Genomic DNA, 144179 nt, shown 5'->3' with positions numbered 1-144179 from the left:
ATGTGAAATGAGCCTTTCGTCTTCTGCCATGACTATGAGGCCTTCCCAGCACATGGAACTGTGAGTTCATTAAACCTCTTTTTCTGTATAAATTATCCAGTCTCTGGTATGTCTTCATGAGCAGCAGGAGAACAGACTAAAACACCAAGAAACACCCAAAGCTGCATGACATAAGGAGAGAGACTTCTCTGGAATAGCTTTTTCCTTGTGGCTCTCAGAAGGAGCCACCTTTTCAACACCATGATTTTAGACTTCTGCCTTCCAGAACTCTGAGACAGTACACTTATGGTTAAGCCACCCACTGTGCGCTGTTTTGTTAGGGCAGTCCCAGGAAACTACTACAGATACAAATCGTAAACAGAAACAAGAGCCAGGAGAAACCAGAACCTTCAACCCTCTATGCAGTACTCTGTCCTTTCTTTCTGGAGGTTTTCAGAAGGAATTTCAAGGATTCGGCAGGGGGTTGGTAGACCATGCTGGGCCCACTGTGTCCCATTCCTGCCAGATTCCTGCGGGAACTGCACGGTTTACTAGGTTACACTTTCTTTTCTGTTTATGGCTTCTCAGGATGCACACTTGACCCTATGCCCTCTCTTAATCCTGGCAACCCCCCATACTCTGCCTAAATAAATACCAGTGGACATAACTACCGACATGCCAAAGTCCTCAACATCTCATATTCCATGGAAGAGTACATAGACGGGCTCTTTATACTGTCATAGATTATACCAGCCGGGTATCCAAGTGATGTCAACAGGGCCCCAGTGTTTTTTAGACATTTTAATAAAAATTTCTTTTTAAAAAATCAGATTTTGCTATAGAGTCAGGCTTATAATCCCTATGTTCTTTTCTTGACAGTATGTTTTTCCAAAAGAATCCTCAGCCATCCACATAAAAACAGTTTCCATATATGCGAACTGGAAATTTTTATAACTGGTAGAAACAGACTAAAAACTGGACTTTCAAAAAATATAGTTGGCCTTTCCTGTGTACGAGCTCTGCATTCACAGATTCAACCAACTATGGATAGAAAATATAGTATTCCCAGATTGGGCAGCCCAAGGATGCAGAGGGCTCAGTTTTAATTTTCCCAGGTTATACAGGACCAATGTTGGAATTTTAGCATTTCTGGATTTTGGCATCCATCAGGGTTCTAGAACTAATCTCTCACGGAGAACGTGGAACCACTGTATATACCAATGGCAAATAAGCAGTGAAAATTTGCTTAACGCCACTAGTCATTAGGAAAATGCAATTAAAACTGCAATGAGATGCTCTATACAGCTACTAGGACGGCTATAATCAAATCACAGAAGACGGAGTACTGATGAGGATATGTAGAAACATCAGTGGTATAGTTGCTTTGGATAACAATAGGGAAGTTTCTTTTAAATTTAAATATACATTTATCATATGACTCAACTGTCAATTCCTGGATGTTTACCCAAGAGAAATAAAAGCATGTTCATACAGAGACCCATTTGCTAATGTTTATAGCAACTTTATTTGCATGGCCTTAAACTAGAAATAATCCAGAGGCCCATGTATTAGTAAAGGTATAATCAAATGGAACACTAGTTTGCGATAAAAAAATACAATATAGACATATGTAACAGCATGAATAAATCTCCAACGCATTAAGTAAACTCAATAAAAAACAATCAAAGCTACATAGTATATGATTCAATTTTTGTGACATTATTTAATAGCCAAAACTGTAGCCACCCAAATCTGAGTGGGGTAGACAGGGGCTAGGTGTCAGGTTGGGGGCGAGGACTGATTACAAAGGGGCACCAGGTAACATAGTACTTTAGGTTGCTGTAACAGAATATCATAGACTGGGTAGTTTATAAACAACCAAAATTTATTTTTCACAGTTTTCGTGACCAGAAGTTCAAATTCACGTTACTGACAGATTCAGTGCCTGGTAATGACTCACTTCCTGATTCAGAGGTGGCTGTCATTCTTTGGTCTCCTCACATTGTAGAAGGACGGGATATCTCCAGGGTCTCTTATAAAAAGCACTAACTCCTTTGATTAAGTCTCTGTTCTTATGATCTAATCACCTTCCAAAGCCTCCAACTCGCAATACCATTATATTGGGTATTAGATTTCAGCATAAAATTTCAGAAGAATATAAAAATTGAATCTATAGAACAAGGGAATTTTTAGGATGAAACGTCTCCATTGAAGTGGTTGTTACACTACTGTAAACATTTGTCAAAATTCATCAAAATGAACACTTAGAAAATGCTGTTATATATCATTATCGTTTGGCTGTGTCCCTCCAAAAGGCATGTGTTGGAACATAATCCAATGAACCACTGTTGGGAGGTGGGGCCCAATGGGAGGTGTTTAGGTCATGAAGGCTGAAGCCTTGTGAACAGATTCATGCTGATTTAAAATAACTTAAAGCTGGGAGTTCAATCTCTTGCTGTCTCACCTTCCACCATGAGATGACACAGAAAGAAGGTCCTCACCAGACACTTGCCTTTGCATCTTGGATTTTCCAGTTTCCAGAACCATGAAGAATCTCTACAAATTGCCCAGTCTCTTATATTCCATTATAGCAGCACAGACTGAATGTAACTATACATGTATTGCATTTGAATGAATATTAGTAAGAAATTAAACATTCACCACAATAAAGGGATCTTTGAATGAGCACTGGGTCCCTCTGAGCAAGGCCATGGACAGATGTTATGTAAGAGAAAGGACTGGATCAGAACTTTGAGAGCAGAAAGCATCAAATATTCTACAGCTTGAGCCTTCTGTAATGGTAGCAGTAGGAACTGAAGATTCCTATGTTTTTGTTATCTTAGATGGTGAATTGGACTCCACTAATGGAGGGGCTTAAGATATCAGCAGCCATTTATTTTGTATAAACAGTTGTGCAAAATGAATGTGCCAATAAACCATAACAAAATAAATTGGGAGAGCTTCAAATCTAATCCACCTTTTAGGAAGTCTATGATGGATAGACTTGACCTACAGAATCTATGCACACTTTTGATAAGCCAATAATTTCCTCTCTATATAGATACCCCTAATTCAGGCTTCAGGGGCTAAAAAGTGTTCCCAGAGTTGCAACAAAATCATCAATACTTGAACAATATAACACACACTACAAGATTCCTTACTTTGAATGTTGAATATGTGTAGATATAGATACTAACAGAAGAAATTAAAGTTTGGCAGCTTTTGAAAGTGTAGTCATTCAAATATGTAAGGCACTGTTTGATGACACAACTAAAAATAAAGTTTTCATATTTCTTTTTTCAGTATTTTACATAATCTAGGGAGATATAAACTTCTGGCTAACAAAAAAATAAATGTTTGCTTAGGAAACAAGACTCCCAGACTTAAAAATCGTTACAAAAATACATATGTGACCAGCTATGTTTGGTTTCTCCGTTGTCTTTTGTTTGCATTCTAATTTTTCCAGCTTGAAGTATCTTGTCCTTACTCATTTTTAGACATCCAATACAGAGGTAATATTTATTTATTCAGTATTTGTCACTTTGAGAGTACTATGTTTTCTCAGATGTGAATCATCAAGTTGTTCTTGAATATTATACATTTCATTTTCAGGGTAGGATAAACTTTGTACCGATTATATTTGAATTTGTTACTTGAAGTGGAAATTGTATGTGATAGCAGAAAGGCTGAGTGCTTTGAAATGAGTAATACTGGATAGTGAAATATTGGTTAAAATTCTGGATCTTCCAGTGATAGCTGCCATCAAGGACACATTTCTTATCATTTTTAGCCTTAAGTCACTCACTTTGAACATGGAAATAATAAACACATTTTACAAAGTTATACTGGTGTGATGAGATCAGCATTCAGTAAAGGGAAGCTGATACGACTGTCAGTCAACGGATTCATCTAGCTATTTACCTACCGTTCTTTTGTTTTCCTCTCTGCAGCCAAAAGATTTAAGTTCAAATTCTGGATTGACAGTTTATTACATCTGTGACTTTTAGCAAATTATGTACTTTGCAGTCTAAAATTTCACATTTATAATGTATGATATTATTATTAAAGAGTCTATAAGAATCCAGTTTAGTGCCTGAAATATAGTAGGTGCTCATTTAATGACAGCTACTATTTCAACTTTTAGACATCACTATTACTACAAAACTGGCTTTGATATTTTACCTTTCTAAAATTTATTTTTTTGCTTCCTAAAATGCAGACTGTCCTACATCCAAACTATATTGGAAATTAAATATTTTAACGGAAAATAAAAATCACACACAGGTCAAGTAAGTTATAGTGGTTTTGAACAAAAGGCATACAATTTCTTTTTAAAAAAATATAAAAAGTACTAAAGCTATGTTCAACACGAATATACTTATATGTGTATTATATACATGCTGGAAATATCAGTTTTTAAGGGACTACATAGCAGCTACATGTTTTGATAATTGACATTATTCAGCAAATTATTCTAATACAGGAAGTATGTCAAATGATGAGTTCAGTATAACATTTTTATCTGCATTGCTTTGTTACTTTTGTGCATTACTATTAAATGCATTGTTATATGTTGCTGTAAGTTGTATTATTGCATATTAAAATCATTCTTAGATAAAATAAAAATCAACAAGGTCATTTGCACAGCTCGAGAAAATGTTTTTATCATACAGAGATTACGCATTTTTCTTTTAGCACTTTTTTTGCATGAAATCAATTGTTTCAGGGTTTTTTTTTTTTAAAAAAACACATCTTCCAGGTAAAGTAAATATTTTCACTTTTAGCTACACATGGATATCCTCCATTATTTATGTTGTCATATACTTATCTTAGTAAAAGTTTGCCTAAAAATAACTGCTTATCCAAAGTGTACTTATGTTAAGTGTAGATATATTTTGAGTAAATAAAAAGCAGGTATTGTTTTCAGAGATAATCTTAAAAATGCTTTATCATGAATCTGGAGGTTAAATAGCTGGAAATGAAATCCAGAAGTAAATGATACCACTTGTAAACATACCTCTGATATTAGGAGTATACAGGAAATTATGACAAGTATCTGTTATCATAGATAAGTAAGGGTATCCCATGGGTAACTAAAAATGAGCATATTTAATGGGAGCCAAGTTTCGTATTTTTAAAAGACATGGAGAAATTTATTTTATAAGAAAAATCTGTTTAAAATGGAAAATCTTTGTAAAAAAACTACTCTTTTTAAAATCCTTTGCTAATGGCCTTCTTGAACTTTATCTTAATGTATATAAGAATTCTTCAAAAGTCACATTATATAATTAATTAAGGATACTAGAGAAAATTAGATACTGCAATGTGTCAACAATGTTTAGAACTGATGTTAAATAAGTCTGGGTGCAGTGCCTCACTCCTGTAATCCCAGCACTTTCGTAGGCGGGTCACCTGAGGTCAGGAGTTCAAGACCAGCTTGGCCAACATGGTGATACCCCAACTCTACTAAAAATATGCAAATTACCTGGGTGTGGTGGTGGATACCTCTAGTTACAACTACTCTGGGAGGCTGAGGCAGGAGAATTGCTTGAACCTGGGAGGTGGAGGTTACAGTGAGCCGAGATCACGCCACTGCACTCCAGCCTGAGAGACAGAGCAAGACTGTTAAAAAAGAAAAAGAAAAAATATCGCTGCTAAATACGTTTCTGGCTATTACTAATTTCTATTTGTGATGGTCTAGTTTGTGCTTTTCTTTTTAATAAAGACTTGTTTTTTAAAAGAAAGCACAGTGATCTGGATGATGTCTTATGGTAAAGCCTTGGGGTAAACTCCAAAGGGTAAGTATTAGCAGTGTCGATGCCACCTCATTACGGTAACCACAATACCACATTTAAAGTGAAAAAAAAAATCAGACTTTTCTGAAGTGTCTTGCAAATTCAAATCCTTTCTATGATGGCAAATAAAACAGGAATTTGGAGCACCAAACTTGCCCCTTCCTCTGCAATAAAGTAAACAAAAGTTTCAAACATGTTTTAGAATGAATTCCTAATTTTATACATCAAATGACCACCCTCTCATCACATTGAATACCTATGGTAAGAAATTAGAATTCTCTCTCTCGTCCTTCCTTGTTAGTGTAGGGTAGAAGGGATTTTTTTTTCTCATCCATCACTAGGTTCATGGCTGAAGCACCTATAACAAAAGGCAGTTTAACAACAGAAAAGCATACATATTTATTTAATGTAAATTTTATGTGACATGTGGACCTTCAGAAATGAAGACCCAAAGAAATGGCGAAATCTATGTATATTTATGCTTAGGTTGGATGGGGAGTAGACAGTCATGAGGAAGCATGATTGAACAGAAGGAGTATGATCTAATGGTAATAAGCTGGGGGAACTTAGCAAGGCCTGTTTGTTCATATTATTTTCTGTGTCCCAGTGTGACATTCCTTGTCTCCAGATATGAGGCACATGAGGCTCTTATCACATACTTCAGAGGAAGATCAGATTCTTTTTTTATTTTTTTTTTGAGACAGAGTCTCGCTCTGTCGCCCAGGCTGGAGGGCAGTGGCGTGATCTCCGCTCACTGCAAGCTCCACCTCCCGGGTTCACACCGTTTTCCTACCTCAGCCTCCCGAGTAGCTGGGACTACAGGTGCCACCACCACACCCGGATAATTTTTTGTATTTTTAGTAGAGACGAGGTTTCACCGTGTTAGCCAGGATGGTCTCAATCTCCTGACCTCGTGATCCACCCACCTCGGCGTCCCAAAGTGCTGAGATTACAGGAGTGAGCCACCGCACCCAGCTGAAGATCAGATTCTTTTACAGCTTGCTTCAGAGAAGAAGGATTGGAGAAGGTCAGAGACCTTTCTCCTTTGTGATTTTCTCAAATGTGAAGGTGCCATCTTCTGGGGTAGCACGTTCTGAACCCAATGCTCTGGGGTAGCGTGTTTCTATTTGTAGAATATCAAGAGAATGGTGTTGCATCTTTCAGAAAACCCAGTCTAGAAAATCTTAGGAATGAAATATACAACCTAATTTTATACATTTTTCTAATTTCTATTTATGGTTAATATTTGAAGAAACATTCCCTCATGCATATAGAGTTTTAATTTAATGTAAGTGGATAATATACATAATAATGCTGGTTGCAAAGATTTTGTGTTCCAGAAGAGTTCAATAATATTTTCCTTAAAGGTTGGCGTGGAAGAAGAAAATTTATTTCCAACATTTTAATCTTTGACTCTGCATTAGCCATTTTCAAGTAGATAAATTAATTTTTTTCACTTGAGTTATTTACTGAAATTGGTGAACTTAATTGCTGAAAAGCTTTAGCTTTTGCTGTTTTTTTTTCGCTAATCATTGATTCAGTGATTACTATTTCTTTTCTATTTTCTTTATATGTACTGTAATTTCTCAATGGCATTCAAGAAACCCAGGAAAGCACATTGAAAGTGGAATTATTTGAGCTGGACATATACTTGTGCATTAAAAAATTCTCCAAATATGTCTTTAAAACTTAATTAAAAATGTCAACTTAGAAACTTAATGTGCCTGGGGCTTAGTCCAGAGGACAGTGGTATCAGCTGAAACAGGAAGATAATGGAAGGGGATTTGAACTTTATGATAAGGACTCCTGGTCAGTTTAAGAAAGACAATGGCAGGATCAGAATATACGTTACTGCCTGCTGTGTATATGCAGCAATAGTGGTTATACCTGGTTCTTTGTCTCCAAATAAGAGCACAGGCCCAACAAGAACAATCCTCGGTCCACTTATGAAGGAGGCTTATCCACTCAGTTGGAGGCTTATCCACTCAGTTGGAGGTATGGTTTCCCTGCATATTGCTGCCAACTTAGCGCTCCGAATGTCCACTTGCATTTTCTACAGAAAGAGTGTTCAGAACTGCGCAATCAAAAGTATGGTTTAACTCTGTTAGCTGAATGCACATATCAGAAATAAGTTTCACACAATTCTGCTGTGTAGTTTTTATTTGAAGATATTATTATTCCCAATATAGGCCTCTTAGAGCTGAGAATGTCCAATTGCAGTTTCTACAGAAAGAGTGTTTCAGAACGGCTCAATCAAAAGTAAGGTTCAACTCTGTTAGTTGAATGCACAGAACAGAAAGAAGTTTCATACAATGCTTCTGTGTTGTTTATATTTGAACATATTCCTTTTTCCATTATTACCCACATAGCGCTCCGAATGTCCAGTTGCATTTTCTACAGTCAGAGTGTTTCAAATCTCCTCAATCAAAAGTATGGTTTAACTCTGTTAGCGGAATGCTCAGATCAGAAAGAAGTTTCACAGAATGCTTCTGTGTAGCTTATATTTGAATATATTCCTTTTTCCAATACTACCCTCTTAGCGCTCCAAATGTCCAGTTGCATTTTCTACAGAAAGAGTGTTCAGAACTGCACTATCAGAAGTATGGTTTAACTCTGTTAGCTGAATGCACATATCAGAAAGAAGTTTCACAGAATGATTCTGTGTAGTTTATATTTGAAGATAATCTTTTTTCTACTATTACCCTCTTAGCGCTCCGAATCTCCACTTTCATTTTCTACAGAAAGAGTGTTTCAGAACGGCTCAATCAAAACTAAGGTTCAACTCTTTTAGTTGAATGCACAGAACAGAAAGAAGTTTCACAGAATGCTTCTGTGTAGTATTTAGTTGAAGATATTCCTTTTTCGACTATTACCCTCTTAGCGCTCTGAATTTCCACTGGCAGTTTCTACACAAAGAGTGTTTCAGAACTGCTCCTCCAAAAGTAAGGCTCAGCTCTGTTAGTTGAATGCAGAGAACAGAAAGGAGTTTCAGAGAATGCTTCTGTGTAGTTTTTATTTGGAGATATTCCTTTTTCCACTATTACTAACTTAGCGCTCCGAATGTCCACTTGCATTTTCTACAGAAAGAGTGTTTCAGAACGGCTCAATCAAAACTAAGGTTCAACTCTGTTAGTTGAATGTACAGAACAGAAAGGTGTTTCATACAATGCTTCTGTGTAGTTTATATTTGAACATATTCCTTTTTCCACTATTACCCACTTAGCGCTACGAATGTCCAGTTGCATTTTCTACAGACAGAGTGTTTCAAAACTGCTCAGTCAAAAGTATGGTTTAACTCTGTTAGCTGAATTCTCAGATCAGAAAGAAGTTTCACAGAATGCTTCCGTGTAGTTTATATTTGAATATATTCCTTTTTCCACTACTACCCTCTTATCGCTCCAAATGTCTAGTTGCATTTTCTACAGAAAGAGTGTTCAGAACTGCTCAATGAAAAGTATGGTTTAATTCTGTTAGCTGAATGCACAGATCAGAAAGAAGTTTCACAGAATGATTCTGTGTAGTTTGTATTTGAAGATATTACTTTTTCTAGTATTACCCTCTTAGCGCTCAGAATGTCCACTTGCATTTTCTACAGAAAGAGTGTTCAGAACGGCTCAATCAAAAGTATGGTTTTACTCTATTAGTTGAATGCCCATATCCGAAATAAGTTTCACAGAATGCTTCTATGTAGTTTTTATTTGAAGATATTCTTTTTCAAAATATAGGCCTCTTAGCGCTCAGAATGTCCAATTGCAGTTTCTACAGAAAGAGCTTTTCAGAACGGCTCCATCAAAAGTAAGGTTCAACTCAGTTAGCTGAATGCACAGAACAGAACTAAGTTTCACAGAATGCTTCTGTGTAGTTTATATTTGAATATATTCCTTTTCCAGTATTACCGTCTTAGCGCTGCGAATATCCACTTGCATTTTCTAAAGAAAGAGTGTTTCAGAACGGCTCAATCAAAAATAAGGTTCAACTCTGTTAGTTAAATGCACAGAAGAGAAAGGAGTTTCATACAATTCTTCTGTGTAGTTTATATTTGAATATATTACTTTTTCCACTACTACCCTCTTAGCGCTCCAAATGTCCAGTTGCATTTTCTACACAAAGAGTGTTCAGAACTGCTCAATCAAAAGTATGCTTTAACTCTGTTAGCTGAATGCACAGATCAGAAAGAAGTTTAACAGAATGATTCTGTGTAGTTTAAATTTGAAGATATTCCTTTTTCCACTATTACCCACATAGCGCTCCAAATGTCCAGTAGCATTTTCTACAGAAAGAGTGTTTCAGAACTGCTCAATCCAAAGTGTGGTTTAACTCTGTTAGCTGAATGCACAGATCAGAAAGAAGTTTCACAGAATGCTTCTGTGTAGTGTTTATATGAAAATATTCTTTTTACCAATATAGGCCTCTTAGCGCTCAGAATGTCCAATTGCAGTTTGTACAGAAAGAGTGTTTCAGAACGGCTCAATGAAAAGTAAGGTTCACCTCTTTTAGTTGAATGCACAGAACAGAAAGTAGTTTCACAGAATGCTTCTGTGTAGTATTTAGTTGAAGATATTCCTTTATTGACTATTACCCACTTAGCCCTCCGAATGTCCACTGGCAGTTTCTACACAAAGAGTGTTTCAGAACTGTTCCTTCAAAAGTAAGGCTCAACTCTGTTAGTTGAATTCAGAAAACAGAAAGGAGTTTCAGAGAATGCTTCTGTGTGGTTTTTATTTGGAGATAATCCTTTTTCCCCTATTACAATCTTAGCGCTCCGAAGGTCCACTTATATTTTCTACACAAAGAGTTTTTCATAACTGCTCAATCAAAAGTATGGTTTAGCTCTGTTAACTGAATGCACGTATCAGAAATATGTTTCACAGAATGCTTCTGTGTAGTTTTTATTTGAAGATATTCTTTTTAACAATGTAGGCCTCTTAGCGCTTAGAAAGTCCAATTGCAGTTTCTACAGAAAGAGTGTTTCAGAACGGCTCAATCAAAAGTAAGGTTCAACTCTGTTAGTTGAATGCACAGAACAGAAAGAAGTTTCACAGAATGCTTCTGTGTAGTTTATATTTGAATATATTCCTTTTTCAACTATTACCCTCTTAGCGCTCCGAATGTCCACTTGCATTTTCTACAGAAAGAGTGTTCAGAACGGCTCAATCAAAAGTATGGTTTTACTCTGTTAGTTGAATGCACAGATCCGAAAGAAGTTTCACAGAATGCTTCTGTGTAGTTTTTATTTTTAGATATTCTTTTTCCCAATATAGGCCTTTTAGCGGTCAGAATGTCCAATTGCAGTTTCTACAGAAAGAGGGTTTCACAACGGCTCCATCAAAAGTAAGGTTCAACTCAGTTAGTTGAATGCACAGAACAGAAAGAAGTTTCACAGAATGCTTCTGTGTAGTTTATAATTGAATATATTCCTTTTTCCACTATTACCGTATTAGCGCTCCGAATGTCCACTTACATTTTCTACAGAAAGAGTGTTCAGAACTGTGCAATCAAAAGTATGGTTTAACTCTGTTAGCTGAATGCACATATCAGAAATAAGTTTCACACAATGCTGCTGTGTAGTTTTTATTTGAAGATATTATTATTCCCAATATAGGCCTCTTAGAGCTGAGAATGTCCAATAGCAGTTTCTACAGAAAGAGTGTTTCAGAACGGCTCAATCAAAAGTAAGGTTCAACTCTGTTAGTTGAATGCACAGAACAGAAAGAAGTTTCATACAATGCTTCTGTGTTGTTTATATTTGAACATATTCCTTTTTCCATTATTACTCACTTAGCGCTCCGAATGTCCAGTTGCATTTTCTACAGTCAGAGTGTTTCAAATCTCCTCAATCAAAAGTATGGTTTAACTCTGTTAGCGGAATGCTCAGATCAGAAAGAAGTTTCACAGAATGCTTCTGTGTAGTTTATATTTGAATATATTCCTTTTTCCACTACTACCCTCTTAGCGTTCCAAATGTCCAGTTGCATTTTCTACAGAAAGAGTGTTCAGAACTGCTCAATCAAAAGTATGGTTTAACTCTGTTAGCTGAATGCACATATCAGAAAGAAGTTTCACAGAATGATTATGTGTAGTTTATATTTGAAGATAATCCTTTTTCCACTATTACCCCCTTAGCGCTCCGAATCTCCAATTTCATTTTCCACAGAAAGAGTGTTTCAGAACGGCTCAATCAAAACTAAGTTTCAACTCTTTTATTTGAATGCACAGAACAGAAAGAAGTTTCACAGAATGCTTCTGTGTACTATTTAGTTGAAGATATTCCTTTTTCGACTATTACCCTCTTAGCGCTCTGAATTTCCACTGGCAGTTTCTACACAAAGAGTGTTTCAGAACTGCTCCTCCAAAAGTAAGGCTCAGCTCTGTTAGTTGAATGCAGAGAACAGAAAGGAGTTTCAGAGAATGCTTCTGTGTAGTTTTTATATGGAGATATTCCTTTTTCCACTATTACTAACTTAGCGCTCCGAATGTCCACTTGCATTTTCTACAGAAAGAGTGTTTCAGAACGGCTCAATCAAAACTAAGATTCAACACTTTTAGTTGAATGCACAGAACAGAAAGAAGTTTCACAGAATGCTTCTGTGTAGTTTTTATTTGTAGATATTATTTTTCCCAATATAGGCCTCTTAGCGCTCAGAATGTCCAATTGCATTTTCTACAGAAAGAGTGTTCCAGAACGGCTCAATCAAAAGCAAGGTTCAACTCAGTTAGTTGAATGCAGAGAACAGAAAGAAGTTTCACAGAATGCTTCTTTGTAGTTTATATATGAGTATATTGCTTTTTCCACTATTACCCTCTTAGCGCTCCGAATTTCAACTTGCATTATCTACAGAAAGTGTGTTCAGAACTGCGCAATCAAAAGTATGTTTTAACTCTGTTAGCTGAATGCACATATCAGAAATAAGTTTCACACAATGCCTCTGTGTAGTTTTTATTTGAATATATTATTATTCCCAATATAGGCCTCTTAGGGCTCAGAATGTCCAATTGCAGTTTCTACAGAAAGAGTGTTTCAGAACGGCTCAATCAAAAGTAAGTTTCAACTCTGTTAGTTGAATGTACAGAACAGAAAGTTGTTTCATACAATGCTTCTGTGTAGTTTATATTTGAACATATTCCTTTTTCCACTATTACCCACTTAGCGCTCCGAATGTCCAGTTGCATTTTCTACAGACAGAGTGTTTCAAAACTGCTCAGTCAAAAGTATGGTTTAACTCTGTTAGCTGAATGCTCAGATCAGAAAGAAGTTTCACAGAATGCTTCCGTGTAGTTTATATTTGAATATATTCCTTTTTCCACTACTACCCTCTTATCGCTCCAAATGTCTAGTTGCATTTTCTACAGAAAGAGTGTTCAGAAATGCTCAATGAAAAGTATGGTTTAATTCTGTTAGCTGAATGCACAGATCAGAAAGAAGTTTCACAGAATGATTCTGTGTAGTTTATATTTGAAGATATTACTTTTTCTAGCATTACCCTCTTAGCGCTCAGAATGTCCACTTGCATTTTCTACAGAAAGAGTGTTCAGAACGGCTCAATCAAAAGTATGGTTTTACTCTATTAGTTGAATGCCCATATCCGAAATAAGTTTCACAGAATGCTTCTGTGTAGTTTTTATTTGAAGATATTCTTTTTCAAAATATAGGCCTCCTAGCGCTCAGAATGTCCAACTGCAGTTTCTACAGAAAGAGATTTTCAGAACGGCTCCATCAAAATTAAGGTTCAACTCAGTTAGTTGAATGCACAGAACAGAAATAAGTTTCACAGAATGCTTCTGTGTAGTTTATATTTGAATATATTCCTTTTCCAGTATTACCGTCTTAGCGCTGCGAATATCCACTTGCATTTTCTAAAGAAAGAGTGTTTCAGAACGGCTCAATCAAAAATAAGGTTCAACTCTGTTAGTTAAATGCACAGAAGAGAAAGGGGTTTAATACAATGCTTCTGTGTAGTTTATATTTGAATATATTACTTTTTCCACTACTACCCTCTTAGCGCTCCAAATGTCCAGTTGCGTTTTCTACAGAAAGAGTGTTCAGAACTGCTCAATCTGAAGTATGCTTTAACTCTGTTAGCTGAATGCACAGATCAGAGAGAAGTTTCACAGAATTATTCTGTGTAGTTTATATTTGAAGATATTCCTTTTTCCACTATTACCCACTTAGCGCTCCAAATGTCCAGTAGCATTTTCTACAGAAAGAGTGTTTCAGAACTGCTCAATCCAAAGTATGGTTTAACTCTGTTAGCTGAATGTACAGATCAGAAAGTAGTTTCACAGAATGCTTCTGTGTGGTGTTTATATGAAAATATTCTTTTTACCAATATAGGCTTCTTAGCGCTCAGAATGTCCAATTGCAGTTTCTATAGAAAGAGTGTTTCAGAACGGCTCAATGAAAAGTAAGGTTCACCTCTTTTAGTTCAATGCACAGAACAGAAAGTAGTTTCACAGAATGCTTCTGTGTAGTATTTAGTTGAAGATATTACTTTATTGACTATTACCCACTTAGCGCTCTGAATGTCCACTGGCAGATTCTACACAAAGAGTGTTTCAGAACTGTTCCTTCAAATGTAAGGCTCAACTCTATTAGTTGAATTCAGAGAACAGAAAGGAGTTTCAGAGAATGCTTCTGTGTGGTTTTTATTTGGAGATAATCCTTTTTCCCCTATTACAATCTTAGCGCTCCGAAGGTCCACTTATATTTTCTACACAAAGAGTGTTTCATAACTGCTCAATTAAAAGTATGGTTTAGCTCTGTTAACTGAATGCACATATCAGAAATATGTTTCACAGAATGCTTCTGTGTAGTTTTTATTTGAAGATATTCTTTTTAACAATGTAGGCCTCTTAGCGCTTAGAAAGTCCAATTGCAGTTTCTACAGAAAGAGTGTTTCAGAACGGCTCAATCAAAAGTAAGGTTCAACTCTGTTAGTTGAATGCACAGAACAGAAAGAAGTTTCACAGAATGCTTCGGTGTAGTTTATATTTGAATATATTCCTTTTTCAACTATTACGCTCTTAGCGCTCCGAAAGTCCACTTGCATTTTCTACAGAAAGAGTGTTCAGAACGGCTCAATCAAAAGTATGGTTTTACTCTGTTAGTTGAATGCACAGATCCGAAAGAAGTTTCACAGAATGCTTCAGTGTAGTTTTTATTTGTAGATATTCTTTTTCCCAATATAGGCCGTTTAGCGGTCAGAATGTCCAATTGCAGTTTCTACAGAAAGACTGTTTCACAACGGCTCCATCAAAAGTAAGGTTCAACTCAGTTAGTTGAATGCACAGAACAGAAAGAAGTTTCACAGAATGCTTCTGTGTAGTTTATAATTGAATATATTCCTTTTTCCACTATTACCGTATTAGCGCTCCGAATGTCCACTTGCATTTTCTACAGAAAGAGTGCTCAGAACTGCGCAATCAAAAGTATGGTTTAACTCTGTTAGCTGAATGCACATATCAGAAATAAGTTTCACACAATTCTGCTGTGTAGTTTTTATTTGAAGATATTATTATTCCCAATATAGGCCTCTTAGAGCTGAGAATGTCCAATTGCAGTTTCTTCAGAAAGAGTGTTTCAGAATGGCTCAATCAAAAGTAAGGTTCAACTCTGTTAGTTGAATGCACAGAACAGAAAGAAGTTTCATACAATGCTTCTGTGTAGTTTATATTTGAATATATTCCTTTTTCCACTACTACCCTCTTAGCGCTCCAAATGTCCAGTTGCATTTTCTACAGAAAGAGTGTTCAGAACTGCTCAATCAAAAGTATGGTTTAACTATGTTAGCTGAATGCACAGATCAGAAAGAAGTTTCACAGAATGATTCTGTGTAGTTTATATTTGAAGATATTCCTTTTTCCACTATTACCCCCTTAGTGCTCCAAATGTCCAGTAGCATTTTCTACAGAAAGAGTGTTTCAGAACTGCTCAATCAAAAGTATGGTTTAACTCTGTTAGCTGAATGCACAGATCAGAAAGAAGTCTCACAGAATGCTTCTGGGTAGTGTTTATATGAAAATATTCTTTTTACCAATATAGGCCTCTTAGCGCTCAGAATGTCCAATTGCAGTTTCTATAGAAAGAGTGTTTCAGAACGGCTCAATGAAAAGTAAGGTTCACCTCTTTTAGTTGAATGCACAGAACAGAAAGAAGTTTCAAAGAATGCTTCTGTGTAGTATTTAGTTGAAGATATAACTTTATTGACTATTACCCACTTAGCGCTCCGAATGTCCACTGGCAGTTTCTACACAAAGAGAGTTTCAGAACTGCTCCTTCAAAAGTAAGGCTAAACTCTGTTGGTTGAATTCAGAGAACAGAAAGGAGTTTCAGAGAATGCTTCTGTGTGGTTTTTATTTGGAGATATTCCTTTTTCCTCTATTACAATCTTAGCGCTCCGAAGGTCCACTTGCATTTTCTACACAAAGAGTGTTTCATAACTGCTCAATCAAAAGTATGGTTTAGCTCTCTTAACTGAATGCTCAGATCAGAAAGAAGTTTCACAGAATGCTTCTGTGTAGCTTATATTTGAATATATTCCTTTTTCCATTACTACCCTCTTAGCGCTCCAAATGTCCAGTTGCATTTTCTACAGAAAGAGTGTTCAGAACAGCTCTATCAAAATTATGGTTTAACTCTGTTAGCTGAATGCACATATCAGAAAGAAGTTTCACAGAATGATTCTGTGTAGTTTATATTTGAATATAATCCTTTTTCCACTATTATCCTCTTAGCGCTACGAATCTCCACTTTCCTTTTCTACAGAAAGAGTGTTTCAGAACGGCTCAATCAAAACTAAGTTTCAACTCTTTTAATTGAATGCACAGAACAGAAAGCAGTTTCACAGAATGCTTCTGTGTAGTATTTAGTTGAAGATATTCCTTTTTCGACTATTACCCTCTTAGCGCTCTGAATTTCCACCGGCAGTTTCTACAGAAAGAGTGTTTCAGAACTGCTCCTTCAAAAGTAAGGCTCAGCTCTGTTAGTTGAATGCAGAGAACAGAAAGGAGTTTCAGAGAATGCTTCTGTGTAGTTTTTATTTGGTGATATTCCTTTTTTCACTATTACTATCTTAGCGCTCGGAATGTCCATTTGCATTTCCTACAGAAAGAGTGTTTCAGAACGGCTCAATCAAAACTAAGGTTCAACACTTTTAGTTGAATGCACAGAATAGAAAGAAGTTTCACAGAATGCTTCTGTGTAGTTTTTATTTGTAGATATTCTTTTTCCCAATATAGGCCTCTTAGCGCTCAGAATGTCCAGTTGCATTTTCTACAGAAAGAGTGTTCCAGAACGGCTCAATCAAAAGCAAGGTTCAACTCAGTTAGTTGAATGCAGAGAACAGAAAGAAGTTTCACAGAATGCTTCTGTGTAGTTTATATTTGAGTATATTGCTTTTTCCACTATTACCCTCTTAGCGCTCCGAATGTCCACTTGTATTTTCTACAGAAAGAGTGTTCAGAACTGCGCAATCAAAAGTATGGTTAAACTCTGTTAGCTGAATGCACATATCAGAAATAAATTTCACAGAATGTTTCTGTGTAGTTTTAATTTGTAGATATTCTTTTTCCCTGTATAGGCCTTTTAGCGGTCAGAATGTCCAATTGCAGTTTCTACAGAAACAGTGTTTCACAGCGGCTAAATCAAAAGTAAGGTTCAACTCTGTTAGTTGAATGCACAGAACAGAAAGAAGTTTCATACAATGCTTCTGTGTAGTTTATATTTGAACATATTCCTTTTTCCACTATTACCCACTTAGCGCTCCGAATGTCCAGTTGCATTTTCTACAGACAGAGTGTTTCAAAACTGCTCAGTCAAAAGTATGGTTTAACTCTGTTAGCTGAATGCTCAGATCAGAAAGAAGTTTCACAGAATGCTTCTGTGTAGTTTATAATTGAATATATTCCTTTTTCCACTACTACCCTCTTATCGCTCCAAATGTCCAGTTGCATTTTCTACAGAAAGAGTGTTCAGAACTGCTCAATGAAAAGTATGGTTTAATTCTGTTAGCTGAATGCACAGAACAGAAAGTAGTTTCACAGAATGATTCTGTGTAGTTTATATTTGAAGATATTACTATTTCCAGTATTACCCTCTTAGAGCTCCCAATGTCCACTTGCATTTTCTACAGAAAGAGTGTTCAGAACTGCTCAATCAAAAGTGTGGTTTTACTCTATTAGTTGAATGCACATATCAGAAATAAGTTTCACAGAATGCTTCTGTGTAGTTTTTATTTGAAGATATTCTTTTTCCCAATATAGGCCTCTTAGCGCTCAGAATGTCCAATTGCAGTTTCTACAGAAAGAGTGTTTCAGAACGGCTCCATCAAATGTAAGGTTCAATTCAGTTAGTTGAATGCACAGAACAGAAAGAAGTTTCACAGAATGCTTCTGTGTAGTTTATATTTGAATATATTCCTTTTCCAGTATTACCGTCTTAGCGCTCAGAATATCCACTTGCATTTTCTACAGAAAGAGTTTTTCAGAACGGCTGAATCAAAAATAAGGTTCAACTCTGTTAGTCGAATGCGCAGAAGAGAATGAAGTTTCATACAATGCTTCTGTGTAGTTTATAATTGAATATATTAATTTTTCCACTATTACCGTATTAGCGCTCCGAATGTCCACTTGCATTTTCTACAGAAAGAGTGTTCAGAACTGCGCAATAAAAAGTATGGTTTAACTCTGTTAGCTGAATGCTCAGATCAGAAAGAAGTTTCACAGAATGCTTCTGTGTAGCTTATATTTGAATATATTCCTTTTTCCACTACTACCCTCTTAGCGCTCCAAATGTCCAGTTGCATTTTCTACAGAAAGAGTGTTCAGAACTGCACTATCAAAAGTATGGTTTAACTCTGTTAGCTGAATGCACATATCAGAAAGAAGTTTCACAGAATGATTCTGTGTAGTTTATATTTGAAGATAATCTTTTTTCCACTATTACCCTCTTAGCGCTCCGAATCTCCACTTTCCTTTTCTACAGAAAGAGTGTTTCAGAACGGCTCAATCAAAACTAAGGTTCAGCTCTTTTAGTTGAATGCACAGAACAGAAAGAAGTTTCACAGAATGCTTCTGTGTAGTATTTAGTTGAAGATATTCCTTTTTCGACTATTACCCTCTTAGCGCTCTGAATTTCCAGTGGCAGTTTCTACACAAAGAGTGTTTCAGAACTGCTCCTTCAAAAGTAAGGCTCAGCTCTGTTAGTTGAATGCAGAGAACAGAAAGGAGTTTCAGAGAATGCTTCTGTGTAGTTTTTATTTGGATATATTCCTTTTTCGACTATTACTATCTTAGCTCTCCGAATGTCCTCTTGCATTTTCTACAGAAAGAGTGTTTCAGAACGGCTCAATCAAAACTAAGGTTGAACACTTTTAGTTGAATGCACAGAACAGAAAGAAGTTTCACGGAATGATTCTGTGTAGTTTTTATTTGTAGATATTCTTTTTCCCAATATAGGCCTCTTAGCGCTCAGAATGTCCAATTGCATTTGCTACAGAAAGAGTGTTCCAGAACGGCTCAATCAAAAGCAAGGTTCAACTCAGTTAGTTGAATGCAGAGAACAGAAAGAAGTTTCACAGAATGCTTCTGTGTAGTTTATATTTGAGTATATTGCTTTTTCCACTATTACCCTCTTAGCGCTCCGAAAGTCCACTTGCATTTTCTACAGAAAGAGTGTTCAGAACTGCGCAATCAAAGTATGGATTAACTCTGTTAGCTGAATGCACATATCAGAAGTAAGTTTCACACAATGCTTCTGTGTAGTTTTTATTTGAATATATTATTTTTCCCAATATAGGCCTCTTTGGGCTCATAATGTCCAAATGCAGTTTCTACAGAAAGAGTGTCAGAACGGCTCAATCAAAAGCAAGGTTCAAATCAGTTAGTTGAATGTACAGAACAGAAAGATGTTTCATACAATGCTTCTGTGTAGTTTATATTTGAACATATTCCTTTTTCCACTATTACCCACTTAGCGCTCCGAATGTCCAGTTGCATTTTCTACAGACAGAGTGTTTCAAAACTGCTCAGTCAAAATTATGGTTTAACTCTGTTAGCTGAATGCTCAGATCAGAAAGAACTTTCACAGAATGCTTCTGTGTAGTTTATATTTGAATATATTTCTTTTTCCACTACTACCCTCTTAGCGCTCCAAATGTCCAGTTGCATTTTCTACAGAAAGAGTGTTCAGAACTGCTCAATCAAAATTATGGTTTAATTCTGTTAGCTGAATGCACAGATCAGAAAGAAGTTTCACAGAATGATTCTGTGTAGTTTATATTTGAAGATATTACTATTTCCAGTATTACCCTCTTAGAGCTCCGAATGTACACTTGCATTTTCTACAGAAAGAGTGTTCAGAACTGCTCAATCAAAAGTACGGTTTTACTCTGTTAGTTGAATGCCCATATCAGAAATAAGTTTCACAGAATGCTTCTGTGTAATTTTTATTTGAAGATATTCTTTTTCCCAATATAGGCCTCTTAGCTCTCAGAATGTCCAATTGCAGTTTCTACAGAAAGAGTGTTTCAGAACCCCTCCATCAAAAGTAAGGTTCAACTCAGTTATTTGAATGCACAGAACAGAAAGAAGTTTCACAGAATGCTTCTGTGTAGTTTATATTTGAATATATTCCTTTCCCAGTATTACCGTCTTAGCGCTCCGAATATCCACTTGCATTTTCTACAGAAAGAGTGTTTCAGAACGGCTCAATCAAAAATAAGGTTCAAATCTGTTAGTTGAATGCACAGAACAGAAAGAAGTTTCATACAATGCTTCTTTGTAGTTTATATTTGAAGACATTCCTTTTTCCACTACTACCCTTTTAGCGCTCCAAATGTCCAGTTGCATTTTCCACAGAAAGAGTGTTCAGAACTGCTCAATCAAAAGTATGGTTTAACTCTGTTAGCTGAATGCACAGATCAGAAATAAGTTTCACAGAATGATTCTGTGTAGTTGATATTTGAAGATATTCCTTTTTCCACTATTACCCACTTAGCGCTCCAAATGTCCTGTAGCATTTTCTACAGAAAGAGTGTTTCAGAACTGCTCAATCAAAAGTATGGTTTAACTCTGTTAGCTGAATGCCCAGATCAGAAAGAAGTTTCACAGAATGCTTCTGTGTAGTGTTTATATGAAAATATTCTTTTTACCAATATAGGCCTCTTAGCGCTCAGAATGTCCAATTGCAGTTTCTATAGAAAGAGTGTTTCAGAACGGCTCAATGAAAAGTAAGGTTCACCTCTTTTAGTTGAATGCACAAAACAGGAAGAAGTTTCACAGAATGCTTCTGTGTAGTATTCAGTTGAAGATATCCCTTTATTGACTATTACACACTTAGCGCTCCGAATGTCCACTGGCAGTTTCTACACAAAGAGTGTTTCAGAACTGTTCCTTCAAAAGTAAGGCTAAACTCTGTTAGTTGAATTCAGAGAACAGAAAGAGTTTCAGAGAATGCTTCTGTGTGGTTTTTATTTGGAGATAATCGTTTTTCCTCTATAAAAATCTTAGCTCTCCGAAGGTCCACTTGCATTTTCTACACAAAGAATATTTCATAACTGCTCAATCAAAAGTATGGTTTAGCTCTCTTAACTGAATGCACATATCAGAAATAAGTTTCACAGAATGCTTCTGTGTAGTTTTTATTTGAAGATATTCTTTTTAACAATGTAGGCCTCTTACCGCTTAGAAAGTCCAATTGCAGTTTCTACAGAAAGAGTGTTTCAGAACGGCTCAATCAAAAGTAAGATTCAACTCTGTTAGTTGAATGCACAGAACAGAAAGAAGTTTCACAGAATGCTTCTGTGTAGTTTATATTTGAATATATTCCTTTTTCAACTACTACCCTCTTAGCGCTCCGAATGTCCACTTGCATTTTCTACAGAAAGAGTGTTCAGAACGGCTCAATCAAAAGTATGGTTTTACTCTGTTAGTTGAATGCACAGATCCGAAAGAAGTTTCACAGAATGCTTCTGTGTAGTTTTGATTTGTAGATATTCTTTTTCCCAATATAGGCCTTTTAGCGGTCAGAATGTCCAATTGCAATTTCTACAGAAAGAGTGTTTCACAACGGCTCCATCAAAAGTAAGGTTCAACTCAGTTAGTTGAATGCACAGAACAGAAAGAAGTTTCACAGAATGCTTCTGTGTAGTTTATAATTGAATATATACCTTTTTCCACTATTACCGTATTAGCGCTGCGAATGTCCACTTGCATTTTCTACAGAAAGAGTGTTCAGAACTGCGCAATCAAAAGTATGGTTTAACTCTGTTAGCTGAATGCACAGATCAGAAATAAGTTTCACACAATGCTGCTGTGTAGTTTTTATTTGAAGATATTATTTTTCCCAATATAGGCCTCTTAGATCTCAGAATGTCCAATTGCAGTTTCTACAGATAGAGTGTTTCAGAAAGGCTCAATCAAACGTAAGCTTCAACTCTGTTAGTTGAATGCACAGAAGAGAAAGAAGTTTCATACAATGCTTCTGTGTAGTTTATATTGAACATATTCCTTTTTCCATTATTACCCACTTAGCGCTCCGAATGTCCAGTTGCATTTTCTACAGACAGAGTGTTTCAAATCTCCTCAATCAAAAGTATGGTTTAACTCTGTTAGCTGAATGCTCAGATCAGAAAGAAGTTTCACAGAATGCTTCTGTGTAGCTTATATTTGAATATATTCCTTTTTCCACTACTACCCTCTTAGCGCTCCAAATGTCCAGTTGCATTTTCTACAGAAAGAGTGTTCAGAACTGCTCTATCAAAAGTATGCTTTAACTCTGTTAGCTGAATGCACATATCAGAAAGAAGTTTCACAGAATGATTCTGTGTAGTTTATATTTGAAGATAATCCTTTTTCCACTATTACCCTCTTAGCGCTCCGAATCTCCACTTTCATTTTCTACAGAAAGAGTGTTTCAGAACGGCTCAATCAAAACTAAGTTTCAACTCTTTTAGTTGAATGCAGAGAACAGAAAGTAGTTTCACAGAATGCTTCTGTGTAGTATTTAATTGAAGATATTCCTTTTTCGACTATTACCGTCTTAGCGCTCCGAATGTCCACTGGCAGTTCCTACGCAAAGTGTGTTTCAGAACTGCTCCTTCAAAACTGAGACTCAGCTCTGTTAGTTGAATGCAGAGAACAGAAAGGAGTTTCAGAGAATGCTTCTGTGTAGTTTTTATTTGGAGATATTCCTTTTTCCACTATTACAATCTTAGCGTTCGGAATGTCCACTTGCATTTTCTACAGAAAGAGTGTTTCAGAACGGCTCAATCAAAACTAAGGTTCAACACTTTTAGTTGAATGCACAGAACAGAAAGAAGTTTCACAGAATGCTTCTGTGTAGTTTTTATTTGTAGATATTCTTTTTCCCAATATAGGCCTCTTAGCGCTCAGAATGTCCAATTGCATTTTCTACAGAAAGAGAGTTTCAGAACGGCTCAATCAAAAGCAAGGTTCAACTCAGTTAGTTGAATGCAGAGAACAGAAAGAAGTTTCACAGAATGCTTCTGTGTAGTTTACATTTGGATATATTGCTTTTTCCACTATTACCATCTTAGCGCTCGGAATGTCCACTTGCATTTTCTACAGAAAGAGTATTCAGAACTGTGCAATCAAAAGTATGGTTTAACTCTGTTAGCTGAATGCACATATCACAAATAAGTTTCACACAATGCTTCTGTGTAATTTTTATTTGAATATATTATTTTTCACAATATAGGCCTCTTAGCGCTCAGAATGTCCAATTACAGTTTCTACAGAAAGAGTGTTTAAGAACGGCTCAATCAAAAGTAAGGTTCAACTCTGTTAGTTGAATGTACAGAAGAGAAAGTTGTTTCATACAATGCTTCTGTGTAGTTTATATTTGAACATATTCCTTTTTCCACTATTACCCACTTAGCACTCCGAATGTCCAGTTGCATTTTCTACAGACAGTGTGTTTCAAAACTGCTCAATCAAAAGAATGGTTTAACTCTGTTAGCTGAATGCTCAGATCAGAAAGAAGTTTCACAGAATGCTTCTGTGTAGTTTATATTTGAATATATTCTTTTTCCACTACTACATTCTTAGTGCTCCAAATGTCCAGTTGCATTTTCTACAGAAAGAGTGTTCAGAACTTCTCAATCAAAAGTATGGTTTAACTCTGTTAGCTGAATGCACAGATCAGAAAGAAGTTTCACAGAATGATTCTGTGTAGTTTATATTTGAAGATATTACTTTTTCCAGTATTACCCTCTTAGCGCTCCGAATCTCCACTTGCATTTTCTACAGAAAGAGTGTTCAGAACGGCTCAATCAAAAGTATGGTTTTACTCTATTAGTTGAATGCCCATATCAGAAATAAGTTTCACAGAATGCTTCTGTGTAGTTTTTATTTGAAGATATTCTTTTTCCCAATATAGGCCTCTTAGCGCTCAGAATATCCAAATGCAGTTTCTACAGAAAGAGTGTTTCAGAACGGCTCCATCAAAAGTAAGGTTCAACTCAGTTATTTGAATGCACAGAACAGAAGGAAGTTTCACAGAATGCTTCTGTGTAGTTTATATTTGAACATATTCCTTTTTCCACTATTACCCACTTAGCGCTCCAAATGTCCAGTAGCATTTTCTACAGAAAGAGTGTTTCAGAACTGCTCAATCAAAAGTATGGTTTAACTCTATTAGCTGAATGCACAGATCAGAAAGAAGTTTAACAGAATGCTTCTGTGTAGTGTTTATATGAAAATATTCTTTTTACCAATATATGCCTCTTAGCGCTCAGAATGTCCAATTGCAGTTTCTATAGAAAGAGTGTTTCAGAACGGCTCAATGAAAATTAAGGTTCACTTCTTTTAGTTGAATGCACAGAACAGAAAGAAGTTTCACAGAATGCTTCTGTGTAGTATTTAGTTGAAGATATTCCTTTATTGACTATTACCCACTTAGCGCTCCGAATGTCCACTGGCAGTTTCTACACAAAGAGTGTTTCACAAGTGTTCCTTCAAAAGTAAGGCTAAACTCTGTTAGTTGAATTCAGAGAACAGAAAGGAGTTTCTGAGAATGCTTCTGTGTAGTTTTTATTTGGAGATATTACTTTTTCCTCTATTACAATCTTAGCGCTCCGAAGGTCCCCTTGCATTTTCTACACAAAGAGTGTTTCATAACTGCTCAATCAAAAGTATGGTTTAGATCTGTTAACTGAATGCACAGATCAGAAATAAGTTTCAGAGAATGCTTCTGTGTAGTTTTTATTTGGAGATATTCCTTTTTCCACTAATACAATCTTAGCGCTCCGAATGTCCACTTTCATTTTCTACAGAAAGAGTGTTTCCGAACGGCTCAATCAAAACAAAGGTTCAACACTTTTAGTTGAAAGCACAGAACAGAAAAAGTTTCACAGAAGGCTTCTGTGTAGTTTTTATGTGTAGATATTCTTTTTCCCAATATAGGCCTCTTAGCGCTCAGAATGTCCAATTGCATTTTCTACAGAAAGAGAGTTTCAGAACGGCTCAATCAAAAGCAAGGTTTAACTCAGTTAGTTGAATGCAGAGATCAGAAAGAAGTTTCACAGAATGCTTCTGTGTAGTTTATATATGAATATATTGCTTTTTCCACTATTACCCTCTTAGCGCTCCGAATGTCCACTTTCATTTTCTACAGAAAGAGTGTTCAGAACTGTGCAATCAAATGTATGCTTTAACTCTGTTAGCTGAATGCACATATCACAAATAAGTTTCACACAATGCTTCTGTGTAGTTTTTATTTGAATATATTATTTTTCGCAATATAGGCCTCCTAGCGCAAGAATGTCCAATTACAGTTTCTACAGAAACAGTGTTTAAGAACGGCTCAATCAAAAGTAAGGTTCAACTCTGTTAGTTGAATGTACAGAACACAAAGTTGTTTCATACAATGCTTCTGTGTAGTTTATATTTGAACATATTCCTTTTTCCACTATTACCCACTTAGCGCTCCGAATGTCCAGTTGCATTTTCTACAGACAGAGTGTTTCAAAACTGCTCAATCAAAAGTATGGTTTAACTCTGTTAGCTGAATGCTCAGATCAGAAAAAGTTTCACAGAATGTTTCTCTGTAGTTTATATTTGAATATATTCTTTTTCTACTACTACCCTCTTAGCGCTCCAAATGTCCAGTTGCATTTTCTACAGAAAGAGTGTTCAGAACTGCTCAATCAAAAGTATGGTTTAACTCTGTTAGCTGAATGCACATATCAGAAATAAGTTTCACACAATGCTGCTGTGTAATTTTTATTCGAAGATATTATTTTTCCCAATATAGGCCTCTTAGCGCTCAGAATGTCCAATTGCAGTTTCTACAGAAAGTGTTTCAGAACGGCTCAATCAAAAGTAAGTTTCAAATCTGTTAGTTGAATGCACAGAACAGAAAGAAGTTTCATACAATGCTTCTGTGTAGTTTATATTTGAACATATTCCTTTTTCCATTATTACCCACTTAGCGCTCCGAATGTCCAATTGCATTTTCTACAGACAGAGTTTTTCAAAACTGCTCAATCAAATGTATGGTTTAACTCTGTTAGCTGAATGCTCAGATCAGAAAGAAGTTTCACAGAATGCTTCTGTGTAGTTTATATTTGAATATACACCTTTTTCCACTACTACCCTCTTAGCGCTCCAAATGTCCAGTTGCATTTTCTACAGAAATAGTGTTCAGAACTGCTCAATCAAAAGTATGTTTTAACTCTGTTACCTGAATGCTCAGATCAGAAAGAAGTTTCACAGAATGATTCTGTGTAGTTTATATTTGAAGATATTCCTTTTTCCACTATTGCACTGTTAGCGCTCCAAATCTCCACTTTCATTTTCTACAGAAAGAGTGTTTCAGAACGGCTCAATCAAAACTAATGTTCAACTCTTTTAGTTGAATGCACAGAACAGAAAGAAGTTTCACAGAATGCTTCTGTGTAGTATTTAGTAGAAGATATTCCTTTTTCGACTATTACCGTCTTAGCGCTCCGAATGTCCACTGGCAGTTCCTACGCAAAGAGTTTTTCAGAACTGCTCCTTCAAAAGTAAGGCTCAGCTCTGTTAGTTGAATGCAGAGAACAGAAAGTATTTTCAGAGAATGCTTCTGTGTAGTTTTTATTTGGAGATATTCCTTTTTTCACTATTACAATCTTAGCGCTCCGAATGTCCACTTGCATTTTCTACAGAAAGAGTGTTTCAGAACGGCTCAATCAAAACTAAGGTTCAACACTTTTAGTTGAATTCACAGAACAGAAAGAAGTTTCACAGAATGCTTCTGTGTAGTTTTCATGTGTAGATATTCTTTTTCCCAATATAGGCCTCTTAGCGCTCAGAATGTCCAATTGCAATTTCTACAGAAAGAGTGTTTCAGAACGGCTCAATCAAACGCAAGTTTTAACTCAGTTAGTTGAATGCAGAGATCAGAAAGAAGTTTCACAGAATGCTTCTGTGTAATTTATATTTGAATATATTCCTTTTTCCACTATTACCCTCTTAACGCTCCGAAAGTCCACTTGCATTTTCTACAGGAAGAGTGTTCAGAACTGTGCAATCAAATGTATGGTTTAAATCTGTTAGCTGAATGCACATATCAGAAATAGGTTTCACACAATGCTTCTGTGTAGTTTTTATTTGAATATATTATTTTTCGCAATATAGGCCTCCTAGCGCTCAGAATGTCCAATTACAGTTTCTACAGAAACAGTGATTAAGAACGGCTCAATCAAAAGTAAGGTTCAACTCTGCTAGTTGAATGTACAGAACACAAAGTTGTTTCATACAATGCTTCTGTGTAGTTTATAATTGAATATATTCCTTTTTCCACTATTACCGTATTAGCGCTCCGAATGTCCACTTGCATTTTCTACAGAAAGAGTGTTCAGAACTGCGCAAACAAAAGTATGGTTTAACTCTGTTAGCTGAATGGACATATCAGAAATAAGTTTCACACAATGCTGCTGTGTAGTTTTTATTTGAAGATATTATTTTTCCCAATATATGCCTCTTAGCGCTCAGAATATCCAATTGCAGTTTCCACACAAAGAGTGTTTCAGAACGGCTCAATCAAAAGTAAGGTTCAACTCTGTTAGTTGAATGCAGAGAACATAAAGGAGTTTCATACAATGCTTCTGTGTAGTTTATATTTGAACATATTCTTTTTTCCACTATTACCCACTTAGCGCTCCGAATGTCCAGTTGCATTTTCTACAGACAGAGTGTTTCAAAACAGCTCAATCAAAAGTATGGTTTAACTCTGTTAGCTGAATGCTCAGATCAGAAAGAAATTTCACAGAATGCTTCTGTGTAGCTTATATTTGAATATATTCCTTTTTCCACTACTACTCTCTTAGCGCTCCAAATGTCCAGTTGCATTTTCTACAGAAAGAGTGTTCAGAACTGCTCTATCAAAAGTATGGTTTAATTCTGTTAGTTGAATGCACAGATCAGAAAGAAGTTTAACAGAATGATTCTGTGTAGTTTATATTTGAAGATATTACTTTTTCCAGTTTTACCTTCTTAGCGCTCCGAAGGTCCACTTTCATTATCTACAGAAGGAGTGTTCACAACGGCTCAATCAAAAGTATGCTTTTACTCTATTAATTGAATGCCCATATCAGAAATAAGTTTCACAGAATGCTTCTGTGTAGTTTTTAATTGAAGATATTCCTTTTCCCAATATAGGCCTCTTAGCGCTCAGAATGTCCAATTGCAGTTTCTACAGAAAGAGTGTTTGAGAACGGCTCAATCAAAAGTAAGGTTCAACTCAGTTATTTGAATGCACAGAACAGAAAGAAGTTTCACAGAATGCTTCTGTGTAGTTTATATTTGAACATATTCCTTTTTCCACTATTACCCACTTAGCGCTCCAAATGTCCAGTAGCATTTTCTACAGAAAGAGTGTTTCAGAACTGCTCAATCAAAAGTATGGTTTAACTCTGTTAGCTGAATGCACAGATCAGAAAGTAGTTTAACAGAATGCTTCTGTGTAGTGTTTATATGAAAATATTCTTTTTACCAATATATGCCTCTTAGCGCTCAGAATGTCCAATTGCAGTTTCTATAGAAAGAGTGTTTCAGAACGGCTCAATGAAAAGTAAGGTTCACTTCTTTTAGTTGAATGCACAGAACAGAAAGAAGTTTCACAGAATGCTTCTGTGTAGTATTTAGTTGAAGATATTCCTTTTTCGACTATTACCGTCTTAGCGCTCCGAATGTCCACTGGCAGATCCTACACAAAGAGTGTCTCAGAACTGCTCCTTCCAAAGTAAGTCTCAGCTCTGTTAGTTGAATGCAGAGAACAGAAAGGAGTTTCAGAGAATGCTTTTGTGTAGTTTTTATTTGGAGATATTCCTTTTTTCACTATTACAATCTTAGCGTTCCGAATGTCCACTTGCATTTTCTACAGAAAGAGTGTTTCAGAACGGCTCAATCAAAACTAAGGTTCAACACTTTTAGTTGAATTCACAGAACAGAAAGAAGTTTCACAGAATGCTTCTGTGTAGTTTTCATGTGTAGATATTCTTTTTCCCAATATAGGCCTCTTAGCGCTCAGAATGTCCAATTGCAATTTCTACAGAAATAGTGTTTCAGAACGGCTCAAACAAAAGCAAGTTTTAACTCAGTTAGTTGAATGCAGAGATCAGAAAGAAGTTTCACAGAATGCTTCTGTGTAATTTATATTTGAATATATTCCTTTTTCCACTATTACCCTCTTAGCGCTCCGAAAGTCCACTTGCATTTTCTACAGAAAGAGTGTTCAGAACTGTGCAATCAAATGTATGGTTTAAATCTGTTAGCTGAATGCACATATCAGAAATAGGTTTCACACAATGCTTCTGTGTAGTTTTTATTTGAATATATTATTTTTCACAATATAGGCCTCCTAGCGCACAGAATGTCCAATTACAATTTCTACAGAAACAGTGTTTAAGAACGGCTCAATCAAAAGTAAGGTTCAACTCTGTTAGTTGAATGTACAGAACACAAAGTTGTTTCATACAATGCTTCTGTGTAGTTTATAATTGAATATATTCCTTTTTCCACTTTTACCGTATTAGCGCTCCGAATGTCCAGTTGCATTTTCTACAGACAGAGTGTTTCAAAACTGCTCAATCAAAAGTATGGTTTAACTCTGTTAGCTGAATGCTCATATCAGAAAGAAGTTTCACAGAATGTTTCTGTGTAGTTTATATTTGAATATATTCTTTTTCCACTACTACCTTCCTAGCGCTCCAAATGTCCAGTTGCATTTTCTACAGAAAGAGTGTTCAGAACTGCTCAATCCAAAGTACGGTTTAACTCTGTTAGCTGAATGCACAGATCAGAAAGAAATTTCACAGAATGATTCTGTGTAGTTCATATTTGAAGATATTACTTTTTCCAGTATTACCCTCTTAGCGCTCCGAATATCCACTTGCATTTTCTACAGAAAGAGTGTTCAGAAAGGCTCAATCAAAAGTATGGTTTTACTCTATTAGTTGAATGCCCATATCAGAAATAAGTTTCACAGAATGCTTCTGTGTAGTTTTTATTTGAAGATATTCTTTTTCCGAATATAGTCCTCTTAGCGCTCAGAATGTCCAATTGCAGTTTCTACAGAAGGAGTGTTTCAGAACGGCTCCATCAAAAGTAAGGTTCAACTCAGTTAGTTGAATGCACAGAACAGGAAGAAGTTTCACAGAACGCTACTGTGTAGTTTATATTTGAATATATTCCTTTTTGCACTATTACTCTCTTAGCGCTCCGAATGTCCACTTGCATTTACTACAGAAAGAGTGTTCGGAACTGCGCAATCAAAATTATGGTTTAACTCTGTTAGCTGAATGCACAGATCAGAAAGAAGTTTAACAGAATGCTTCTGTGTAGTGTTTATATGAAAATATTCTTTTTACCAATATATGCCTCTTAGCGCTCAGAATGTCCAATTGCAGTTTCTATAGAAAGAGTGTTTCAGAACGGCTCAATGAAAATTAAGGTTCACTTCTTTTAGTTGAATGCACAGAACAGAAAGAAGTTTCACAGAATGCTTCTGTGTAGTATTTAGTTGAAGATATTCCTTTATTGACTATTACCCACTTAGCGCTCCGAATGTCCACTGGCAGTTTCTACACAAAGAGTGTTTCAAAACTGTTCCTTCAAAAGTAAGGCTAAACTCTGTTAGTTGAATTCAGAGAACAGAAAGGAGTTTCTGAGAATGCTTCTGTGTAGTTTTTATTTAAAGATATTCCTTTTTCCTCTATTAAAATCTTAGCGCTCCGAAGGTCCCCTTGCATTTTCTACACAAAGAGTGTTTCATAACTGCTCAATCAAAAGTATGGTTTAGATCTGTTAACTGAATGCACAGATCAGAAATAAGTTTCAGAGAATGCTTCTGTGTAGTTTTTATTTGGAGATATTCCTTTTTCCACTAATACAATCTTAAGGCTCCGAATGTCCACTTTCATTTTCTACAGAAAGAATGTTTCAGAACGGCTCAATCAAAACAAAGGTTCAACACTTTTAGTTGAAAGCACAGAACAGAAAAAGTTTCACAGAAGGCTTCTGTGTAGTTTTAATGTGTAGATATTTTTTTCTCAATATAGGCCTCTTAGCGCTCAGAATGTCCAATTGCATTTTCTACAGAAAGAGAGTTTCAGAACGGCTCAATCAAAAGCAAGGTTTAACTCAGTTAGTTGAATGCAGAGATCAGAAAGAAGTTTCACAGAATGCTTCTGTGTAGTTTATATATGAATATATTGCTTTTTCCACTATTACCCTCTTAGCGCTCCGAATGTCCACTTGCATTTTCTACAGAAAGAGTGTTCAGAACTGTGCAATCAAATGTATGGTTTAACTCTGTTAGCTGAATGCACATATCACAAATAAGTTTCACACAATGCTTCTGTGTAGTTTTTATTTGAATATATTATTTTTCGCAATATAGGCCTCCTAGCGCTCAGAATGTCCAATTACAGTTTCTACAGAAACAGTGTTTAAGAACGGCTCAATCAAAAGTAAGGTTCAACTCTGTTAGTTGAATGTACAGAACACAAAGTTGTTTCATACAATGCTTCTGTGTAGTTTATATTTGAACATATTCCTTTTTCCACTATTACCCACTTAGCGCTCCGAATGTCCAGTTGCATTTTCTACAGACAGAGTGTTTCAAAACTGCTCAATCAAAAGTATGGTTTAACTCTGTTAGCTGAATGCTCAGATCAGAAAAAGTTTCACAGAATGTTTCTCTGTAGTTTATATTTGAATATATTCTTTTTCAACTTCTACCCTCTTAGCGCTCCAAATGTCCAGTTGCATTTTCTACAGAAAGAGTGTTCAGAACTGTTCAATCAAAAGTATGGTTTAACTCTGTTAGCTGAATGCACATATCAGAAATAAGTTTCACACAATGCTGCTGTGTAATTTTTATTTGAAGATATTATTTTTCCCAATATAGGCCTCTTAGCGCTCAGAATGTCCAATTGCAGTTTCTACAGAAAGTGTTTCAGAACGGCTCAATCAAAAGTAAGTTTCAAATCTGTTAGTTGAATGCACAGAACAGAAAGAAGTTTCATACAATGCTTCTGTGTAGTTTATATTTGAACATATTCCTTTTTCCATTATTACCCACTTAGCGCTCCGAATGTCCAATTGCATTTTCTACAGACAGAGTTTTTCAAAACTGCCCAATCAAAAGTATGGTTTAACTCTGTTAGCTGAATGCTCAGATCAGATAGAAGTTTCACAGAATGCTTCTGTGTAGTTTATATGTGAATATACACCTTTTTCCACTACTACGCTCTTAGCACTCCAAATGTGCAGTTGCATTTTCTACAGAAAGAGTGTTCAGAACTGCTCAATCAAAAGTATGTTTTAACTCTGTTACCTGAATGCTCAGATCAGAAAGAAGTTTCACAGAATGATTCTGTGTAGTTTATATTTGAACATATTCCTTTTTCCACTATTACACTGTTAGCGCTCCAAATCTCCACTTTCATTTTCTACAGAAAGAGTGTTTCAGAACGGCTCAATCAAAACTAATGTTCAACTCTTTTAGTTGAATGCACAGAACAGAAAGAAGTTTCACAGAATGCTTCTGTGTAGTATTTAGTTGAAGATATTCCTTTTTCGACTATTACCGTCTTAGCGCTCCGAATGTCCACTGGCAGTTCCTACACAAAGAGTGTTTCAGAACTGCTCCTTCCAAAGTAAGGCTCAGCTCTGTTAGTTGAATGCAGAGAACAGAAAGGAGTTTCAGAGAATGCTTCTGTGTAGTTTTTATTTGGAGATATTCCTTTTTTCACTATTACAATCTTAGCGCTCCGAATGTCCACTTGCATTTTCTACAGAAAGAGTGTTTCAGAACGGCTCAATCAAAACTAAGGTTCAACACTTTTAGTTGAATTCACAGAACAGAAAGAAGTTTCACAGAATGCTTCTGTGTAGTTTTCATGTGTAGATATTCTTTTCCCCAATATAGGCCTCTTAGCGCTCAGAATGTCCAATTGCATTTTCTACAGAAATAGTGTTTCAGAACGGCTCAATCAAAAGCAAGTTTTAACTCAGTTAGTTGAATGCAGAAATCAGAAAGAAGTTTCACAGAATGCTTCTGTGTAATTTATATTTGAATATATTCCTTTTTCCACTATTACCCTCTTAGCGCTCCGAAAGTCCACTTGCATTTTCTACAGAAAGAGTGTTCAGAACTGTGCAATCAAATGTATGGTTTAACTCTGTTAGCTGAATGCACATATCACAAATAAGTTTCACACAATGCTTCTGTGTAGTTTTTATTTGAATATATTATTTTTCGCAACATAGGCCTCCTAGCGCTCAGAATGTCCAATTACAATTTCTACAGACACAGTGTTTAAGAACGGCTCAATCAAAAGTAAGGTTCAACTCTGTTAGTTGAATGTACAGAACACAAAGTTGTTTCATACAGTGCTTCTGTGTAGTTTATATTTGAACATATTCCTTTTTCCACTATTACCCAATTAGCGCTCCGAATGTCCAGTTGCATTTTCTACAGACAGAGTGTTTCAAAACTGCTCAATCAAAAGTATGGTTTAACTCTGTTAGCTGAATGCTCAGATCAGAAAAAGTTTCACAGAATGTTTCTCTGTAGTTTATATTTGAATATATTCTTTTTCAACTACTACCCTCTTAGCGCTCCAAATGTCCAGTTGCATTTTCTACAGAAAGAGTGTTCAGAACTGCTCAATCAAAAGTATGGTTTAACACTGTTAGCTGAATGCACATATCAGAAATAAGTTTCACACAATGCTGCTGTGTAATTTTTATTTGAAGATATTATTTTTCCCAATATAGGCCTCTTAGCGCTCAGAATGTCCAATTGCAGTTTCTACAGAAAGTGTTTCAGAACGGCTCAATCAAAAGTAAGTTTCAAATCTGTTAGTTGAATGCACAGAACAGAAAGAAGTTTCATACAATGCTTCTGTGTAGTTTATATTTGAACATATTCCTTTTTCCATTATTACCCACTTAGCGCTCCGAATGTCCAATTGCATTTTCTACAGACAGAATTTTTCAAAACTGTTCAATCAAAAGTATGGTTTAACTCTGTTAGCTGAATGCTCAGATCAGATAGAAGTTTCACAGAATGCTTCTGTGTAGTTTATATTTGAATATACAACTTTTTCCACTACTACCCTCTTAGCGCTCCAAATGTCCAGTTGCATTTTCTACAGAAAGAGTGTTCAGAACTGCTCAATCAAAAGTATGTTTTAACTCTGTTACCTGAATGCTCAGATCAGAAAGAAGTTTCACAGAATGATTCTGTGTAGTTTATATTTGAAGATATTCCTTTTTCCACTATTACACTGTTAGCGCTCCAAATCTCCACTTTCATTTTCTACAGAAAGAGTGTTTCAGAACGGCTCAATCAAAACTAATGTTCAACTCTTTTAGTTGAATGCACAGAACAGAAAGAAGTTTCACAGAATGCTTCTGTGTAGTATTTAGTTGAAGATATTCCTTTTTCGACTATTACCGTCTTAGCGCTCCGAATGTCCACTGGCAGTTCCTACACAAAGAGTGTTTCAGAACTGCTCCTTCCAAAGTAAGGCTCAGCTCTGTTAGTTGAATGCAGAGAACAGAAAGGAGTTTCAGAGAATGCTTCTGTGTAGTTTTTATTTGGAGATATTCCTTTTTTCACTATTACAATCTTAGCGCTCCGAATGTCCACTTGCATTTTCTACAGAAAGAGTGTTTCAGAACGGCTCAATCAAAACTAAGGTTCAACACTTTTAGTTGAATTCACAGAACAGAAAGAAGTTTCACAGAATGCTTCTGTGTAGTTTTCATGTGTAGATATTCTTTTTCCCAATATAGGCCTCTTAGCGCTCAGAATGTCCAATTGCAATTTCTACAGAAATAGTGTTTCAGAACGGCTCAATCAAAAGCAAGTTTTAACTCAGTTAGTTTAATGCAGAGATCAGAAAGAAGTTTCACAGAATGCTTCTGTGTAATTTATATTTGAATATATTCCTTTTTCCACTATTACCCTCTTAGCGCTCCGAAAGTCCACTTGCATTTTCTACAGAAAGAGTGTTCAGAACTGTGCAATCAAATGTATGGTTGAAATCTGTTAGCTGAATGCACGTATCAGAAATAGGTTTCACACAATGCTTCTGTGTAGTTTTTATTTGAATATATTATTTTTCGCAATATAGGCCTCCTAGCGCTCAGAATGTCCAATTACAGTTTCTACAGAAACAGTGTTTAAGAACGGCTCAATCTAAAGTAAGGTTCAACTCTGTTAGTTGAATGTACAGAACACAAAGTTGTTTCATACAATGCTTCTGTGTAGTTTATAATTGAATATATTCCTTTTTCCACTATTACCGTATTAGCGCTCCGAATGTCCACTTGCATTTTCTACAGAAAGAGTGTTCAGAACTGCGCAATCAAAAGTATGGTTTAACTCTGTTAGCTGAATGGACATATCAGAAATAAGTTTCACACAATGCTGCTGTGTAGTTTTTATTTGAAGATGTTATTTTTCCCAATATATGCCTCTTAGCGCTCAGAATATCCAATTGCAGTTTCTACACAAAGAGTGTTTCAGAACGGCTCAATCAAAAGTAAGGTTCAACTCTGTTAGTTGAATGCACAGAACATAAAGAAGTTTCATACAATGCTTCTGTGTAGTTTATATTTGAACATATTCCTTTTTCCATTATTACCCACTTAGCGCTCCGAATGTAAAGTTGCATTTTCTACAGACAGAGTGTTTCAAATCTCCTCAATCAAAAGTATGGTTTAACTCTGTTAGCTGAATGCTCAGATCAGAAATAAGTTTCACAGAATGCTTCTGTGTAGCTTATATTTGAATATATTTCTTTTTCAACTACTACCCTCTTAGCGCTCCAATTGTCCAGTTGCATTTTCTACAGAAAGAGTGTTCAGAACTGCTCTATCAAAAGTATGGTTTAATTCTGTTAGTTGAATGCACAGATCAGAAAGAAGTTTAACAGAATGATTCTGTGTAGTTTATATTTGAAGATATTACTTTTTCCAGTATTACCCTCTTAGCGCTCCGAAGGTCCACTTGCATTATCTACAGAAGGAGTGTTCACAACGGCTAAATCAAAATTATGGTTTTACTCTATTAGTTGAATGCCCATATCAGAAATAAGTTTCACAGAATGCTTCTGTGTAGTTTTTATTTGAAGATATTCCTTTTCCCAATATAGGCCTCTTAGCGCTCAGAATGTCCAATTGCAGTTTCTACAGAAGAGTGTTTGAGAACGGCTCCATCAAAAGTAAGGTTCAACTCAGTTATTTGAATGCACAGAACAGAAAGAAGTTTCACAGAATGCTTCTGTGTAGTTTATATTTGAACATATTCCTTTTTCCACTATTACCCACTTAGCGCTCCAAATGTCCAGTAGCATTTTCTACAGAAAGAGTGTTTCAGAACTGCTCAATCAAAAGTATGGTTTAACTCTGTTAGCTGAATGCACAGATCAGAAAGTAGTTTAACAGAATGCTTCTGTGTAGTGTTTATATGAAAATATTCTTTTTACCAATATATGCCTCTTAGCGCTCAGAATGTCCAATTGCAGTTTCTATAGAAAGAGTGTTTCAGAACGGCTCAATGAAAAGTAAGGTTCACTTCTTTTAGTTGAATGCACAGAACAGAAAGAAGTTTCACAGAATGCTTCTGTGTAGTATTTAGTTGAAGATATTCCTTTATTGACTATTACCCACTTAGCGCTCCGAATGTCCACTGGCAGTTTCTACACAAAGAGTGTTTCAGAACTGTTCCTTCAAAAGTAAGGCTAAACTCTGTTAGTTGAATTCAGAGAACAGAAAGGAGTTTCTGAGAATGCTTCTGTGTAGTTTTTATTTGGAGATATTCCTTTTTCCTCTATTACAATCTTAGCGCTCCGAAGGTCCCCATGCCTTTTCTACACAAAGAGTTTTTCATAACTGCTCAATCAAAAGTATGGTTTAGATCTGTTAACTGAATGCACAAATCAGAAATAAGTTTCAGAGAATGCTTCTGTGTAGTTTTTATTTGGAGATATTCCTTTTTCCACTAATACAATCTTAGCGCACCGAATGTCCACTTTCATTTTCTACAGAAAGAGTGTTTCCGAACGGCTCAATCAAAACAAAGGTTCAACACTTTTAGTTGAATGCACTGAACATAAAAAGTTTCACAGAATGCTTCTGTGTAGTTTTTATGTGTAGATATTCTTTTTCCCAATATAGGCCTCTTAGCGCTCAGAATGTCCAATTGCATTTTCTACAGAAAGAGAGTTTCAGAACGGCTCAATCAAAAGCAAGGTTTAATTCAGTTAGTTGAATGCAGAGATCAGAAAGAAGTTTCACAGAATGCTTCTGTGTAATTTATATTTGAATATATTCCTTTTTCCACTATTACCCTCTTAGCGCTCCGAAAGTCCACTTGCATTTTCTACAGAAAGAGTGTTCAGAACTGTGCAATCAAATGTATGGTTGAAATCTGTTAGCTGAATGCACGTATCAGAAATAGGTTTCACACAATGCTTCTGTGTAGTTTTTATTTGAATATATTATTTTTCGCAATATAGGCCTCCTAGCGCTCAGAATGTCCAATTACAGTTTCTACAGAAACAGTGTTTAAGAACGGCTCAATCTAAAGTAAGGTTCAACTCTGTTAGTTGAATGTACAGAACACAAAGTTGTTTCATACAATGCTTCTGTGTAGTTTATAATTGAATATATTCCTTTTTCCACTATTACCGTATTAGCGCTCCGAATGTCCACTTGCGTTTTCTACAGAAAGAGTGTTCAGAACTGCGCAATCAAAAGTATGGTTTAACTCTGTTAGCTGAATGGACATATCAGAAATAAGTTTCACACAATGCTGCTGTGTAGTTTTTATTTGAAGATATTATTTTTCCCAATATATGCCTCTTAGCGCTCAGAATATCCAATTGCAGTTTCTACACAAAGAGTGTTTCAGAACGGCTCAATCAAAAGTAAGGTTCAACTCTGTTAGTTGAATGCACAGAACAGAAAGAAGTTTCATACAATGCTTCTGTGTAGTTTATATTTGAACATATTCCTTTTTCCATTATTACCCACTTAGCGCTCCGAATGTAAAGTTGCATTTTCTACAGACAGAGTGTTTCAAATCTCCTCAATCAAAAGTATGGTTTAACTCTGTTAGCTGAATGCTCAGATCAGAAATAAGTTTCACAGAATGCTTCTGTGTAGCTTATATTTGAATATATTTCTTTTTCAACTACTACCCTCTTAGCGCTCCAAATGTCCAGTTGCATTTTCTACAGAAAGAGTGTTCAGATCTGCTCAATCAAAAGTATGGTTTAACTCTGTTAGCTGAATGCTCAGATCAGATAGAAGTTTCACAGAATGCTTCTGTGTAGTTTATATTTGAATATACACCTTTTTCCACTACTACCCTCTTAGCGCTCCAAATGTCCAGTTGCATTTTCTACAGAAAGAGTGTTCAGAACTGCTCAATCAAAAGTATGTTTTAACTCTGTTACCTGAATGCTCAGATCAGAAAGAAGTTTCACAGAATGATTCTGTGTAGTTTATATTTGAAGATATTCCTTTTTCCACTATTACACTGTTAGCGCTCCAAATCTCCACTTTCATCTTCTACAGAAAGAGTGTTTCAGAATGGCTCAATCAAAACTAATGTTCAACTCTTTTAGTTGAATGCACAGAACAGAAAGAAGTTTCACAGAATGCTTCTGTGTAGTATTTAGTTGAAGATATTCCTTTTTCGACTATTACCGTCTTAGCGCTCCGAATGTCCCCTGGCAGTTCCTACACAAAGAGAGTTTCAGAACTGCTCCTTCCAAAGTAAGGCTCAGCTCTGTTAGTTGAATGCAGAGAACAGAAAGGAGTTTCAGAGAATGGTTCTGTGTAGTTTTTATTTGGAGATATTCCTTTTTTCACTATTACAATCTTAGCGCTCCGAATGTCCACTTGCATTTTCTACAGAAAGAGTGTTTCAGAACGGCTCAATCAAAACTAAGGTTCAACACTTTTAGTTGAATTCACAGAACAGAAAGAAGTTTCACAGAATGCTTCTGTGTAGTTTTCATGTGTAGATATTCTTTTCCCCAATATAGGCCTCTTAGCGCTCAGAATGTCCAATTGCATTTTCTACAGAAAGAGTGTTTCAGAACGGCTCAATCAAAAGCAAGTTTTAACTCAGTTAGTTGAATGCAGAGATCAGAAAGAAGTTTCACAGAATGCTTCTCTGTAATTTATATTTGAATATATTCCTTTTTCCACTATTACCCTCTTAGCTCTCCGAAAGTCCACTTGCATTTTCTACAGAAAGAGTGTTCAGAACTGTGCAATCAAATGTATGGTTTAAATCTGTTAGCTGAATGCACATATCAGAAATAAGTTTCACACAATGCTTCTGTGTAGTTTTTATTTGAATATATTATTTTTCGCAACATAGGCCTCCTAGCGCTCAGAATGTCCAATTACAATTTCTACAGACACAGTGTTTAAGAACGGCTCAATCAAAAGTAAGGTTCAACTCTGTTAGTTGAATGTACAGAACAAAAAGTTGTTTCATACAGTGCTTCTGTGTAGTTTATATTTGAACATATTCCATTTTCCACTATTACCCAATTAGCGCTCCGAATGTCCAGTTGCATTTTCTACAGACAGAGTGTTTCAAAACTGCTCAATCAAAAGTATGGTTTAGCTCTGTTAGCTGAATGCTCAGATCAGAAAGAAGTTTCACAGAATGATTCTGTGTAGTTTATATTTGAAGATATTCCTTTTTCCACTATTACCCTCTTAGCGCTCCGAATCTCCACTTTCATTTTCTACAGAAAGAGTGTTTCAGAACGGCTCAATCAAAACTAACGTTCAACTCTTTTAGTTGAATGCGCAGAACAGAAAGAAGTTTCACAGAATGCTTCTGTGTAGTTTTTATTTGTAGATATTCTTTTTCCCAATATAGGCCTCTTAGCGCTCAGAATGTCCAATTGCATTTTCTACAGAAAGAGTGTTTCAGAACGGCTCAATCAAAAGCAAGGTTCAACTCAGTTAATTGAATGCAGAGAACACAAAGAAGTTTCACAGAATGCTTCTGTGTAGTTTACATTTGGATATATTGCTTTTTCCATTATTACCCTCTTAGCGCTCGGAATGTCCACTTGCATTTTCTACAGAAAGAGTATTCAGAACTGTGCAATCAAAAGTATGGTTTAACTCTGTTAGCTGAATGCACATATCACAAATAAGTTTCACACAATGCTTCTGTGTAATTTTTATTTGAATATATTATTTTTCACAATATAGGCCTCTTAGCGCTCAGAATGTCCAATTACAGTTTCTACAGAAAGAGTGTTTAAGAACGGCTCAATCAAAAGTAAGGTTCAACTCTGTTAGTTGAATGTACAGAAGAGAAAGATGTTTCATACAATGCTTCTGTGTAGTTTATATTTGAACATATTCCTTTTTCCACTATTACCCACTTAGCACTCCGAATGTCCAGTTGCATTTTCTACAGGCAGAGTGTTTCAAAACTGCTCAATCAAAAGAATGGTTTAACTCTGTTAGCTGAATGCTCAGATCAGAAAGAAGTTTCACAGAATTCTTCTGTGTAGTTTATATTTGAATATATTCTTTTTCCACTACTACCTTCTTAGCGCTCCAAATGTCCAGTTGCATTTTCTACAGAAAGAGTGTTCAGAACTTCTCAATCAAAATTATGGTTTAACTCTGTTAGCTGAATGCACAGATCAGAAAGAAGTTTCACAGAATGATTCTGTGTAGTTTATATTTGAAGATATTACTTTTTCCAGTATTACCCTCTTAGTGCTCCGAATGTCCACTTGCATTTTCTACAGAAAGAGTGTTCAGAACGGCTCAATCAAAAGTATGGTTTTACTCTATTAGTTGAATGCCCATATCAGAAATAAGTTTCACAGAATGCTTCTGTGTAGTTTTTATTTGAAGATATTCTTTTTCCCAATATAGGCCTCTTAGTGCTCAGAATATCCAATTGCAGTTTCTACAGAAAGAGTGTTTCAGAACGGCTCCATCAAAAGTAAGGTTCAACTCAGTTATTTGAATGCACAGAACAGAAAGAAGTTTCACAGAATGCTTCTGTGTAGTTTATATTTGAACATATTCCTTTTTCCACTATTACCCACTTAGTGCTCCAAATGTCCAGTAGCATTTTCTACAGAAAGAGTGTTTCAGAACTGCTCAATCAAAAGTATGGTTTAACTCTGTTAGCTGAATGCACAGATCAGAAAGAAGTTTAACAGAATGCTTCTGTGTAGTGTTTATATGAAAATATTCTTTTTACCAATATATGCCTCTTAGCGCTCAGAATGTCCAATTGCAGTTTCTATAGAAAGAATGTTTCAGAACGGCTCAATGAAAAGTAAGGTTCACTTCTTTTAGTTGAATGCACAGAACAGAAAGAAGTTTCACAGAATGCTTCTGTGTAGTATTTAGTTGAAGATATTCCTTTATTGACTATTACCCACTTAGCGCTCCGAATGTCCACTGGCAGTTTCTACACAAAGAGTGTTTCAGAACTGTTCCTTCAAAAGTAAGGCTAAACTCTGTTAGTTGAATTCAGAGAACAGAAAGGAGTTTCTGAGAATGCTTCTGTGTAGTTTTTATTTGGAGATATTCCTTTTTCCTCTATTACAATCTTAGCGCTCCGAAGGTCCCCATGCATTTTCTACACAAAGAGTCTTTCATAACTGCTCAATCAAAAGTATGGTTTAGATCTGTTAACTGAATGCACAAATCAGAAATAAGTTTCAGAGAATGCTTCTGTGTAGTTTTTATTTGGAGATATTCCTTTTTCCACTAATAAAATCTTAGCGCACCGAATGTCCACTTTCATTTTCTACAGAAAGAGTGTTTCAGAACGGCTCAATCAAAACAAAGGTTCAACACTTTTAGTTGAATGCACTGAACAGAAAAAGCTTCACAGAATGCTTCTGTGTAGTTTTTATGTGTAGATATTCTTTTTCCCAATATAGGCCTCTTAGGTCTCAGAATGTCCAATTGCATTTTCTACAGAAAGAGAGTTTCAGAACGGCTCAATCAAAAGCAAGGTTTAACTCAGTTAGTTGAATGCAGAGATCAGAAAGAAGTTTCACAGAATGCTTCTGTGTAGTTTATATATGAATATATTGCTTTTTCCACTATTACCCTCTTAGCGCTCCGAATGTCCACTTGCATTTTCTACAGAAAGAGTGTTCAGAACGGTGCAATCAAATGTATGGTTTAACTCTGTTAGCTGAATGCACATATCACAAATAAGTTTCACACAATGCTTCTGTGTAGTTTTTATTTGAATATATTATTTTTCGCAATATAGGCCTCCTAGCGCTCAGAATGTCCAATTACAGTTTCTACAGAAACAGTGTTTAAGAACGGCTCAATCAAAAGTAAGGTTCAACTCTGTTAGTTGAATGTACAGAACACAAAGTTGTTTCATACAATGCTTCTGTGTAGTTTATATTTGAACATATTCCTTTTTCCACTATTACCCACTTAGCGCTCCGAATGTCCAGTTGCATTTTCTACAGACAGAGTGTTTCAAAACTGCTCAATCAAAAGTATGGTTTAACTCTGTTAGCTGAATGCTCAGATCAGAAAAAGTTTCACAGAATGTTTCTCTGTAGTTTATATTTGAATATATTCTTTTTCAACTACTACCCTCTTAGCGCTCCAAATGTCCAGTTGCATTTTCTACAGAAAGAGTGTTCAGAACTGCTCAATCAAAATTATGGTTTAACTCTGTTAGCTGAATGCACATATCAGAAATAAGTTTCACACAATGCTGCTGTGTAATTTTTATTTGAAGATATTATTTTTCCCAATATAGGCCTCTTAGCGCTCAGAATGTCCAATTGCAGTTTCTACAGAAAGTGTTTCAGAACGGCTCAATCAAAAGTAAGTTTCAAATCTGTTAGTTGAATGCACAGAACAGAAAGAAGTTTCATACAATGCTTCTGTGTAGTTTATATTTGAACATATTCCTTTTTCCATTATTACCCACTTAGCACTCCGAATGTCCAATTGCATTTTCTACAGACAGAGTTTTTCAAAACTGCTCAATCAAAAGTATGGTTTAACTCTGTTAGCCGAATGCTCAGATCAGATAGAAGTTTCACAGAATGCTTCTGTGTAGTTTATATTTGAATATACACCTTTTTCCACTACTACCCTCTTAGCGCTCCAAATGTCCAGTTGCATTTTCTACAGAAAGAGTGTTCAGAACTGCTCAATCAAAAGTATGTTTTAACTCTGTTACCTGAATGCTCAGATCAGAAAGAAGTTTCACAGAATGATTCTGTGTAGTTTATATTTGAAGATATTCCTTTTTCCACTATTACACTGTTAGCGCTCCAAATCTCCACTTTCATTTTCTACAGAAAGAGTGTTTCAGAACGGCTCAATCAAAACTAATGTTCAACTCTTTTAGTTGAATGCACAGAACAGAAAGAAGTTTCACAGAATGCTTCTGTGTAGTATTTAGTTGAAGATATTCCTTTTTCGACTATTACCGTCTTAGCGCTCCGAATGTCCACTGGCAGTTCCTACACAAAGAGTGTCTCAGAACTGCTCCTTCCAAAGTAAGTCTCAGCTCTGTTAGTTGAATGCAGAGAACAGAAAGGAGTTTCAGAAAATGGTTCTGTGTAGTTTTTATTTGGAGATATTCCTTTTTTCACTATTACAATCTTAGCGCTCCGAATGTCCACTTGCATTTTCTACAGAAAGAGTGTTTCAGAACGGCTCAATCAAAACTAAGGTTCAACACTTTTAGTTGAATTCACAGAACAGAAAGAAGTTTCACAGAATGCTTCTGTGTAGTTTTCATGTGTAGATATTCTTTTTCCCAATATAGGCCTCTTAGCGCTCAGAATGTCCAATTGCATTTTCTACAGAAAGAGTGTTTCAGAACGGCTCAATCAAAAGCAAGTTTTAACTCAGTTAGTTGAATGCAGAGATCAGAAAGAAGTTTCACAGAATGCTTCTGTGTAATTTATATTTGAATATATTCCTTTTTCCACTATTACCCTCTTTGCGCTCCGAAAGTCCACTTGCATTTTCTACAGAAAGAGTGTTCAGAACTGTGCAATCAAATGTATGGTTTAAATCTGTTAGCGGAATGCACATATCAGAAATAAGTTTCACACAATGCTTCTGTGTAGTTTTTATTTGAATATATTATTTTTCGCAATATAGGCCTCCTAGCGCTCAGAATGTCCAATTACAGTTTCTACAGAAACAGTGTTTAAGAACGGCTCAATCAAAAGTAAGGTTCAACTCTGTTAGTTGAATGTACAGAACACAAAGTTGTTTCATACAATGCTTCTGTGTAGTTTATATTTGAACATATTCCTTTTTCCACTATTACCCAATTAGCGCTCCGAATGTCCAGTTGCATTTTCTACAGACAGAGTGTTTCAAAACTGCTCAATCAAAAGTATGGTTTAACTCTGTTAGCTGAATGCTCATATCAGAAAGAAGTTTCACAGAATGTTTCTGTGTAGTTTATATTTGAATATATTCTTTTTCCACTACTACCCTCCTAGCGCTCCAAATGTCCAGTTGCATTTTCTACAGAAAGAGTGTTCAGAACTGCTCAATCCAAAGTACGGTTTAACTCTGTTAGCTAAATGCAGAGATCAGAAAGAAATTTCAGAGAATGATTCTGTGTAGTTCATATTTGAAGATATTACTTTTTCCAGTATTACCCTCTTAGCGCTCCGAATATCCACTTGCATTTTCTACAGAAAGAGTGTTCAGAAAGGCTCAATCAAATGTATGGATTTACTCTATTAGTTGAATGCCCATATCAGAAATAAGTTTCACAGAATGCTTCTGTGTAGTTTTTATTTGAAGATATTCTTTTTCCGAATATAGGCCTCTTAGCGCTCAGAATGTCCAATTGCAGTTTCTACAGAAGGAGTGTTTCAGAACGGCTCCATCAAAAGTAAGGTTCAACTCAGTTAGTTGAATGCACAGAACAGAAAGAAGTTTCACAGAACGCTACTGTGTAGTTTATATTTGAATATATTCCTTTTTGCACTATTACTCTCTTAGCGCTCCGAATGTCCACTTGCATTTTCTACAGAAAGAGTGTTCGGAACTGCGCAATCAAAATTATGGTTTAACTCTGTTAGCTGAATGCACAGATCAGAAAGAAGTTTAACAGAATGCTTCTGTGTAGTGTTTATATGAAAATATTCTTTTTACCAATATATGCCTCTTAGCGCTCAGAATGTCGAATTGCAGTTTCTATAGAAAGAGTGTTTCAGAACGGCTCAATGAAAATTAAGGTTCACTTCTTTTAGTTGAATGCACAGAACAGAAAGAAGTTTCACAGAATGCTTCTGTGTAGTATTTAGTTGAAGATATTCCTTTATTGACTATTACCCACTTAGCGCTCCGAATGTCCACTGGCAGTTTCTACACAAAGAGTGTTTCAGAACTGTTCCTTCAAAAGTAAGGCTAAACTCTGTTAGTTGAATTCAGAGAACAGAAAGGAGTTTCTGAGAATGCTTCTGTGTAGTTTTTATTTAAAGATATTCCTTTTTCCTCTATTAAAATCTTAGCGCTCCGAAGGTCCCCTTGCATTTTCTACACAAAGAGTGTTTCATAACTGCTCAATCAAAAGTATGGTTTAGATCTGTTAACTGAATGCACAGATCAGAAATAAGTTTCAGAGAATGCTTCTGTGTAGTTTTTATTTGGAGATATTCCTTTTTCCACTAATACAATCTTAGCGCTCCGAATGTCCACTTTCATTTTCTACAGAAAGAATGTTTCAGAACGGCTCAATCAAAACAAAGGTTCAACACTTTTAGTTGAAAGCACAGAACAGAAAAAGTTGCACAGAAGGCTTCTGTGTAGTTTTTATGTGTAGATATTTTTTTCTCAATATAGGCCTCTTAGCGCTCAGAATGTCCAATTGCATTTTCTACAGAAAGAGAGTTTCAGAACGGCTCAATCAAAAGCAAGGTTTAACTCAGTTAGTTGAATGCAGAGATCAGAAAGAAGTTTCACAGAATGCTTCTGTGTAGTTTATATATGAATATATTGCTTTTTCCACTATTACCCTCTTAGCGCTCCGAATGTCCACTTGCATTTTCTACAGAAAGAGTGTTCAGAACTGTGCAATCAAATGTATGCTTTAACTCTGTTAGCTGAATGCACATATCACAAATAAGTTTCACACAATGCTTCTGTGTAGTTTTTATTTGAATATATTATTTTTCGCAATATAGGCCTCCTAGCGCTCAGAATGTCCAATTACAGTTTCTACAGAAACAGTGTTTAAGAACGGCTCAATCTAAAGTAAGGTTCAACTCTGTTAGTTGAATGTACAGAACACAAAGTTGTTTCATACAATGCTTCTGTGTAGTTTATATTTGAACATATTCCTTTTTCCACTATTACCCACTTAGCGCTCCGAATGTCCAGTTGCATTTTCTACAGACAGAGTGTTTCAAAACTGCTCAATCAAAAGTATGGTTTAACTCTGTTAGCTGAATGCTCAGATCAGAAAAAGTTTCACAGAATGTTTCTCTGTAGTTTATATTTGAATATATTCTTTTTCAACTACTACCCTCTTAGCGCTCCAAATGTCCAGTTGCATTTTCTACAGAAAGAGTGTTCAGAACTGCTCAATCAAAAGTATGGTTTAACTCTGTTAGCTGAATGCACATATCAGAAATAAGTTTCACACAATGCTGCTGTGTAATTTTTATTTGAAGATATTATTTTTCCCAATATAGGCCTCTTAGAGCTCAGAATGTCCAATTGCAGTTTCTACAGAAAGTGATTCAGAACGGCTCAATCAAAAGTAAGTTTCAAATCTGTTAGTTGAATGCACAGAACAGAAAGAAGTTTCATACAATGCTTCTGTGTAGTTTATATTTGAACATATTCCTTTTTCCATTATTACCCACTTAGCGCTCCGAATGTCCAATTGCATTTTCTACAGACAGAGTTTTTCAAAACTGCTCAATCAAAAGTATGGTTTAAATCTGTTAGCTGAATGCTCAGATCAGATAGAAGTTTCACAGAATCCTTCTGTGTAGTTTATATTTGAATATACACCTTTTTCCACTACTACCCTCTTAGCGCTCCAAATGTCCAGTTGCATTTTCTACAGAAAGAGTGTTCAGAACTGCTCAATCAAAAGTATGTTTTAACTCTGTTACCTGAATGCTCAGATCAGAAAGAAGTTTCACAGAATGATTCTGTGTAGTTTATATTTGAAGATATTCCTTTTTCCACTATTACACTGTTAGCGCTCCAAATCTCCACTTTCATTTTCTACAGAAAGAGTGTTTCAGAACGGCTCAATCAAAACTAATGTTCAACTCTTTTAGTTGAATGCACAGAACAGAAAGAAGTTTCACAGAATGCTTCTGTGTAGTATTTAGTTGAAGATATTCCTTTTTCGACTATTACCGTCTTAGCGCTCCGAATGTCCACTGGCAGTTCCTACACAAAGAGTGTCTCAGAACTGCTCCTGCCAAAGTAAGGCTCAGCTCTGTTAGTTGAATGCAGAGAACAGAAAGGAGTTTCAGAGAATGCTTCTGTGTAGTTTTTATTTGGAGATATTCCTTTTTTCACTATTACAATCTTAGCGCTCCGAATGTCCACTTGCATTTTCTACAGAAAGAGTGTTTCAGAACGGCTCAATCAAAACTAAGGTTCAACACTTTTAGTTGAATTCACAGAACAGAAAGAAGTTTCACAGAATGCTTCTGTGTAGTTTTCATGTGGAGATATTCTTTTTCCCAATATAGGCCTCTTAACGCTCAGAATGTCCAATTGCAATTTCTACAGAAATAGTGTTTCAGAACGGCTCAATCAAAAGCAAGTTTTAACTCAGTTAGTTGAATGCAGAGATCAGAAAGAAGTTTCACAGAATGCTTCTGTGTAATTTATATTTGAATATATTCCTTTTTCCACTATTACCCTCTTAGCGCTCCGAAAGTCCACTTGCATTTTCTACAGAAAGAGTGTTCAGAACTGTGCAATCAAATGTATGGTTGAAATCTGTTAGCTGAATGCACATATCAGAAATAGGTTTCACACAATGCTTCTGTGTAGTTTTTATTTGAATATATTATTTTTCGCAATATAGGCCTCCTAGCGCTCAGAATGTCCAATTACAGTTTCTACAGAAACAGTGTTTAAGAACGGCTCAATCTAAAGTAAGGTTCAACTCTGTTAGTTGAATGTACAGAACACAAAGTTGTTTCATACAATGCTTCTGTGTAGTTTATAATTGAATATATTCCTTTTTCCACTATTACCGTATTAGCGCTCCGAATGTCCACTTGCATTTTCTACAGAAAGAGTGTTCAGAACTGCGCAATCAAAAGTATGGTTTAACTCTGTTAGCTGAATGGACATATCAGAAATAAGTTTCACACAATGCTGCTGTGTAGTTTTTATTTGAAGATATTATTTTTCCCAATATATGCCTCTTAGCGCTCAGAATATCCAATTGCAGTTTCTACACAAAGAGTGTTTCAGAACGGCTCAATCAAAAGTAAGGTTCAACTCTGTTAGTTGAATGCACAGAACAGAAAGAAGTTTCATACAATGCTTCTGTGTAGTTTATATTTGAACATATTCCTTTTTCCATTATTACCCACTTAGCGCTCCGAATGTAAAGTTGCATTTTCTACAGACAGAGTGTTTCAAATCTCCTCAATCAAAAGTATGGTTTAACTCTGTTAGCTGAATGCTCAGATCAGAAATAAGTTTCACAGAATGCTTCTGTGTAGCTTATATTTGAATATATTTCTTTTTCAACTACTACCCTCTTAGCGCTCCAAATGTCCAGTTGCATTTTCTACAGAAAGAGTGTTCATAACTGCTCTATCAAAAGTATGGTTTAATTCTGTTAGTTGAATGCACAGATCAGAAAGAAGTTTAACAGAATGATTCTGTGTAGTTTATATTTGAAGATATTACTTTTTCCAGTATTACCCTCTTAGCGCTCAGAAGGTCCACTTGCATTATCTACAGAAGGAGTGTTCACAACGGCTCAATCAAAATTATGGTTTTACTCTATTAGTTGAATGCCCATATGAGAAATAAGTTTCACAGAATGCTTCTGTGTAGTTTTTATTTGAAGATATTCCTTTTCCCAATATAGGCCTCTTAGCGCTCAGAATGTCCAATTGCAGTTTCTACAGAAGAGTGTTTGAGAACGGCTCCATCAAAAGTAAGGTTCAACTCAGTTATTTGAATGCACAGAACAGAAAGAAGTTTCACAGAATGCTTCTGTGTAGTTTATATTTGAACATATTCCTTTTTCCACTATTACCCACTTAGCGCTCCAAATGTCCAGTAGCATTTTCTACAGAAAGAGTGTTTCAGAACTGCTCAATCAAAAGTATGGTTTAACTCTGTTAGCTGAATGCACAGATCAGAAAGTAGTTTAACAGAATGCTTCTGTGTAGTGTTTATATGAAAATATTCTTTTTACCAATATATGCCTCTTAGCGCTCAGAATGTCCAATTGCAGTTTCTATAGAAAGAGTGTTTCAGAACGGCTCAATGAAAAGTAAGGTTCACTTCTTTTAGTTGAATGCACAGAACAGAAAGAAGTTTCACAGAATGCTTCTGTGTAGTATTTAGTTGAAGATATTCCTTTATTGACTATTACCCACTTAGCGCTCCGAATGTCCACTGGCAGTTTCTACACAAAGAGTGTTTCAGAACTGTTCCTTCAAAAGTAAGGCTAAACTCTGTTAGTTGAATTCAGAGAACAGAAAGGAGTTTCTGAGAATGCTTCTGTGTAGTTTTTATTTGGAGATATTCCTTTTTCCTCTATTACAATCTTAGCGCTCCGAAGGTCCCCATGCATTTTCTACACAAAGAGTGTTTCATAACTGCTCAATCAAAAGTATGGTTTAGATCTGTTAACTGAATGCACAAATCAGAAATAAGTTTCAGAGAATGCTTCTGTGTAGTTTTTATTTGGAGATATTCCTTTTTCCACTAATACAATCTTAGCGCACCGAATGTCCACTTTCATTTTCTACAGAAAGAGTGTTTCCGAACGGCTCAATCAAAACAAAGGTTCAACACTTTTAGTTGAATGCACTGAACAGAAAAAGTTTCACAGAATGCTTCTGTGTAGTTTTTATGTGTAGATATTCTTTTTCCCAATATAGGCCTCTTAGCGCTCAGAATGTCCAATTGCATTTTCTACAGAAAGAGAGTTTCAGAACGGCTCAATCAAAAGCAAGGTTTAACTCAGTTAGTTGAATGCAGAGATCAGAAAGAAGTTTCACAGAATGCTTCTGTGTAGTTTATATATGAATATATTGCTTTTTCCACTATTACCCTCTTAGCGCTCCGAATGTCCACTTGCATTTTCTACAGAAAGAGTGTTCAGAACTGTGCAATCAAATGTATGGTTTAACTCTGTTAGCTGAATGCACATATCACAAATATGTTTCACACAATGCTTCTGTGTAGTTTTTATTTGAATATATTATTTTTCGCAATATAGGCCTCCTAGCGCTCAGAATGTCCAATTACAGTTTCTACAGAAACAGTGTTTAAGAACGGCTCAATCAAAAGTAAGGTTCAACTCTGTTAGTTGAATGTACAGAACACAAAGTTGTTTCATACAATGCTTCTGTGTAGTTTATATTTGAACATATTCCTTTTTCCACTATTACCCACTTAGCGCTCCGAATGTCCAGTTGCATTTTCTACAGACAGAGTGTTTCAAAACTGCTCAATCAAAAGTATGGTTTAACTCTGTTAGCTGAATGCTCAGATCAGAAAAAGTTTCACAGAATGTTTCTCTGTAGTTTATATTTGAATATATTCTTTTTCAACTACTACCCTCTTAGCGCTCCAAATGTCCAGTTGCATTTTCTACAGAAAGAGTGTTCAGAACTGCTCAATCAAAAGTATGGTTTAACACTGTTAGCTGAATGCACATATCAGAAATAAGTTTCACGCAATGCTGCTGTGTAATTTTTATTTGAAGATATTATTTTTCCCAATATAGGCCTCTTAGCGCTCAGAATGTCCAATTGCAGTTTCTACAGAAAGTGTTTCAGAACGGCTCATTCAAAAGTAAGTTTCAAATCTGTTAGTTGAATGCACAGAACAGAAAGAAGTTTCATACAATGCTTCTGTGTAGTTTATATTTGAACATATTCCTTTTTCCATTATTACCCACTTAGCGCTCCGAATGTCCAATTGCATTTTCTACAGACAGAGTTTTTCAAAACTGCTCAATCAAAAGTATGGTTTAACTCTGTTAGCTGAATGCTCAGATCAGATAGAAGTTTCACAGAATGCTTCTGTGTAGTTTATATTTGAATATACACCTTTTTCCACTACTACCCTCTTAGCGCTCCAAATGTCCAGTTGCATTTTCTACAGAAAGAGTGTTCAGAACTGCTCAATCAAAAGTATGTTTTAACTCTGTTACCTGAATGCTCAGATCAGAAAGAAGTTTCACAGAATGATTCTGTGTAGTTTATATTTGAAGATATTCCTTTTTCCACTATTACACTGTTAGCGCTCCAAATCTCCACTTTCATTTTCTACAGAAAGAGTGTTTCAGAACGGCTCAATCAAAACTAATGTTCAACTCTTTTAGTTGGATACACAGAACAGAAAGAAGTTTCACAGAATGCTTCTGTGTAGTATTTAGTTGAAGATATTCCTTTTTCGACTAATACCGTCTTAGCGCTCCGAATGTCCCCTGGCAGTTCCTACACAAAGAGTGTTTCAGAACTGCTCCTTCAAAAGTAAGGCTCAGCTCTGTTAGTTGAATGCAGAGAACAGAAAGGAGTTTCAGACAATGGTTCTGTGTAGTTTTTATTTGGAGATATTCCTTTTTTCACTATTACAATCTTAGCGCTCCGAATGTCCACTTGCATTTTCTACAGAAAGAGTGTTTCAGAACGGCTCAATCAAAACTAAGGTTCAACACTTTTAGTTGAATTCACAGAACAGAAAGAAGTTTCACAGAATGCTTCTGTGTAGTTTTCATGTGTAGATATTCTTTTCCCCAATATAGGCCTCTTAGCGCTCAGAATGTCCAATTGCATTTTCTACAGAAAGAGTGTTTCAGAACGACTCAATCAAAAGCAAGTTTTAACTCAGTTAGTTGAATGCAGAGATCAGAAAGAAGTTTCACAGAATGCTTCTGTGTAATTTATATTTGAATATATTCCTTTTTCCACTATTACCCTCTTTGCGCTCTGAAAGTCCACTTGCATTTTCTACAGAAAGAGTGTTCAGAACTGTACAATCAAATGTATGGTTTAAATCTGTTAGCGGAATGCACATATCAGAAATAAGTTTCACACAATGCTTCTGTGTAGTTTTTATTTGAATATATTATTTTTCGCAATATAGGCCTCCTAGCGCTCAGAATGTCCAATTACAGTTTCTACAGAAACAGTGTTTAAGAACCGCTCAATCAAAAGTAAGGTTCAACTCTGTTAGTTGAATGTACAGAACACAAAGTTGTTTCATACAATGCTTCTGTGTAGTTTATATTTGAACATATTCCTTTTTCCACTATTACCCAATTAGCGCTCCGAATGTCCAGTTGCATTTTCTACAGACAGAGTGTTTCAAAACTGCTCAATCAAAAGTATGGTTTAACTCTGTTAGCTGAATGCTCATATCAGAAAGAAGTTTCACAGAATGATTCTGTGTAGTTTATATTTGAATATATTCTTTTTCCACTACTACCCTCCTAGCGCTCCAAATGTCCAGTTGCATTTTCTACAGAAAGAGTGTTCAGAACTGCTCAATCCAAAGTACGGTTTAACTCTGTTAGCTGAATGCACAGATCAGAAAGAAATTTCACAGAATGTTTCTGTGTAGTTCATATTTGAAGATATTACTTTTTCCAGTATTACCCTCTTAGCGCTCCGAATGTCCACTTGCATTTTCTACAGAAAGAGTGTTCAGAAAGGCTCAATCAAAAGTATGGTTTTACTCTATTAGTTGAATGCCCATATCAGAAATAAGTTTCACAGAATGCTTCTGTGTAGTTTTTATTTGAAGATATTCTTTTTCCGAATATAGGCCTCTTAGCGCTCAGAATGTCGAATTGCAGTTTCTACAGAAGGAGTGTTTCAGAACGGCTCCATCAAAAGTAAGGTTCAACTCAGTTAGTTGAATGCACAGAACAGAAAGAAGTTTCACAGAATGCTTCTGTGTAGTTTATATTTGAATATATTCCTCTTCCAGTATTACCGTCTTAGCGCTCCGAATATCCACTTGCATTTTCTACAGAAAGAGTGTTTCAGAACGGCTCAATCAAAAATAAGGTTCAAATCTGTTAGTTGAATGCACAGAACAGAAAGAAGTTTCATACAGTGCTTCTGTGTAGTTTATATTTGAATATATTCCTTTTTCCACTACTACCCTCTTAGCGCTCCATATATAAAGTTGCATTTTCTACAGAAAGAGTGTTCAGAACTGCTCAATCAAAAGTATGGTTTAACTCTGTTAGCTGAATGCACAGATCAGAAATAAGTTTCACAGAATTATTCTGTGTAGTTTATATTTGAAGATATTCCTTTTTCCACTATTACCCACTTAGCACTCCAAATGTCCAGTTGCATTTTCTACAGAAAGAGTGTTTCAGAACTGCTCAATCAAAAGTATGGTTTAACTCTGTTAGCTGAATGCACATATCAGAAAGAAGTTTCACAGAATGCTTCTGTGTAGTTTATATTTGAATATATTCTTTTTCCACTACTACCCTCTTAGCGCTCCAAATGTCCAGTTGCATTATCCACAGAAAGAGTGTTCAGAACTGCTCAATCAAAAGTATGGTTTAACTCTGTTAGCTGAATGCACAGATCAGAAAGAAGTTTCACAGAATGATTCTGTGTAGTTTATATTTGAAGAAATTACTTTTTCCAGTATTACCCTCTTAGCGCTCCGAATGTCCACTTGCATTTTCTACAGAAAGAGTGTTGAGAACGGCTCAATCAAAAGTATGGTTTTACTCTATTAGTTGAATGCCCATATCAGAAATTAGTTTCACAGAATGCTTCTGTGTAATTTTTATTTGAAGATATTCTTTTTCCCAATATAGGCCTCTTAGCGCTCAGAATGTCCAATTGCAGTTTCTACAGAAAGAGTGTTTCAGAACGGCTCCATCAAAAGTAAGGTTCAACTCAGTTAGTTGAATGCACAGAATAGAAAGAAGTTTCACAGAATGCTTCTGTGTAGTTTATAGTTGCATATATTCTTTTTCCAGTATTACCGTCTTAGCGCCCCGAATATCCACTTGCATTTTCTGCAGAAAGAGTGTTTCAGAACGGCTCAATCAAAAATAAGGTTCAACTCTGTTAGTTGAATGCACAGAACAGAAAGAAGTTTCATACAATGCTTCTGTGTAGTTTATATTTTAATATATTCCTTTTTCCACTACTACCCACTTAGCGCTCCTAATATACATTTGCATTTTCTACAGAAAGAGTGTTCAGAACTGCTCAATCAAAAGTATGGTTTAATTCTGTTAGCTGAATGCACAGATCAGAAATAAGTTTCACAGAATGATTCTGTGTAGTTTATATTTGAAGATATTCCTTTTTCCACTATTACCCACTTAGCGCTCCAAATGTCCAGTTGCATTTTCTACAGAAAGAGTGTTTCAGAACTGCTCAATCAAAAGTATGGTTTAACTCTGTTAGCTGAATGCACAGATCAGAAAGAAGTTTCACAGAATGCTTCTGTGTAGTGTTTATATGAAGATATTCTTTTTACCAATATAGGCCTCTTAGCGCTCAGAATGTCCAATTGCAGTTCCTATAGAAAGAGTGTTTCAGAACGGCTCAATCAAAAGTAAGGTTCAACACTGTTAGTTTAATGCACAGAACAGAAAGAAGTTTCACAGAATGCTACTGTGTAGTTTATATTTGAATATATTCCTTTTTCCACTATTACCCTCTTTGCGCTCTGAAAGTCCACTTGCAGTTTCTACAGAAAGAGTGTTCAGAACTGTGCAATCAAATGTATGGTTTAAATCTGTTAGCGGAATGCACATATCAGAAATAAGTTTCACACAATGCTTCTGTGTAGTTTTTATTTGAATATATTATTTTTCGCAATATAGGCCTCCTAGCGCTCAGAATGTCCAACTGCAGTTTCTGTAGAAAGAGTGTTTCAGAACGGCTCATTGAAAAGTAAGGTTCACCTCTTTTAGTTGAATGCACAGTACAGAAAGATGTTTCACAGAATGCTTCTCTGTAGAATTTAGTTGAAGATATTACTTTTTTGACTATTACTCACTTAGCACTCCGAATATCCACTTCCAGTTTCTACACAAAGAGTGTTTCAGAACTGCTCCTTCAAAAGTAAGGCTAAACTCTGTTAGTTGAATGCAGAGAACAGAAAGGGGTTTCAGAGAATGCTTCTGTGTAGTTTTTATTTGGAGATATTCCTTTTTCCTCTATTACAATCTTAGCGCTCCGAAGGTCCACTTGCATTTTCTACACAAAGAGTCTTTCATAACTGCTCAATCAAAAGTATGGTTTAGCTCTGTTAACTGAATGCACAGATCAGAAATAAGTTTCACAGAATGCTTCTGTGTAGTTTTTATTTGAAGATATTCTTTTTCCCAGTGTAGGCCTCTTAGCTCTCAAAATGTCCAATTGCAGTTAATACAGAAAGAGTGTTTCAGAACGGCTCAATCAAAAGTAAGTTTCAACTCTGTTAGTTGAATGCACAGAACAGAAAGAAGTTTCATACAATGCTTCTGTGTAGTTAATATTTGAACATATTCTTTTTTCCATTATTACCCACTTAGCGCTCCGAATGTCCAATTGCATTTTCTATAGACAGAGTGTTTCAAAACTGCGCAATCAAAAGTATGGTTTAACTCTGTTAGCTGAATGCTCAGATCAGAAAGAAGTTTCACAGAATGCTTCTGTGTAGTTTATATTGAATATATACCTTTTTCTACTACTACCCTCTTAGCGCTCCAAATGTCCAATTGTATTTTCTACAGAAAGAGTGTTCAGAACTGCTCAATCAAAAGTATGTTTTAACTCTGTTAGCTGAATGCACAGATCAGAAAGTAGTTTCACAGAATGATTCTGTGTAGTTTATATTTGAAGATATTCCTTTTTCCACTATTACCTACTTAGCGCTCCGAATCTCCACTTTCATTTTCTACAGAAAGAGTGTTTCAGAACGGCTCAATCAAAACTAAGGTTCAACTCTTTTAGTTGAATGCACAGAACAGAAAGTAGTTTCACAGAATGCTTCTGTGTAGTTTTCATGTGTAGATATTCTTTTTCCCAATATAGGCCTCTTAGCGCTCAGAATATCCAATTGCATTTTCTACAGAAAGAGTGTTTCAGAACTGCTCAATCAAAAGCAAGGTTTATCTCAGTTAGTTGAATGCAGAGATCAGAAAGAAGTTTCACAGAATGCTTCTGTGTAGTTTATGTTTGAATATATTGCTTTTTCCACTATTACCCTCTTAGCGCTCCGAATCTCCACTTTCATTTTCTACAGAAAGAGTGTTTCAGAACGGCTCAATCAAAACTAAGGTTCAACTCATTTAGTTGAATGCACAGAACAGAAAGAAGTTTCACAGAATGCTTCTGTGTAGTATTTAGTTGAAGATATTCCTTTTTCGACTATTACCGTCTTAGCGCTCCGAATGTCCACTGGCAGTTCCTACACAAAGAGTGTTTCAGAACTGCTCCTTCAAAAGTAAGGTTCAGCTCTGTTAGTTGAATGCAGAGAACAGAAAGGAGTTTCAGAGAATGCTTCTGTGTAGTTTTTATTTGGAGATATTCCTTTTTCCACTATTACAATCTTAGCGCTCCGAATGTCCACTTGCATTTTCTACAGAAAGAGTGTTCAGAACTGCGCAATCAAATGTATGGTTTAACTCTGTTAGCTGAATGCACATATCACAAATAAGTTTCACACAATGCTTCTGTGTAGTTTTTATTTGAATATATTATTTTTCGCAATATAGGCCTCCTAGCGCTCACAATGTCCAATTACAGTTTGTACAGAAAGAGTGTTTAAGAACGGCTCAATCAAAAGTAAGGTTCAACACTCTTAGTTGAATGTACAGAACAGAAATATGTTTCATACAATGCTTCTGTGTAGTTTATATTTGAACATATTCCTTTTTCCACTATTACCCCCTTAGCGCTCCGAATGTCCAGTTGCATTTTCTACAGACAGAGTGTTTCAAAACTGCTCAATCAAAAGTATGGTTTCACTCTGTTAGCTGAATGCTCATATCAGAAAGAAGTTTAACAGAATGCTTCTGTGTAGTTTATATTTGAATATATTCTTTTTCCACTACTACCCTCTTAGCGCTCCAAATGTCCAGTTGCATTTTCTACAGAAAGAGTGTTCAGAACTGCTCAATCAAAAGTATGGTTTAACTCTGTTAGCTGAATGCACAGATCAGAAAGAAATTTCCCAGAATGATTCAGTGTAGTTCATATTTGAAGGTATTACTTTTTCCAGTATTACCCTCTTAGCGCTCCGAATGTCCACTTGCATTTTCTACAGAAAGAGTGTTCAGAACGGCTCAATCAAAAGTATGGTTTTACTGTATTATTTGAATGCCCATATCAGAAATAAGTTTCACAGAATTCTTCCGTGTAGTTTTTATTTGAAGATATTCTTTTTCCCAATATAGGCCTCTTAGCTCTCAGAATGTCCAATTGCAGTTTCTACAGAAAGAGTGTTTCAAAACGGCTCCATCAAAAGTAAGGTTCAACTCAGTTAGTTGAATGCACAGAACAGAAAGAAGTTTCACAGAATGCTTCTGTGTAGTTTATAGTTGATTGTATTCTTTTTCCAGTATTACCGTCTTAGCGCTCCGAATATCCACTTGCATTTTCTACAGAAAGCGTGTTTCAGAACGGCTCAATCAAAAATAAGGTTCAACTCTGTTAGCTGAATGCACAGAACAGAAAGAAGTTTCATACAATGCTTCTGTGTAGTTTATATTTGAATATATTACTTTTTCCACTACTACCCACTTAGCGATCCTAATATCCAGTTGCATTTTCTACAGAAAGAGTGTTCAGAACTGCTCAATCAAAAGTATGGTTTAATTCTGTAAGCTGAATGCACAGATCAGAAACAAGTTTCACAGAATGATTCTGTGTAGCTTATATTTGAAGATATTAATTTTTCCACTATTACCCACTTAGCGCTCCAAATGTCCAGTTGCATTTTCTACAGAAAGAGTGTTTCAGAACTGCTCAATCAAAAGTATGGTTTAACTCTGTTAGCTGAATGCACAGATCAGAAAGAAGTTTCACAGAATGCTTCTGTGTAGTGTTTATATGAAGATATTCTTTTTACCAATATAGGCCTCTTAGCGCTCAGAATGTCCAACTGCAGTTTCTATAGAAAGAGTGTTTCAGAACGGCTCAATGAAAAGTAAGGTTCACCTTTTTTAGTTGAATGCACAGTACAGAAAGAAGTTTCACAGAATGCTTCTCTGTAGAATTTAGTTGAAGATATTACTTTTTTGACTATTACCCACTTAGCACTCCGAATATCCACTTCCAGTTTCTACACAAAGAGTGTTTCAGAACTGCTCCTTCAAAAGTAAGGCTAAACTCTGTTAGTTGAATGCAGAGAACAGAAAGGGGTTTCAGAGAATGCTTCTGTGTAGTTTTTATTTGGAGATATTCCTTTTTCCTCTATTACAATCTTAGCGCTCCGAAGGTCCACTTGCATTTTCTACACAAAGAGTCTTTCATAACTGCTCAATCAAAAGTATGGTTTAGCTCTGTTAACTGAATGCACAGATCAGAAATAAGTTTCACAGAATGCTTCTGTGTAGTTTTTATTTGAAGATATTCTTTTTCCCAATGTAGGCCTCTTAGCTCTCAGAATGTCCAATTGCAGTTTATACAGAAAGAGTGTTTCAGAACGGCTCAATCAAAAGTAAGTTTCAACTCTGTTAGTTGAATGCACAGAACAGAAAGAAGTTTCATACAATGCTTCTGTGTAGTTTATATTTGAACATATTCTTCTTTCCATTATTACCCACTTAGCGCTCCGAATGTCCAATTGCATTTTCTATAGACAGAGTGTTTCAAAACTGCTCAATCAAAAGTATGGTTTAACTCTGTTAGCTGAATGCTCAGATCAGAAAGAAGTTTCACAGAATGCTTCTGTGTAGTTTATATTGAATATATACCTTTTTCTACTACTACCCTCTTAGCGCTCCAAATGTCCAATTGCATTTTCTACAGAAAGAGTGTTCAGAACTGCTCAATCAAAAGTATGTTTTAACTCTGTTAGCTGAATGCACAGATCAGAAAGTAGTTTCACAGAATGATTCTGTGTAGTTTATATTTGAAGATATTCCTTTTTCCACTATTACCTACTTAGCGCTCCGAATCTCCACTTTCATTTTCTACAGAAAGAGTGTTTCAGAACGGCTCAATCAAAACTAAGATTCAACTCTTTTAATTGAATGCACAGAACAGAATGTAGTTTCACAGAATGCTTCTGTGTAGTTTTAATGTGTAGATATTGTTTTTCCCAATATAGGCCTCTTAGCGCTCAGAATATCCAATTGCATGTTCTACAGAAAGAGTGTTTCATAACGGCTCAATCAAAAGCAAGGTTTATCTCAGTTAGTTGAATGCAGAGATGAGAAAGAAGTTTCACAGAATGCTTCTGTGTAGTTTATGTTTGAATATATTCCTTTTTCCACTATTACCCTCTTAGCGCTCCAAAACTCCACTTGCATTTTCTACAAAAAGAGTGTTTCATAACTGCTCAATCAAAAATATGTTTTATCTCTGTTAACTGAATTTACAGATCAGAAATAACTTTCACAGAATGCATCTGTGTAGTTTTTATTTGAAGATATTCTTTTTCCCAATGTAGGCCTCTTAGCGCTTAGCATGTCCAATTGCAGTTTCTACAGAAAGAGTGTTTCAGAACGGCTCAATCAAAAGTAAGGTTCAACTCTGTTAGTTGAATGCACAGAACAGAAAGAATTTTCACAGAATGCTACTGTGTAGTTTATATTTGAATATATTCCTTTTTTCACTATTACCCTCTTAGCGCTCCGAATGTCCACTTGCATTTTCTACAGAAAGTGTGTTCAGAACTGCGCAATCAAAGTATGGTTTAACTCTGTTAGCTTAATGAACATATCAGAAATAAGTTTCACACAATGCTTCTGTGTAGTTTTTATTTGAAGATATTATTTTTCCCAATAGAGGCCTCTTAGCGCTCAGAATGTCCAATTGCAGTTTCTACAGAAAGAGTGTTTCAGAAAGGCTCAATCAAAAGTCAGGTTCAACTCTGTTAGTTGAATGCACAGAACAGAAAGAAGTTTCATACAATGATTCTGTGTAGTTTATATTTGAACATATTCTTTATTCCAGTATTACCCACTTAGCGCTACGAATGTCCAGTTGCATTTTCTACAGACAGAGTGTTTCAAAACTGCTCAATCAAAAGTATGGTTTAACTCTGTTAGCTGAATGCTCAGATCAGAAAGAAGTTTCACAGAATGCTTCTGTGTAGTTTATATTTGAATATATTCCTTTTTCCACTACTACGCTCTTAGCGCTCCAAATGTACAGTTGCATTTTCTACAGAAAGAGTGTTCAGATCTGCTCAATCAAAAGTATGGTTTAACTCTGTTAGCTGCATGCACAGATCAGAAAGATGTTTCACCGAATGTTTCTGTGTAGTTTATATTTGAAGACATTCCTTTTTCCACTATTAACCTCTTAGCGCTCCGAATCTCCACTTGCATTTTCTACAAAAAGGGTGTTTCATAACTGCTCAATCAAAAATATGTTTTATCTCTGTTAACTGAATTTACAGATCAGAAATAAGTTTCACAGAATGCATCTGTGTAGTTTTTATTTGAAGATATTCTATTTCCCAATGTAGGCCTCTTAGCGCTTAGCATGTCCAAATGCAGTTTCTACAGAAAGAGTGTTTCAGAACGGCTCAATCAAAAGTAAGGTTCAACTCTGTTAGTTGAATGCACAGAACAGAAAGAATTTTCACAGAATGCTACTGTGTAGTTTATATTTGAATATATTCCTTTTTCCACTATTACCCTCTTAGCGCTCCGAATGTCCACTTGCATTTTCTACAGAAAGAGTGTTCAGAACTGCGCAATCAAAAGTATGCTTTAACTCTGTTAGCTTAATGAACATATCAGAAATAAGTTTCACACAATGCTTCTGTGTAGTTTTTGTTTGAAGATATTATTTTTCCCAATAGAGGCCTCTTAGCGCTCAGAATGTCCAATTGCAGTTTCTACAGAAAGAGTGTTTCAGAAAGCCTCAATCAAAAGTAAGGTTCAACTCTGTTAGTTGAATGCACAGAACAGAAAAAAGTTTCATACAATGCTTCTGTGTAGTTTATATTTGAACATATTATTTTTTCCACTATTACCCACTTAGCGCTACGAATATCCAGTTGCATTTTCTACAGACAGAGTGTTTCAAAACTGCTCAATCAAAATTATGGTTTAACTCTGTTAGCTGAATGCTCAGATCAGAAAGAAGTTTCACAGAATGCTTCTGTGTAGTTTATATTTGAATATATTCCTTTTTCCACTACTACTCTCTTAGCGCTCCAAATGTCCAGTTGCATTTTCTACAGAAAGAGTGTTCAGATCTGCTCAATCAAAAGAATGGTTTAACTCTGTTAGCTGAATGCACAGATCAGAAAGAAGTTTCACAGAATGGTTCTGTGTAGTTTATATTTGGAGACATTCCTTTTTCCACTATTACCCTCTTAGCGCTCCGAATCTCCACTTGCATTTTCTACAGAAAGAGTGTTTCAGAACGGCTCAATCAAAACTAAGCTTCAACTCTTTTAGTTGAACAAACAGAACAGAAAGAAGTTTCACACAATTCTTCTGTGTAGTTTTTATTGGAGACATTCTTTTTCCCAATATAGGCCTCCTAGCGCTCAGAATATCCAATTGCAGTTTCTACAGAAAGAGTGTTTCAGAGCGGCTCAATCAAAAGTAAGGTTCCACTCTGTTAGTTGAATGCACAGAACAGAAAGAAGTTTCATACCATGCTTCTGTGTATTTTATATTTGAACATATTCTTTTTTCCACTATTACCCACTTAGCGCTACGAATGTCCAGTTGCATTTTCAACAGACAGAGTGTTTCAAAACTGCTCAATCAAAAGTATGGTTTAACTCTGTTAGCTGAATGCTCAGATCAGAAAGAAGTTTCACAGAATGCTTCTGTGTTGTTTATATTTGAATATAATCCTTTTTCCACTACTACGCTCTGAGCGCTCCAAATGTCCAGTTGCATTTTCTACAGAAAGAGTGTTCAGATCTGCTCAATCAAAAGTATGGTTTAACTCTGTTAGCTGAATGAACAGATCAGAAAGAATTTTCACCGAATGATTCTGTGTAGTTTATATTTGAAGACATTCCTTTTTCCACTATTACCCTCTTAGCGCTCCGAAACTCCACTTGCATTTTCTACAAAAAGAGTGTTTCATAACTGCTCAATCAAAAATATGTTTTATCTCTGTTAACTGAATTTACAGATCAGAAATAACTTTCACAGAATGCATCTGTGTAGTTTTTATTTGAAGATATTCTTTTTCCCAATGTAGGCCTCTTAGCGCTTAGCATGTCCAATTGCAGTTTCTACAGAAAGAGTGTTTCAGAACGGCTCAATCAAAAGTAAGGTTCAACTCTGTTAGTTGAATGCACTTAACAGAAAGAATTTTCACAGAATGCTACTGTGTAGTTTATATTTGAATATATTCCTTTTTTCACTATTACCCTCTTAGCGCTCCGAATGTCCACTTGCATTTTCTACAGAAAGTGTGTTCAGAACTGCGCAATCAAAGTATGGTTTAACTCTGTTAGCTTAATGAACATATCAGAAATAAGTTTCACACAATGCTTCTGTGTAGTTTTTATTTGAATATATTATTTTTCCCAATAGAGGCCTCTTAGCGCTCAGAATGTCCAATTGCAGTTTCTACAGAAAGAGTGTTTCAGAAAGGCTCAATCAAAAGTCAGGTTCAACTCTGTTAGTTGAATGCACAGAACAGAAAGAAGTTTCATACAATGATTCTTTGTAGTTTATATTTGAACATATTCTTTATTCCAGTATTAGCCGCTTAGCGCTACGAATGTCCAGTTGCATTTTCTACAGACAGAGTGTTTCAAAACTGCTCAATCAAAAGTATGGTTTAACTCTGTTAGCTGAATGCTCAGATCAGAAAGAAGTTTCACAGAATGCTTCTGTGTAGTTTATATTTGAATATATTCCTTTTTCCACTACTACGCTCTTAGCGCTCCAAATGTCCAGTTGCATTTTCTACAGAAAGATTGTTCAGATCTGCTCAATCAAAAGTATGGTTTAACTCTGTTAGCTGAATGCACAGATCAGAAAGAAGTTTCACCGAATGATTCTGTGTAGTTTATATTTGGAGACATTCCTTTTTCCACTATTACCCTCTTAGCACTCCGAATCTCCACTTGCATTTTCTACAGAAAGAGTGTTTCAGAACGGCTCAATCAAAACTAAGGTTCAACTCTTTTAGTTGAACAAACAGAACAGAAAAAAGTTTCACACAATTCTTCTGTGTAGTTTTTATTTGTAGACATTCTTTTTCCCAATATAGTCCTCCTAGCGCTCAGAATGTCCAATTGCAGTTTCTACAGAAAGAGTGATTCATAACGGCTCAATCAAAAGTAAGGTTCAACTCTGTTAGTTGAATGCACAGAACAGAAAGAATTTTCACAGAATGCTACTGTGTAGTTTATATTTGAATATATTCCTTTTTCCACTATTACCCTCTTAGCGCTCCGAATGTACACTTGCATTTTCTACAGAAAGAGTGTTCAGAACTGCGCAATCAAAAGTATGGTTTAACTCTGTTAGCTTAATGAACATATCAGAAATAAGTTTCACACAATGCTTCTGTGTAGTTTTTGTTTGAAGATATTATTTTTCCCAATAGAGGCCTCTTAGCGCTCAGAATGTCCAATTGCACTTTCTACAGAAAGAGTGTTTCAGAACGGCTCAATCAAAAGTAAGGTTCAACTCTGTTAGTTGAATGCACAGAACAGAAAGAAGTTTCATACAATGCTTCTGTGTAGTTTATATTTGAACATATTCTTTTTTCCACTATTACCCTCTTAGCGCTACGAATGTCCAGTTGCATTTTCTACAGACAGAGTGTTTCAGAACTGCTCAATCAAAAGTATGGTTTAACTCTGTTAGCTGAATGCTCAGATCAGAAAGAAGTTTCACAGAATGCTTCTGTGTAGTTTATATTTGAATATATTCCTTTTTCCACAACTACTCTCTTAGCGCTCCAAATGTCCAGTTGCATTTTCTACACAAAGAGTGTTCAGATCTGCTCAATCAAAAGTATGGTTTAACTCTGTTAGCTGAATGCACAGATCAGAAAGAAGTTTCACAGAATGATTCTGTGTATTTTATATTTGGAGACATTCCTTTTTCCGCTATTACCCTCTTAGCGCTCTGAATCTCCACTTGCATTTTCTACAGAAAGAGTGTTTCAGAACGGCTCAATCAAAACTAAGGTTCAACTCTTTTAGTTGAACAAACAGAACAGAAAGAAGTTTCACAAAATTCTTCTGTGTAGTTTTTATTTGTAGACATACTTTTTCCCAATATAGGCCTCTTAGCGCTCAGAATGTCCAATTGCAGTTTCTACAGAAAGAGTGTTTCAGAACGGCTCAATCAAAAGTAAGGTTCAACTCTGTTAGTTGAATGCACAGAACAGAAAGAAGTTTCATACAATGCTTCTGTGTAGTTTATATTTGAACATATTCTTTTTTCCACTATTACCCACTTAGCGCTACGAATGTCCAGTTGCGTTTTCTACAGACAGAGTGTTTCAAAACTGCTCAATCAAAAGTATGGTTTAACTCTGTTAGCTGAATGCTCAGATCAGAAAGAAGTTTCACAGAATGCTTCTGTGTAGTTTATATTTGAATATATTCCTTTTTCCACTACTACGCTCTTAGCGCTCCAAATGTCCAGTTGCATTTCCTACAGAAAGAGTGTTCAGATCTGCTCAATCAAAAGTATGGTTTAACTCTGTTAGCTGAATGCACAGATCAGAAAGAAGTTTCACCAAATGATTCTGTGTAGTTTATATTTGAAGACATTCCTTTTTCCACTATTACCCACTTAGCGCTCCGAATCTACACTTGCATTTTCTACAAAAAAAGTGTTTCATAACTGCTCAATCAAAAATATGTTTTATCTCTGTTAACTGAATTTACAGATCAGAAATAAGTTTCACAGAATGCATCTGTGTAGTTTTTATTTGAAGATATTCTTTTTCCCAATGTAGGCCTCTTAGCGCTTAGCATGTCCAAATGCAGTTTCTACAGAAAGAGTGTTTCAGAACGGCTCAATCAAAAGTAAGGTTCAACTCTGTTAGTTGAATGCACAGAACAGAAAGAATTTTCACAGAATGCTACTGTGTAGTTTATATTTGAATATATTCCTTTTTCCACTATTACCCTCTTAGCGCTCCGAATGTCCACTTGCATTTTCTACAGAAAGAGTGTTCAGAACTGCGCAATCAAAAATATGGTTTAACTCTGTTAGCTTAATGAACATATCAGAAATAAGTTTCACACAATGCTTCTGTGTAGTTTTTATTTGAAGATATTATTTTTCCCAATAGAGGCCTCTTAGCGCTCAGAATGTCCAATTGCAGTTTCTACAGAAACAGTGTTTCAGAAAGGCTCAATCAAAAGTAAGGTTCAACTCTGTTAGTTGAATGCATAGAACAGAAAGTAATTTCATACAATGCTTCTGTGTTGTTTATATTTGAACATATTTTTTTCCACTATTACCCACTTAGCGCTACGAATGTCCAGTTGCATTTTCTACAGACAGAGTGTTTCAAAACTGCTCAATCAAAAGTATGGTTTAACTCTGTTAGCTGAATGCTCAGATCAGAAAGAAGTTTCACAGAATGCTTCTGTGTAGTTTATATTTGAATATATTCCTTTTTCCACTACTACTCTCTTAGCGCTCCAAATGTCCAGTTGCATTTTCTACAGAAAGAGTGTTCAGATCTGCTCAATCAAAAGTATGGTTTAACTCTGTTAGCTGAATGCACAGATCAGAAAGAAGTTTCACAGAATGATTCTGTGTACTTTATATTTGGAGACATTCCTTTTTCCACTATTACCCTCTTAGCGCTCCGAATCTCCACTTGCATTTTCTACAGAAAGTGTGTTTCAGAACGGCTCAATCAAAACTAAGGTTCAACTCTTTTAGTTGAACAAACAGAACAGAAAGAAGTTTCACACAATTCTTCTGTGTAGTTTTTATTTGTAGACATTCTTTTTCCCAATATAGGCCTCCTAGCGCTCAGAATGTCCAATTGCATTTTCTACAGAAAGAGTGTTTCAGAACGGCTCAATCAAAAGTAAGGTTCAACTCTTTTAGTTGAATGCACAGAACAGAAAGAAGTTTCATACAATGCTTCTGTGTAGTTTATATTTGAACATATTATTTTTCCACTATTACCCACTTAGCGCTACGAATGTCCAGTTGCATTTTCTACAGACAGAGTGTTTCAAAACTGCTCAATCAAAAGTATGGTTTAACTCTGTTAGCTGAATGCTCAGATCAGAAAGAAGTTTCACAGAATGCTTCTGTGTAGTTTATATTTGAATATATTCCTTTTTCCACTACTACGCTCTTAGCGCTCCAAATGTCCAGTTGCATTTTCTACAGAAAGAGTGTTCAGATCTGCTCAATCAAAAGTATGGTTTAACTCTGTTAGCTGAATGCACAGATCAGAAAGAAGTTTCACCGAATGATTCTGTGTAGTTTATATTTGAAGACATTCCTTTTTCCACTATTACCCTCTTAGCGCTCCGAATCTCCCCTTGCATTTTCTACAAAAAGAGTGTTTCATAACTGCTCAATCAAAAATATGTTTTATCTCTGTTAACTGAATTTACAGATCAGAAATAAGTTTCACAGAATGCATCTGTGTAGTTTTTATTTGAAGATATTCTTTTTCCCAATGTAGGCCTCTTAGCGCTTAGCATGTCCAATTGCAGTTTCTACAGAAAGAGTGTTTCAGAACGGCTCAATCAAAAGTAAGGTTCAACTCTGTTAGTTGAATGCACAGAACAGAAAGAATTTTCACAGAATGCTACTGTGTAGTTTATATTTGAATATATTCCTTTTTCCACTATTACCCTCTTAGCGCTCCGAATGTCCACTTGAATTTTCTACAGAAAGAGTGTTCAGAACTGCGCAATCAAAAGTATGGTTTAACTCTGTTAGCTTAATGAACATATCAGAAATAAGTTTCACACAATGCTTCTGTGTAGTTTTTATTTGAAGATAGTATTTTTCCCAATATAGGCCTCTTAGCGCTCAGAATGTCCAATAGCAGTTTCTACAGAAAGAGTGTTTCAGAAAGGCTCAATCAAAAGTAAGGTTCAACTCTGTTAGTTCAATGCACAGAACAGAAAGAAGTTTCATACAATGCTTCTGTGTAGTTTATATTTGAACATATTCTTTTTTCCACTATTACCCAGTTAGCGCTACGAATGTCCAGTTGCATTTTCTACAGACAGAGTGTTTCAAAACTGCTCAATCAAAAGTATGGTTTAACTCTGTTAGCTGAATGCTCAGATCAGAAAGAAGTTTCACAGAATGCTTCTGTGTAGTTTATATTTGAATATATTCCTTTTTCCACTACTACGCTCTTAGCGCTCCAAATGTCCAGTTGCATTTTCTACAGAAAGATTGTTCAGAACTGCTCAATCAAAAGTATGGTTTAACTCTGTTAGCTGAATGCACAGATCAGAAAGAAGTTTCACCGAATGATTCTGTGTAGTTTATATTTGAAGACATTCCTTTTTCCACTATTACCCTCTTAGCGCTCCGAATCTCCACTTGCATTTTCTACAAAAAGAGTGTTTCAGAACGGCTCAATCAAAAATATGTTTTATCTCTGTTAACTGAATTTACAGATCAGAAATAAGTTTCACAGAATGCATCTGTGTAGTTTTTATTTGAAGTTATTCTTTTTCCCAATGTAGGCCTCTTAGCGCTTAGCATGTCCAATTGCAGTTTCTACAGAAAGAGTGTTTCAGAACGGCTCAATCAAAAGTAAGGTTCAACTCTGTTAGTTGAATGCACAGAACAGAAAGAATTTTCACAGAATGATACTGTGTAGTTTATATTTGAATATATTCCTTTTTCCACTATTACCCTCTTAGCGCTCCGAATGTCGACTTGCATTTTCTACAGAAAGAGTGTTCAGAACTGTGCCATCAAAAGTATGGTTTAACTCTGTTAGCTTAATGAACATATCAGAAATAAGTTTCACACAATGCTTCTGTGTAGTTTTTATTTGAAGATATTATTTTTCCCAATAGAGGCCTCTTAGCGCTCAGAATGTCCAATTGCAGTTTCTACAGAAAGAGTGTTTCAGAAAGGCTCAATCAAAAGTAAGATTCAACTCTGTTAGTTGAATGCACAGAACAGAAAGAAATTTCATACAATGCTTCTGTGTAGTTTATATTTGAACATATTCTTTTTTCCACTATTACCCACTTAGCGTTACGAATGTCCAGTTGCATTTTCTACAGACAGAGTGTTTCAAAACTGCTCAATCAAAAGTATGGTTTAACTCCGTTAGCTGAATGCTCAGATCAGAAAGAAGTTTCACAGAATGATTCTGTGTAGTTTATATTTGGAGACATTCCTTTTTCCACTATTACCATCTTAGCGCTCCGAATCTCCACTTGCATTTTCTACAGAAAGAGTGTTTCAGAACGGCTCAATCAAAACTAAGGTTCAACTCTATTAGTTGAACAAACAGAACAGAAAGAAGTTTCACACAATTCTTCTGTGTAGTTTTTATTTGTAGACATTCTTTTTCCCAATATAAGCCTCCTAGCGCTCAGAATGTCCAATTGCAGTTTCTACAGAAAGAGTGTTTCAGAAAGGCTCAATCAAAAGTAAGGTTCAACTCTGTTAGTTGAATGCACAGAACAGAAAGAAGTTTCATACAATGCTTCTGTGTAGTTTATATTTGAACATATTCTTTTTTCCACTATTACCCACTTAGCACTACGAATGTCCAGTTGCATTTTCTACAGACAGAGTGTTTCAAAACTGCTCAATCAAAAGTATGGTTTAACTCTGTTAGCTGAATGCTCAGATCAGAAAGAAGTTTCACAGAATGGTTCTGTGTAGTTTATATTTGAATATATTCCTTTTTCCACTACTACTCTCTTAGCGCTCCAAATGTCCAGTTGCATTTTCTACAGAAAGAGTGTTCAGATCTGCTCAATCAAAAGTGTGGTTTAACTCTGTTAGCTGAATGCACAGATCAGAAAGAAGTTTCACAGAATGATTCTGTGTAGTTTATATTTGGAGACATTCCTTTTCCACTATTACCCTCTTAGCGCTCCGAATCTCCACTTGCATTTTCTACAGAAAGAGTGTTTCAGAACGGCTCAATCAAAACTAAGGTTCAACTCTTTTAGTTGAACAAACAGAACAGAAAGAAGTTTCACACAATTCTTCTGTGTAGTTTTTATTTGTAGACATTCTTTTTCCCAATATAGGCCTCTTAGCGCTCAGAATGTCCAATTGCAGTTTCTACAGAAAGAGTGTTTCAGAACGGCTCAATCAAAAGTAAGGTTCAACTCTGTTAGTTGAATGCACAGAACAGAAAGAAGTTTCATACAATGCTTCTGTGTAGTTTATATTTGAACATATTCTTTTTTCCACTATTACCCACTTAGCGCTACGAATGTCCAGTTGCATTTTCTACAGGCAGAGTGTTTCAAAACTGCTCAATCAAAAGTATGTTTTAACTCTGTTAGCTGAATGCTCAGATCAGAAAGAAGTTTCACAGAATGCTTCTGTGTAGTTTATATTTGATTATATTCCTTTTTCCACTACTACGCTCTTAGCGCTCCACATGTCCAGTTGCATTATCTACAGAAAGAGTGTTCAGATCTGCTCAATCAAAAGTATGGTTTAACTCTGTTAGCTGAATGCACAGATCAGAAAGAAGTTTCACCGAATGATTCTGTGTAGTTTATATTTGAAGACATTCCTTTTTCCACTATTACCCTCTTAGCGCTCCGAATCTCTACTTGCATTTTCTACAAAAAGAGTGTTTCATAACTGCTCAATCAAAAATATGTTTTATCTCTGTTAACTGAATTTACAGATCAGAAATAAGTTTCACAGAATGTATCTGTGTAGTTTTTATTTGAAGATATTCTTTTTCCCAATGTAGGCCTCTTAGAGCTTAGCATGTCCAATTGCAGTTTCTACAGAAAGAGTGTTTCAGAACGGCTCAATCAAAAGTAAGGTTCAACTCTGTTAGTTGAATGCACAGAACAGAAAGAATTTTCACAGAATGCTACTGTGTAGTTTATATATGAATATATTCCTTTTTCCACTATTACCCTCTTAGCGCTCCGAATTTCCACTTGCATTTTCTACAGAAAGAGTGTTCAGAACTGCGCAATCAAAAGTATGGTTTAACTCTGTTAGCTTAATGAACATATCAGAAATAAGTTTCACACAATGCTTCTGTGTAGTTTTTATTTGAAGATAGTATTTTTCCCAATATAGGCCTCTTAGCGCTCAGAATGTCCAATTGCAGTTTCTACAGAAAGAGTGTTTCAGAAAGGCTCAATCAAAAGTAAGGTTCAACTCTGTTAGTTGAATGCACAGAACAGAAAGAAGTTTCATACAATGCTTCTGTGTAGTTTATATTTGAACATATTCTTTTTTCCACTATTACCCACTTAGCGCTACGAATGTCCAGTTGCATTTTCTACAGACAGAGTGTTTCAAAACTGCTCAATCAAAAGTATGGTTTAACTCTGTTAGCTGAATGCTCAGATCAGAAAGAAGTTTCACAGAATGCTTCTGTGTAGTTTATATTTGAATATATTCCTTTTTCCACTACTACGCTCTTAGCGCTCCAAATGTCCAGTTGCATTTTCTACAGAAAGAGTGTTCAGATCTGCTCAATCAAAAGTATGGTTTAACTCTGTTTGCTGAATGCACAGATCAGAAAGAAGTTTCACCGAATGATTCTGTGTAGTTTATAATTGAAGACATTCCTTTTTCCACTATTACCCTCTTAGCGCTCCGAATCTCCACTTGCATTTTCTACAAAAAGAGTGTTTCAGAACGGCTCAATCAAAAATATGTTTTATCTCTGTTAACTGAATTTAGAGATCAGAAATAACTTTCACAGAATGCATCTGTGTAGTTTTTATTTGAAGATATTCTTTTTCCCAATGTAGGCCTCTTAGCGCTTAGCATGTCCAATTGCAGTTTCTACAGAAAGAGTGTTTCAGAACGGCTCAATCAAAAGTAAGGTTCAACTCTGTTAGTTGAATGCACAGAACAGAAAGAATTTTCACCGAATGCTACTGTGTAGTTTATATTTGAATATATTCCTTTTTCCACTATTACCCTCTTAGCGCTCCGAATGTCCACTTGCATTTTCTGCAGAAAGAGTGTTCAGAACTGCGCAATCAAAAGTATGGTTTGACTCTGTTAGCTTAATGAACATATCAGAAATAAGTTTCACACAATGCTTCTGTGTAGTTTTTATTTGAAGATATTATTTTTCCCAATATAGGCCTCTTAGCGCTCAGAATGTCCAATTGCAGTTTCTACAGAAAGAGTGTTTCAGAAAGGCTCAATCAAAAGTAAGGTTCAACTCTGTTAGTTGAATGCACAGAACAGAAAGGAGTTTCATACAATGCTTCTGTGTAGTTTATATTTGAACATATTCTTTTTTCCACTATTACCCACTTAGCGCTACGAATGTCCAGTTGCATTTTCTACAGACAGAGTGTTTCAAAACCGCTCAATCAAAAGTATGGTTTAACTCTGTTAGCTGAAGGCTCAGATCAGAAAGAATTTTCACAGAATGCTTCTGTGTAGTTTATATTTGAATATATTCCTTTTTCCACTACTACTCTCTTAGCGCTCCAAATGTCCAGTTGCATTTTCTACAGAAAGAGTGTTCAGATCTGCTCAATCAAAAGTATGGTTTAACTCTGTTAGCTGAATGCACAGATCAGAAAGAAGTTTCACAGAATGATTCTGTGTAGTTTATATTTGGAGACATTGCTTTTTCCACTATTACCCTCTTAGCGCTCCGAATCTCCACTTGCATTTTCTACAGAAAGAGTGTTTCAGAACGGCTCAATCAAAACTAAGGTTCAACTCTTTTAGTTGAACAAACCGAACAGAAAGAAGTTTCACACAATTCTTCTGTGTAGTTTTTATTTGTAGACATTCTTTTTCCCAATATAGGCCTCTTAGCGCTCAGAATGTCCATTTGCAGTTTCTACAGAAAGAGTGTTTCAGAACGGCTCAATCAAAAGTAAGGTTCAACTCTGTTAGTTGAATGCACAGAACAGAAAGAAGTTTCATACAATGCTTCTGTGTAGTTTATATTTGAACATATTCTTTTTTCCACTATTACCCACTTAGCGCTACGAATGTCCAGTTGCATTTTCTACAGACAGAGTGTTTCAAAACTGCTCAATCAAAAGTATGTTTTAACTCTGTTAGCTGAATGCTCAGATCAGAAAGAAGTTTCACAGAATGCTTCTGTGTAGTTTATATTTGAATATATTCCTTTTTCCACAACTACGCTCTTAGCGCTCCAAATGTCCAGTTGCATTTTCTACAGAAAGAGTGTTCAGATCTGCTCAATCAAAAGTATGGTTTAACTCTGTTAGCTGAATGCACAGATCAGAAAGAAGTTTCACCGAATGATTCTGTGTAGTTTATATTTGAAGACATTCCTTTTTCCACTATTACCCTCTTAGCGCTCCGAATCTCCACTTGCATTTTCTACAAAAAGAGTGTTTCATAACTGCTCAATCAAAAATATGTTTTATCTCTGTTAACTGAATTTAGAGATCAGAATTAAGTTTCACAGAATGCATCTGTGTAGTTTTTATTTGAAGATATTCTTTTTCCCAATGTAGGCCTCTTAGCGCTTAGCATGTCCAATTGCAGTTTATACAGAAAGAGTGTTTCAGAAAGGCTAAATCAAAAGTAAGGTTCAACTCTGTTAGTTGAATGCACAGAACAGAAAGAATTTTCACAGAATGCTACTGTGTAGTTTATATTTGAATATATTCCTTTTTCCACTATTACCCTCTTAGCGCTCCGAATGTCCACTTGCATTTTCTACAGAAAGAGTGTTCAGAACTGCGCAATCAAAAGTATGGTTTAACTCTGTTAGCTTAATGAACATATCAGAAATAAGTTTCACACAATGCTTCTCTGTAGTTTTTATTTGAAGATATTATTTTTCCCAATATAGGCCTCTTAGCGCTCAGAATGTCCAATTGCAGTTTCTACAGAAAGAGTGTTTCAGAAAGGCTCAATCAAAAGTAAGGTTCAACTCTGTTAGTTGAATGCACAGAACAGAAAGAAGTTTCACAGATTGATTCTGTGTAGTTTATATTTGGAGACATTCCTTTTTCCACTATTACCCTCTTACCGCTCCGAATCTCCACTTGCATTTTCTACAGAAAGAGTGTTTCAGAACGGCTCAATCAAAACTAAGGTTCAACTCTTTTAGTTGAACAAACAGAACAGAAAGAAGTTTCACACAATTCTTCTGTGTAGTTTTTATTTGTAGACATTCTTTTTCCCAATATAGGCCTCCTAGCGCTCAGAATGTCCAATTGCATTTTCTACAGAAAGAGTGTTTCAGAACGGCTCAATCAAAAGTAAGGTTCAACTCTTTTAGTTGAATGCACAGAACAGAAAGAAGTTTCATACAATGCTTCTGTGTAGTTTATATTTGAACATATTATTTTTCCACTATTACCCACTTAGCGCTACGAATGTCCAGTTGCATTTTCTACAGACAGAGTGTTTCAAAACTGCTCAATCAAAAGTATGGTTTAACTCTGTTAGCTGAATGCTCAGATCAGAAAGAAGTTTCACAGAATGCTTCTGTGTAGTTTATATTTGAATATATTCCTTTTTCCACTACTACGCTCTTAGCGCTCCAAATGTCCAGTTGCATTTTCTACAGAAAGAGTGTTCAGATCTGCTCAATCAAAAGTATGGTTTAAATCTGTTAGCTGAATGCACAGATCAGAAAGAAGTTTCACCGAATGATTCTGTGTAGTTTATATTTGAAGACATTCCTTTTTCCACTATTACCCTCTTAGCGCTCCGAATCTCCACTTGCATTTTCTACAAAAAGAGTGTTTCATAACTGCTCAATCAAAAATATGTTTTATCTCTGTTAACTGAATTTACAGATCAGAAATAAGTTTCACAGAATGCATCTGTGTAGTTTTTATTTGAAGATATTCTTTTTCCCAATGTAGGCCTCTTAGCGCTTAGCATGTCCAATTGCAGTTTCTACAGAAAGAGTGTTTCAGAACGGCTCAATCAAAAGTAAGGTTCAACTCTGTTAGTTGAATGCACAGAACAGAAAGAATTTTCACAGAATGCTACTGTGTAGTTTATATTTGAATATATTCCTTTTTCCACTATTACCCTCTTAGCGCTCCGAATGTCCACTTGAATTTTCTACAGAAAGAGTGTTCAGAACTGCGCAATCAAAAGTATGGTTTAACTCTGTTAGCTTAATGAACATATCAGAAATAAGTTTCACACAATGCTTCTGTGTAGTTTTTATTTGAAGATAGTATTTTTCCCAATATAGGCCTCTTAGCGCTCAGAATGTCCAATAGCAGTTTCTACAGAAAGATTGTTTCAGAAAGGCTCAATCAAAAGTAAGGTTCAACTCTGTTAGTTGAATGCACAGAACAGAAAGAAGTTTCATACAATGCTTCTGTGTAGTTTATATTTGAACATATTCTTTTTTCCACTATTACCCAGTTAGCGCTACGAATGTCCAGTTGCATTTTCTACAGACAGAGTGTTTCAAAACTGCTCAATCAAAAGTATGGTTTAACTCTGTTAGCTGAATGCTCAGATCAGAAAGAAGTTTCACAGAATGCTTCTGTGTAGTTTATATTTGAATATATTCCTTTTTCCACTACTACGCTCCTAGCGCTCCAAATGTCCAGTTGCATTTTCTACAGAAAGAGTGTTCAGATCTGCTCAATCAAAAGTATGGTTTAACACTGTTAGCTGAATGCACAGATCAGAAAGAAGTTTCACCGAATGATTCTGTGTAGTTTATATTTGAAGACATTCCTTTTTCCACTATTACCCTCTTAGCGCTCCGAATCTCCACTTGCATTTTCTACAAAAAGAGTGTTTCAGAACGGCTCAATCAAAAATATGTTTTATCTCTGTTAACTGAATTTACAGATCAGAAATAAGTTTCACAGAATGCATCTGTGTAGTTTTTATTTGAAGTTATTCTTTTTCCCAATGTAGGCCTCTTAGCGCTTAGCATGTCCAATTGCAGTTTCTACAGAAAGAGTGTTTCAGAACGGCTCAATCAAAAGTAAGGTTCAACTCTGTTAGTTGAATGCACAGAACAGAAAGAATTTTCACAGAATGCTACTGTGTAGTTTATATTTGAATATATTCCTTTTTCCACTATTACCCTCTTAGCGCTCCGAATGTCGACTTGAATTTTCTACAGAAAGAGTGTTCAGAACTGCGCAATCAAAAGTATGGTTTAACTCTGTTAGCTTAATGAACATATCAGAAATAAGTTTCACACAATGCTTCTGTGTAGTTTTTATTTGAAGATAGTATTTTTCCCAATATAGGCCTCTTAGCGCTCAGAATGTCCAATAGCAGTTTCTACAGAAAGAGTGTTTCAGAAAGGCTCAATCAAAAGTAAGGTTCAACTCTGTTAGTTGAATGCACAGAACAGAAAGAAGTTTCATACAATGCTTCTGTGTAGTTTATATTTGAACATATTCTTTTTTCCACTATTACCCACTTAGCGCTACGAATGTCCAGTTGCATTTTCTACAGACAGAGTGTTTCAAAACTGCTCAATCAAAAGTATGGTTTAACTCTGTTAGCTGAATGCTCAGATCAGAAAGAAGTTTCACAGAATGCTTCTGTGTAGTTTATATTTGAATATATTCCTTTTTCCACTACTACGCTCTTAGCGCTCCAAATGTCCAGTTGCATTTTCTACAGAAAGAGTGTTCAGATCTGCTCAATCAAAATTATGATTTAACTCTGTTAGCTGAATGCACAGATCAGAAAGAAGTTTCACCGAATGATTCTGTGTAGTTTATATTTGAAGACATTCCTTTTTCCACTATTACCCTCTTAGCGCTCCGAATCTCCACTTGCATTTTCTACAAAAAGAGTGTTTCAGAACGGCTCAATCAAAAATATGTTTTATCTCTGTTAACTGAATTTACAGATCAGAAATAAGTTTCACAGAATGCATCTGTGTAGTTTTTATTTGAAGATATTCTTTTTCCCAATGTAGGCCTCTTAGCGCTTAGCATGTCCAATTGCAGTTTCTACAGAAAGAGTGTTTCAGAACGGCTCAATCAAAAGTAAGGTTCAACTCTGTTAGTTGAATGCACAGAACAGAAAGAATTTTCACAGAATGCTACTGTGTAGTTTATATTTGAATATATTCCTTTTTCCACTATTACCCTCTTAGCGCTCCGAATGTCGACTTGCATTTTCTACAGAAAGAGTGTTGAGAACTGTGCCATCAAAAGTATGGTTTAACTCTGTTAGCTTAATGAACATATCAGAAATAAGTTTCACACAATGCTTCTGTGTAGTTTTTATTTGAAGATATTATTTTTCCCAATAGAGGCCTCTTAGCGCTCAGAATGTCCAATTGCAGTTTCTACAGAAAGAGTGTTTCAGAAAGGCTCAATCAAAAGTAAGATTCAACTCTGTTAGTTGAATGCACAGAACAGAAAGAAATTTCATACAATGCTTCTGTGTAGTTTATATTTGAACATATTCTTTTTTCCACTATTACCCACTTAGCGTTACGAATGTCCAGTTGCATTTTCTACAGACAGAGTGTTTCAAAACTGCTCAATCAAAAGTATGGTTTAACTCTGTTAGCTGAATGCTCAGATCAGAAAGAAGTTTCACAGAATGATTCTGTGTAGTTTATATTTGGAGACATTCCTTTTTCCACTATTACCATCTTAGCGCTCCGAATCTCCACTTGCATTTTCTACAGAAAGAGTGTTTCAGAACGGCTCAATCAAAACTAAGGTTCAACTCTATTAGTTGAACAAACAGAACAGAAAGAAGTTTCACACAATTCTTCTGTGTAGTTTTTATTTGTAGACATTCTTTTTCCCAATATAAGCCTCCTAGTGCTCAGAATGTCCAATTGCAGTTTCTACAGAAAGAGTGTTTCAGAAAGGCTCAATCAAAAGTAAGGTTCAACTCTGTTAGTTGAATGCACAGAACAGAAAGAAGTTTCATACAATGCTTCTGTGTAGTTTATATTTGAACATATTCTTTTTTCCACTATTACCCACTTAGCACTACGAATGTCCAGTTGCATTTTCTACAGACAGAGTGTTTCAAAACTGCTCAATCAAAAGTATGGTTTAACTCTGTTAGCTGAATGCTCAGATCAGAAAGAAGTTTCACAGAATGGTTCTGTGTAGTTTATATTTGAATATATTCCTTTTTCCACTACTACTCTCTTAGCGCTCCAAATGTCCAGTTGCATTTTCTACAGAAAGAGTGTTCAGATCTGCTCAATCAAAAGTGTGGTTTAACTCTGTTAGCTGAATGCACAGATCAGAAAAAGTTTCACAGAATGATTCTGTGTAGTTTATATTTGGAGACATTCCTTTTCCACTATTACCCTCTTAGCGCTCCGAATCTCCACTTGCATTTTCTACAGAAAGAGTGTTTCAGAACGGCTCAATCAAAACTAAGGTTCAACTCTTTTAGTTGAACAAACAGAACAGAAAGAAGTTTCACACAATTCTTCTGTGTAGTTTTTATTTGTAGACATTCTTTTTCCCAATATAGGCCTCTTAGCGCTCAGAATGTCCAATTGCAGTTTCTACAGAAAGAGTGTTTCAGAACGGCTCAATCAAAAGTAAGGTTCAACTCTGTTAGTTGAATGCACAGAACAGAAAGAAGTTTCATACAATGCTTCTGTGTAGTTTATATTTGAACATATTCTTTTTTCCACTATTACCCACTTAGCGCTACGAATGTCCAGTTGCATTTTCTACAGGCAGAGTGTTTCAAAACTGCTCAATCAAAAGTATGTTTTAACTCTGTTAGCTGAATGCTCAGATCAGAAAGAAGTTTCACAGAATGCTTCTGTGTAGTTTATATTTGATTATATTCCTTTTTCCACTACTACGCTCTTAGCGCTCCACATGTCCAGTTGCATTATCTACAGAAAGAGTGTTCAGATCTGCTCAATCAAAAGTATGGTTTAACTCTGTTAGCTGAATGCACAGATCAGAAAGAAGTTTCACCGAATGATTCTGTGTAGTTTATATTTGAAGACATTCCTTTTTCCACTATTACCCTCTTAGCGCTCCGAATCTCTACTTGCATTTTCTACAAAAAGAGTGTTTCATAACTGCTCAATCAAAAATATGTTTTATCTCTGTTAACTGAATTTACAGATCAGAAATAAGTTTCACAGAATGTATCTGTGTAGTTTTTATTTGAAGATATTCTTTTTCCCAATGTAGGCCTCTTAGAGCTTAGCATGTCCAATTGCAGTTTCTACAGAAAGAGTGTTTCAGAACGGCTCAATCAAAAGTAAGGTTCAACTCTGTTAGTTGAATGCACAGAACAGAAAGAATTTTCACAGAATGCTACTGTGTAGTTTATATATGAATATATTCCTTTTTTCCACTATTACCCTCTTAGCGCTCCAAATTTCCACTTGCATTTTCTACAGAAAGAGTGTTCAGAACTGCGCAATCAAAAGTATGGTTTAACTCTGTTAGCTTAATGAACATATCAGAAATAAGTTTCACACAATGCTTCTGTGTAGTTTTTATTTGAAGATAGTATTTTTCCCAATATAGGCCTCTTAGCGCTCAGAATGTCCAATTGCAGTTTCTACAGAAAGAGTGTTTCAGAAAGGCTCAATCAAAAGTAAGGTTCAACTCTGTTAGTTGAATGCACAGAACAGAAAGAAGTTTCATACAATGCTTCTGTGTAGTTTATATTTGAACATATTCTTTTTTCCACTATTACCCACTTAGCGCTACGAATGTCCAGTTGCATTTTCTACAGACAGAGTGTTTCAAAACTGCTCAATCAAAAGTATGGTTTAACTCTGTTAGCTGAATGCTCAGATCAGAAAGAAGTTTCACAGAATGCTTCTGTGTAGTTTATATTTGAATATATTCCTTTTTCCACTACTACGCTCTTAGCGCTCCAAATGTCCAGTTGCATTTTCTACAGAAAGAGTGTTCAGATCTGCTCAATCAAAAGTATGGTTTAACTCTGTTAGCTGAATGCACAGATCAGAAAGAAGTTTCACCGAATGATTCTGTGTAGTTTATAATTGAAGACATTCCTTTTTCCACTATTACCCTCTTAGCGCTCCGAATCTCCACTTGCATTTTCTACAAAAAGAGTGTTTCAGAACGGCTCAATCAAAAATATGTTTTATCTCTGTTAACTGAATTTAGAGATCAGAAATAACTTTCACAGAATGCATCTGTGTAGTTTTTATTTGAAGATATTCTTTTTCCCAATGTAGGCCTCTTAGCGCTTAGCATGTCCAATTGCAGTTTCTACAGAAAGAGTGTTTCAGAACGGCTCAATCAAAAGTAAGGTTCAACTCTGTTAGTTGAATGCACAGAACAGAAAGAATTTTCACAGAATGCTACTGTGTTGTTTATATTTGAATATATTAATTTTTCCAGTATTACCCTCTTAGCGCTCCGAATGTCCATTTGCATTTTCTACAGAAAGAGTGTTCAGAACTGCGCAATCAAAAGTATGGTTTGACTCTGTTAGCTTAATGAACACATCAGTAATAAGTTTCACACAATGATTCTGTGTAGTTTTTATTTGAAGATATTATTTTTCCCAATAGAGGCCTCTTAGCGCTCAGAATATCCAATTGCAGTTTCTAGAGTAAGAGTGTTTCAGAAAGGCTCAATCAAAAGTAAGGTTCAACTCTGTTAGTTGAATGCACAGAACAGAAAGTAGTTTCATACAATGCTTCTGGGTAGTTTATATTTGAACATATTCTTTTTTCCACTATTACCCACTTAGCGCTACGAATGTCCAGTTGCATTTTCTACAGACAGAGTGTTTCAAAACTGCTCAATCAAAAGTATGGTTTAACTCTGTTAGCTGAATGCACAGATCAGAAAGAAGTTTCACAGAATGCTTCTGTGTAGTTTATATTTGAATATATTCCTTTTTCCACTACTACTCTCTTAGCGCTCCAAATGTCCAGTTGCATTTTCTACAGAAAGAGTGTTCAGATCTGCTCAATCAAAAGTATGGTTTAACCCTGTTAGCTGAATGCACAGATCAGAAAGTAGTTTCACAGAATGATTCTGTGTAGTTTATATTTGGAGACATTCCTTTTTCCACTATTACCCTCTTAGCGCTCCGAATCTCCACTTGCATTTTCTACAGAAAGAGTGTTTCAGAATGGCTCAATCAAAACTAAGGTTCAACTCTTTTAGTTGAACAAACAGAACAGAAAGATGTTTCACACAATTCTTCTGTGTAGTTTTTATTTGAAGATATTATTTTTCCCAATAGAGGCCTCTTAGCGCTCAGAATGTCCAATTGCAGTTTCTACAGAAAGAGTGTTTCAGAAAGGCTCAATCAAAAGTAAGGTTCAACTCTGTTAGTTGAATGCACAGAACAGAAAGAAGTTTCATACATTGCTTCTGTGTAGTTTATATTTGAACATATTCTTTTTTCCACTATTACCCGCTTAGCGCTACGAATGTCCAGTTGCATTTTCTACAGACAGAGTGTTTCAAAACTGCTCAATCAAAAGTATGGTTTAACTCTGTTAGCTGAATGCTCAGATCAGAAAGAATTTTCACAGAATGCTTCTGTGTAGTTTATATTTGAATATATTCCTTTTTCCACTACTACTCTCTTAGCGGTCCAAATGTCCAGTTACATTTTCTACAGAAAGAGTGTTCAGATCTGCTCAATCAAAAGTATGGTTTAACTCTGTTAGCTGAATGCACAGATCAGAAAGAAGTTTCACAGAATGATTCTGTGTAGTTTATATTTGGAGACATTCCTTTTTCCACTATTACCCTCTTAGCGCTCCGAATCTCCACTTGCATTTTCTACAGAAAGAGTGTTTCAGAACGGCTCAATCAAAACTAAGGTTCAACTCTTTTAGTTGAACAAACAGAACAGAAAGAAGTTTCACACAATTCTTCTGTGTAGTTTTTATTTGTAGACATTCTTTTTCCCAATATAGGCCTCTTAGCGCTCAGAATGTCCAATTGCAGTTTCTACAGAAAGAGTGTTTCAGAACGGCTCAATCAAAAGTAAGGTTCAACTCTGTTAGTTGAATGCACAGAACAGAAAGAAGTTTCATACAATGCTTCTGTGTAGTTTATATTTGAACATATTCTTTTTTCCACTATTACCCACTTAGTGCTACGAATGTCCAGTTGCATTTTCTACAGACAGAGTGTTTCAAAACTGCTCAATCAAAAGTATGGTTTAACTCTGTTAGCTGAATGCTCAGATCAGAAAGAAGTTTCACAGAATGCTTCTGTGTAGTTTATATTTGAATATATTCCTTTTTCCACTACTACTCTCTTAGCGCTCCAAATGTCCAGTTGCATTTTCTACAGAAAGAGTGTTCAGATCTGCTCAATCAAAAGTATGGTTTAACTCTGTTAGCTGAATGCACAGATCAGAAAGAAGTTTCACAGAATGATTCTGTGTAGTTTATATTTGGAGACATTCCTTTTTCCACTATTACCCTCTTAGCGCTCCGAAACTCCACTTGCATTTTCTACAGAAAGAGTGTTTCAGAACGGCTCAATCCAAACTAAGGTTCAACTCTTTTAGTTGAACAAACAGAACAGAAAGAAGTTTCACACAATTCTTCGGTGTAGTTTTTATTTGTAGACATTCTTTTTCCCAATATAGGCCTCTTAGCGCTCAGAATGTCCAATTGCAGTTTCTACAGAAAGAGTGTTTCAGAACGGCTCAATCAAAAGTAAGGTTCAACTCTGTTAGTTGAATGCACAGAACAGAAAGTAGTTTCATACCATGTTTCTGTGTAGTTTATATTTGAACATATTCTTTTTTCCACTATTACCCACTTAGTGCTACGAATGTCCAGTTGCATTTTCTACAGACAGAGTGTTTCAAAACTGCTCAATCAAAAGTATGGTTTAACTCTGTTAGCTGAATGCTCAGATCAGAAAGAAGTTTCACAGAATGCTTCTGTGTAGTTTATATTTGAATATATTCCTTTTTCCACTACTACGCTCTTAGCGCACCAAATGTCCAGTTGCATTTTCTACAGAAAGAGTGTTCAGATCTGCTCAATCAAAAGTATGGTTTAACTCTGTTAGCTGCATGCACAGATCAGAAAGAAGTTTCACCGAATGATTCTGTGTAGTTTATATTTGAAGACATTCCTTTTTCCACTATTACACTCTTAGCACTCCGAATCTCCACTTGCATTTTCTACAAAAAGAGTGTTTCATAACTGCTCAATCAAAAATATGTTTTATCTCTGTTAACTGAATTTACAGATCAGAAATAAGTTTCACAGAATGCATCTGTGTAGTTTTTATTTGAAGATATTCTTTTTCCCAATATAGGCCTCTTAGCGCTTAGCCTGTCCAATAGCAGTTTCTACAGAAAGAGTGTTTCAGAACGGCTCAATCAAAAGTAAGGTTCAACTCTGTTAGTTGAATGCACAGAACAGAAAGAATTTTCACAGAATGCTACTGTGTAGTTTATATTTGAATATATTCCTTTTTCCACTATTACCCTCTTAGCGCTCCGAATGTCCATTTGCATTTTCTACAGAAAGAGTGTTCAGAACTGCGCAATCAAAAGTATGGTTTAACTCTGTTAGCTTAATGAACACATCAGTAATAAGTTTCACACAATGATTCTGTGTAGTTTTTATTTGAAGATATTATTTTTCCCAATAGAGGCCTCTTAGCGCTCAGAATGTCCAATTGCAGTTTCTACAGAAAGAGGGTTTCAGAAAAGCTCAATCAAAAGTAAGGTTCAACTCTGTTAGTTGAATGCACAGAACAGAAAGTAGTTTCATACAATGCTTCTGGGTAGTTTATATTTGAACATATTCTTTTTTCCACTATTACCCACTTAGCGCTACGAATGTCCAGTTGCATTTTCTACAGACAGAGTGTTTCAAAACTGCTCAATCAAAAGTATGGTTTAACTCTGTTAGCTGAATGCTCAGATCAGAAAGAAGTTTCACAGAATGCTTCTGTGTAGTTTATATTTGAATATAGTCCTTTTTCCACTACTACTATCTTAGCGCTCCAAATGTCCAGTTGCATTTTCTACAGAAAGAGTGTTCAGATCTGCTCAATCAAAAGTATGGTTTAACCCTGTTAGCTGAATGCACAGATCAGAAAGAAGTTTCACAGAATGATTCTGTGTAGTTTATATTTGGAGACATTCCTTTTTCCACTATTACCCTCTTAGCGCTCCGAATCTCCACTTGCATTTTCTACAGAAAGAGTGTTTCAGAATGGCTCAATCAAAACTAAGGTTCAACTCTTTTAGTTGAACAAACAGAACAGAAAGAAGTTTCACACAATTCTTCTGTGTAGTTTTTATTTGAAGATATTATTTTTCCCAATAGAGGCCTCTTAGCGCTCAGAATGTCCAATTGCAGTTTCTACAGAAAGAGTGTTTCAGAAAGGCTCAATCAAAAGTAAGGTTCAACTCTGTTAGTTGAATGCACAGAACAGAAAGAAGTTTCATACATTGCTTCTGTGTAGTTTATATTTGAACATATTCTTTTTTCCACTATTACCCACTTAGCGCTACGAATGTCCAGTTGCATTTTCTACAGACAGAGTGTTTCAAAACTGCTCAATCAAAAGTATGGTTTAACTCTGTTAGCTGAATGCTCAGATCAGAAAGAAGTTTCACAGAATGCTTCTGTGTAGTTTATATTTGAATATATTCCTTTTTCCACTACTACTCTCTTAGCGCTCCAAATGTCCAGTTGCATTTTCTACAGAAAGAGTGTTCAGATCTGCTCAATCAAAAGTATGGTTTAACTCTGTTAGCTGAATGCACAGATCAGAAAGAAGTTTCACAGAATGATTCTGTGTAGTTTATATTTGGAGACATTCCTTTTTCCACTATTACCCTCTTAGCGCTCAGAAACTCCACTTGCATTTTCTACAGAAAGAGTGTTTCAGAACGGCTCAATCCAAACTAAGGTTCAACTCTTTTAGTTGAACAAACAGAACAGAAAGAAGTTTCACACAATTCTTCGGTGTAGTTTTTATTTGTAGACATTCTTTTTCCCAATATAGGCCTCTTAGCGCTCAGAATGTCCAATTGCAGTTTCTACAGAAAGAGTGTTTCAGAACGGCTCAATCAAAAGTAAGGTTCAACTCTGTTAGTTGAATGCACAGAACAGAAAGAAGTTTCATACCATGTTTCTGTGTAGTTTATATTTGAACATATTCTTTTTTCCACTATTACCCACTTAGTGCTACGAATGTCCAGTTGCATTTTCTACAGACAGAGTGTTTCAAAACTGCTCAATCAAAAGTATGGTTTAACTCTGTTAGCTGAATGCTCAGATCAGAAAGAAGTTTCACAGAATGCTTCTGTGTAGTTTATATTTGAATATATTCCTTTTTCCACTACTACGCTCTTAGCGCACCAAATGTCCAGTTGCATTTTCTACAGAAAGAGTGTTCAGATCTGCTCAATCAAAAGTATGGTTTAACTGTGTTAGCTGCATGCACAGATCAGAAAGAAGTTTCACCGAATGATTCTGTGTAGTTTATATTTGAAGACATTCCTTTTTCCACTATTACACTCTTAGCACTCCGAATCTCCACATGCATTTTCTACAAAAAGAGTGTTTCATAACTGCTCAATCAAAAATATGTTTTATCTCTGTTAACTGAATTTACAGATCAGAAATAAGTTTCACAGAATGCATCTGTGTAGTTTTTATTTGAAGATATTCTTTTTCCCAATATAGGCCTCTTAGCGCTTAGCCTGTCCAATAGCAGTTTCTACAGAAAGAGTGTTTCAGAACGGCTCAATCAAAAGTAAGGTTCAACTCTGTTAGTTGAATGCACAGAACAGAAAGAATTTTCACAGAATGCTACTGTGTAGTTTATATTTGAATATATTCCTTTTTCCACTATTACCCTCTTAGCGCTCCGAATGTCCATTTGCATTTTCTACAGAAAGAGTGTTCAGAACTGCGCAATCAAAAGTATGGTTTAACTCTGTTAGCTTAATGAACACATCAGTAATAAGTTTCACACAATGATTCTGTGTAGTTTTTATTTGAAGATATTATTTTTCCCAATAGAGGCCTCTTAGCGCTCAGAATGTCCAATTGCAGTTTCTACAGAAAGAGTGTTTCAGAAAGGCTCAATCAAAAGTAAGGTTCAACTCTGTTAGTTGAATGCACAGAACAGAAAGTAGTTTCATACAATGCTTCTGGGTAGTTTATATTTGAACATATTCTTTTTTCCACTATTACCCACTTAGCGCTACGAATGTCCAGTTGCATTTTCTACAGACAGAGTGTTTCAAAACTGCTCAATCAAAAGTATGGTTTAACTCTGTTAGCTGAATGCTCAAATCAGAAAGAAGTTTCACAGAATGCTTCTGTGTAGTTTATATTTGAATATATTCCTTTTTCCACTACTACTCTCTTAGCGCTCCAAATGTCCAGTTGCATTTTCTACAGAAAGAGTGTTCAGATCTGCTCAATCAAAAGTATGGTTTAACCCTGTTAGCTGAATGCACAGATCAGAAAGAAGTTTCACAGAATGATTCTGTGTAGTTTATATTTGGAGACATTCCTTTTTCCACTATTACCCTCTTAGCGCTCCGAATCTCCACTTGCATTTTCTACAGAAAGAGTGTTTCAGAATGGCTCAATCAAAACTAAGGTTCAACTCTTTTAGTTGAACAAACAGAACAGAAAGAAGTTTCACACAATTCTTCTGTGTAGTTTTTATTTGAAGATATTATTTTTCCCAATAGAGGCCTCTTAGCGCTCAGAATGTCCAATTGCAGTTTCTACAGAAAGAGTGTTTCAGAAAGGCTCAATCAAAAGTAAGGTTCAACTCTGTTAGTTGAATGCACAGAACAGAAAGAAGTTTCATACATTGCTTCTGTGTAGTTTATATTTGAACATATTCTTTTTTCCACTATTACCCACTTAGCGCTACGAATGTCCAGTTGCATTTTCTACAGACAGAGTGTTTCAAAACTGCTCAATCAAAAGTATGGTTTAACTCTGTTAGCTGAATGCTCAGATCAGAAAGAAGTTTCACAGAATGCTTCTGTGTAGTTTATATTTGAATATATTCCTTTTTCCACTACTACTCTCTTAGCGCTCCAAATGTCCAGTTGCATTTTCTACAGAAAGAGTGTTCAGATCTGCTCAATCAAAAGTATGGTTTAACTCTGTTAGCTGAATGCACAGATCAGAAAGAAGTTTCACAGAATGATTCTGTGTAGTTTATATTTGGAGACATTCCTTTTTCCACTATTACCCTCTTAGCGCTCAGAAACTCCACTTGCATTTTCTACAGAAAGAGTGTTTCAGAACGGCTCAATCCAAACTAAGGTTCAACTCTTTTAGTTGAACAAACAGAACAGAAAGAAGTTTCACACAATTCTTCGGTGTAGTTTTTATTTGTAGACATTCTTTTTCCCAATATAGGCCTCTTAGCGCTCAGAATGTCCAATTGCAGTTTCTACAGAAAGAGTGTTTCAGAACGGCTCAATCAAAAGTAAGGTTCAACTCTGTTAGTTGAATGCACAGAACAGAAAGAAGTTTCATACCATGTTTCTGTGTAGTTTATATTTGAACATATTCTTTTTTCCACTATTACCCACTTAGTGCTACGAATGTCCAGTTGCATTTTCTACAGACAGAGTGTTTCAAAACTGCTCAATCAAAAGTATGGTTTAACTCTGTTAGCTGAATGCTCAGATCAGAAAGAAGTTTCACAGAATGCTTCTGTGTAGTTTATATTTGAATATATTCCTTTTTCCACTACTACGCTCTTAGCGCACCAAATGTCCAGTTGCATTTTCTACAGAAAGAGTGTTCAGATCTGCTCAATCAAAAGTATGGTTTAACTGTGTTAGCTGCATGCACAGATCAGAAAGAAGTTTCACCGAATGATTCTGTGTAGTTTATATTTGAAGACATTCCTTTTTCCACTATTACACTCTTAGCACTCCGAATCTCCACATGCATTTTCTACAAAAAGAGTGTTTCATAACTGCTCAATCAAAAATATGTTTTATCTCTGTTAACTGAATTTACAGATCAGAAATAAGTTTCACAGAATGCATCTGTGTAGTTTTTATTTGAAGATATTCTTTTTCCCAATATAGGCCTCTTAGCGCTTAGCCTGTCCAATAGCAGTTTCTACAGAAAGAGTGTTTCAGAACGGCTCAATCAAAAGTAAGGTTCAACTCTGTTAGTTGAATGCACAGAACAGAAAGAATTTTCACAGAATGCTACTGTGTAGTTTATATTTGAATATATTCCTTTTTCCACTATTACCCAATTAGCGCTCCGAATGTCCATTTGCATTTTCTACAGAAAGAGTGTTCAGAACTGCGCAATCAAAAGTATGGTTTAACTCTGTTAGCTTAATGAACACATCAGTAATAAGTTTCACACAATGATTCTGTGTAGTTTTTATTTGAAGATATTATTTTTCCCAATAGAGGCCTCTTAGCGCTCAGAATGTCCAATTGCAGTTTCTACAGAAAGAGTGTTTCAGAAAGGCTCAATCAAAAGTAAGGTTCAACTCTGTTAGTTGAATGCACAGAACAGAAAGTAGTTTCATACAATGCTTCTGGGTAGTTTATATTTGAACATATTCTTTTTTCCACTATTACCCACTTAGCGCTACGAATGTCCAGTTGCATTTTCTACAGACAGAGTGTTTCAAAACTGCTCAATCAAAAGTATGGTTTAACTCTGTTAGCTGAATGCTCAAATCAGAAAGAAGTTTCACAGAATGCTTCTGTGTAGTTTATATTTGAATATATTCCTTTTTCCACTACTACTCTCTTAGCGCTCCAAATGTCCAGTTGCATTTTCTACAGAAAGAGTGTTCAGATCTGCTCAATCAAAAGTATGGTTTAACCCTGTTAGCTGAATGCACAGATCAGAAAGAAGTTTCACAGAATGATTCTGTGTAGTTTATATTTGGAGACATTCCTTTTTCCACTATTACCCTCTTAGCGCTCCGAATCTCCACTTGCATTTTCTACAGAAAGAGTGTTTCAGAATGGCTCAATCAAAACTAAGGTTCAACTCTTTTAGTTGAACAAACAGAACAGAAAGAAGTTTCACACAATTCTTCTGTGTAGTTTTTATTTGAAGATATTATTTTTCCCAATAGAGGCCTCTTAGCGCTCAGAATGTCCAATTGCAGTTTCTACAGAAAGAGTGTTTCAGAACGGCTCAATCAAAAGTAAGGTTCAACTCTGTTAGTTGAATGCACAGAACAGAAAGAAGTTTCATACATTGCTTCTGTGTAGTTTATATTTGAACATATACTTTTTTCCTCTATTACCCACTTAGCGCTACGAATGTCCAGTTGCATTTTCTACAGACAGAGTGTTTCAAAACTGCTCAATCAAAAGTATGGTTTAACTCTGTTAGCTGAATGCTCAGATCAGAAAGAAGTTTCACAGAATGCTTCTGTGTAGTTTATATTTGAATATATTCCTTTTTCCACTACTACTCTCTTAGCGCTCCAAATGTCCAGTTGCATTTTCTACAGAAAGAGTGTTCAGATCTGCTCAATCAAAAGTATGGTTTAACTCTGTTAGCTGAATGCACAGATCAGAAAGAAGTTTCACAGAATGATTCTGTGTAGTTTATATTTGGAGACATTCCTTTTTCCACTATTACCCTCTTAGCGCTCAGAAACTCCACTTGCATTTTCTACAGAAAGAGTGTTTCAGAACGGCTCAATCCAAACTAAGGTTCAACTCTTTTAGTTGAACAAACAGAACAGAAAGAAGTTTCACACAATTCTTCTGTGTAGTTTTTATTTGTAGACATTCTTTTTCCCAATATAGGCCTCTTAGCGCTCAGAATGTCCAATTGCAGTTTCTACAGAAAGAGTGTTTCAGAACGGCTCAATCAAAAGTAAGGTTCAACTCTGTTAGTTGAATGCACAGAACAGAAAGAAGTTTCATACCATGTTTCTGTGTAGTTTATATTTGAACATATTCTTTTTTCCACTATTACCCACTTAGTGCTACGAATGTCCAGTTGCATTTTCTACAGACAGAGTGTTTCAAAACTGCTCAATCAAAAGTATGGTTTAACTCTGTTAGCTGAATGCTCAGATCAGAAAGAAGTTTCACAGAATGCTTCTGTGTAGTTTATATTTGAATATATTCCTTTTTCCACTACTACGCTCTTAGCGCACCAAATGTCCAGTTGCATTTTCTACAGAAAGAGTGTTCAGATCTGCTCAATCAAAAGTATGGTTTAACTCTGTTAGCTGCATGCACAGATCAGAAAGAAGTTTCACCGAATGATTCTGTGTAGTTTATATTTGAAGACATTCCTTTTTCCACTATTACACTCTTAGCACTCCGAATCTCCACTTGCATTTTCTACAAAAAGAGTGTTTCATAACTGCTCAATCAAAAATATGTTTTATCTCTGTTAACTGAATTTACAGATCAGAAATAAGTTTCACAGAATGCATCTGTGTAGTTTTTATTTGAAGATATTCTTTTTCCCAATATAGGCCTCTTAGCGCTTAGCCTGTCCAATAGCAGTTTCTACAGAAAGAGTGTTTCAGAACGGCTCAATCAAAAGTAAGGTTCAACTCTGTTAGTTGAATGCACAGAACAGAAAGGATTTTTACAGAATGCTACTGTGTAGTTTATATTTGAATATATTCCTTTTTCCACTATTACCCTCTTAGCGCTCCGAATGTCCATTTGCATTTTCTACAGAAAGAGTGTTCAGAACTGCGCAATCAAAAGTATGGTTTAACTCTGTTAGCTTAATGAACATATCAGTAATAAGTTTCACACAATGCTTCTGTGTAGTTTTTATTTGAAGATATTATTTTTCCCAATAGAGGCCTCTTAGCGCTCAGAATGTCCAATTGCAGTTTCTACAGAAAGAGTGTTTCAGAAAGGCTCAATCAAAAGTAAGGTTCAACTCTGTTAGTTGAAAGCACAGAACAGAAAGATGTTTCATACAATGCTTCTGTGTAGTTTACATTTGAACATATTCTTTTTTCCACTATTACCCACTTAGCGTTACGAATGTCCAGTTGCATTTTCTACAGACAGAGTGTTTCAAAACTGCTCAATCAAAAGTATGGTTTAACTCTGTTAGCTGAATGCTCAGATCAGAAAGAAGTTTCACAGAATGCTTCTGTGTAGTTTATATTTGAATATATTCCTTTTTCCACTACTACTCTCTTAGCGCTCAAATGTCCAGTTGCATTTTCTACAGAAAGAGTGTTCAGATCTGCTCAATCAAAAGTATGGTTTAACTCTGTTAGCTGAATGCACAGATCAGAAAGTAGTTTCACAGAATGATTCTGTGTAGTTTATATTTGGAGACATACCTTTTCCACTATTACCCTCTTAGCGCTCCGAATCTCCACTTGCATTTTCTACAGAAAGAGTGTTTCAGTACGGCTCAATCAAAACTAAGGTTCAACTCTTTTAGTTGAACAAACAGAACAGAAAGAAGTTTCACACAATTCTTCTGTGTAGTTTTTATTTGCAGACATTCATTTTCCCAATATAGGCCTCTTAGCGCTCAGAATGTCCAATTGCAGTTTCTACAGAAAGAGTGTTTCAGAAAGGCTCAATCAAAAGTAAGGTTCAACTCTGTTAGTTGAAAGCACAGAACAGAAAGAAGTTTCATACAATGCTTCTGTGTAGTTTATATTTGAACATATTCTTTTTTCCACTATTACCCACTTAGCGCTACGAATGTCCAGTTGCATTTTCTACAGACAGAGTGTTTCAAAACTGCTCAATCAAAAGTATGGTTTAACTCTGTTAGCTGAATGCTCAGATCAGAAAGAAGTTTCACAGAATGCTTCTGTGTAGTTTATATTTGAATATATTCCTTTTTCCACTACTACGCTCTTAGCGCTCCAAATGTCCAGTTGCATTTTCTACAGAAAGAGTGTTCAGATCTGCTCAATCAAAAGTATGGTTTAACTCTGTTAGCTGAATGCACAGATCAGAAAGAAGTTTCACCGAATGATTCTGTGTGGTTTATATTTGAAGACATTCCTTTTTCCACTATTACCCTCTTAGCGCTCCGAATCTCCACTTGCATTTTCTACAAAAAGAGTGTTTCATAACTGCTCAATCAAAAATATGTTTTATCTCTGTTAACTGAATTTACAGATCAGAAATAAGTTTCACAGAATGCATCTGTGTAGTTTTCATTTGAAGATATTCTTTTTCCCAATGTAGGCCTCTTAGCGCTTAGCATGTCCAATTGCAGTTTCTACAGAAAGAGTGTTTCAGAACGGCTCAATCAAAAGTAAGGTTCAACTCTGTTAGTTGAATGCACAGAACAGAAAGTATTTTCACAGAATGCTACTGTGTAGTTAATATTTGAATATATTCCTTTTTCCACTATTACCCTCTTAGCGCTCCGAATGTCCACTTGCATTTTCTACAGAAAGAGTGTTCAGAACTGCGCAATCAAAAGTATGGTTTAACTCTGTTAGCTTAATTAACATATCAGAAATAAGTTTCACACAATGCTTCTGTGTAGTTTTTATTTGAAAATATTATTATTCCCAATAGAGGCCTCGTAGCGCTCAGAATGTCCAATTGCAGTTTCTACAGAAAGAGTGTTTCAGAAAGGCTCAATCAAAAGTAAGGTTCAACTCTGTTAGTTGAATGCACAGAACAGAAAGTAGTTTCATACAATGCTTCTGTGTAGTTTATATTTGAACATATTCTTTTTTCCACTATTACCCACTTAGCGCTACGAATGTCCAGTTGCATTTTCTACAGACAGAGTGTTTCAAAACTGCTCAATCAAAAGTATGGTTTAACTCTGTTAGCTGAATGCTCAGATCAGAAAGAAGTTTCACAGAATGCTTCTGTGTAGTTTATATTTGAATATATTCCTTTTTCCACTACTACGCTCTTAGCGCTCCAAATGTCCAGTTGCATTTTCTACAGAAAGAGTGTTCAGATCTGCTCAATCAAAAGTATGGTTTAACTCTGTTAGCTGAATGCACAGATCAGAAAGAAGTTTCACCGAATGATTCTGTGTAGTTTATATTTGAAGACATTACTTTTTCCACTATTACCCTCTTAGCGCTCCGAATCTCCACTTGCATTTTCTACAAAAAGAGTGTTTCATAACTGCTCAATCAAAAATATGTTTTATCTCTGTTAACTGAATTTACAGATCAGAAATAAGTTTCACAGAATGCATCTGTGTAGTTTTTATTTGAAGATATTCTTTTTCCCAATGTAGGCCTCTTAGCGCTTAGCATGTCCAATTGCAGTTTCTACAGAAAGAGTGTTTCAGAACGGCTCAATCAAAAGTAAGGTTCAACTCTGTTAGTTGAATGCACAGAACAGAAAGAATTTTCACAGAATGCTACTGTGTAGTTAATATTTGAATATATTAATTTTTAAACTATTACCCTCTTAGCGCTCCGAATGTCCACTTGCATTTTCTACAGAAAGAGTGTTCAGAACTGCGCAATCAAAAGTATGGTTGAACTCTGTTAGCTTAATGAACATATCAGAAATAAGTTTCACACAATGCTTCTGTGTAGTTTTTATTTGAAGATATTATTTTTCCCAATAGAGGCCTCTTACCGCTCAGAATGTCCAATTGCAGTTTCTACAGAAAGAGTGTTTCAGAAAGGCTCAATCAAAAGTAAGGTTCAACTCTGTTAGTTGAATGCACAGAACAGAAAGAAGTTTCATACAATGCTTCTGTGTAGTTTATATTTGAACATATTCTTTTTTCCACTATTACCCACTTAGCGATACGAATGTCCAGTTGCATTTTCTACAGACAGAGTGTTTCAAAACTGCTCAATCAAAAGTATGGTTTAACTCTGTTAGCTGAATGCTCAGATCAGAAAGAAGTTTCACAGAATGCTTCTGTGTAGTTTATATTTGAATATATTCCTATTTCCACTACTACTCTCTTAGCGCTCCAAATGTCCAGTTGCATTTTCTACAGAAAGAGTGTTCAGATCTGCTCAATCAAAAGTATGGTTTAACTCTGTTAGCTGAATGCACAGATCAGAAAGAAGTTTCACAGAATGATTCTGTGTAGTTTATATTTGGAGACATTCCTTTTTCCACTATAACCCTCTTAGCGCTCCGAATCTCCACTTGCATTTTCTACAGAAAGAGTGTTTCAGAACGGCTCAATCAAAACTAAGGTTCAACTCTTTTAGTTGAACAAACAGAACAGAAAGAAGTTTCACACAATTCTTCTGTGTAGATTTTATTTGTAGACATTCTTTTTCCCAATATAGGCCTCTTAGCGCTCAGAATGTCCAATTGCAGTTTCTACAGAAAGAGTGTTTCAGAACGGCTCAATCAAAAGTAAGGTTCAACTCTGTTAGTTGAATGCACAGAACAGAAAGAAGTTTCATACAATGCTTCTGTGTAGTTTATATTTGAACATATTCTTTTTTCCACTATTACCCACTTAGCGCTACGAATGTCCAGTTGCATTTTCTACAGACAGAGGGTTTCAAAACTGCTCAATCAAAAGTATGGTTTAGCTCTGTTAGCTGAATGCTCAGATCAGAAAGAAGTTTCACAGAATGATTCTGTGTAGTTTATATTTGAATATATTCCTTTTTCCACTACTACGCTCTTAGCGCTCCAAATGTCCAGTTGCATTTTCTACAGAAAGAGTGTTCAGATCTGCTCATTCAAAAGTATGGTTTAACTCTGTTAGCTGAATGCACAGATCAGAAAGAAGTTTCACCGAATGATTCTGTGTAGTTTATATTTGAAGACATTCCTTTTTCCACTATTACCCTCTTAGCGCTCCGAATCTCCACTTGCATTTTCTACAAAAAGAGTGTTTCATAACTGCTCAATCAAAAATATGTTTTATCTCTGTTAACTGAATTTACAGATCAGAAATAAGTTTCACAGAATGCATCTGTGTAGTTTTTATTTGAAGATATTCTTTTCCCAATATAGGCCTCTTAGCGCTTAGCATGTCCAATTGCAGTTTCTACAGAAAGAGTGTTTCAGAACGGCTCAATCAAAAGTAAGGTTCAACTCTGTTAGTTGAATGCACAGAACAGAAAGAATTTTCACAGAATGCTACTGTGTAGTTTATATTTGAATATATTCCTTTTTCCACTATTACCCTCTTAGCGCTCCGAATGTCCACTTGCATTTTCTACAGAAAGAGTGTTCAGAACTGCGCAATCAAAAGTATGGTTTAACTCTGTTAGCTTAATGAACATATCAGAAATAAGTTTCACACAATGCTTCTGTGTAGTTTTTATTTGAAGATATTATTTTTCCCAATAGAGGCCTCTTAGCGCTCAGAATGTCCAATTGCAGTTTCTACAGAAAGAGTGTTTCAGAAAGGCTCAATCAAAAGTAAGGTTCAACTCTGTTAGTTGAATGCACAGAACAGAAAGAAGTTTCATACAATGCTTCTGTGTAGTTTATATTTGAACATATTCTTTTTTCCACTATTACCCAGTTAGCGCTACGAATGTCCAGTTGCATTTTCTACAGACAGAGTGTTTCAAAACTGCTCAATCAAAAGTATGGTTTAACTCTGTTAGCTGAATGCTCAGATCAGAAAGAAGTTTCACAGAATGCTTCTGTGTAGTTTATATTTGAATATATTCCTTTTTCCACTACTACTCTCTTAGCGCTCAAAATGTCCAGTTGCATTTTCTACAGAATGAGTGTTCAGATCTGCTCAATCAAAAGTATGGTTTAACTCTGTTAGCTGAATGCACAGATCAGAAAGAAGTTTCACAGAATGATTCTGTGTAGTTTATATTTGGAGACATTCCTTTTTCCACTATTACCCTCTTAGCGCTCCGAATCTCCACTTGCATTTTCTACAGAAAGAGTGTTTCAGAACGGCTCAATCAAAACTAAGGTTCAACTCTTTTAGTTGAACAAACAGAACAGAAAGAAGTTTCACACAATGCTTCTGTGTAGTTTTTATTTGTAGACATTCTTTTTCCCAATATAGGCCTCTTAGCACTCAGAATGTCCAATTGCAGTTTCTACAGAAAGAGTGTTTCAGAACGGCTCAATCAAAGTAAGGTTCAACTCTGTTAGTTGAATGCACAGAACAGAAAGAAGTTTCATACAATGCTTCTGTGTAGTTTATATTTGAACATATTCTTTTTTCCACTATTACCCACTTAGCGCTACGAATGTCCAGTTGCATTTTCTACAGACAGAGTGTTTCAAAACTGCTCAATCAAAAGTATGGTTTTACTCTGTTAGCTGAATGCTCAGATCAGAAAGAAGTTTCACAGAATGCTTCTGTGTAGTTTATATTTGAATATATTCCTTTTTCCACTACTACTCCCTTAGCGCTCCAAATGTCCAGTTGCATTTTCTACAGAAAGAGTGTTCAGATCTGCTCAATCAAAAGTATGGTTTAACTCTGTTAGCTGAATGCACAGATCAGAAAGAAGTTTCACAGAATGATTCTGTGTAGTTTATATTTGGAGACATTCCTTTTTCCACTATTACTCTCTTAGTGCTCCGAATCTCCACTTGCATTTTCTACAGAAAGAGTGTTTCAGAACGGCTCAATCAAAACTAAGGTTCAACTCTTTAGTTGAACAAACAGAACAGAAAGAAGTTTCACACAATTCTTCTGTGTAGATTTTATTTGTAGACATTCTTTTTCCCAATATAGGCCTCTTAGCGCTCAGAATGTCCAATTGCAGTTTCTACAGAAAGAGTGTTTCAGAACGGCTCAATCAAAAGTAAGGTTCAACTCTGTTAGTTGAATGCACAGAACAGAAAGAAGTTTCATACAATGCTTCTGTGTAGTTTATATTTGAACATATTCTTTTTTCCACTATTACCCACTTAGTGCTACGAATGTCCAGTTGCATTTTCTACAGACAGAGTGTTTCAAAACTGCTCAATCAAAAGTATGGTTTAACTCTGTTAGCTGAATGCTCAGATCAGAAAGAAGTTTCACAGAATGCTTCTGTGTAGTTTATATTTGAATATATTCCTTTTTCCACTACTACGCTCTTAGCGCTCCAAATGTCCAGTTGCATTTTCTATAGAAAGAGTGTTCACATCTGCTCAATCAAAAGTATGGTTTAACTCTGTTAGCTGCATGCACAGATCAGAAAGAAGTTTCACCGAATGATTCTGTGTAGTTTATATTTGAAGACATTCCTTTTTCCACTATTACCCACTTAGCGCTCCGAATCTCCACTTGCATTTTCTACAAAAAGAGTGTTTCATAACTGCTCAATCAAAAATATGTTTTATCTCTGTTAACTGAATTAACAGATCAGAAATAAGTTTCACAGAATGCATCTGTGTAGTTTTTATTTGAAGATATTCTTTTTCCCAATATAGACCTCTTAGCGCTTAGCATGTCTAATTGCAGTTTCTACAGAAAGAGTGTTTCAGAACGGCTCAATCAAAAGTAAGGTTCAACTCTGTTAGTTGAATGCACAGAACAGAAAGAATTTTCACAGAATGCTACTGTGCAGTTTATATTTGAATATATTCCTTTTTCCACTATTACCCTCTTAGCGCTCCGAATGTCCATTTGCATTTTCTACAGAAAGAGTGTTCAGAACTGCGCAATCAAAAGTATGGTTTAACTCTGTTAGCTTAATGAACATATCAGTAATAAGTTTCACACAATGCTTCTTGTAGTTTTTATTTGAAGATATTATTTTTCCCAATAGAGGCCTCTTAGCGCTCAGAATGTCCAATTGCAGTTTCTACAGAAAGAGTGTTTCAGAAAGGCTCAATCAAAAGTAAGGTTCAACTCTGTTAGTTGAATGCACAGAACAGAAAGAAGTTTCATACAATGCTTCTGTGTAGTTTATATTTGAACATATTCCTTTTTCCACTATTACCCAATTAGCGCTAAGAATGTCCAGTTGCATTTTCTACAGACAGAGTGTTTCAAAACTGCTCAATCAAAAGTATGGTTTAACTCTGTTAGCTGAATGCTCAGATCAGAAAGAAGTTTCACAGAATGTTTCTGTGTAGTTTATATTTGAATATATTCCTTTTTCTACTACTACTCTCTTAGCGCTCCAAATGTCCAGTTGCATTTTCTACAGAAAGAGTGTTCAGATCTGGTCAATCAAAATTATGGTTTAACTCTGTTAGCTGAATGCACAGATCAGAAAGAAGTTTCACAGAATGATTCTGTGTAGTTTATATTTGGAGACATTCCTTTTCCACTATTACCCTCTTAGCGCTCCGAATCTCCACTTGCATTTTCTACAGAAAGAGTGTTTCAGAACGGCTCAATCAAAACTAAGGTTCAACTCTTTTAGTTGAACAAACAGAACAGAAAGTAGTTTCACACAATTCTTCTGTGTAGTTTTTATTTTTAGACATTCTTTTTCCCAATATAGGCCTCTTAGCGCTCAGAATGTCCAATTGCAGTTTCTACAGAAAGAGTGTTTCAGAACGGCTCAATCAAAAGTAAGGTTCAACTCTGTTAGTTGAATGCACAGAACAGAAGGAAGTTTCATACAATGCTTCTGTGTAGTTTATATTTGAACATATTCTTTTTTCCACTATTACCCACTTAGCGATACGAATGTCCAGTTGCATTTTCTACAGACAGAGTGTTTCAAAACTGCTCAATCAAAAGTATGGTTTAACTCTGTTAGCTGAATGCTCAGATCAGAAAGAAGTTTCACAGAATGATTCTGTGTAGTTTATATTTGAATATATTCCTTTTTCCACTACTACGCTCTTAGCGCTCCAAATGTCCAGTTGCATTTTCTACAGAAAGAGTGTTCAGATCTGCTCAATCAAAAGTATGGTTTAACTCTCTTAGCTGAATGCACAGATCAGAAAGAAGTTTCACCGAATGATTCTGTGTAGTTTATATTTGAAGGCATTCCTTTTTCCACTATTACCCTCTTAGCGCTCCGAATCTAAACTTGCATTTTCTACAAAAAGAGTGTTTCATAACTGCTCAATCAAAAATATGTTTTATCTCTGTGAACTGAATTTACAGATCAGAAATAAGTTTCACAGAATCCATCTGTGTAGTTTTTATTTGAAGATATTCTTTTCCCAATGTAGGCCTCTTAGCGCTTAGCATGTCCATTTGCAGTTTCTACAGAAAGAGTGTTTCAGAACGGCTCAATCAAAAGTAAGGTTCAACTCTGTTAGTTGAATGCACAGAACAGAAAGAATTTTCACAGAATGCTACTGTGTAGTTTATATTTGAATATATTCCTTTTTCCACTATTACCCTCTTAGCGCTCCGAATGTCCACTTGCATTTTCTACAGAAAGAGTGTTCAGAACTGCGCAATCAAAAGTATGGTTTAACTCTGTTAGCTTAATGAACATATCAGAAATAAGTTTCACACAATGCTTCTGTGTAGTTTTTATTTGAAGATATTATTTTTCCCAATAGAGGCCTCTTAGCGCTCAGAATGTCCAATTGCAGTTTCTACAGAAAGAGTGTTTCAGAAAGGCTCAATCAAAAGTAAGGTTCAACTCTGTTAGTTGAATGCACATAACAGAAAGAAGTTTCATACAATGCTTCTGTGTAGTTTATATTTGAACATATTATTTTTTCCACTATTACCCACTTAGCGCTACGAATGTCCAGTTGCATTTTCTACAGACAGAGTGTTTCAAAACTGCTCAATCAAAAGTATGGTTTAACTCTGTTAGCTGAATGCTCAGATCAGAAAGAAGTTTCACAGAATGCTTCTGTGTAGTTAATATTTGAATATATTCCTTTTTCCACTACTACGCTCTTAGCGCTCCAAATGTCCAGTTGCATTTTCTACAGAAAGAGTGTTCAGATCTGCTCAATCAAAAGTATGGTTTAACTCTGTTAGCTGAATGCACAGATCAGAAAGATGTTTCACCGAATGATTCTGTGTAGTTTATATTTGAAGACATTCCTTTTTCCACTATTACCCTCTTAGCACTCCGAATCTCCACTTGCATTTTCTACAAAAAGAGTGTTTCATAACTGCTCAATCAAATATATGTTTTATCTCTGTTAACTGAATTTACAGATCAGAAATAAGTTTCACAGAATGCATCTGTGTAGCTTTTATTTGAAGATATTCTTTTTCCCAATGTAGTCCTCTTAGCGCTTAGCATGTCCAATTGCAGTTTCTACAGAAAGAGTGTTTCAGAACGGCTCAATCAAAAGTAAGGTTCAACTCTGTTAGTTGAATGCACAGAACAGAAAGAAGTTTCATACAATGCTTCTGTGTAGTTTATATTTGAACATATTCTTTTTTCCACTCTTACCCACTTAGCGCTACGAATGTCCAGTTGCATTTGCTACAGACAGTGTGTTTCAATACTGCTCAATCAAAAGTATGGTTTAACTCTGTTAGCTGAATGCTCAGATCAGAAAGAAGTTTCACAGAATGCTTCTGTGTAGTTTATATTTGAATATATTCCTTTTTCCACTACTACGCTCTTAGCGCTCCAAATGTCCAGTTGCATTTTCTACAGAAAGAGTGTTCAGATCTGCTCAATCAAAAGTATGGTTTAACTCTGTTAGCTGAATGCACAGATCAGAAAGAAGTTTCACCGAATGATTCTGTGTAGTTTATATTTGAAGACATTCCTTTTTCCACTATTACCTTCTTAGCGCTCCGAATCTCCACTTGCATTTTCTACAAAAAGAGTGTTTCATAACTGCTCAATCAAAAATATGTTTTATCTCTGTTAACTGAATTTACAGATCAGAAATAAGTTTCACAGAATGCATCTGTGTAGCTTTTATTTGAAGATATTCTTTTTCCCAATGTAGTCCTCTTAGTGCTTAGCATGTCCAATTGCAGTTTCTACAGAAAGAGTGTTTCAGAACGGCTCAATCAAAAGTAAGGTTCAACTCTGTTAGTTGAATGCACAGAACAGAAAGAATTTTCACAGAATGCTACTGTGTAGTTAATATATGAATATATTCCTTTTTCCACTATTACCCTCTTAGCGCTCCGAATGTCCACTTGCATTTTCTACAGAAAGAGTGTTCAGAACTGCGCAATCAAAAGTATGGTTTAACTCTGTTAGCTTAATGAACATATCAGAAATAAGTTTCACACAATGCTTCTGTGTAGTTTTTATTTGAAGATATTATTTTTCCCAATAGAGGCCTCTTAGTGCTCATAATGTCCAATTGCAGTTTCTACAGAAAGAGTGTTTCAGAAAGGCTCAATCAAAAGTAAGGTTCAACTCTGTTAGTTGAATGCACAGAACAGAAAGAAGTTTCATACAATGCTTCTGTGTAGTTTATATTTGAACATATTCTTTTTTCCACTATTACCCACTTAGCGCTACGAATGTCCAGTTGCATTTTCTACAGACAGAGTGTTTCAAAACTGCTCAATCAAAAGTATGGTTTAACTCTGTTAGCTGAATGTTCAGATCAGAAAGAAGTTTCACAGAATGCTTCTGTGTAGTTTATATTTGAATATATTCCTTTTTCCACTACTACTCTCTTAGCGCTCCAAATGTACAGTTGCATTTTCTACAGAAAGAGTGTTCAGATCTGCTCAATCAAAAGTATGGTTTAACTCTGTTAGCTGAATGCACAGATCAGAAAGAAGTTTCACCGAATGATTCTGTGTAGTTTATATTTGGAGACATTCCTTTTTCCACTATTACCCTCTTAGCGCTCCGAATCTCCACTTGCATTTTCTACAGAAAGAGTGTTTCAGAACGGCTCAATCAAAACTAAGGTTCAACTCTTTTAGTTGAACAAACAGAACAGAAAGAAGTTTCACACAATGCTTCTGTGTAGTTTTTATTTGTAGACATTCTTTTTCCCAATATAGGCCTCTTAGCGCTCAGAATGTCCAATTGCAGTTTCTACAGAAAGAGTGTTTCAGAACGGCTCAATCAAAAGTAAGGTTCAACTCTGTTAGTTGAATGCACAGAACAGAAAGAAGTTTCATACAATGCTTCTGTGTAGTTTATATTTGAACATATTCTTTTTTCCACTATTACCCACTTAGCGCTACGAACGTCCAGTTGCATTTTCTACAGACAGAGTGTTTCAAAACTGCTCAATCCAAAGTATAGTTTAACTCTGTTAGCTGAATGCTCAGATCAGAAAGAAGTTTCACAGAATGCTTCTGTGTAGTTTATATTTGAATATATTCCTTTTTCCACTACTACGCTCTTAGCGCTCCAAATGTCCAGTTGCATTTTCTACAGAAAGAGTGTTCAGATCTGCTCAATCAAAAGTATGGTTTAACTCTGTTAGCTGAATGCACAGATCAGAAAGAAGTTTCACCGAATGATTCTGTGTAGTTTATATTTGAAGACATTCCTTTTTCCACTATTAACCTCTTAGCGCTCCGAATCTCCACTTGCATTTTCTACAAAAAGAGTGTTTCATAACTGCTCAATCAAAAATATGTTTTATCTCTGTTAACTGAATTTACAGATCAGAAATAAGTTTCACAGAATGCATCTGTGTAGTTTTTATTTGAAGATATTCTTTTTCCCAATGTAGGCCTCTTAGCACTTAGCATGTCCAATTGCAGTTTCTACAGAAAGAGTGTTTCAGAACGGCTCGATCAAAAGTAAGGTTCAACTCTGTTAGTGGAATGCACAGAACAGAAAGAATTTTCACAGAATGCTACTGTGTAGTTTATATTTGAATATATTCCTTTTTCCACTATTACACTCTTAGCGCTCCGAATGTTCACTAGCATTTTCTACAGAAAGAGTGTTCAGAACTGCGCAATCAAAAGTATGGTTTAACTCTGTTAGCTTAATGAATATATCAGAAATAAGTTTCACACAATGCTTCTGTGTAGTTTTTATTTGAAGATATTATTTTTCCCAATTGAGGCCTCTTAGCGCTCAGAATGTCCAATTGCAGTTTCTACAGAAAGAGTGTTTCATAAAGGTCAATCAAAAGTAAGGTTCAACTGTGTTAGTTGAATGCACAGATCAGAAAGAAGTTTCATACAATGCTTCTGTGTAGTTTATATTTGAACATATTCTTTTTTCCACTATTACCCAATTAGCGCTACGAATGTCCAGTTGCATTTTCTACAGACAGAGTGTTTCAAAACTGCTCAATCAAAAGTATGGTTTAACTCTGTTAGCTGAATGCTCAGATCAGAAAGAAGTTTCACAGAATGCTTCTGTGTAGTTTATATTTGAATATATTCCTTTTTCCACTACTACGCTCCTAGCACTCCAAATGTCCAGTTGCATTTTCTGCAGAAAGAGTGTTCAGATCTGCTCAATCAAAAGTATGGTTTAACTCTGTTAGCTGAATGCACAGATTAGAAAGAAGTTTCACCGAATGATTCTGTGTAGTTCATATTTGAAGACATTCCTTTTTCCACTATTACCCTCTTAGCGCTCCGAATCTCCACTTGCATTTTCTACAAAAAGAGTGTTTCATAACTGCTCAATCAAAAATATGTTTTATCTCTGTTAACTGAATTTACAGCTCAGAAATAAGTTTCACAGAATGCATCTGTGTAGTTTTTATTTGAAGATATTCTTTTTCCCAATGTAGGCCTCTTAGAGCTTAGCATGTCCAATTGCAGTTTCTACAGAAAGAGTGTTTCAGAACGGCTCAATCAAAAGTAAGGTTCAACTCTGTTAGTTGAATGCACAGAACAGAAAGAATTTTCACAGAATGCTACTGTGTAGTTTATATTTGAATATATTCCTTTTTCCACTATTACCCTCTTAGCGATCCGAATGTCCACTTGCATTTTCTACAGAAAGAGTGTTCAGAACTGCGCAATCAAAAGTATGGTTTAACTCTGTTAGCTTAATGAACATATCAGAAATAAGTTTCACACAATGCTTCTGTGTAGTTTTTATTTGAAGATATTATTTTTCCCAATAGAGGCCTCTTAGCGCTCAGAATGTCCAATTGCAGTTTCTACAGAAAGAGTGTTTCAGAACGGCTCAATCAAAAGTAAGGTTCAACTCTGTTAGTTGAATGCACAGAACAGAAAGAAGTTTCATACAATGCTTCTGTGTAGTTTATATTTGAACATATTCTTTTTTCCAGTATTTCCCACTTAGCGCTACGAATGTCCAGTTGCATTTTCTACAGACAGAGTGTTTCAAAACTGCTCAATCAAAAGTATGGTTTACCTCTGTTAGCTGAATGCTCAGATCAGAAAGAAGTTTCACAGAATGCTTCTGTGTAGTTTATATTTGAATATATTCCTTTTTCCACTACTACTCTCTTAGCTCTCCAAATGTCCAGTTGCATTTTCTACAGAAAGAGTGTTCAGATCTGCTCAATCAAAAGTATGGTTTAACTCTGTTAGCTGAATGCACAGATCAGAAAGAAGTTTCACAGAATGATTCTGTGTAGTTTATATTTGGAGACATTTTTTTTTCCACTATTACCCTCTTAGCGCTCCGAATCTCCACTTGCATTTTCTACAGAAAGAGTGTTTCAGAACGGCTCAATCAAAACTAAGGTTCAATTCTTTTAGTTGAACAAACAGAACAGAAAGAAGTTTCACACAATTCCTCTGTGTAGTTTTTATTTGTAGACATTCTTTTTCCCAATATAGGCCTCTTAGCGCTCAGAATGTCCAATTGCAGTTTCTACAGAAAGAGTGTTTCAGAACGGCTCAATCAAAAGTAAGGTTCAACTCTGTTAATTGAATGCACAGAACAGAAAGAAGTTTCATACAATGCTTCTGTGTAGTTTATATTTGAACATATTCTTTTTTCCACTATTACCCACTTAGCGCTACGAATGTCCAGTTGCATTTTCTACAGACAGAGTGTTTCAAAACTGCTCAATCAAAAGTATGGTTTAACTCTGTTAGCTGAATGCTCAGATCAGAAAGAAGTTTCACAGAATGCTTCTGTGTAGTTTATATTTGAATACATTCCTTTTTCCACTACTACGCTCTTAGCGCTCCAAATGTCCAGTTGCATTTTCTACAGAAAGAGTGTTCAGATCTGCTCAATCAAAAGTATGTTTTAACTCTGTTAGCTGAATGCACAGATCAGAAAGAAATTTCACCGAATGATTCTGTGTAGTTTATATTTGAAGACAATCCTTTTTCCACTATTACCCTCTTAGCGCTCCGAATCTCCACTTGCATTTTCTACAAAAAGAGTGTTTCATAACTGCTCAATCAAAAATATGTTTTATCTCTGTTAACTGAATTTACAGATCAGAAATAAGTTTCACAGAATGCATCTGTGTAGTTTTTATTTGAAGATATTCTTTTTCCCAATGTAGGCCTCTTAGCGCTTAGCATGTCCAATTGCAGTTTCTACAGAAAGACTGTTTCAGAACGGCTCAATCAAAATTAAGGTTCAACTGTGTTAGTTGAACGCACAGAACCGAAAGAATTTTCACAGAATGCTACTGTGTAGTTTATATTTGAATATATTCCTTTTTCCACTATTACCCTCTTAGCGCTCCGAATGTCCACTTGCATTTTCTACAGAAAGAGTGTTCAGAACTGCGCAATCAAAAGTATGGTTTAACTCTGTTAGCTTAATGAACATATCAGAAATAAGTTTCACACAATGCTTCTGTGTAGTTTTTATTTGAAGATATTATTTTTCCCAATAGAGGCCTCTTAGCGCTCAGAATGTACAATTGCAGTTTCTACAGAAAGAGTGTTTCAGAACGGCTCAATCAAAAGTAAGGTTCAACTCTGTTAGTTGAACGCACAGAACAGAAAGTATTTTCACAGAATGCTACTGTGTAGTTTATATTTGAATATATTCCTTTTTCCACTATTACCCTCTTAGCGCTCCGAATCTCCACTTGCATTTTCTACAGAAAGAGTGTTCAGAACTGCGCAATCAAAAGTATGGTTTAACTCTGTTAGCTTAATGAACATATCAGAAATAAGTTTCACACAATGCTTCTGTGAAGTTTTTATTTGAAGATATTATTTTTCCCAATAGAGGCCTCTTAGCGCTCAGAATGTCCAATTGCAATTTCTACAGAAAGAGTGTTTCAGAAAGGCTCAATCAAATGTAAGGTTCAACTCTGTTAGTTGAATGCACAGAACAGAAAGAAGTTTCATACAATGCTTCTGTGTAGTTTATATTTGAACATATTCTTTTTTCCACTATTACCCACTTAGCGCTACGAATGTCCAGTTGCATTTCCTACAGACAGAGTGTTTCAAAACTGCTCAATAAAAAGTATGGTTTAACTCTGTTAGCTGAATGCTCAGATCAGAAAGAAGTTTCACAGAATGCTTCTGTGTAGTTTATATTTGAATATATTCCTTTTTCCACTACTACGCTCTTAGCGCTCCAAATGTCCAGTTGCATTTTCTACAGAAAGAGGGTTCAGATCTGCTCAATCAAAAGTTTGGTTTAAATCTGTTAGCTGAATGCACAGATCAGAAAGAAGTTTCACCGAATTATTCTGTGTAGTTTATATTTGAACACATTCCTTTTTCCACTATTATCCTCTTAGCGCTCTGAATCTCTATTTGCATTTTCTACAAAAAGAGTGTTTCATAACTGCTCAATCAAAAATATGTTTTATCTCTGTTAACTGAATTTACAGATCAGAAATAAGTTTCACAGAATGCATCTGTGTAGTTTTTATTTGAAGATATTCTTTTTCCCAATGTAGGCCTCTTAGCGCTTAGCATGTCCAATTGCATTTTCTACAGAAAGAGTGTTTCAGAACGGCTCAATCAAAAGTAAGGTTCAACTCTGTTAGTTGAACGCACAGAACAGAAAGAATTTTCACAGAAGGCTACTGTGTAGTTTATATTTGAATATATTCCTTTTTCCACTATTACCCTCTTAGCGCTCCGAATGTCCACTTGCATTTTCTACAGAAAGAGTGTTCAGAACAGCGCAATCAAAACTATGGTTTAACTCTGTTAGCTTAATGAACATATCAGAAATAAGTTTCACACAATGCTTCTGTGTACTTTTTATTTGAAGATATTATTTTTCCCAATAGTGGCCTCTTAGCGCTCAGAATGTCCAATTGCAGTTTCTACAGAAAGAGTGTTTCAGAAAGGCTCAAACAAAAGTAAGGTTCAACTCTGTTAGTTGAATGCACAGAAAAGAAAGGAGTTTCATACAATGTTTCTGTGTAGTTTATATTGGAACATATTCTTTTTGCACTATTACCCACTTAGCGCTACGAATGTCCAGTTGCATTTTCTACAGACAGAGTGTTTCAAAACTGCTCAATCAAAAGTATTGTTTAACTCTGTTAGCTGAATGCTCAGATCAGAAAGAAGTTTCACAAAATGCTTCTGTGTAGTTTATATTTGAATATATTCCTTTTTCCACTACTACTCTCTTAGCGCTCCAAATGTCCAGTTGCATTTTATACAGAAAGAGTGTTCAGATCTGCTCAATCAAAAGTATGGTTTAACTCTGTTAGCTGAATGCACAGATCAGAAAGAAGTTTCACAGAATGATTCTGTGTAGTTTATATTTGGAGACATTCCTTTTTCCACTATTACCCTCTTAGCGCTCCGAATCTCCACTTGCATTTTCTACAGAAAGAGTGTTTCAGAACGGCTCAATCAAAACTAAGGTTCAACTCTTTCAGTTGAACAAACAGAACAGAAAGAAGTTTCACACAATTCTTCTGTGTAGTTTTTATTTGTAGACATTCTTTTTCCCAATATAGGCCTCTTAGCGCTCAGAATGTCCAATTGCAGTTTCTACAGAAAGAGTGTTTCAGAACGGCTCAATCAAAAGTAAGGTTCAACTCTGTAAGTTGAATGCACAGAACAGAAAGAAGTTTCATACAATGCTTCTGTGTAGTTTAAATTTGAACATATTTTTTTTCCACTATTACCCACTTAGCGCTACGAATGTCCAGTTGCATTTTCTACAGACAGAGTGTTTCAAAACTGCTCAATCAAAACTATGGTTTAACTCTGTTAGCTGAATGCTCAGAGCAGAAAGAAGTTTCACAGAATGCTTCTGTGTAGTTTATATTTGAATATATTCCTTTTTCCACTACCACGCTCTTAGCGCTCCAAATGTCCAGTTGCATTTTCTACAGAAAGAGTGTTCAGATCTGCTCAATCAAAAGTATGGTTTAACTCTGTTAGCTGAATGCACAGATCAGAAAGAAGTTTCACCGAATGATTCTGTGTAGATTATATTTGAAGACATTCCTTTTTCCAATATTACCCTCTTAGCGCTCCGAATCTCCACTTGCATTTTCTACAAAAAGAGTGTTTCATAACTGCTCAATCAAAAATATGTTTTATCTCTGTTAACTGAATTTACAGATCAGAAATAAGTTTCACAGAATGCATCTGTGTAGTTTTTATTTGAAGATATTCTTTTTCCCAATGTAGGCCTCTTAGCGCTTAGCATGTCCAATTGCAGTTTCTACAGAAAGAGTGTTTCAGAACGGCTCAATCAAAAGTAAGGTTCAACTCTGTTAGTTGAATGCACAGAACAGAAAGAATTTTCACAGAATGCTACTGTGTAGTTTATATTTGAATATATTCCTTTTTCCAATATTACCCTCTTAGCGCTCCGAATGTCCACTTGCATTTTCTACAGAAAGAGTGTTCAGAACTGCGCAATCAAAGTATGGTTTAACTCTGTTAGCTTAATGAACATATCAAAAATAAGTTTCACACAATTATTCTGTGAAGTTTTTATTTGAAGATATTATTTTTCCCAATATAGGCCTCTTAGCGCTCAGAATGTCCAATTGCAGTTTCTACAGAAAGAGTGTTTCAGAAAGGCTCACTCAAAAGTAAGGTTCAACTCTGTTAGTTGAATGCACAGAACAGAAAGAAGTTTCATACAATGCTTCTCTGTAGTTTATATTTGAACATATTCTTTTTTCCACTATTACCCACTTAGCGCTACGAATGTCCAGTTGCATTTTCTACAGACAGAGTGTTTCAAAACTGCTCAATCAAAAGTATGGTTTAACTCTGTTAGCTGAATGCTCAGATCAGAAAGAAGTTTCACAGAATGCTTCTGTGTAGTTTATATTTGAATATATTCCTTTTTCCACTACTACTCTCTTAGCGCTCCAAATGTCCAGTTGCATTCTCTACAGAAAGAGTGTTCAGATCTGCTCAATCAAAAGTATGGTTTAACTCTGTTAGCTGAATGCACAGATCAGAAAGAAGTTTCACAGAATGATTCTGTGTAGTTTATATTTGGAGACATTCCTTTTTCCACTATTACCCTCTTAGCGCTCCGAATCTCCACTTGCATTTTCTACAGAAAGAGTGTTTCAGAACGGCTCAATCTAAACTAAGGTTCAACTCCTTTAGTTGAACAAACAGAACAGAAAGAAGTTTCACACAATTCTTCTGTGTAGTTTTTATTTGTAGACATTCTTTTTCCCAATATAGGCCTCTTGGCGCTCAGAATGTCCAATTGCAGTTTCTACAGAAAGAGTGTTTCAGAACGGCTCAATCAAAAGTAAGGTTCAACTCTGTTAGTTGAATGCACAGAACAGAAAGAAGTTTCATACAATGCTTCTGTGTAGTTTATATTTGAACATATTCTTTTTTCCACTATTACCCACTTAGCGCTACGAATGTCCAGTTGCATTTTCTACAGACAGAGTGTTTCAAAACTGCTCAATCCAAAGTATGGTTTAACTCTGTTAGCTGAATGCTCAGATCAGAAAGAATTTTCACAGAATGCTTCTGTGTAGTTTATAATTGAATATATTCCTTTTTCCACTACTACGCTCTTAGCGCTCCAAATGTCCAGTTGCATTTTCTACAGAAAGACTGTTCAGATCTGCTCAATTAAAAGTATGGCTTAAATCTGTTAGCTGAATGCACAGATCAGAAAGAAGTTTCACCGAATGATTCTGTGTAGTTTATATTTGAAGACATTCCTTTTTCCACTATTACCCTCTTAGCGCTCCGAATCTCCACTTGCATTTTCTACAAAAAGAGTGTTTCATAACTGCTCAATCAAAAATATGTTTTATCTCTGTTAACTGAATTTACAGATCAGAAATAAGTTTCACAGAATGCATCTGTGTAATTTTTATTTGAAGATATTCTTTTTCCCAATGTAGGCCTCTTAGCGCTTAGCATGTCCAATTGCAGTTTCTACAGAAAGAGTGTTTCAGAACGGCTCAATCAAAAGTAAGGTTCAACTCTCTTAGTTGAACGCACAGAACAGAAAGAATTTTCACAGAATGCTACTGTGTAGTTTATATTTGAATATATTCCTTTTTCCAATATTACCCTCTTAGCGTTCCGAATGTCCACTTGCATTTTCTACAGAAAGAGTGTTCAGAACTGCGCAATCAAAAGTATGGTTTAACTCTGTTAGCTTAATGAACATATCAGAAATAAGTTTCACACAATGCTTCTGTGAAGTTTTTATTTGAAGATATTTTTTTTCCCAATAGAGGCCTCTTAGCGCTCAGAATGTCCAATTGCAATTTCTACAGAAAGAGTGTTTCAGAAAGGCTCAATCAAAAGTAAGGTTCAACTCTGTTAGTTGAATGCACAGAACAGAAAGAAGTTTCATACAATGCTTCTGTGTAGTTTATATTTGAACATATTCTTTTTTCCACTATTACCCACTTAGCGCTACGAATGTCCAGTTGCATTTTCTACAGACAGAGTGTTTCAAAAATGCTCTATCAAAAGTATGGTTTAACTCTGTTAGTTGAATGCTCAGATCAGAAAGAAGTTTCACAGAATGCTTCTGTGTAGTTTATATTTGAATATATTCCTTTTTCCACTACTACGCTCTTAGCTCTCCAAATGTCCAGTTGCATTTTCTACAGAAAGAGTGTTCAGATCTGCTCAATCAAAAGTATGGTTTAACTCTGTTAGCTGAATGCACAGATCAGAAAGAAGTTTCACCGAATGATTCTGTGTAGTTTATATTTGGAGACATTCCTTTTTCCACTATTACCCTCTTAGCGCTCCGAATCTCCACTTGCATTTTCTACAGAAAGAGTGTTTCAGAACGGCTCAATCAAAACTAAGGTTCAACTCTTTCAGTTGAACAAACAGAACAGAAAGAAGTTTCACACAATTCTTCTGTGTAGTTTTTATTTGTAGACATTCTTTTTTCCAATATAGGCCTCTTAGCGCTCAGAATGTCCAATTGCAGTTTCTACAGAAAGAGTGTTTCAGAATGGCTCAATCAAAAGTAAGGTTCAACTCTGTTAGTTGAATGCACTGAACAGAAAGAAGTTTCATACAATGCTTCTGTGTAGTTTATATTTGAACATATTTTTTTTCCACTATTACCCACTTAGCGCTACGAATGTCCAGTTGCATTTTCTACAGACAGAGTGTTTCAAAACTGCTCAATCAAAAGTATGGTTTAACTCTGTTAGCTGAATGCTCAGATCAGAAAGAAGTTTCACAGAATGCTTCTGTGTAGTTTATATTTGAATATATTCCTTTTTCCACTACTACGCTCTTAGCGCTCCAAATGTCCAGTTGCATTTTCTACAGAAAGAGTGTTCAGATCTGCTCAATCAAAAGTATGGTTTAACTCTGTTAGCTGAATGCACAGATCAGAAAGAAGTTTCACCGAATGATTCTGTGTAGTTTATATTTGAAGACATTCCTTTTTCCACTATTAACCTCTTAGCGCTCCGAATCTCCACTTGCATTTTCTACAAAAAGAGTGTTTCATAACTGCTCAATCAAAAATATGTTTTATCTCTGTTAACTGAATTTACAGATCAGAAATAAGTTTCACAGAATGCATCTGTGTAGTTTTTATTTGAAGATATTCTTTTTCCCAATGTAGGCCTCTTAGCGCTTAGCATGTCCAATTGCAGTTTCTACAGAAAGAGTGTTTCAGAACGGCTCAATCAAAAGTAAGGTTCAACTCTGTTAGTTGAAAGCACAGAACAGAAGGAATTTTCACAGAATGCTACTGTGTAGTTTATATTTGAATATATTCCTTTTTCCACTATTACCCTCTTAGCGCTCCGAATGTCCACTTGCATTTTCTACAGAAAGAGTGTTCAGAACTTCGCAATCAAAAGTATGGTTTAACTCTGTTAACTTAATGAACATATCAGAAATAAGTTTCACACAATGCTTCTGTGTAGTTTTTATTTGAAGATATTATTTTTCCCAATAGAGGCCTCTTAGCGCTCAGAATGTCCAATTGCAGTTTCTACAGAAAGAGTGTTTCAGAAAGGCTCAATCAAAAGTAAGGTTCAACTCTGTTAGTTGAATGCACAGAACAGAAAGAAGTGTCATACAATGCTTCTGTGTAGTTTATATTTGAACATATTCATTTTTCCACTATTACCCACTTAGCGCTGCGAATGTCCAGTTGCATTTTCTACAGACAGAGTGTTTCAAAACTGCTCAATCAAAAGTATGGTTTAACTCTGTTAGCTGAATGCTCAGATCAGAAAGAAGTTTCACAGAATGCTTCTGTGTAGTTTATATTTGAATATATTCCTTTTTCCACTACTACTCTCTTAGCGCTCCAAATGTCCAGTTGCATTTTCTACAGAAAGAGTGTTCAGATCTGCTCAATCAAAAGTATGGTTTAACTCTGTTAGCTGAATGCACAGATCAGAAAGAAGTTTCACAGAATGATTCTGTGTAGTTTATATTTGGAGACATTCCTTTTTCCACTATTACCCTCTTAGCGCTCCGAATCTCCACTTGCATTTTCTACAGAAAGAGTGTTTCAGAACGGCTCAATCAAAACTAAGGTTCAACTCTTTCAGTTGAACAAACAGAACAGAAAGAAGTTTCACACAATTCTTCTGTGTAGTTTTTATTTGTAGACATTCTTTTTCCCAATATAGGCCTCTTAGCGCTCAGAATGTCCAATTGCAGTTTCTACAGAAAGAGTGTTTCAGAAAGGCTCAATCAAAAGTAAGGTTCAACTCTGTTAGTTGAATGCACAGAACAGAAAGAAGTTTCATACAATGCTTCTGTGTAGTTTATATTTGAACATATTTTTTTTCCACTATTACCCACTTAGTGCTACGAATGTCCAGTTGCATTTTCTACAGACAGAGTGTTTCAAAACTGCTCAATCAAAAGTATGGTTTAACTCTGTTAGCTGAATGCTCAGATCAGAAAGAAGTTTCACAGAATGCTTCTGTGTAGTTTATATTTGAATATATTCCTTTTTCCACTACTACGCTCTTAGCGCTCCAAATGTCCAGTTGCATTTTCTACAGAAAGAGTGTTCAGATCTGCTCAATCAAAAGTATGGTTTAACTCTGTTGGCTGAATGCACAGATCAGAAAGAAGTTTCACCGAATGATTCTGTGTAGTTTATATTTGAAGACATTCCTTTTTCCACTATTACCCTCTTAGCGCTCCGAATCTCCTCTTGCATTTTCTACAAAAAGAGTGTTTCATAACTGCTCAACCAAAAATATGTTTTATCTCTGTTAACTGAATTTACAGATCAGAAATAAGTTTCACAGAATGCATCTGTGTAGTTTTTATTTGAAGATATTCTTTTTCCCAATGTAGGCCTCTTAGCGCTTAGCATGTCCAATTGCAGTTTCTACAGAAAGAGTGTTTCAGAACGGCTCAATCAAAAGTAAGGTTCAACTCTGTTAGTTGAATGCACAGAACAGAAAGAATTTTCACAGAATGCTACTGTGTAGTTTATATTTGAATATATTCCTTTTTCCACTATTACCCTCTTAGCGCTCCGAATGTCCACTTGCATTTTCTACAGAAAGAGTGTTCAGAACTGCGCAATCAAAAGTATGGTTTAACTCTGTTAGCTTAATTAACATATCAGAAATAAGTTTCACACAATGCTTCTGTGAAGTTTTTATTTGAAGATATTATTTTTCCCAATATATTCCTCTTAGCGCTCAGAATGTCCAATTGCAGTTTCTACAGAAAGAGTGTTTCAGAAAGGCTCAATCAAAAGTAAGGTTCAACTCTGTTAGTTGAATGCACAGAACAGAAAGAAGTTTCATACAGTGCTTCTGTGTAGTTTATATTTGTACATATTCTTTTTTCCACTATTACCCACTTAGCGCTACGAATGTCCAGTTGCATTTTCTACAGACAGAGTGTTTCAAAACTGCTCAATCAAAAGTATGGTTTAACTCTGTTAGCTGAATGCTCAGATCAGAAAGATGTTTCACAGAATGCTTCTGTGTAGTTTATATTTGAATATATTCCTTTTTCCACTACTACTCTCTTAGCGCTCCAAATGTCCAGTTGCATTTTCTACAGAAAGAGTGTTCAGATCTGCTCAATCAAAAGTATGGTTTAACTCTGTTAGCTGAATGCACAGATCAGAAAGAAGTTTCACAGAATGATTCTGTGTAGTTTATATTTGGAGACATTCCTTTTCCACTATTACCCTCTTAGCGCTCCGAATCTCCACTCGCATTTTCTACAGAAAGAGTGTTTCAGAACGGCTCAATCAAAACTAAGGTTCAACTCTTTCAGTTGAACAAACAGAACAGAAAGAAGTTTCACACAATACTTCTGTGTAGTTTTTATTTGTAGACATTCTTTTTCCCAATATAGGCCTCTTAGCGCTCAGAATGTCCAATTGCAGTTTCTACAGAAAGAGTGTTTCAGAACGGCTCAATCAAATGTAAGGTTCAACTCTGTTAGTTGAATGCACAGAACAGAAAGAAGTTTCATTCAATGCTTCTGTGTAGTTTATATTTGAACATATTCTTTTTCCACTATTACCCACTTAGCGCTACGAATGTCCAGTTGCATTTTCTACAGACAGAGTGTTTCAAAACTGCTCAATCAAAAGTATGGTTTAACTCTGTTAGCTGAATGCTCAGATCAGAAAGAAGTTTCACAGAATGCTTCTGTGTAGTTTATATTTGAATATATTCCTTTTTCCACTACTACGCTCTTAGCGCTCCAAATGTCCAGTTGCATTTTCTACAGAAAGAGTGTTCAGATCTGCTCAATCAAAAGTATGGTTTAACTCTGTTAGCTGAATGCACAGATCAGAAAGAAGTTTCACCGAATGATTCTGTGTAGTTTATATTTGAAGACATTCCTTTTTCCACTATTACCCTCTTAGCGCTCCGAATCTCCACTTGCATTTTCTACAAAAAGAGTGTTTCATAACTGCTCAATCAAAAATATGTTTTATCTCTGTTAACTGAATTTACAGATCAGAAATAAGTTTCACAGAATACATCTGTGTAGTTTTTATTTGAAGATATTCTTTTTCCCAATGTAGGCCTCTTAGCGCTTAGCATGTCCAATTGCAGTTTCTACAGAAAGAGTGTTTCAGAACGGCTCAATCAAAAGTAAGGTTCAACTCTGTTAGTTGAATGCACAGAACAGAAAGAATTTTCACAGAATGCTACTGTGTAGTTTATATTTGAATATATTCCTTTTTCCACTATTACCCTCTTAGCGCTCCGAATGTCCACTTGCATTTTCTACAGAAAGAGTGTTCAGAACTGCGCAATCAAAAGTATGGTTTAACTCTGTTAGCTTAATGAACATATCAGAAATATGTTTCACACAATGCTTCTGTGTAGTTTTTATTTGAAGATATTATTTTTCCCAATAGAGGCCTCTTAACGCTCAGAATGTCCAATTGCAGTTTCTACAGAAAGAGTGTTTCAGAAAGGCTCAATCAAAAGTAAGGTTCAACTCTGTTAGTTGAATGCACAGAACAGAAAGAAGTTTCATACAATGCTTCTGTGTAGTTTATATTTGAACATATTCATTTTTCCACTATTACCCACTTAGCGCTGCGAATGTCCAGTTGCATTTTCTACAGACAGAGTGTTTCAAAACTGCTCAATCAAAAGTATGGTTTAACTCTGTTAGCTGAATGCTCAGATCAGAAAGTAGTTTCACAGAATGCTTCTGTGTAGTTTATATTTGAATATATTCCTTTTTCCACTACTACTCTCTTAGCGCTCCAAATGTCCAGTTGCATTTTCTACAGAAAGAGTGTTCAGATCTGCTCAATCTAAAGTATGGTTTAACTCTGTTAGCTGAATGCACAGATCAGAAAGAAGTTTCACAGAATGATTCTGTGTAGTTTATATTTGGAGACATTCCTTTTTCCACTATTACCCTATTAGCGCTCCGAATCTCCACTAGCATTTTCTACAGAAAGAGTGTTTCAGAACGGCTCAATCAAAACTAAGGTTCAAATCTTTCAGTTGAACAAACAGAACAGAAAGAAGTTTCACACAATTCTTCTGTGTTGTTTTTATTTGTAGACATTCTTTTTCCCAATATAGGCCTCTTAGCGCTCAGAATGTCCAATTGCAGTTTCTACAGAAAGAGTGTTTCAGAACGGCTCAATCAAAAGTAAGGTTCAACTCTGTTAGTTGAATGCACAGAACAGAAAGAAGTTTCATACAATGCTTCTGTGTAGTTTATATTTGAACATATTTTTTTTCCACTATTACCCACTTAGCGCTACGAATGTCCAGTTGCATTTTCTACAGACAGAGTGTTTCAAAACTGCTCAATCAAAAGTATGGTTTAACTCTGTTAGCTGAATGCTCAGATCAGAAAGAAGTTTCACAGAATGCTTCTGTGTAGTTTATATTTCAATATATTCCTTTTTCCACTACTACGCTCTTAGCGCTCCAAATGTCCAGTTGCATTTTCTACAGAAAGAGTGTTCAGATCTGCTCAATCAAAAGTATGGTTTAACTCTGTTAGCTGAATGCACAGATCAGAAAGAAGTTTCACCGAATGATTCTGTGTAGTTTATATTTGAAGACATTCCTTTTTCCACTCTTACCCTCTTAGCGCTCCGAATCTCCACTTGCATTTTCTACAAAAAGAGTGTTTCATAACTGCTCAATCAAAAATATGTTTTATCTCTGTTAACTGAATTTACAGATCAGAAATAAGTTTCACAGAATGCGTCTGTGTAGTGTTTATTTGAAAATATTCTTTTTCCCAATGTAGGCCTCTTAGCGCTTAGCATGTCCAATTGCAGTTTCTACAGAAAGAGTGTTTCAGAACGGCTCAATCAAAAGTAAGGTTAAACTCTGTTAGTTGAATGCACAGAACAGAAAGAATTTTCACAGAATGCTACTGTGTAGTTTATATTTGAATATATTCCTTTTTCCACTATTACCCTCTTAGCGCTCCGAATGTCCACTTGCATTTTCTACAGAAACAGTGTTCAGAACTGCGCAATCAAAAGTATGGTTTAACTCTGTTAGCTTAATGAACATATCAGAAATAAGTTTCACACAATGCTTCTGTGTAGTTTTTATTTGAAGGTATTATTTTTCCCAATAGAGGCCTCTTAGCGCTCAGAATGTCCAATTGCAGTTTCTACAGAAAGAGTGTTTCAGAAAGGCTCAATCAAAAGTAAGGTTCAACTCTGTTATTTGAATGCACAGAACAGAAAGAAGTTTCATACAATGCTTCTGTGTAGTTTATATTTGAACATATTCATTTTTCCACTATTACCCACTTAGCGCTGCGAATGTCCAGTTGCATTTTCTACAGACAGAGTGTTTCAAAACTGCTCAATCAAAAGTATGGTTTTACTCTGTTAGCTGAATGCTCAGATCAGAAAGAAGTTTCACAGAATGCTTCTGTGTAGTTTATATTTGAATATATTCCTTTTTCCACTACTACGCTCTTAGCGCTCCAAATGTCCAGTTGCATTTTCTACAGAAAGAGTGTTCAGATCTGCTCAATCAAAGGTATGGTTTAACTCTGTTAGCTGAATGCACAGATCAGAAAGAAGTTTCACAGAATGATTCTGTGTAGTTTATATTTGGAGACATTCCTTTTTCCACTATTACCCTCTTAGCGCTCCGAATTTCCACTTGCATTTTCTACAGAAAGAGTGTTTCAGAACGGCTCAATCAAAACTAAGTTTCAACTCTTTCAGTTGAACAAACAGAACAGAAAGAAGTTTCACACAATTCTTCTGTGTAGTTTTTATTTGTAGATATTCATTTTCCCAATATAGGCCTCTTAGCGCTCAGAGTGTCCAATTGCAGTTTCTACAGAAAGAGTGTTTCAGAACTTCTCAATCAAAAGTAAGGTTCAACTCTGTTAGTGGAATGCACAGAACAGAAAGAAGTTTCATACAATGCTTCTGTGTAGTTTATATTTGAACATATTTTTTTTCCACCATTACCCACTTAGCGCTACGAATGTCCAGTTGCATTTTCTACAGACAGAGTGTTTCAAAACTGCTCAATCAAAAGTATGGTTTAACTCTGTTAGCTGAATGCTCAGATCAGAAAGATGTTTCACAGAATGCTTCTGTGTAGTTTATATTTGAATATATTCCTTTTTCCACTACTACGCTCTTAGCGCTCCAAATGTCCAGTTGCATTTTCTACAGAAAGAGTGTTCAGATCTGCTCAATCAAAAGTATGGTTTAACTCTGTTAGCTGAATGCACAGATCAGAAAGAAGTTTCACCGAATGATTCTGTGTAGTTTATATTTGAAGACATTACTTTTTCCACTATTACCCTCTTAGCGCTCCGAATCTCCACTTGCATTTTCTACAAAAAGAGTGTTTCATAACTGCTCAATCAAAAATATGTTTTATCTCTGTTAACTGAATTTACAGATCAGAAATAAGTTTCACAGAATGCATCTGTGTAGTTTTTATTTGAAGATATTCTTTTTCCCAATGTAGGCCTCTTAGCGCTTAGCATGTCCAATTGCAGTTTCTACAGAAAGAGTGTTTCAGAACGGCTCAATCAAAAGAAAGGTTAAACTCTGTTAGTTGAATGCACAGAACAGAAAGAATTTTCACAGAATGCTACTGTGTAGTTTATATTTGAATATATTCCTTTTTCCACTATTACCCTCTTAGCGCTCCGAATGTCCACTTGCATTTTCTACAGAAAGAGTGTTCAGAACTGCGCAATCAAAAGTATGGTTTAACTCTGTTAGCTTAATGAGCATATCAGAAATAAGTTTCACACAATGCTTCTGTGTAGTTTTTATTTGAAGGTATTATTTTTCCCAATAGAGGCCTCTTAGCGCTCAGAATGTCCAATTGCAGTTTCTACAGAAAGAGTGTTTCAGAAAGGCTCAATCAAAAGTAAGGTTCAACTCTGTTAGTTGAATGCACAGAACAGAAAGAAGTTTCATACAATGCTTCTGTGTAGTTTATATTTGAACATATTCATTTTTCCACTATTACCCACTTAGCGCTGCGAATATCCAGTTGCATTTTCTACAGAGTGTTTCAAAACTGCTCAATCAAAAGTATGGTTTAACTCTGTTAGCTGAATGCTCAGATCAGAAAGAAGTTTCACAGAATGCTTCTGTGTAGCTTATATTTGAATATATTCCTTTTTCCACTACTACGCTCTTAGCGCTCCAAATGTCCAGTTGCATTTTCTACAGAAAGAGTGTTCAGATCTGCTCAATCAAAAGTATGGTTTAACTCTGTTAGCTGAATGCACAGATCAGAAAGAAGTTTCACCGAATGATTCTGTGTAGTTTATATTTGAAGACATTCCTTTTTCCACTATTACCCTCTTAGCGCTCCGAATCTCCACTTGCATTTTCTACAAAAAGTGTGTTTCATAACTGCTCAATCAAAAATGTGTTTTATCTCTGTTAACTGAATTTACAGATCAGAAATAAGTTTCACAGAATGCATCTGTGTAGTTTTTATTTGAAGATATTCTTTTTCCCAATGTAGGCCTCTTAGCGCTTAGCATGTCCAATTGCAGTTTCTACAGAAAGAGTGTTTCAGAACGGCTCAATCAAAAGTAAGGTTAAAATCTGTTAGTTGAATGCACAGAACAGAAAGAATTTTCACAGAATGCTACTGTGTAGTTTATATTTGAATATATTCCTTTTTCCACTATTACCCTCTTAGCGCTCCGAATGTCCACTTGCATTTTCTACAGAAAGAGTGTTCAGAACTGCGCAATCAAAAGTATGGTTTAACTCTGTTAGCTTAATGAACATATCAGAAATAAGTTTCACACAATGCTTCTGTGTAGTTTTTATTTGAAGGTATTATTTTTCCCAATAGAGGCCTCTTAGCGCTCAGAATGTTCAATTGCAGTTTCTACAGAAAGAGTGTTTCAGAAAGGCTCAATCAAAAGTAAGGTTCAACTCTGTTATTTGAATGCACAGAACAGAAAGAAGTTTCACACAATTCTTCTGTGTAGTTTTTATTTGTAGACATTCTTTTTCCCAATATAGGCCTCTTAGCGCTCAGAATGTCCAATTGCAGTTTCTACAGAAAGAGTGTTTCAGAACGGCTCAATCAAAAGTAAGGTTCAACTCTGTTAGTTGAATGCACAGAACAGAAAGAAGTTTCATACAATGCTTTTGTGTAGTTTATATTTGAACATATTCTTTTTTCCACTATTACCCACTTAGCGCTACGAATGTCCAGTTGCATTTTCTACAGACAGACTGTTTCAAACCTGCTCAATCAAAAGTATGGTTTAACTCTGTTAGCTGAATGCTCAGATCAGAAAGAAGTTTCACAGAATGCTTCTGTGTAGTTTATATTTGAATATATTCCTTTTTCCACTACTACGCTCTTAGCGCTCCAAATGTCCAGTTGCATTTTCTACAGAAAGAGTGTTCACATCTGCTCAATCAAAAGTATGGTTTAACTCTGTTAGCTGAATGCACAGATCAGAAAGAAGTTTCACAGAATGATTCTGTGTAGTTTATATTTGGAGACATTCCTTTTTCCACTATTACCCTCTTAGCGCTCCGAATCTCCACTTGCATTTTCTACAGAAAGAGTGTTTCAGAACGGCTCAATCAAAACTAAGTTTCAAATCTTTCAGTTGAACAAACAGAACAGAAAGAAGTTTCACACAATTCTTCTGTGTAGTTTTTATTTGTAGACATTCTTTTTCCCAATATAGGCCTCTTAACGCTCAGAATGTCCAATTGCAGTTTCTACAGAAAGAGTATTTCAGAACTTCTCAATCAAAAGTAAGGTTCAACTCTGTTAGTTGAATGCACAGAACAGAAAGAAGTTTCATACAATGCTTCTGTGTAGTTTATATTTGAACATATTTTTTTTCCACTATTACCCACTTAGCGCTACGAATGTCCAGTTGCATTTTCTACAGACAGAGTGTTTCAAAACCGCTCAATCAAAAGTATGGTTTAATTCTGTTAGCTGAATGCTCAGATCAGAAAGAAGTTTCACAGAATGCTTCTGTGTAGTTTATATTTGAATATATTCCTTTTTCCACTACTACGCTCTTAGCGCTCCAAATGTCCAGATGCATTTTCTACAGAAAGAGTGTTCAGATCTGCTCAATCAAAAGTATGGTTTAACTCTGTTAGCTGAATGCACAGATCAGAAAGAAGTTTCACCGAATGATTGTGTGTAGTTTATATTTCAAGACATACCCTTTTCCACTATTACCCTCTTAGCGCTCTGAAACTCCACTTGCATTTTCTACAAAAAGAATGTTTCATAACTGCTCAATCAAAAATATGTTTTATCTCTGTTAACTGAATTTACAGATCAGAAATAAGTTTCACAGAATGCATCTGTGTATTTTTTATTTGAAGATATTCTTTTTCCCAATGTAGGCATCTTAGCGCTTAGCATGTCCAATTGCAGTTTCTACAGAAAGAGTGTTTCAGAACGGCTCAATCAAAAGTAAGGTTCAACTCTGTTAGTTGAACGCACAGAACAGAAAGAATTTTCACAGAATGCTACTGTGTAGTTTATATTTGAATATATTCCTTTTTCCACTATTACCCTCTTAGCGCTCCGAATGTCCACTTGCATTTTCTACAGAAAGAGTGTTCAGAACTGCGCAATCAAAAGTATGGTTTAACTCTGTTAGCTTAATGAACATATCAGAAATAAGTTTCACACAATGCTTCTGTGAAGTTTTTATTTGAAGATATTATTTTTCCCAATAGAGGCCTCTTAGCGCTCAGAATGTCCAATTGCAGTTTCTACAGAAAGAGTGTTTCAGAAAGGCTCAATCAAAAGTAAGGTTCAACTCTGTTAGTTGAATGCACAGAACAGAAAGAAGTTTCATACAATGCTTCTGTGTAGTTTATATTTGAACATATTCTTTTTTCCACTATTACCCACTTAGCGCTACGAATGTCCAGTTGCATTTTCTACAGACAGAGTGTTTCAAAACTGCTCAATCAAAAGTATGGTTTAAATCTGTTAGCTGAATGCTAAGATCAGAAAGAAGTTTCACAGAATGCTTCTGTGTAGTTTATATTTGAATATATTCCTTTTTCCACTACTACTCTCTTAGCGCTCCAAATGTCCAGTTGCATTTTCTGCAGAAAGAGTGTTCAGATCTGCTCAATGAAAAGTATGGTTTAACTCTGTTAGCTGAATGCACAGATCAGAAAGAAGTTTCACAGAATGATTCTGTGTAGTTTATATTTGGAGACATTCCTTTTTCCACTATTACCCTCTTAGCGCTCCGATCTCCACTTGCATTTTCTACAGAAAGAGTGTTTCAGAACGGCTCAATCAAAATTAAGGTTCAACTCTTTTAGTTGAACAAACAGAACAGAAAGAAGTTTCACACAATTCTTCTGTGTAGTTTTTATTTGTAGACATTCTTTTTCCCAATATAGGCCTCTTAGCGCTCAGAATGTCCAATTGCAGTTTCTACAGAAAGAGTGTTTCAGAACGGCTCAATCAAAAGTAAGGTTCAACTCTGTTAGTTGAATGCACAGAACAGAAAGAAGTTTCATACAATGCTTTTGTGTAGTTTATATTTGAACATATTCTTTTTTCCACTATTACCCACTTAGCGCTACGAATGTCCAGTTGCATTTTCTACAGACAGAGTGTTTCAAACCTGCTCAATCAAAAGTATGGTTTAACTCTGTTAGCTGAATGCTCAGATCAGAAAGAAGTTTCACAGAATGCTTCTGTGTAGTTTATATTTGAATATATTCCTTTTTCCACTACTACGCTCTTAGCGCTCCAAATGTCCAGTTGCATTTTCTACAGAAAGAGTGTTCAGATCTGCTCAATCAAAAGTATGGTTTAACTCTGTTAGCTGAATGCACAGATCAGAAAGAAGTTTCACCGAATGATTCTGTGTAGTTTATATTTGAAGACATTCCTTTTTCCAGTATTACCCTCTTAGCGCTCTGAATCTCCACTTGCATTTTCTACAAAAAGAGTGTTTCATAACTGCTCAATCAAAAATATGTTTTATCTCTGTTAACTGAATTTACAGATCAGAAATAAGTTTCACAGAATGCATCTGTGTAGTTTTTATTTGAAGATATTCTTTTTCCCAATGTAGGCCTCTTAGCGCTTAGCATGTCCAATTGCAGTTTCTACAGAAAGAGTGTTTCAGAACGGCTCAATCAAAAGTAAGGTTCAACTCTGTTAGTTGAATGCACAGAACAGAAAGAATTTTCACAGAATGCTACTGTGTAGTTTATATTTGAATATATTCCTTTTTCCACTATTACCCTCTTAGCGCTCCGAATGTCCACTTGCATTTTCTACAGAAAGAGTGTTCAGAACTGCGCAATCAAAAGTATGGTTTAACTCTGTTAGCTTAATGAACATATCAGAAATAAGTTTCACACAATGCTTCTGTGTAGTTTTTATTTGAAGGTATTATTTTTCCCAATAGAGGCCTCTTAGCGCTCAGAATGTCCAATTGCAGTTTCTACAGAAAGAGTGTTTCAGAAAGGCTCAATCAAAAGTAAGGTTCAACTCTGTTAGTTGAATGCACAGAACAGAAAGAAGTTTCATACAATGCTTCTGTGTAGTTTATATTTGAACATATTCATTTTTCCACTATTACCCACTTAGCGCTGCGAATGTCCAGTTGCATTTTCTACAGACAGAGTGTTTCAAAACTGCTCAATCAAAAGTATGGTTTAACTCTGTTAGCTGAATGCTCAGATCAGAAAGAAGTTTCACAGAATGCTTCTGTGTAGTTTATATTTGAATATATTCCTTTTTCCACTACTACGCTCTTAGCTCTCCAAATGTCCAGTTGCATTTTCTACAGAAAGAGTGTTCAGATCTGCTCAATCAAAAGTATGGTTTAACTCTGTTAGCTGAATGCACAGATCAGAAAGAAGTTTCACAGAATGATTCTGTGTAGTTTATATTTGGAGACATTCCTTTTTCCACTATTACCCTCTTAGCGCTCCGAATGTCCACTTGCATTTTCTACAGAAAGAGTGTTTCAGAACGGCTCAATCAAAACTAAGTTTCAACTCTTTCAGTTGAACAAACAGAACAGAAAGAAGTTTCACACAATTCTTCTGTGTAGTTTTTATTTGTAGACATTCTTTTTCCCAATATAGGCCTCTTAGCGCTCAGAATGTCCAATTGCAGTTTCTACAGAAAGAGTGTTTCAGAACTTCTCAATCAAAAGTAAGGTTCAACTCTGTTAGTTGAATGCACAGAACAGAAAGAAGTTTCATACAATGCTTCTGTGTAGTTTATATTTGAACATATTTTTTTTCCACCATTACCCACTTAGCGCTACGAATGTCCAGTTGCATTTTCTACAGACAGAGTGTTTCAAAACTGCTCAATCAAAAGTATGGTTTAACTCTGTTAGCTGAATGCTCAGATCAGAAAGATGTTTCACAGAATGCTTCTGTGTAGTTTATATTTGAATATATTCCTTTTTCCACTACTACGCTCTTAGCGCTCCAAATGTCCAGTTGCATTTTCTACAGAAAGAGTGTTCAGATCTGCTCAATCAAAAGTATGGTTTAACTCTGTTAGCTGAATGCACAGATCAGAAAGAAGTTTCACCGAATGATTCTGTGTAGTTTATATTTGAAGACATTCCTTTTTCCACTATTACCCTCTTAGCGCTCCGAATCTCCACTTGCATTTTCTACAAAAAGAGTGATTCATAACTGCTCAATCAAAAATATGTTTTATCTCTGTTAACTGAATTTACAGATCAGAAATAAGTTTCACAGACTGCATCTGTGTAGTTTTTATTTGAAGATATTCTTTTTCCCAATGTAGGCCTCTTAGCGCTTAGCATGTCCAATTGCAGTTTCTACAGAAAGAGTGTTTCAGAACGGCTCAATCAAAGGTAAGGTTCAACTCTGTTAGTTGAATGCACAGAACAGAAAGAATTTTCACAGAATGCTACTGTGTAGTTTATATTTGAATATATTCCTTTTTCCACTATTACCCTCTTAGCGCTCCGAATGTCCACTTGCATTTTCTACAGAAAGAGTGTTCAGAACTGCGCAATCAAAAGTATGGTTTAACTCTGTTAGCTTAATGAGCATATCAGAAATAAGTTTCACACAATGCTTCTGTGTAGTTTTTATTTGAAGGTATTATTTTTCCCAATAGAGGCCTCTTAGCGCTCAGAATGTCCAATTGCAGTTTCTACAGAAAGAGTGTTTCAGAAAGGCTCAATCAAAAGTAAGGTTCAACTCTGTTAGTTGAATGCACAGAACAGAAAGAAGTTTCATACAATGCTTCTGTGTAGTTTATATTTGAACATATTCATTTTTCCACAATTACCCAGTTAGCGCTGCGAATATCCAGTTGCATTTTCTACAGAGTGTTTCAAAACTGCTCAATCAAAAGTATGGTTTAACTCTGTTAGCTGAATGCTCAGATCAGAAAGAAGTTTCACAGAATGCTTCTGTGTAGCTTAAATTTGAATATATTCCTTTTTCCACTACTACGCTCTTAGCGCTCCAAATGTCCAGTTGCATTTTCTACAGAAAGAGTGTTCAGATCTGCTCAATCAAAAGTATGGTTTAACTCTGTTAGCTGAATGCACAGATCAGAAAGAAGTTTCACCGAATGATTTTGTGTAGTTTATATTTGAAGACATTCCTTTTTCCACTATTACCCTCTTAGCGCTCCGAATCTCCACTTGCATTTTCTACAAAAAGAGTGTTTCATAACTGCTCAATCAAAAATGTGTTTTATCTCTGTTAACTGAATTTACAGATCAGAAATAAGTTTCACAGAATGCATCTGTGTAGTTTTTATTTGAAGATATTCTTTTTCCCAATGTAGGCCTCTTAGCGCTTAGCATGTCCAATTGCAGTTTCTACAGAAAGAGTGTTTCAGAACGGCTCAATCAAAAGTAAGGTTCAACTCTGTTAGTTGAATGCACAGAACAGAAAGAATTTTCACAGAATGCTACTGTGTAGTTTATATTTGAATATATTCCTTTTTCCACTATTACCCTCTTAGCGCTCCGAATGTCCACTTGCATTTTCTACAGAAAGAGTGTTCAGAACTGCGCAATCAAAAGTATGGTTTAACTCTGTTAGCTTAATGAACATATCAGAAATAAGTTTCACACAATGCTTCTGTGTAGTTTTTATTTGAAGGTATTATTTTTCCCAATAGAGGCCTCTTAGCGCTCAGAATGTTCAATTGCAGTTTCTACAGAAAGAGTGTTTCAGAAAGGCTCAATCAAAAGTAAGGTTCAACTCTGTTAGTTGAATGCACAGAACAGAAAGAAGTTTCATACAATGCTTCTGTGTAGTTTATATTTGAACATATTCATTTTTCCACTATTACCCTCTTAGCGCTGCGAATGTCCAGTTGCATTTTCTACAGACAGAGTGTTTCAAAACTGCTCAATCAAAAGTATGGTTTAACTCTGTTAGCTGAATGCTCAGATCAGAAAGAAGTTTCACAGAATGCTTCTGTGTAGTTTATATTTGAATATATTACTTTTTCCACTACTACGCTCTTAGCGCTCCAAATGTCCAGTTGCATTTTCTACAGAAAGAGTGTTCAGATCTGTTCAATCAAAAGTATGGTTTAACTCTGTTAGCTGAATGCACATATCAGAAAGAAGTTTCACAGAATTATTCTGTGTAGTTTATATTTGGAGACATTCCTTTTTCCACTATTACCCTCTTAGCGCTCCGAATTTCCACTTGCATTTTCTACAGAAAGAGTGTTTCAGAACGGCTCAATCAAAAGTAAGTTTCAACTCTTTCAGTTGAACAAACAGAACAGAAAGAAGTTTCACACAATTCTTCTGTGTAGTTTTTATTTGTAGACATTCTTTTTCCCAATATAGGCCTCTTAACGCTCAGAATGTCCAATTGCAGTTTCTACAGAAAGAGTGTTTCAGAACTTCTCAATCAAAAGTAAGGTTCAACTCTGTTAGTTGAATGCACAGAACAGAAAGAAGTTTCATACAATGCTTCTGTGTAGTTTATATTTGAACATATTTTTTTTCCACTATTACCCACTTAGCGCTACGAATGTCCAGTTGCATTTTCTACAGACAGAGTGTTTCAAAACTGCTCAATCAAAAGTATGGTTTAACTCTGTTAGCTGAATGCTCAGATCAGAAAGAAGTTTCACAGAATGCTTCTGTGTAGTTTATATTTGAATATATTCCTTTTTCCACTACTACTCTCTTAGCGCTCCAAATGTCCAGTTGCATTTTCTACAGAAAGAGTGTTCAGATCTGCTCAATCAAAAGTATGGTTTAACTCTGTTAGCTGAATGCACAGATCAGAAAGAAGTTTCACAGAATGATTCTGTGTAGTTTATATTTGGATACATTCCTTTTTCCACTATTACCCTCTTAGCGCTCCGAATCTCCACTTGCATTTTCTACAGAAAGAGTGTTTCAGAACGGCTCAATCAAAACTAAGGTTCAACACTTTTAGTTGAACAAACATAACAGAAAGAAGTTTCACACAATTCTTCTGTGTAGTTTTTATTTGTAGACATTCTTTTTCCCAATATAGGCCTCTTAGCGCTCAGAATGTCCAATTGCAGTTTCTACAGAAAGAGTGTTTCAGAACGGCTCAATCAAAAGTAAGGTTCAACTCTGTTAGTTGAATGCACAGAACAGAAAGAAGTTTCATACAATGCTTCTGTGTAGTTTATATTTGAACATATTCTTTTTTCCACTATTACCCACTTAGCGATACGAATGTCCAGTTGCATTTTCTACAGACAGAGTGTTTCAAAACTGCTCAATCAAAAGTATGGTTTAAATCTGTTAGCTGAATGCTAAGATCAGAAAGAAGTTTCACAGAATGCTTCTGTGTAGTTTATATGTGAATATATTCCTTTTTCCACTACTACTCTCTTAGCGCTCCAAATGTCCAGTTGCATTTTCTACAGAAAGAGTGTTCAGATCTGCTCAATGAAAAGTATGGTTTAACTCTGTTAGCTGAATGCACAGATCAGAAAGAAGTTTCACAGAATGATTCTGTGTAGTTTATATTTGGAGACATTCCTTTTTCCACTATTACACTCTTAGCGCTCCGATCTCCACTTGCATTTTCTACAGAAAGAGTGTTTCAGAACGGCTCAATCAAAATTAAGGTTCAACTCTTTTAGTTGAACAAACAGAACAGAAAGAAGTTTCACACAATTCTTCTGTGTAGTTTTTATTTGTAGACATTCTTTTTCCCAATATAGGCCTCTTAGCGCTCAGAATGTCCAATTGCAGTTTCTACAGAAAGAGCGTTTCAGAACGGCTCTATCAAAAGTAAGGTTCAACTCTGTTAGTTGAATGCACAGAACAGAAAGAAGTTTCATACAATGCTTCTGTGTAGTTTATATTTGAACATATTTTTTTTCCACTATTACCCACTTAGCGCTACGAATGTCCAGTTGCATTTTCTACAGACAGAGTGTTTCAAAACTGCTCAAACAAAAGTATGGTTTAACTCTGTTAGCTGAATGCTCAGATCAGAAAGAAGTTTCACAGAATGCTTCTGTGTAGTTTATATTTGAATATATTCCTTTTTCCACTACTACGCTCTTAGCGCTCCAAATGTCCAGTTGCATTTTCTACAGAAAGAGTGTTCAGATCTGCTCAATCAAAAGTGTGGTTTAACTCTGTTAGCTGAATGCACAGATCAGAAAGAAGTTTCACCGAATGATTCTGTGTAGTTTATATTTGAAGACATACCCTTTTCCACTATTACCCTCTTAGCGCTCCGAAACTCCACTTGCATTTTCTACAAAAAGAGTGTTTCATAACTGCTCAATCAAAAATATGTTTTATCTCTGTTAACTGAATTTACAGATCAGAAATAAGTTTCACAGAATGCATCTGTGTAGTTTTTATTTGAAGATATTCTTTTTCCCAATGTAGGCATCTTAGCGCTTAGCATGTCCAATTGCAGTTTCTACAGAAAGAGTGTTTCAGAACGGCTCAATCAAAAGTAAGGTTCAACTCTGTTAGTTGAACGCACAGAACAGAAAGGATTTTCACAGAATGCTACTGTGTAGTTTATATTTGAATATATTCCTTTTTCCACTATTACCCTCTTAGCGCTCCGAATGTCCACTTGCATTTTCTACAGAAAGAGTGTTCAGAACTGCGCAATCAAAAGTATGGTTTAACTCTGTTAGCTTAATGAACATATCAGAAATAAGTTTCACACAATGCTTCTGTGAAGTTTTTATTTGAAGATATTATTTTTCCCAATAGAGGCCTCTTAGCGCTCAGAATGTCCAATTGCAGTTTCTACAGAAAGAGTGTTTCAGAACGGCTCAATCAAAAGTAAGGTTCAACTCTGTTAGTTGAATGCACAGAACAGAAAGAAGTTTCATACAATGCTTCTGTGTAGTTTATATTTGAACATATTCTTTTTTCCACTATTACCCACTTAGCGCTACGAATGTCCAGTTGCATTTTCTACAGACAGAGTGTTTCAAAACTGCTCAATCAAAAGTATGGTTTAAATCTGTTAGCTGAATGCTAAGATCAGAAAGAAGTTTCACAGAATGCTTCTGTGTAGTTTATATTTGAATATATTCCTTTTTCCACTACTACTCTCTTAGCGCTCCAAATGTCCAGTTGCATTTTCTACAGAAAGAGTGTTCAGATCTGCTCAATGAAAAGTATGGTTTAACTCTGTTAGCTGAATGCACAGATCAGAAAGAAGTTTCACAGAATGCTTCTGTGTAGTTTATATGTGAATATATTCCTTTTTCCACTACTACGCTCTTAGCGCTCCAAATGTCCAGTTGCATTTTCTACAGAAAGAGTGTTCAGATCTGCTCAATCAAAAGTATGGTTAAACTCTGTTAGCTGAATGCACAGATCAGAAAGAAGTTTCACCGAATAATTCTGTGTAGTTTATATTTGAAGACATTCCTTTTTCCAGTATTACCCTCTTAGCGCTCTGAATCTCCACTTGCATTTTCTACAAAAAGAGTGTTTCATAACTGCTCAATCAAAAATATGTTTTATCTCTGTTAACTGAATTTACAGATCAGAAATAAGTTTCACAGAATGCATCTGTGTAGTTTTTATTTGAAGATATTCTTTTTCCCAATGTAGGCCTCTTAGCGCTTAGCATGTCCAATTGCAGTTTCTACAGAAAGAGTGTTTCAGAACGGCTCAATCAAAAGTAAGGTTCAACTCTGTTAGTTGAATGCACAGAACAGAAAGAATTTTCACAGAATGCTACTGTGTAGTTTATATTTGAATATATTCCTTTTTCCACTATTACCCTCTTAGCGCTCCGAATGTCCACTTGCATTTTCTACAGAAAGAGTGTTCAGAACTGCGCAATCAAAAGTATGGTTTAACTCTGTTAGCTTAATGAACATATCAGAAATAAGTTTCACACAATGCTTCTGTGTAGTTTTTATTTGAAGATATTATTTTTCCCAATAGAGGCCTCTTAGCGCTCAGAATGTCCAATTGCAGTTTCTACAGAAAGAGTGTTTCAGAACGGCTCAATCAAAAGAAAGGTTCAACTCTGTTAGTTGAATGCACAGAACAGAAAGAAGTTTCATACAATGCTTCTGTGTAGTTTATATTTGAACATATTCTTTTTTCCACTATTACCCACTTAGCGCTACGAATGTCCAGTTGCATTTTCTACAGACAGAGTGTTTCAAAACTGCTCAATCAAAAGTATGGTTTAACTCTGTTAGCTGAATGCTCAGATCAGAAAGAAGTTTCACAGAATGCTTCTGTGTGGTTTATATTTGAATATATTCCTTTTTCCACTACTACTCTCTTAGCGCTCCAAATGTCCAGTTGCATTTTCTACAGAAAAAGTGTTCAGATCTGCTCAATCAAAAGTATGGTTTAACTCTGTTAGCTGAATGCACAGATCAGAAAGAAGTTTCACAGAATGATTCTGTGTAGTTTATATTTGGAGACATTCCTTTTTCCACTATTACCCTCTTAGCGCTCCGAATCTCCACTTGCATTTTCTACAGAAAGAGTGTTTCAGAACGGCTCAATCAAAACTAAGGTTCAACTCTTTTAGTTGAACAAACAGAACAGAAAGAAGTTTCACACAATTCTTCTGTGTAGTTTTTATTTGTAGATATTCTTTTTCCCAATATAGGCCTCCTAGCGCTCAGAATGTCCAATTGCAGTTTCTACAGAAAGAGTGTTTCAGAACGGCTCAATCAAAAGTAAGGTTCAACTCTGTTAGTTGAATGCACAGAACAGAAAGGAGTTTCATACAATGCTTCTGTGTAGTTTATATTTGAACATATTCTTTTTTCCACTATTACCCACTTAGCGCTACGAATGTCCAGTTGCATTTTCTACAGACAGAGTGTTTCAAAACTGCTCAATCAAAAGTATGGTTTAACTCTGTTAGCTGAATGCTCAGATCAGAAAGAAGTTTCACAGAATGCTTCTGTGTAGTTTATATTTGAATATATTCCTTTTTCCACTACTACGCTCTTAGCGCTCCAAATGTTCAGTTGCATTTTCTACAGAAAGAGTATTCAGATCTGCTCAATCAAAAGTATGGTTTAACTCAGTTAGCTGAATGCACAGATCAGAAAGAAGTTTCACCGAATGATTCTGTGTAGTTTATATTTGAAGACATTCCTTTTTCCACTATTACCCTCTTAGCGCTCCGAATCTCCACTTGCATTTTCTACAAAAAGTGTGTTTCATAACTGCTCAATCAAAAATATGTTTTATCTCTGTTAACTGAATTTACAGATCAGAAATAAGTTTCACAGAATGCACCTGTGTAGTTTTTATTTGAAGATATTCTTTTTCCCAATGTAGGCCTCTTAGCGCTTAGCATGTCCAATTGCAGTTTCTACAGAAAGAGTGTTTCAGAACGGCTCAATCAAAAGTAAGGTTCAACTCTGTTAGTTGAATGCACAGAACAGAAAGAATTTTCACAGAATGCTACTGTGTAGTTTATATTTGAATATATTCCTTTTTCCACTATTACCCTCTTAGCGCTCCGAATGTCCACTTGCATTTTCTACAGAAAGAGTGTTCAGAACTGCGCAATCAAAAGTATGGTTTAACTCTGTTAGCTTAATGAACATATCAGAAATAAGTTTCACACAATGCTTCTGTGTAGTTTTTATTTGAAGATATTATTTTTCCCAATAGAGGCCTCTTAGCGCTCAGAATGTCCAATTGCAGTTTCTACAGAAAGAGTGTTTCAGAAAGGCTCAATCAAAAGTAAGGTTCAACTCTGTTAGTTGAATGCACAGAACAGAAAGAAGTTTCATACAATGCTTCTGTGTAGTTTATATTTGAACATATTCTTTTTTCCACTCTTACCCACTTAGCGCTACGAATGTCCACTTGCATTTTCTACAGACAGAGTGTTTCAAAACTGCTCAATCAAAAGTATGGTTTAACTCTGTTAGCTGAATGCTCAGATCAGAAAGAAGTTTCACAGAATGCTTCTGTGTAGTTTATATTTGAATATATTCCTTTTTCCACTACTACTCTCTTAGCGCTCCAAATGTCCAGTTGCATTTTCTACAGAAAGAGTGTTCACATCTGCTCAATCAAAAGTATGCTGTAACTCTGTTAGCTGAATGCACATATCAGAAAGAAGTTTCACAGAATGATTCTGTGTAGTTTATATTTGGAGACATTCCTTTTTCCACTATTACCCTCTTAGCGCTCCGAATCTCCACTTGCATTTTCTACAAAAAGAGTGTTTCATAACTGCTCAATCAAAAGTATGGTTTAACTCTGTTAGCTGAATGCTCAGATCAGAAAGAAGTTTCACAGAATGCTTCTGTGTAGTTTATATTTGAATATATTCCTTTTTCCACTACTACGCTCTTAGCGCTCCAAATGTCCAGTTGCATGTTCTACAGAAAGAGTGTTCCGATCTGCTCAATCAAAAGTATGGTTTAACTCTGTTAGCTGAATGCACAGATCAGAAAGAAGTTTCACCGAATGATTCTGTGTAGTTTATATTTGAAGACATTCCTTTTTCCACTATTACCCCCTTAGCGCTCCGAATCTCCACTTGCATTTTCTACAAAAAGAGTGTTTCATAACTGCTCAATCAAAAATATGTTTTATCTCTGTTAACTGAATTTACAGATCAGAAATAAGTTTCACAGAATGCACCTGTGTAGTTTTTATTTGAAGATATTCTTTTTCCCAATGTAGGCCTCTTAGCGCTTAGCATGTCAAATTGCAGTTTCTACAGAAAGAGTGTTTCAGAACGGCTCAATCAAAAGTAAGGTTCAACACTGTTGGTTGAATGCACAGAACAGAAAGAATTTTCACAGAATGCTACTGTGTAGTTTATATTTGAATATATTCCTTTTTCCACTATTACCCTCTTAGCGCTCCGAATGTCCACTTGCATTTTCTACAGAAAGAGTGTTCAGAACTGCGCAATCAAAAGTATGATTTAACTCTGTTAGCTTAATGAACATATCAGAAATAAGTTTCACAAAATGCTTCTGTGTAGTTTTTATTTGAAGATACTTTTTTTCCCAATAGAGGCCTCTTAGCGCTCAGAATGTCCAATTGCAGTTTCTACAGAAAGAGTGTTTCAGAAAGGCTCAATCAAAAGTAAGGTTCAACTCTGTTAGTTGAATGCACAGAACAGAAAGAAGTTTCATACAATGCTTCTGTGTAGTTTATATTTGAACATATTCTTTTTTCCACTATTACCCACTTAGCGCTACGAATGTCCAGTTGCATTTCCTACAGACAGAGTGTTTCAAAACTGCTCAATCAAATGTACGGTTTAAATCTGTTAGCTGAATGCTAAGATCAGAAAGAACTTTCACAGAATGCTTCTGTGTAGTTTATATTTGAATATATTCCTTTTTCCACTACTACTCTCTTAGCGCTCCAAATGTCCAGTTGCATTTTCTACAGAAAGAGTGTTCAGATCTGCTCAATCAAAAGTGTGGTTTAACTCTGTTAGCTGAATGCACAGATCAGAAAGAAGTTTCACAGAATGATTCTGTGTAGTTTATATTTGGAGACATTTCCTTTTCCACTATTACCCTCTTAGCGCTCCGAATCTCCACTTGCATTTTCTACAGAAAGAGTGTTTCAGAACGGCTCAATCAAAACTAAGGTTCAACTCTTTTAGTTGAACAAACAGAACAGAAAGATGTTTCACACAATTCTTCTGTGTAGTTTTTATTTGCAGACATTCTTTTTCCCGATATAGGCCTCTTAGCGCTCAGAATGTCCAATCGCAGTTTCTACAGAAAGAGTGTTTCAGAACGGCTCAATCAAAAGTAAGGTTCAACTCTGTTAGTTGAGTGCACAGAACAGAAAGAAGTTTCATACAATGCTTCTGTGTAGTTTATATTTGAACATATTCTTTTTTCCACTATTACCCACTTAGCGCTACGAATGTCCAGTTGCATTTTCTACAGACAGAGTGTTTCAAAACTGCTCAATCAAAAGTATGGTTTAACTCTGTTAGCTGAATGCTCAGATCAGAAAGAAGTTTCACAGAATGCTTCTGTGTAGTTTATATTTGAATATATTCCTTTTTCCACTACTACGCTCTTAGCGCTCCAAATGTCCAGTTGCATTTTCTACAGAAAGAGTGTTCAGATCTGCTCAATCAAAAGTATGGCTTAACTCTGTTAGCTGAATGCACAGATCAGAAAGAAGTTTCACCGAATGATTCTGTGTAGTTTATATTTGAAGACATTCCTTTTTCCACTATTACCCTTTTAGCACTCCAAATCTCCACTTTCATTTTCTACAAAAAGTGTGTTTCATAACTGCTCAATCAAAAATATGTTTTATCTCTGTTAACTGAATTTACAGTTCAGAAATAAGTTTCACAGAATGCATCTGTGTAGTTTTTATTTGAAGATATTCTTTTTCCCAATGTAGGCCTCTTAGCGCTAAGCATGTCCAATTGCAGTTTCTACAGAAAGAGTGTTTCAGAACGGCTCCATCAAAAGTAACGTTCAACTCTGTTAGTTGAATGCACAGAACAGAAAGAATTTTCACAGAATGCTACTGTGTAGTTTATATTTGAATATATTCCTTTTTCCACTATTACCCTCTTAGCGCTCCGAATGTCCACTTGCATTTTCTACAGGAAGAGTGTTCAGAACTGCGCAATCAAAAGTATGGTTTAACTCTGTTAGCTTAATGAACATATCAGAAATAAGTTTCACACAATGCTTCTGTGTAGTTTTTATTTGAAGATATTATTTTTCCCAATAGAGGCCTCTTAGCGCTCAGAATGTCCAATTGCAGTTTCTACAGAAAGAGTGTTTCAGAAAGGCTCAATCAAAAGTAAGGTTCAACTCTGTTAGTTGAATGCACAGAACAGAAAGAAGTTTCATACAATGCTTCTGTGTAGTTTATATTTGAACATATTCTTTTTTCCACTCTTACCCACTTAGCGCTACGAATGTCCACTTGCATTTTCTACAGACAGAGTGTTTCAAAACTGCTCAATCAAAAGTATGGTTTAACTCTGTTAGCTGAATGCTCAGATCAGAAAGAAGTTTCACAGAATGCTTCTGTGTAGTTTATATTTGAATATATTCCTTTTTCCACTACTACTCTCTTAGCGCTCCAAATGTCCAGTTGCATTTTCTACAGAAAGAGTGTTCACATCTGCTCAATCAAAAGTATGCTGTAACTCTGTTAGCTGAATGCACATATCAGAAAGAAGTTTCACAGAATGATTCTGTGTAGTTTATATTTGGAGACATTCCTTTTTCCACTATTACCCTCTTAGCGCTCCGAATCTCCACTTGCATTTTCTACAAAAAGAGTGTTTCATAACTGCTCAATCAAAAGTATGGTTTAACTCTGTTAGCTGAATGCTCAGATCAGAAAGAAGTTTCACAGAATGCTTCTGTGTAGTTTATATTTGAATATATTCCTTTTTCCACTACTACGCTCTTAGCGCTCCAAATGTCCAGTTGCATGTTCTACAGAAAGAGTGTTCCGATCTGCTCAATCAAAAGTATGGTTTAACTCTGTTAGCTGAATGCACAGATCAGAAAGAAGTTTCACCGAATGATTCTGTGTAGTTTATATTTGAAGACATTCCTTTTTCCACTATTACCCCCTTAGCGCTCCGAATCTCCACTTGCATTTTCTACAAAAAGAGTGTTTCATAACTGCTCAATCAAAAATATGTTTTATCTCTGTTAACTGAATTTACAGATCAGAAATATGTTTCACAGAATGCACCTGTGTAGTTTTTATTTGAAGATATTCTTTTTCCCAATGTAGGCCTCTTAGCGCTTAGCATGTCAAATTGCAGTTTCTACAGAAAGAGTGTTTCAGAACGGCTCAATCAAAAGTAAGGTTCAACACTGTTGGTTGAATGCACAGAACAGAAAGAATTTTCACAGAATGCTACTGTGTAGTTTATATTTGAATATATTCCTTTTTCCACTATTACCCTCTTAGCGCTCCGAATGTCCACTTGCATTTTCTACAGAAAGAGTGTTCAGAACTGCGCAATCAAAAGTATGATTTAACTCTGTTAGCTTAATGAACATATCAGAAATAAGTTTCACAAAATGCTTCTGTGTAGTTTTTATTTGAAGATACTTTTTTTCCCAATAGAGGCCTCTTAGCGCTCAGAATGTCCAATTGCAGTTTCTACAGAAAGAGTGTTTCAGAAAGGCTCAATCAAAAGTAAGGTTCAACTCTGTTAGTTGAATGCACAGAACAGAAAGAAGTTTCATACAATGCTTCTGTGTAGTTTATATTTGAACATATTCTTTTTTCCACTATTACCCACTTAGCGCTACGAATGTCCAGTTGCATTTCCTACAGACAGAGTGTTTCAAAACTGCTCAATCAAATGTACGGTTTAAATCTGTTAGCTGAATGCTAAGATCAGAAAGAACTTTCACAGAATGCTTCTGTGTAGTTTATATTTGAATATATTCCTTTTTCCACTACTACTCTCTTAGCGCTCCAAATGTCCAGTTGCATTTTCTACAGAAAGAGTGTTCAGATCTGCTCAATCAAAAGTGTGGTTTAACTCTGTTAGCTGAATGCACAGATCAGAAAGAAGTTTCACAGAATGATTCTGTGTAGTTTATATTTGGAGACATTTCCTTTTCCACTATTACCCTCTTAGCGCTCCGAATCTCCACTTGCATTTTCTACAGAAAGAGTGTTTCAGAACGGCTCAATCAAAACTAAGGTTCAACTCTTTTAGTTGAACAAACAGAACAGAAAGATGTTTCACACAATTCTTCTGTGTAGTTTTTATTTGCAGACATTCTTTTTCCCGATATAGGCCTCTTAGCGCTCAGAATGTCCAATCGCAGTTTCTACAGAAAGAGTGTTTCAGAACGGCTCAATCAAAAGTAAGGTTCAACTCTGTTAGTTGAGTGCACAGAACAGAAAGAAGTTTCATACAATGCTTCTGTGTAGTTTATATTTGAACATATTCTTTTTTCCACTATTACCCACTTAGCGCTACGAATGTCCAGTTGCATTTTCTACAGACAGAGTGTTTCAAAACTGCTCAATCAAAAGTATGGTTTAACTCTGTTAGCTGAATGCTCAGATCAGAAAGAAGTTTCACAGAATGCTTCTGTGTAGTTTATATTTGAATATATTCCTTTTTCCACTACTACGCTCTTAGCGCTCCAAATGTCCAGTTGCATTTTCTACAGAAAGAGTGTTCAGATCTGCTCAATCAAAAGTATGGCTTAACTCTGTTAGCTGAATGCACAGATCAGAAAGAAGTTTCACCGAATGATTCTGTGTAGTTTATATTTGAAGACATTCCTTTTTCCACTATTACCCTTTTAGCACTCCAAATCTCCACTTTCATTTTCTACAAAAAGTGTGTTTCATAACTGCTCAATCAAAAATATGTTTTATCTCTGTTAACTGAATTTACAGTTCAGAAATAAGTTTCACAGAATGCATCTGTGTAGTTTTTATTTGAAGATATTCTTTTTCCCAATGTAGGCCTCTTAGCGCTAAGCATGTCCAATTGCAGTTTCTACAGAAAGAGTGTTTCAGAACGGCTCCATCAAAAGTAACGTTCAACTCTGTTAGTTGAATGCACAGAACAGAAAGAATTTTCACAGAATGCTACTGTGTAGTTTATATTTGAATATATTCCTTTTTCCACTATTACCCTCTTAGCGCTCCGAATGTCCACTTGCATTTTCTACAGGAAGAGTGTTCAGAACTGCGCAATCAAAAGTATGGTTTAACTCTGTTAGCTTAATGAACATAACAGAATTAAGTTTCACACAATGCTTCTGTGTAGTTTTTATTTGAAGATATTATTTTTCCCAATAGAGGCCTCTTAGCGCTCAGAATGTCCAATTGCAGTTTCTACAGAAAGAGTGTTTCAGAAAGGCTCAATCAAAAGTAAGGTTCAACTCTGTTAGTTGAATGCACAGAACAGAAAGTAGTTTCATACAATGCTTCTGTGTAGTTTATATTTGAACATATACTTTTTTCCACTATTACCCACTTAGCGCTACGAATGTCCAGTTGCATTTTCTACAGACAGAGTGTTTCAAAACTGCTCAATCAAAAGTATGGTTTAACTCTGTTAGCTGAATGCTCAGATCAGAAAGAAGTTTCACAGAATGCTTCTGTGTAGTTTATATTTGAATATATTCCTTTTTCCACTAATACGCTCTTAGCGCTCCAAATGTCCAGTTGCATTTTCTACAGAAAGAGTGTTCACATCTGCTCAATCAAAAGTATGCTGTAACTCTGTTAGCTGAATGCACATATCAGAAAGAAGTTTCACAGAATGATTCTGTGTAGTTTATATTTGGAGACATTCCTTTTTCCACTATTACCCTCTTAGCGCTCCGAATCTCCACTTGCATTTTCTACAAAAAGAGTGTTTCATAACTGCTCAATCAAAAGTATGGTTTAACTCTGTTAGCTGAATGCTCAGATCAGAAAGAAGTTTCACAGAATGCTTCTGTGTAGTTTATATTTGAATATATTCCTTTTTCCACTACTACGCTCTTAGCGCTCCAAATGTCCAGTTGCATTTTCTACAGAAAGAGTGTTCCGATCTGCTCAATCAAAAGTATGTTTTAACTCTGTTAGCTGAATGCACAGATCAGAAAGAAGTTTCACCGAATGATTCTGTGTAGTTTATATTTGAAGACATTCCTTTTTCCACTATTACCCCCTTAGCGCTCCGAATCTCCACTTGCATTATCTACAAAAAGAGTGTTTCATAACTGCTCAATCAAAAATATGTTTTATCTCTGTTAACTGAATTTACAGATCAGAAATAAGTTTCACAGAATGCATCTGTGTAGTTTTTATTTGAAGATATTCTTTTTCCCAATGTAGGCCTCTTAGCGCTTAGCATGTCCAATTGCAGTTTCTACAGAAAGAGTGTTTCAGAACGGCTCAATCAAAAGTAAGGTTCAACTCTGTCGGTTGAATGCACAGAACAGAAAGAATTTTCACAGAATGCTACTGTGTAGTTTATATTTGAATATATTCCTTTTTCCACTATTACCCTCTTAGCGCTCCGAATGTCCACTTGCATTTTCTACAGAAAGAGTGTTCAGAACTGCGCAATCAAAAGTATGATTTAACTCTGTTAGCTTAATGAACATATCAGAAATAAGTTTCACAAAATGCTTCTGTGTAGTTTTTATTTGAAGATACTATTTTTCCCAATAGAGGCCTCTTAGCGCTCAGAATGTCCAATTGCAGTTTCTACAGAAAGAGTGTTTCAGAAAGGCTCAATCAAAAGTAAGGTTCAACTCTGTTAGTTGAATGCACAGAACAGAAAGAAGTTTCATACAATGCTTCTGTGTAGTTTATATTTGAACATATTCTTTTTTCCACTATTACCCACTTAGCGCTACGAATGTCCAGTTGCATTTCCTACAGACAGAGTGTTTCAAAACTGCTCAATCAAAAGTATGGTTTAAATCTGTTAGCTGAATGCTAAGATCAGAAAGAAGTTTCACAGAATGCTTCTGTGTAGTTTATATTTGAATATATTCCTTTTTCCACTACTACTCTCTTAGCGCTCCAAATGTCCAGTTGCATTTTCTACAGAAAGAGTGTTCAGATCTGCTCAATCAAAAGTGTGGTTTAACTCTGTTAGCTGATTGCACAGATCAGAAAGAAGTTTCACAGAATGATTCTGTGTAGTTTATATTTGGAGACATTTCTTTTTCCACTATTACCCTCTTAGCGCTCCGAATCTCCACTTGCATTTTCTACAGAAAGAGTGTTTCAGAACGGCTCAATCAAAACTAAGGTTCAACTCTTTTAGTTGAACAAACAGAACAGAAAGATGTTTCACACAATTCTTCTGTGTAGTTTTTATTTGCAGACATTCTTTTTCCCAATATAGGCCTCTTAGCGCTCAGAATGTCCAATCGCAGTTTCTACAGAAAGAGTGTTTCAGAACGGCTCAATCAAAAGTAAGGTTCAACTCTGTTAGTTGAGTGCACAGAACAGAAAGAAGTTTCATACAATGCTTCTGTGTAGTTTATATTTGAACATATTCTTTTTTCCACTATTACCCACTTAGCGCTACGAATGTCCAGTTGCATTTTCTACAGACAGAGTGTTTCAAAACTGCTCAATCAAAAGTATGGTTTAACTCTGTTAGCTGAATGCTCAGATCAGAAAGAAGTTTCACAGAATGCTTCTGTGTAGTTTATATTTGAATATATTCCTTTTTCCACTACTACGCTCTTAGCGCTCCAAATGTCCAGTTGCATTTTCTACAGAAAGAGTGTTCAGATCTGCTCAATCAAAAGTATGGTTTAACTCTGTTAGCTGAATGCACAGATCAGAAAGAAGTTTCACCGAATGATTCTGTGTAGTTTATATTTGAAGACATTCCTTTTTCCACTATTACCCTCTTAGCGCTCCGAATCTCCACTTGCATTTTCTACAAAAAGAGTGATTCATAACTGCTCAATCAAAAATATGTTTTATCTCTGTTAACTGAATTTACACATCAGAAATAAGTTTCACAGAATGCATCTGTGTAGTTTTTATTTGAAGATATTCTTTTTCCCAATGTAGGCCTCTTAGCGCTTAGCATGTCCAATTGAAGTTTCTACAGAAAGAGTGTTTCAGAACGGCTCAATCAAAAGTAAGGTTCAACTCTGTTAGTTGAATGCACAGAACAGAAAGAATTTTCACAGAATGCTACTGTGTAGTTTATATTTGAATATATTCCTTTTTCCACTATTACCCTCTTAGCGCTCCGAATGTCCACTTGCATTTTCTACAGAAAGAGTGTTCAGAACTGCGCAATCAAAAGTATGGTTTAACTCTGTTAGCTTAATGAACATATCAGAAATAAGTTTCACACAATGCTTCTGTGTAGTTTTTATTTGAAGGTATTATTTTTCCCAATAGAAGCCTCTTAGCGCTCAGAATGTCCAATTGCAGTTTCTACAGAAAGAGTGTTTCAGAAAGGCTCAATCAAAAGTAAGGTTCAACTCTGTTAGTTGAATGCACAGAACAGAAAGAAGTTTCATACAATGCTTCTGTGTAGTTTATATTTGAACATATTCATTTTTCCACTATTACCCACTTAGCGCTGCGAATGTCCAGTTGCATTTTCTACAGACAGAGTGTTTCAAAACTGCTCAATCAAAAGTATGGTTTAACTCTGTTAGCTGAATGCTCAGATCAGAAAGAAGTTTCACAGAATGCTTCTGTGTAGTTTATATTTGAATATATTCCTTTTTCCACTACTACGCTCTTAGCGCTCCAAATGTCCAGTTGCATTTTCTACAGAAAGAGTGTTCAGATCTGCTCAATCAAAAGTATGGTTTAACTCTGTTAGCTGAATGCACAGATCAGAAAGAAGTTTCACAGAATGATTCTGTGTAGTTTATATTTGGAGACATTCCTTTTTCCACTATTACCCTCTTAGCGCTCCGAATTTCCACTTGCATTTTCTACAGAAACAGTGTTTCAGAACGGCTCAATCAAAACTAAGTTTCAAATCTTTCAGTTGAACAAACAGAACAGAAAGAAGTTTCACACAATTCTTCTGTGTAGTTTTTATTTGTAGACATTCTTTTTCCCAATATAGGCCTCTTAGCGCTCAGAATGTCCAATTGCAGTTTCTACAGAAAGAGTGTTTCAGAACTTCTCAATCAAATGTAAGGTTCAACTCTGTTAGTTGAATGCACAGAACAGAAAGAAGTTTCATACAATGCTTCTGTGTAGTTTATATTTGAACATATTTTTTTTCCACCATTACCCACTTAGCGCTACGAATGTCCAGTTGCATTTTCTACAGACAGAGTGTTTCAAAACTGCTCAATCAAAAGTATGGTTTAACTCTGTTAGCTGAATGCTCAGATCAGAAAGATGTTTCACAGAATGCTTCTGTGTAGTTTATATTTGAATATATTCCTTTTTCCACTACTACGCTCTTAGCGCTCCAAATGTCCAGTTGCATTTTCTACAGAAAGAGTGTTCAGATCTGCTCAATCAAAAGTATGGTTTAACTCTGTTAGCTGAATGCACAGATCAGAAAGAAGTTTCACCGAATGATTCTGTGTAGTTTATATTTGAAGACATTCCTTTTTCCACTATTACCCTCTTAGCGCTCCGAATCTCCACTTGCATTTTCTACAAAAAGAGTGATTCATAACTGCTCAATCAAAAATATGTTTTATCTCTGTTAACTGAATTTACAGATCAGAAATAAGTTTCACAGAATGCATCTGTGTAGTTTTTATTTGAAGATATTCTTTTTCCCAATGTAGGCCTCTTAGCGCTTAGCATGTCCAATTGCAGTTTCTACAGAAAGAGTGTTTCAGAACGGCTCAATCAAAAGAAAGGTTAAACTCTGTTAGTTGAATGCACAGAACAGAAAGAATTTTCACAGAATGCTACTGTGTAGTTTATATTTGAATATATTCCTTTTTCCACTATTACCCTCTTAGCGCTCCGAATGTCCACTTGCATTTTCTACAGAAAGAGTGTTCAGAACTGCGCAATCAAAAGTATGGTTTAACTCTGTTAGCTTAATGAGCATATCAGAAATAAGTTTCACACAATGCTTCTGTGTAGTTTTTATTTGAAGGTATTTTTTTTCCCAATAGAGGCCTCTTAGCGCTCAGAATGTCCAATTGCAGTTTCTACAGAAAGAGTGTTTCAGAAAGGCTCAATCAAAAGTAAGGTTCAACTCTGTTAGTTGAATGCACAGAACAGAAAGAAGTTTCATACAATGCTTCTGTGTAGTTTATATTTGAATATATTCATTTTTCCACAATTACCCAGTTAGCGCTGCGAATATCCAGTTGCATTTTCTACAGAGTGTTTCAAAACTGCTCAATCAAAAGTATGGTTTAACTCTGTTAGCTGAATGCTCAGATCAGAAAGAAGTTTCACAGAATGCTTCTGTGTAGCTTAAATTTGAATATATTCCTTTTTCCACTACTACGCTCTTAGCGCTCCAAATGTCCAGTTGCATTTTCTACAGAAAGAGTGTTCAGATCTGCTCAATCAAAAGTATGGTTTAACTCTGTTAGCTGAATGCACAGATCAGAAAGAAGTTTCACCGAATGATTTTGTGTAGTTTATATTTGAAGACATTCCTTTTTCCACTATTACCCTCTTAGCGCTCCGAATCTCCACTTGCATTTTGTACAAAAAGAGTGTTTCATAACTGCTCAATCAAAAATGTGTTTTATCTCTGTTAACTGAATTTACAGATCAGAAATAAGTTTCACAGAATGCATCTGTGTAGTTTTTATTTGAAGATATTCTTTTTCCCAATGTAGGCCTCTTAGCGCTTAGCATGTCCAATTGCAGTTTCTACAGAAAGAGTGTTTCAGAACGGCTCAATCAAAAGTAAGGTTAAAATCTGTTAGTTGAATGCACAGAACAGAAAGAATTTTCACAGAATGCTACTGTGTAGTTTATATTTGAATATATTCCTTTTTCCACTATTACCCTCTTAGCGCTCCGAATGTCCACTTGCATTTTCTACAGAAAGAGTGTTCAGAACTGCGCAATCAAAAGTATGGTTTAACTCTGTTAGCTTAATGAACATATCAGAAATAAGTTTCACACAATGCTTCTGTGTAGTTTTTATTTGAAGGTATTATTTTTCCCAATAGAGGCCTCTTAGCGCTCAGAATGTTCAATTGCAGTTTCTACAGAAAGAGTGTTTCAGAAAGGCTCAATCAAAAGTAAGGTTCAACTCTGTTAGTTGAATGCACAGAACAGAAAGAAGTTTCATACAATGCTTCTGTGTAGTTTATATTTGAACATATTCATTTTTCCACTATTACCCTCTTAGCGCTGCGAATGTCCAGTTGCATTTTCTACAGACAGAGTGTTTCAAAACTGCTCAATCAAAAGTATGGTTTAACTCTGTTAGCTGAATGCTCAGATCAGAAAGAAGTTTCACAGAATGCTTCTGTGTAGTTTATATTTGAATATATTACTTTTTCCACTACTACGCTCTTAGCGCTCCAAATGTCCAGTTGCATTTTCTACAGAAAGAGTGTTCAGATCTGTTCAATCAAAAGTATGGTTTAACTCTGTTAGCTGAATGCAC

Source organism: Symphalangus syndactylus, chromosome 7 (genome assembly GCF_028878055.3).
Source record: "Symphalangus syndactylus isolate Jambi chromosome 7, NHGRI_mSymSyn1-v2.1_pri, whole genome shotgun sequence".
NCBI classification, from domain to species: domain Eukaryota; kingdom Metazoa; phylum Chordata; class Mammalia; order Primates; family Hylobatidae; genus Symphalangus; species Symphalangus syndactylus.
Note: the sequence above shows the minus strand (reverse complement) of the source record.